At 43.7% G+C, this 144,179-nt stretch overlaps 1 protein-coding gene across 1 annotated transcript; it reads left to right on the forward strand.

Moving 5' to 3' along the window:
* The first annotated feature begins 17,674 nt into the window (after positions 1–17,674).
* On the forward strand, positions 17,675–92,827 carry BARX2 (BARX homeobox 2). The gene is made up of 4 exons (XM_007183357.2): positions 17,675–18,201; positions 73,918–74,215; positions 79,182–79,266; positions 91,871–92,827. Exons 1-4 carry the CDS (start codon positions 18,015–18,017, stop codon positions 92,135–92,137), a joined length of 837 nt encoding a protein of 278 aa, XP_007183419.1. The 5' UTR covers positions 17,675–18,014; the 3' UTR covers positions 92,138–92,827.
* The last annotated feature ends 51,352 nt before the right edge of the window (positions 92,828–144,179 follow it).

A 144,179-nucleotide genomic window follows, 5' to 3' on the forward strand; every position in this document is an offset into this window, starting at 1 on the left:
ACTAGGGGTGCTCATTGTTCCTGGATTGGTGATTACTTCTAGCTTCTTTAATGGACAAGGCCAAGTAAACTTTATTCCACATTATACAGTTTACAGTCCCAGGATAAAAACACTGAAACTACCGACTAGATTATATAATAGAATGTTTTTGTCACTAAACACTAATTCACTAAAAAGTGATTTAGTTATAATCACTAAAAGGTTGAAAGCTTTTCCCTATACTTTCCCCAGATAGCTGTGCTGTATTTTTATGGAGCATATTGCCATTACACAATGTTCTCTCCCTTTTAATCTTCATTTAGACTTAACTTTTACAAGTAAGCATAGGCTTAATGTTCATCATCAATCTTTTATTTTTCGGGCTTCCCTGGTGGCGCAGTGGTTGAGAATCTGCCTGTCAATGCAGGGGACACGGGTTCGAGCCCTGGTCTGGGAAGATCCCACATGCCGCGGAGCAACTAGGCCTGTGAGTCACAACTACTGAGCCTGCGCGTCTGGAGCCTGTGCTCCGCAACAAGAGAGGCCGTGATAGTGAGGGGCCCACGCACCGCGATGAAGAGTGGCCCCCACTTGCCGCAACTAGAGAAAGCCCTCGCACAGAAACGAAGACCCAACACAGCCATAAATAAATAAAAATAAATCTTTTATTTTTCTATGCACCTGGTGCCCAGGATCTTTAGTTTTCCTCCAGCCTTACTGATGTATAATTGACAAGTAAAACTTGTATTTATTTATTTATTTGTAATTGAATTTTTTTTTTTTGGCTGTGCCACACGGCATGCGGGATCTTAGTTCCCCAACCAGGGATTGAACCCGTGCCCCCTGCAGTGGAAGTGCAGAGTCTTAACCACTGGATCACCAGGGAAGTCCGCAAAACTTGTATTTATTTAAAGTGTATAATATGTTAATTTAATATATATACAATATTTATATCTATATACTGTGAAATGATTACCACAGTCAAGCTAATCAACACATGAATCACTTCACATGGTCATCTTTTGTGTACGTTCTGAGAACACTTAAGACTTTCTTTCAACAGTCCTTGTATCATTCTCTCTCTAATCAATTTAGGTGCCTGAAACAGATTCTCTTAAAGAGTCCTCAAGGAGGGCTCATGAGAACCATACTCCCTGTGTTCTTTTTTTTTTTTTTTTTTTTATTCATTTATTTATGGCTGTGTTGGGTCTTCATTTCTGTGCGAGGGCTTTCTCTTGTTGTGGCAAGCGGGGGCCACTCTTCATCGCGGTGCGCGGGCCTCTCACTACCGCGGCCTCTCTTGTTGCAGAGCACAGGCTCCAGACGCGCAGGCTCAGTAATTGTGGCTCACAGGCCCAGTTGCTCCACGGCATGTGGGATCTTCCCAGACCAGGGCTCGAACCTGTGTCCCCTGCATTGGCAGGCAGATTCTCAACAACTGCACCACCAGGTAAGCCCCACTCCCTGTGTTCTTGACTTGATAACAGGAATATCACAAAAGGGATGCTGGGCTCTTCCCCTTGGATCACTTCCAGTAGCAGGTGGTGTTAATTTCGTCCATCTCTGGTGAAGTTACTTTGATCACTTTGTTAAAGTGCTATGTACCAAGTTTCTCCACTGTAAAGTTAGACTTTTCCCCTTTGTATTTATCATTTTGTGATGAGATCTTTTAAAAATATTGAGATATTCCATTATTTATCCAACTTTAATCCACTAGTTTAGGATACATTGCGAGTTCTCATTTGAATTATAACTATGATGGTTCCCAAAGGGTGATTTTATCGTTTCACCATTCCTTTTGTTTTTACCACTTAGCACTTACTATTTATCTTCTCATTTATATATTCATTTATATATTTACATCAGTGCTGGCTCATGGGTTCCTATTTTATTCAATGGGATATAATTTTTTTACCATTTAGTTTGGTTTTCAATTTGCCCCAGATTTGTCTAGCAGAAGCCCCTTCCCGCTGACTTCTGTGCACTTTTTTTAAAAAAATATTTACTTATTTATTTGGCTGCACCGGGTCTTAGTTGCAGCATGCGAACTCTAAGTTCCTGCATGTGGGATCTAGTTCCCTGACCAGGGATTGAACCCAGGCCCACTGCATTGGGAGCACAGAGTCTTAGCCACTTGACCACCAGGGAAGTCCCATCTGTGCCCTTTTGATATGCCCCCATCAGTATTTTAACTCCCTTATTTTGGTCACAATAGGCTGTTCCAGGCCCATCTTGTATTTTCTATGCCCCACCCCTAGAATTAGCCATGTCTCCTTTAAGTGGAAATGGTATTTGGAAACCAAGGTCTGGGTGTACTAAGTAGGGTCATGGCTATTGGGATGTTGCTGCTTAAAGTGGTCTTAGTGGACAGAGCTAGAAATTATATGTATATCCACACTGCTATGGGCTGAATTGAGTCCACCCTAAATTCATATGTTGAGCTGAATTCATGTGTTGAACTAACCCCGAGTGTGATGGTATTTGGAGGTGGGGATTTTAGAAGGTAGTTAGGGTTAGATGAGGTCATGCTGGTGGGAACTTTGTGATGAGATTAGTGGCTTTAGGATGAGATTAGTGGCTTTAGGAAGTGGCTTTTAGTGAGGACACAGTGAGAAGTTGGCCATCTGCGAGCCAGGAAGAGGGATCTCACCAGGAACTGAATTGGCCAGTACCTTGATCTTGGACTTCCAGTCTCCAGAACAGTGAGAAATAAATGTCTATTGTTTAAGCCTATGGTTAGTCTACAGTATTTTGTTATAGCAGCACAAGCAGACTAATGCATGTGCACGTGTGCATGCACACACATGTATACTTATGTATTCTCTTTATATGGAAACCTGTAAGTTCACAACAGTGCCAATTCCAGTCCAACAACAGAGTATTCCTTCTGCCTTTCCCTCTTTTCAAATTTAAGATTTTCTTCTCTGACAATGAAAACTACGACTTCGGCTGTCCTCCGTATTACTTATTTGCTCAATCACCCTCTGCAGCCAGTCTTTTCACCCCCCTGGGTCTCTCTTGGCCACCTTCCTCACTCTGTCCTCAACCACCTGCTAAGCCACCCCTCTGCCCCATGTCCCTCTTCGCTTGGGCCTGCCAAATGGCTCTTCTATTGAATTATTGATATTTAAGAAGGAAATAGCTTGTATTATTTAAAATATGTACTTAAATTTATTTTGAAATAGAAATCCACAGTTCTCTTTTGTGGGTAAGATTATGCCACGTTTTCTTATCTGTAGGAATGTTATTTTGCTCCTTATTCTTTTTTTTTTTTTTCCTTGTAAGAATTTCCATGGGATTTGACTTTGATGCTTTTCTGTTGCTTTTTTTTTTTTTTTTTTTTTGACTGTATTGGGTCTTCGTTTCTATGCAAGGGCTTTCTCCAGTCGCAGCAAGCGGGGGCCACTCTTCATCGTGGTGCGCGGGCCTCTCACCATCGCAGCCTCTCTTGTTACGGAGCACAGGCTCCAGACGCGCAGGCTCAGTAGTTGTGGCTCACGGGCCCAGCTGCTCCGCGGCATGTGGGATCTTCCCAGACCAGGGCTCGAACCCGTGTCCCCTGCATTGGCAGGCAGACTCTCAACCACTGCGCCACCAGGGAAGCCTCGCTTTTTTTTTTTTTTAATTTACTTATTTTATTTATTTTATTTTTGGCTGCGTTGGGTCTTCATTGCTATGTGCGGACTTCCTCTAGTTGCGGCGAGCAGGGGCTACTCTTCCTTGCAGTGTGCGGTCTTCTCATTGCGGTGGCTTCTCTTGTTGCAGAGCACGGGTTCTAGACATGCGGGCTTCCGTAGTTGTGGCTCGTGGGCTCTAGAGCGCAGGCTCAGTAGTTGTGGCGTAAGGGCTTAGTTGCTCTGTGGCATGTGGTATCTTCCTGGACCAGGGCTCGAACCCATGTTCCTTGCATTGGCAGGTGGATTCTTAACGATTGCGCCACCAGGGAAGCGCTCTGTTGCTATTTTTTATGTGAAGTTAGTTTTCCTGAATTTTTAGAAGGAGGCATAGTTGAGAGTGGCTCTTCTAACTTCACAGGGGTGTTAACAAATATAGTGTCTTGCTTTCTGAGATTTCCTCTCTCTCTTCCTTCCCCCCAACTTTATCTGGGCCTTTTCTTCCTTTGTCTTTATTTTCTGTGTCCTGTGAAATTTTGATTTCACTTTTGGGACTTTCTCCTTAGTTTGGGCCCTGTTCTGGAAGGGAGTCTTGGAGGGTAGTTTTGAGAGTTACAGAGGCTAGGCTCTCCAGACCTTCCCATTTTCACCTTGGACTCCTTGCACTCACCTACCATTGGGCTAAACTATTACCCATGCAAATAGTACTACCAGGGGCTTAAAACTGCTCAGTTTCAGGCGCTGTTCTTAAGTTGGACCATCACACTTTTCAGGGAATACCAGTTGATATTTTGGGGTTCACCTTCTGTCGTCTTGTCAGATACCCCATTGCTTCCATCTGCACACAGCCGATGCCCTACCGGTCTGTGCTGTTGGTGGGTTGTCCTCACTGCTTGTATTTTGTAGTTCATGGGGACACTTTGTCATTTAGTTTCCCCGTAAGTGTGATCCATTGGTTTGGTTTTTCTGTTAGTTATTCTTTCTGCTTTTATGGCGGGACTCAGAAAGAGTAAAACGCTATGCTGTCATTACATAATCTTTCCCATTTCTGTATCTTTTCCAAACTTTCCTGTTTAGCTTGTGTTAAGAGCCAGATGAACAGTTGAGAATGATTATAGATTAGACAAACTTAGTCAAGTCGTGATGCTAATCAGAGCTGTGTTTCTGGATGTATCATCTTTACTGGAGCAAATCAGCACATGGCTTTTGGCTCCTGGTTGGCAACTACTGACCAACACCCCACCCCATCCCATCCCACGTGCCCCACCTCCACTCCTATCAGAAAAGAGAAGCAGAAGCATTTTGCCCTCACCTGGGAGGAATAAAGGATTACCTTTACAGTTCTGTCTCAGAGCCTCGCCAAGTCTCTTGCTCTCTGGCACATATAGTCTAGAAGGACTTGACCATCCTGATCTCCCACAGAACATCATGCTGGCCCTTGACATTGATGACATTTTTGTAGTTGCATCTGGAAGATGGAATTACAAAGCACTCTGGTAAGATGCATGTGTGCTAGAGGGTGGGAGCTCAAAAATGCTTGCTCTATCAATGAAACTTCTAGGGTCCTGTGGTCTGGGGCATATTGGAACAGCCACTATTTTTTTGTTTTTTGTTTTTATTGCGGTATAGTTGCTTTACAATGTTGTGTTAGTTTCTGCTGTACAATGAAGTGAATCAACTATATGTATAATTATATATCCCCTCCCTCTTGGACCTCCCTCCTACCCCCTCCCCCATCCCACCCATCTAGGTCACCACAGAGCACCGAGCTGAGCTCCCTGCGCTATACAGCAGGGTCCCACTAGCTATTTATTTTACACATGGTAGTATATATATGCTGATCCTAATCTCCCAATTCATCACACCCCTCCTTCCCTGCCCCCGTATCCACACGTCCATTTTCTACATCTGTGTCTCTATTCCTGCCCTGGTTCATCTGTATCATTTTTCTAGATTCCACATATATGCATTAATATGCGGAATTTGTTTTTCTCTTTCTGACTTACTTCACTCTGTATGACAGACTCTAGGTCCATCCACATCTCTACAAATGACCCAGTTTCGTTCCTTTTTATGGAACAGCCACTGTTCAGCGAGGCACATGCCGCACCTCGCACTGCTCTCCGCAAAGGAAGGGCATGCCGTTTGTGGGCCTCTTTGGATTTTGGAGCTTCATATCTGACGTTTGGCCGCGCTGCTCTGACTCAAGCGCTGGCTAACCCGTTAGGTCACCAGTTTTGAGCGGAGCCCAATACAAGAAGCATTGGCAGAGGTCCAGGCTTCATTTCAAACTGTCCCACAAATTTCACTGTAAAATCCAGCAGACCTAAAATTATTGTGTCTCTGGCAGACAGAGATGCAACCTCCAGCCAGCTCCCATACGAGACCCCAGGGCAAGGCCATGCCTGTTCCGTGAACAACGATTCTCTATTTCAAAATACAGCCAACTTGCAACTGGGCCCTGGTAGAGACGAGATGTCTGACTATAGGACACCAAGTGAGTATGCAACCTGAACTACTGACCTCGAACTGAGTCTTAACTGCTTGACTAAACTACAACACTCATAATACAACTAAAGTCAACTACAGAGCAGCATGTCAGTGTAGGATGGAAACAGTATCTATGAGGTCAAGCCTGAACAGGCCCAGAAGGCACGAGTGTTTCAAGTTATCTATGGCTGTGCAAGAAACAACCCAGAACTTAGTGGTTTAAGACAAGCACTTATTTATATGTCAATTCTAATCTCCCAGTTTGTCCCACCCTCCCCTTCCCATCCTGTGTCCACATGTCTGTTCTCTACGTCTGTGCCTCTATTCCTGCCCTGGGAATAGGTTCATCTGTATATACACTACCATGTGTGAAATAGAGAGCTAGTGGGACCCTGCTGTAAAGCACAGGGAGCTCAGCTCGGTGCTCTGTGGTGACCTAGATGGGTGGGATGGGGGGTGGAGTGGGAGGGAGGTCCAAGAGGGAGGGGATATAAGTATACATATAGCAGATTCACTTCATTGTACAGCACAACATTGTAAAGCAATTATACTCCAATTAAAAACAAAAAACAAGGGCTTGTTATTTCTCACGATTCCGTGGGCTGGAATTCAGGCAGGACTTGGCTGGGCAGTTCATCTCCTCCTTGCTGTGTCGCCACGCTGTGAGGTCACGAACGTGCTCGGGCTGGATCATCCGAAAGGGTTTCCTTCACATGCTGGGCTCCTCGGGGCGCCTTCACACGGCCACTCCCTTGCCTCGTGGCTGATTTGGGTCTCCTCACGGCTTTGTGGTCTGTCAGGGTAGCTGGACTTCTTACTTGGTGTGTGGCTTCCAAGAGAGAAAGAGAGGAACTGCCAGTTCTCTGAAGCGCTAGGCCTAGAACTGTCACTTCTGCTGTAAGGACTTGTCACAATGAATCAGAAGGCAACTCAGATTCACGGGAGAAAGGAAACTAGGGTTTAGGACCAGCAAAGAAAATGTGTCCCTTGATCTGCTCCACTATTTCAGGACAGAATAGCAACTCGTGGCACTTCTGACACAGAATTGAGGTCCAGGAGGCCCCGGAGTGGAGAAGAGGGGAACTTGTTAGCCAATGGGGGAATTCCTTAAACGTCTGCATTGAAAACCAATCGAATGGTACCTCCTGAGGCCCTCGGGGGCTGGGCTGGGCCCAGGTGACGCTCTCAGCTTACGGGCCCCTCGCTGAAGCCCTTCTTCGGTGATGGAGTTTTTTCTGCTGATAGAGGTAGACATGTCTCCACAGCACAGACGCAGTTCTGGCTTTCGTCCGGGAGGGGGCAGTGCAGGCCACACCGCCGGCCGAGACACCGCGGCTCCCTGACAATCCGCTCCTGACTCCGGGCAGGGTCGCTCCAAACAAAGCCAAGGCGGTTCGGCCTTAAACCTCCGTCGGGCGCCGGGCTGAACTGCTAAGAGGTGAAGAACTTGTGAGAACTCAGAGAAAGCCCGCTGACAGTCTACACTCTACATGATTATCAAATCATTTTCCTTGCTCATGAGATTTCTGTTAACTTTTAACACGTGATTGAGACTGTCTGTACTTAGAGTAACCAAAGCTGCAGGACACATGAGACGCTTAGGGTTACTCTCTGAGACCTAACTTTGGTATCTCCTGACTTTAATATGTTTTCATATCAGCCTTCTTAGTATTCAGTATATCTCAGTTTTATCTAGTGCTGAGCATTTTTTTAAATGTGGAGGATAAATGAAAAATAGACATTTGTATAACTGTAATCCCTCCCCCCGCTTTTGTTGTTGTTGTTGAAAACTATAACTGAGATCATTGAGGAATCATTGTCCAGTGGGAGGTGTGGTGAACTTGGACTCAGAAGACCTGGGGCTGGACTCGGGTCTGCAAAGTCATTAGCTGTGCATGGGGTCCTCAAGTAAACCGCTTACCCTGACTCCTCATCTGTGAAACAGAAATGATGAGATATGTCCTTTTTTCATTCACAGGACTTTGTGAGGCTCCCGTGAAGCAAGGTGTTTGGAAATTTTCTGTACATGGAAGTGTTCTGCACATGTAAGGTATTATTGAATTACACTTTATATTTTTGAACTTAAATGTTTTTGAGGAAAAATGATAGATGTTCATTGTAGAACAATTTAAACAATACTCAAAACTACAGAAAGGAAATTAAGTCCCTCAAAATTTCACTCTCAAGGAGTTATCACTGTTAACAGTTGAACATGTCTTCAGACAACTCTGCATGTACATATATACATATGTATGTAAACAATGTTTCAAAACTTGAATTGTATTATACATTCTGTTATTTAAATGCCTCCCCCCACACACTCAACATTGCATAATAGCTAATATTTATTGATCTTTAATAATGCGTCAGGCTTTGTCTAAGCCTTTTAAGTGAATCCTTATTTAATCTCAGAGCAGTGGCATGGAGTGTGTACTTTTTTGTCTGAGTGTGTACTTTTATTGTAAAGACAGGAAACAGGTTCAGAGAAGTGAAATAACAGGTTTTCCGATTTCCTGCCATTTTAAGGGATCTTACAACAAACATATTTGCTTCTGCTTACAGCTTTTCCCACTGTTATTATTATGTCTTCAGCGTTCTGTTTGTTAGTAGACAAATAAAGAGGGCTGCTTGTTCAAAAATGTCAATTCTCACACCTACAAATCTCTAGGGGAAGAGACTTATGGGTTGAGAATTTTTAAACAAGCTGTCCTTGGAGGTTGTTATATGTACAATCATGTTTGAGAACCACAACCTTGGTTTAAATTCCTAGATTGGGATTGCTGGATCAAGTTTGAACTCGAGACATAATGCCAAACGGCCCTCCAGAAATGTCAACCAGTTTCCATTCCCACAAACCGTGTGTGACTAATTTAGGCTCTTTTGTTTGGATCTCTCTGTATTCCACAACATTACCTTGTACATTGCTTCTAGTTTGTCATCAGGACAGTAACCTACTTGTAGGCTCTTTAGCGCACGTGTGTGTGCACCCACTAAAGTTTCAATTTGAGGTTGAGCACTTTTCTTCAAATATGTTAATTATTTTGAGGTTCAGGAGGCTTTCTGCATATTCTGTTTAATGATACCCTCTCTTTCTCTCTCATCTCTTCAGCACCTTGCCTCATGCGCTGCTCTCTGTCTGGTCTCTAAGCCGTTGTCTTCAGGGCTGTAAAACCTACTTTTCTAAAATTATACTGGATAAATGAAGGTATAAACTCTGCACAATTAGTACGTCCAGATGGAAAACAAATTCTCGTTCTTTGCACAAGAAGTCAACTACAGTCTACCCTCTGCCCCCCTGTTTGATCCCCCTAGTTTATCCTATTCTTAATCTAGAGTCCTTCTGCTGAATTCTCCAAAGTCTTAATCCTACCAACTTCCAGTCTCCCCATGTCAGAACTAAAATCCTTCCCCTTCACTACGTGATCATCGTTCCTTTACTGAACCCCAGATTTTATAAAGCAAGGTTCTCCTCGTACTAAAGTTCTAAATAAAACTCTTTTTCTCCTTTTCAAAAACTATCTTCCTCCTACCTAGGAAACTAGATTTCTTTGAATTTCTTCGTCCTCAAAGTAAAGAGCTATTTCCTCTCCTAAAGGAGACAGAAAGACTTTTTTTTTTTTTTCACTAATTCATTAACAACTAACCTTTGACAATTAAGATACAGACATCTTACAAGGTATACACAGACAGCAGCCTAAGAGGTCATGTACCCTGGAATATTTAGTAGGAGGGTGAGTCATCTCAGACTTAATATAAAGTTTACATTAGTCAGTTTATGACAATTATTATTTCTAATTGTCTGTGTCTTAAAAAAAACCTTTAAATCTATGCACAGAGAATAAAGCTGTGTAAAATTAGACATAGGTAGGTTATCTGTGTTTCATGTTGCCCAAAAAAATATAAAAATGTCTTTTTCTTCTAATACATTTATGCAAGTGGGAGCTTGCATTCTAATACAGCTTTCTGAAGCAAATCATTTTATAAACTCTTTTGGATCAGAGGATTTTAAATCCATGAATGAGAACGTGAATGCGAAAGGAAAAATGGGTTAATACAAGAAAATGTTGGGCTGGGGACCTGAAACTTTCTCTTCCCTTCTCTGAGCATTTGTTTCTCCCTGGGGCTGTCTCTATGTGATCCAGAAAGATAGTGAGCTGAAATTCCAAATATTCTTTGACAATTTCACATGGGACTGAAAAAAATAAAAGGATTGTATGGTTTTGATTTTATAGAGAAGCATTCTGTGCAACAGCGATTTAAAGAAAAAGCTGTATTCGCCTATATTTGGTCATTCAAATAATGTATCAGATTTCCTGAAAATGAGGACACAGGCGAACAGGAATGCTAGTAAATTCCAGGAGAATAAACACTATTCAGTGATTTCTAGTACTGCTGCTTTTATTTTTCAACATTTAACAAACACCAGTCTGGCTTAGTTCTGGCATGGTCTCAACCTTGAGAATGTAGAATTCAAATGAGCACAGAATTGTCTCAGAGACATGGCCACGCCATCTTCATACCCATGGCATTTTGGACTGAAGATCTGTCAGAACACCTCCCAAACATTAACTGATAAAAATCACAACCTCCTTCAGGAACTGATTTCAGAAGAGAAAATTAAAACCTTTTGAGCTATATCCACTTACTGTCTACCCTGAGAAAACAACCCATTGTTCTGCTGTACAAATTACTAATTTGACTAATTTTTTCCCCTGGCTTGGCAGAATCTTTTATTGAACTGATTGAAATGACCAGATGTTTCGGCAGCTTATGTAGACATAATCTAAGAGACTCAATAATTGACTTAAGTAAACGTATCAGGATGTGGACTGGCGATAGAATTTGAGGGTTCTCTGTTCTGTGATGACTTCAAATCCCTTTTTAGAAGGCAGGCTGCTTGTGTAATTGAAATGCGCAGAGATTGGCACCATCTCAGTCATTTACTTTAGTAATTTATAGCCTATTTAGATCTGAGCATCTCTGTAACTTTTGAAAGAAAGCAAGGAAAAGCTTCAGTATTAGAGACCTATAAAACTTGTCTGTGAGGCTGTCTGCTCAAAGTGAAATGAAATACTTCTCTGCAGAAAAATCCCCAGATGAAAAGATTGCAGCAGAATTTCATTTGACTCAGATTATCTAGAAAATGATACAATTACATTCTAAGTTTTTGAGTGTTTTTTGTGAGAATGTTTAATGCCAGAATTCTCCATGTTATTTTTTGATTCTCCATTTTGCTCTGAGCACACTTGCTGTGTTGTAATCTCTATTGAAGATAAAAATATTCATTATAAATAACTCACCGAGGTCAACTTTCTCTTAAAAGTCTATCACCAGAAGAAAGATTTCAAATTGTGGTTTATTCCTTAGAAAAGGAAACAGTCTGCACATCTTTCCATGCCTAAAAGCCTGCTAACCTAGGCTGAGCATGGGACAGAAAGATACAACAAATGTCAAACTTTGGGCTGGACGACTCACTTAGCCTTGGTTTTCTTTTCCCTCCTCCTCTAAGATTAAAGATTCCTCTTGAATTTGTTTAGTAAACAAGGTTTCCGAATGTCTCTTATTTCCCTTTTTTTTCCATTGTCCTTTCCTACCCCTCTCTTCATTTCTATATTAAAGAAAAACAAGTTTACAGAACCTAGGCACAGGCAGGCGTGCACACGCCGCCCCCTACACTTAGACCTAAGTGGGTGATTAGCACCTGTGTCCAAGAGTCCATAGAAACTTCCTTTTCCTTAGAGCTTGGAGAGCAGAGACCATTCCATTCTGATTGTCACTCTGCACCCAGTGTTCTTGGTAAATATTGTTCTGTATTAGCATAATAACAATCACGCCAGCAAGTTAATCATTCGAGTGTTGTTTTTCCTTCGTATGGTCAGAGGCAGACTGGCTCCACAAGTCTTTTCCTGCGCTGGCTGACACAGGAACCTTCTTGTCCTCGATAACAGCCCATGCCAACGACAGACCGACGGCTCATTCACTTTGCAACCCTGCCTCGCTGGGTTCATTGCTGCTGGCCGGCTCTGTGTTAGAGCAGATTACAGAGAGTTCACATGACACTTAATCGAGGCCTGCGTGAGGTAGAGAAGAGAATAAAAATACTTTACGAGATGATTTGGATGAGATGTCACCCAGTGGGTGCAGGATCATGGCGTTTTTTTTCTGCAGACAGAAACCATAACAACGATATATGAGCCATTCTCTTGTGAAGTGCTGGTTAGAATGATTGACGCCTGCAGATGTGCTGAGTCTGTGGCTGCAGGTGCCAGATGTTGAGTAGCACTTAGGGACGCTTGGTGGCCAGGGCCATTTCCTTCGGTTAACGATAGTCCCTCACTCTAACGCCAGCTCCTCTCACTCCTTATTTCTTGGTTGAGTCTGGGTTCTAAACATTGAACAAAAACCAACCCCAAACGCATATGAAACAGCAGTGGCTCTGATGCTTTTTAAAAAATGCAGTTTTATATTGTGATGGTTTTTGAAAGAGAATTGCTTCCTAGGTTCTGAACGTTGAACAAAAACCAACCCCAAACACATGAAACAACAGTGGCTCTGATGCTTTTTAAAAAATGCAGTTTTATATTGTGATGGTTTTTGAAAGCGAATTGATTATTTTATTAAACTCAAAGTGAAGGCAGTGGGAAGACTGGCATTTCATGAGTTAGTGAGGTGCACACAGTCCTCCGTGGAATCCTCCAGTAAACCTGAGTTGGCTATCATCACCCCATGTTGTGGCTGAAGATCAGAGGTCAGGGAAATTACTAAGTGATTGAGCTGGGAATGGAACACACGTTTGCCTGACTCAAAAGTTCTTTCCACTTGCCCCAGGCAGCCAGAGCACTGCTCCATGACATATTAAAAGTGATTCTCCTCTCTTGTGGCAGCTTTCTCATTAGTGAGGGGTATCATGTACAAAAAAAAAAAAAAAAAAAGTCAAAACCAGTGACGCTCCAAACATCAATATCCATTTCTACAATATTATGAAAAAGATAGGAGCGATTCAATTTTATTTTCCTGGCTATATCCAATGGGATAATTGAGACACATAGGCAGAAATAAGGCTGTTTCATGTCAGGATAGCACAATTTAAAAAGGGAAATAATCAGCAAAACAAATGGCTTTTTAAAAAAAATTTTTTAACGAATGGTTTTAATCTGTATACCAAGTTTCTAAAAAGTTGGAAACTTTTGGATGATTTACTGCATTTTCACTCTTCACATAACTGTTAGGTGCTTTGTCGATACAGCCATCGTCTTTTTTTTTTTTTTTTTTCAGTAAACTTTTGCTCCAGAAAGATGTTTTGAGAAAGAAAGACCTATTCAGACATTTCCAAGCCCATTTGTCAAGTGGATTACATTTGTACCCTCTCTTAAAAAGATGCTTTACAGTGTATGAGAGCAGTTTTTGTAAATTAATATCATCATTAAAAATAAGCTGGCTTTCTTCTCCTCCTTCAACTTCTCGTTGTGCAAGTCTGCGGTGCTGGGCTCCGCACGCAGCAGTTTTGGCATGGCCCTGGGGCCCAGGGGAATATTAACTTACAAGGCTTTCCCTATTTTGCTTTTACATGTCTGAAACCATTTCAAACCTTAGCAACTGAAATACAAGTTATTAAACACACTTTACTGGAGTGTAAGGAGGGCTTCCGCTCCACTCCCCCCACTTGGAGAAAAGATGATTGCGAATGAGTTCATGTATTTGGAAGACCTGTGCCCCGGCCGCTTCTGACATCTACCTCGACACAAAGCCCAGGATTATAAAAGGATAGTTACACAAAAAATGAAGCTGAGCTCATTTACCTAGGGTTAGATCCTAGATGCAATTTAAATGCCATCCTAGGATTTTTAAATACCATTTTGCTTTATTAAATTTCATGTGTTCTAGTTGAATGGAGACACTGGCTGTCAGCTGAAATGGGAAAGAGCGATTCTTTGGTTTCTAGTTGTCAGACCCTTTTAACTTTGCACAGGTGTCTTTACCCCCTTCCTTCTGGCTGGGCTCTATCCCCAGGAATCAGGCGCCGGATGGGGGAGGGGAGCTGATCTCCTGAAGCCTCCTGGGGATGTGCATTTTTATCCCCTTCCATGCCTGCCTGAGCAAGCATGGCTGGGTACAGACAGGTCTGTTCCTCTCCATGTGTGTTCCTCCTGGTAGAGGGGCAGACACTGCCAGGGTACAGTCACAGGAGGCTGGGAAGTGTCTGTGGGTCTCCAGCAGCTGGAAAAGGTTTGAGGCTCTTTGGCAGATGTTTGCTGTTCCAGCCACTTCATTAATGTTGGAAACTAAACCCCTGACTATTCCTGACCAAAGCCCCACTTCATGATTGACAGCTGGGGTGTGCTTCCTCCCACGAAAGCCCTTTACAGTCTGAGATCAGGAGAGAGGGAGTGAAAAGAGAGAGATGAGTGCAAAATGGGAATTGGGCTAGATGCCGTTGCTGAAAAACCAAAAATATAAAGGAGACAGAGGCTCATTTAAGGAGAAAGACAAATGTAGTACAACTAGTGAAGATCTGAAGCCCTACCATGTGCTTGGGTCTTACACACATTATATAATTATCCCAGCTTTCATGCATTAATTTATTCATGACATGTACTGAGAACCTACTATGTGCCAGTGCTATGCTGGTATTGGTGATACAAGACGAATTGTCCAGTGGGTGAAAGAAATATGCAGAAGGCAATAATATAGTAAAGGAACCTCTAAGATAGAGGTAGGAACAGCAAGGACAGCCTTGGGGAGTGTGGGATCTTTCCCAAAGGAGGTGACATTTGAGATGGGCCTTGAATTAGTTTTCCAGGCAGCGAAGGAGGGAGGGGATGGGGTGCCTGGGCATTCCCACTGAAGGGAAGAGTTGTGTAGTCATGGATCATGAAAGGCTAACCTTGTGAAGTAGGTATTATGATTATCATTTACAAATGAAAAAACTGAGGCTCAGCTTTGATTATAAGCGACAGAAAGCTGAAGGCTCCAGACTCCCGAGATCTGGAATCTCTCTTTCCAATACCTGGGGACTTGTGCTCTCAGACCCCCTATGAGATTTCTTGCCTCTGTGGTAGAAAATCGAAAAGATGGAAAATCCAATAAGCTATTATTTAATTTATTCTTTAGCTATTTAAAGAGCTGCAGATTTCCAATCAAAGGACCAGTTGCAGGAGAGTGTGAGCGAATGTTGTGCCGGTGGTCAAGCGGACGCGGGGAGGAGAGCGGGCTGGAGGGCGCGGCGGGCGGAGGCAAGGCCGGTTACCGCCGGGCCGGGCGGCTGGGGCTTCGGCGCGGTCTCCGCCCGCGAGCCACCCGCAGCCGTCCGGGTGGCAGCGCCGCGACGCAGGGGCGCAGGGGCACAGGAGCGCGTCTCCAGATCCGGGTCTGAAGAGAGGGAAGGAAGAGAGGAGCAAGGAAAGGAAGAGAGGAAAGAAAAGAAAAGAGAGACCAGGATGGAAGATGCGGAGGAGAGATGGGGGAATTCGATCCAGCAGAGGAGGCCCAAAGTGCTGGGAACAGTGGGGAAGGGGAAATGGACGGAAGCGGAAGAAAGGGGCCAGTGGTGGCGGAAGGGCCGGGAAGAGCCGGCGAGGCTAGAGGACGGGACAAGAGGTGGAGGAAAAGACTGGGCCCGAAGAGTAACGGGGCGCGCGCGTGCCGTGAGGGCCCGACAGACGGCCCGAAGGGCTAACGCTCGGTCCCTCCTCAGGGTCACCGGGTGCGATGCAGAGGCCCGGGGGTCTGCCCCACGCCGCGCCCTCCAATCCCACCAAACACGCAGTTTCTCGGCGCTGCCGACAGCTCGGCACTTTCCAGCGGGACATATAACTCCCCACCCAACAATGTCCTCGGTGCGAACGCCGCGCCCCTGGGACGGTCCCCCGCTCGTGGCGCAGCGGGTCCTTGCTCCGCCGGCGTCCAGGAGGACCCCTCGGTCGCAGCGCCGAGCGGCGCTGCCCGGGCTGAGCTGGGAGCGTTCTCGGCCCCGCGCGGGGCAGCGGACAGGCCTTGGGACCGGCCACCACAGCCGCGGACGCGCCGGGCCCAGCGCGGCGACCTCCGGGCTCTGCGGCAGGACGCGCGCCGCCACCGGGACACCCGGCCGCAGCTCTCGCGGGCCCTCGAGCCGCCGCTCCGGGAGGAGAACGAGCATAAGGAGATGTCATGAGAATAAATGAAAAGCGTCCTAAGTGGAGAGGAGGAGGGGAGGGGAGCCGGGGCGCACGCGAACACCTCGGGAATGAAGGTCCTCAAAGGCGCGTTGCGGGCCACGTCTAATGCAAGGCTCTGATTCGGTTTATTACTACTTTATCTCAGTGCCTAATTATTGGTTCTCCAGGCTTTCCCCTGCCCTCTGAATTGAATCACTGGCCCAGGCGCGCGCGTCCGCTTGCTTCCGCGGCGACTCGGGCTGCAGGGCGAGCAGCTCTGCAGCGAGCCCGCCGTTACCGGGGGCCGCGAGATGTCACCAGCCCCAAACTCGGTCTCGGAGAAGGCCATCCGCGTCTGTAATTCTCAGTCTCCTTACCGTGCGTTTCCCTTCCGGCCCCGTGCAAACTAACTCCCAGGCATAATTGCGCGAAACCGGCAGCACCGGCAGTTTCTGCCGAGCGCGGGCGAGGGGGCAGGACGCGGGCAGCGGGACGGTCCGGGTGCCGAGGCTGGGTGGGGGCCCCTCGCCCCTCGCCCCTCGCCCAACAATTCCAACTGAAAACAAAAGTTCGTTCAGATACTGATTGGAACAGACTCGGAAGTTAGGCGCCCAGGAGGCAGAAGACAAACCACCTAATCAACGCGTGTCTTCGCGGCTCCCCCAACCCTACGCGTCGCCAGGGACCCGGGGGACGAAAGCCGTGGTGCCAGAGTATCCGGCACCAGGAGCCACGACCGGGCTGACTCGCCGCACCCGGCAGTCCCGCTGCGCTGGCCCTTCTGGAGACGAAAAAAGGTTTATAAACAGAGCTCAAGAATAAAAAAGGAACACGTGCTTCTGATTACTTTTTCTTTTTAACAGTTTACTGTTACTGTTTATTTTTAACAGTTTACTATTGGGATAACGGACAGGGCAAAGGTCATTGATGGTTTGGGATCTCCGTGGAACGGTCAAGTTCGCGATCGCGGCGTACAGTCCGGGTGCCGGAACGCGCGGGCTGGGAGCCGGCTGCGAGCGTAGGGGACGCTAGGGGCGGGCGCCGTCCTCGGGAAACGGCGCGCGGAAGTCCACGTGGGGAGGCAGGAAGGCACCCGGCTCCTCGGGGGCGCCGGTTCTGGGGCCCGCAGTCTCGGGAGCCTCGGCGAAGTCTCGACTTCTTTCTACTAACCGACCAGGACGTGCCCGCCCGCCGGGTGCCGGCGATGGGAGCGCGGCTGGGAGCGCGGCATGCCCGGCGCGAGGGTGGCGCGCGGGGCTCGGCGTGGGCAGCGGCCCCCGGAGGCCTAGCCCGTTGGCGGGGGCGGCGCGCGCTCCCCGCACCGCGCGCACACACGGGCGCGCACACTGCACACACACACCTGGAGCTCGTCCCAGGAGGGGGGCGGGGAGGAGAGCCGGAGCGAGTGTCTTAAAATAGGCACGCAGACGAGCGCGAGACGCTGAGAGGCTGGAGAAGGCGATCAAGAGCGGCGGGCACGAGGCGCGCAGGTCCGCGCCGGGTGTCACAGGCGGGCTGGGCGGGGTGGGCGCCGAGCGGCCGGCCCTCCGCGCGGCTCCGCACCAGGCCCTGCGGGAAGCGCGCGCTGATTGACAGCTGCACTGTCCCCAAAAGGCTCGGCGAAGATGCTGATCCGCGGGTGGGTCTAGACGCGCAGCCCGCGCGCCCGGTGCCGGCTCCCCTCCGCGCACCTCCCGAGCCCCGCCGCCTCCCGGCCGCCGAGGAGCCGGCCGGAAGCCCCCGCCGGCGCGCCAGCCCCGCGGCCCCGGGCGGCGAGCGCTCGCCCGGGCTCACCATGCACTGCCACGCAGAGCTGAGGCTGAGCTCGCCCGGCCAGCTCAAAGCAGCCAGGAGGCGCTACAAGACTTTCATGATCGACGAGATCCTCTCCAAGGAGACCTGCGACTACTTTGAGAAACTTTCCCTCTACTCCATGTGCCCGTCGCTGGTCGTGCGACCCAAGCCCCTGCATTCCTGTACCGGTAAGACGGCCCGCGGGAGCGCAGGGGGGTGCGGCCGCTTTCGTGCCGGGGTCGGGCGCTTGACCACCTCTGTCCTCCCACCCAAGGGCGAGAGGAAGGGGCCCGGGAATTGTGGGCCCCTGCAAGAGGACTAGACTTGTCCGAGGCGAGCATTGCAGAGGCCTCTGCAACCTGGAAGGGGCCCGGCAAGGTGTCAATGGCAAGGTTAGAAAGGCAGTCAAGGCAGCGCGCCCCCGAGCGCCGGCCGCCCCGCAGCGCCTGGGATCTGCTGGCAGGAGAACCTTCCTCCTTCCCAGCGCTGCTGTGGTTTTTCAGGAAGAAAGTTCAAACCCTTGACCTGGTTCAGCACTGAAATCATTGTCTCAGGAAGTGGCGTTGCTTCTCACCTTGAGTTAACTCGTCCAACCTCCTGTCTCCACTGGCATTTTACAAGTAAGTCAGTATCCTGAGGTTCCCCGCAAAATCCTGAATCCGCTGAACTTTACTTAAAAGTATCTCCCTCTGGGGAAGTAGTTCTGGAATGTGTCGCGTTGTGGAGCCAGCTGAGGAGGTCAACCCTGTGAGTTTTAAGTGACTAAAAAACAATGATCACAATAAAAACATTCCTCAAATCTGGTTTGCTTTCTCCACAAGAACAAGACCCGTAGTAAAAATAAAGAACACTTAATAAATATACTTTAAAAATCATAGGTTTATGTAGAAAATAAATCCAAAGTTACTTCTAAAAAACTTGCATTAAGAGAAGCTCCAAGTTTCATAGTGCCCTGGCATTATAAGGATTTAGGCTCTCCAGACGTGGGTATAGCAAAAAAAAAAAAAAAAAAAATTGAAGCAATTTTTATCAAAAAAGTTATTGACTCTGCTTTCAACTGAAGGTAAAAATTTAGTATTTCCAAACCGAAAGACCCTTTGAGGGTATATTTGTTGCATTGGTGGCATGAAATAAATGAATTTAATTGTACTTACATTGAAAAAGTAAAGTGAAGAGATAGCAGTGGTTTTGAAAGATATTTTTGGAACGTTCAGGCCAAGAGCTGCTAGTACACTGTGCTTGGAATACTGCATTTTCTGTTGTTTCCATTGATAGGCTCTCTAGGACAATCAGTAAATATGTGTGTAAATACGTACAGTAAAGTTCTTTTACAACCAAGTTGTTCCTACATGTATTTGGTAATAAAATGAGTATTATATTCAATTACTCCTTTGTAAAATAAATTTTGTCTGTAAGGTGGAATTAGGCCTGGTAGCCCAGAACAAGACTTGTAATACTGCATTTTAAAAGCCAAGAAATATACGAAACAAGGTACGAAGAAAAAATTTTAAAAACAAGATAGATATGGTTGATGTTTTTACATTTGTATGTCTGCCATGCGTTAAACCTGGGATGAGTTGTCTACATAGATCTTGGAGCGGGGATGTAGGCTGATTCTTGTTTTGAGTGTAAATAATCATTTGCCATGAGAACTCAAATCCCTTAAAGGAAAAAGAGAGGATCCGTCTTAATCGTAAATCTCTTGCACCCTGAAAAGACATTGCATACCTGGAGGTCCCTAGGACAAAGCAGAACAGCTTCTCCGAAGCACCTAAGCATAGCCTGATGCCTGCAAACTTTTTAGTGACTTCGTGCCAGGCATTGACTTGAAGGCAGCTTTTCCTGGCTTTTAGCAGTCACAGAATTGGATCATAGAAGAAATCATGCTAGAAAAAGAGTAATAAATATCCTCCAAAAACAATGATCCAGTCATCAGTCGAGGTTGAGTAAGTTTTGTGTTTTATTGAACCTTGTGTGGGACATAAATCAGAGGAAAATACAGTGATTCACATATACTTTTGTGAGTGTTAAAAGTGAATCGCACATATTTCACGAACTAAAAGTTTTGCTCAGTCTTGTGCTTTTGAAGTTCTTTGATGGTTTGTGGGAGAGGGTGGTTGTTGGCACTGGCGTTCTTGCCCTATTGTTCCCGTGCTTGATTTCTTTAGGTTGTTCTTTTGAAAATGTGTTGTGATTTTGCTCTAGTTGAGATTTAAAATATAGAAACTGGGATTTGCCAGTGGAATTAAACCCATAAAAACTGGCTACAATAGTCCATCCTTTCAGATCATAAGCTTTCAGTGGGTTTACGATTACAGTTAAAGCCTTACATGTATTAGATCATGGGAATACCATAAGCGACTTCTCAAAGGTTTTGCAAATACCATGCTTTCAAAGCATATTTGTTGGTTTTAACAGTTATGTTCAGGATCACAAATCTTAAATTGGATGAACTTAATTTTTTTTTTATTAATTAAAAAAACAGCAACAAGTTGCTGGCATTCATAATGAAACTATATATATATATATGTTTTTTTTTTTTCTGGATAGAGATAAATATTTAGCACTTTTGGTGGAACCAATGCATAAAATGTTCAAATCAAGTGAAAGGCATAAATTGGAATTAAAGTTACTGAACTATCTCATCCTTTGGTTTGCTCTTTTAAGATTTATATAACTAAGAGAAGTGACCTTTGCCAGCTAAAATAATGAAAACTAAGATAATAAAGTGACCACTCTGCACAGTAAGTACATGAAATTGTGGTGGAAAAAAAGCTACAGCGTTTAAAAAGCCTCTACATAATTAAGCAAACCAAGTCGTTCAGATTTAGCAAAATCCTAATGTCAGTTTATGATCCTGATCTCCTCGGGCAGAAGAGCATGTATATTCAAGTAAGCTGAGAAATGGAAACATTTCTCATCTGGTAGATAATCACTTGACAGTAACTTATTATTAGACACCCTAACCTTGATGGACTACTCACCTTCAAAAACAATTGTTTGTTTGAACAGGCCCTTTCTTATTAAAATATAGTAATTTTAGTTTTAGGAAGCAATCTCCAGATTGACTTAAGTTTCCTAATAGATCTCCTGCATCACATAATAGATATTGAGTAAAGGAATCCTTCTCTTAAAGCCAAACTAAAGGAACATTTGTCATTAAATTTAAAATAAAATTTAAAAACCAAGCCCAAAGAGAGCCTCCATTTGAAAAAAAAAGTTTGTTATTCAGACCGTTGAGAAGGTATGGAACATGTTTAGGATGAATTTAGTTTATGACATGTTGTTCTTATTTTAAAATCTGGTAACAGTAATCCTCACTCAGAATGGAACTGTATTGCCATTCAGAAGCCAGTGATTATCTCTCATAAACATTAGAAAGTTGACAGTGATTGAAGGCCAAAAATGACTTGCAGTTTATGATATCATAAATATTGTTTAACTCTCAGGTGCATTGTTTTATTTTTCTGGTTGTGATTAATGTTTCTTGGTGGAAGAGTCCCTTGAACTGGCTTCTCAGGACGGAATAGATTGCAGAGGTAGCAGCACGGTTCCTTTCGAGGGATCTCCTTTCAGTCTGATCTTTAGAAATAGGCAGAGTTTCTAAATTTGAGGGCTGTTTGGAAAAAATGAGTAACTTGCTTCACAAAAACAGGGATGTAACAATTTACCCTAAGAGTTTTCATAAGAGGATACTGAGAAACCTAAGTACTGTGCATAATTACTTATAACTTATTATAATTATTGATACTTATAACCTAGAATTACCCTAGGACTTGTACACGCACATTTGGGGGGAGGTGAATATGGGTATTTGTACATTTTACAACCCATGGCCCCTGCATGACTTTTAGTGATTTCACTAAAACCTATAGTTTAATTCTTTTTCTCTTCTCTGGCAGAAGGGTTCTGTAGGCTCTCTCCGTGACCTCCAGCGGCCAGTCTACAGAGCTGATTGGGAGGAATCCCAGTGACCACAGACCAACCTTCCCAAGCATAACATACTTTTTTTTTTTGCGAAGTGCTAGGGTCACATCAGGGCTTAAACGTAGTTTCAGCCCGCACTGTACACCGCTGTCTTTCATATTAGGATACTCAGAAATCAGGAAGATTTTTCCAACTCCATTACACACCCGGGATAAAGCTGTGCAGTCATACCCAAGGGACAGTTAACCAGCCAATTAAAAGGGGCATGTGGGGAAGGGTGTTTATCTTAGGAGGGGGCTTTGAGAACATTTTATTCTTTGGTGGGTCCAAGAGAAACAAGTTCTTTGGGGTGGTGTCCTTGGGCTCATTTTTAGCACAAAGATTGGGTGTCGTCCTGGTGAAAAATGGAATGAGGTGTGGACCTGTGTGATGGGGGTCAGGGAGTCAGACTGCCACTTCATGTGTTGGCTCCAGTGATTCCCCCAATCCTAGCTCAGTCTTTCAGTTGGAGACCAAAACCTGTAGTATCTTGGGAACCTGGATCCTGGGCACTGGAACGTTGATAGAGAAATGTAAACTGGGGGTCTGGAAAATGATCTTTATTAGCAAGCGTTTGTATTTCTGCCAGAGGCAAATATGCTTTTATTAGCAATCACTCATCACTGCCTCTCCTGTTCCCACTCTAAGGGAAGATAAATTGAGGGAAGCACAGGATAGAGGACTCATCCAAGGTCAGCTGAGCTCTTTTGGGATCCTCAGCTGTTGTCTCCTTACTCCTTAAATTTTATGACACCTTTGTTAAATAGAGAGACTGAGGGATTCCTTAGGGGTCAGTTTTAACGAGTGAATAGTTTATTAGCAATTTATTTGCTGGTTCTCATTTTTCTAATAGCAAATGGGAAAATGATTAGAAATTTAGCAAGTTAAAATGCCTTTCCAAAGGTCTATAATCTTCAGTATCATTTAATTCAATAATTTAATTCAACAAATATTTACACTTGCTTGATGACGGCACTGCCATTATTTTTTTAAATTTATTTAATTTATTTAAATTATTTTTTATTTTTGGCTGCGTTGGGTCTTCGTTGCTGCGCGGGCTTTCTCTAGTTGTGGTGAGCGGGGGCTACTCTTCGTTGCGGTGCACGGGCTTCTCATTGCGGTGGCTTCTCTTGTTGCAGAGCACAGGCTCTAGGCACGTGGGCTTCAGTAGTTGTGGCACGTGGGCTCAGTAGTTGTGGCTCGTGGGCTCTAGAGCGCAGCCTCAGTAATTGTGGCACACGGGCTTAGTTGCTCCGCGGCATGTGGGATCTTTCCGGACCAGGGCTTAAACCCGTGTCCCCTGCATTGGCAGGCGGATTCTTAACCACTGCACCACCAGGGAAGTCCACTGCCATTATTTTTAAGTTTATTCTAAGTCTTGGCTAACAGTTGGGATATTTTAAATCTTTCTCTGAAGCACCTGTAGAGCCACTGCCAAGCTCTTTTTTGTGGTCCTCTAGAGTCTATGTGGGCACTTTGGAATTGTGAAACATTATGATAATTTAATCCGTTTGCTTACCGTCTGGATTTTCTCTTTGAACTCCACTTAAAGGGTATTATCAACACCAAAATTGTCATATTAACCTCCTTAAATACAACTCAACTGAAATTGTATATGCAGTAAATCTTTTATGAAAGCAATTTCCTGCAGTGTTGGTTGTACCTCTGGCTTGAAAATAAAATTTGTGATCCCAGCGTGGCTGGTATATAGTTGCTGGTTTTAACATACCTCAGGAATCTAAATGAGAAGATTGTTAGGTTTTTACATCCCAGGAATCTATGTGAAAAGCAGTAAGGACGGTAAATTGTTGTTTAGATTGTAGAGAGAGATGAAAACAAAAAAGGGAAGGAATAGGGGAAAAGAAAAAGAGTGGGTTTCTTTGAAATTCTTGAAGCCACTTGATTCCTCCTGGTATGTAGCTCAGTGTCCTTCCGAATGACCCTGGGGGCAACACAAAGGTGGCTTCTGAAATTCTTCTGTCCCTGCTTGGAGAGTAAATGCCCGCTGTTGATTTGACGTAGACACCTGCTGGGGCGCCTTCAGGGAAGAGCCTGGGCGGGGGGAGTGCCCTGCCCAGCATTTAGCACGACTGAATCAGTGTTAACCCAGAAGCATTTTTAGGTGCTATTTGCACTTTGTTTTGAGGTCGGGAGGAAGAGGAACAGAGACGGAAGTTAGGTAGGGCACAGATCTGAGGCTCCCGCCTTAGTACGAAGCCTGGGAACTTCCATGGGGGTGGCGGAGCCTGCGGACCACGCCGGCCACTCGTCCGCCCCGAGTGAAGTCAGTTCGCGTCCCTTGGCTACACCTGCTGATGAACCCTTAGCTGGAACATGGTTAGAGGGCTGCAAGGCTTTGGATGAGACGGACAGGTGGAGGCCTCATTTTGCATTCTGTCTTGGGGAATGCTGTTTTCCATTCCTATCTCGAGGAGGTGGTGTTTTTACTGGGGCGTCAGAGTGGACCCCACTGAGCTGGATTAGCCGCCTTCTAACCCAGGACTTGCCAAAGCCCACAGGTGCTTGCCAGACTGTTGTGAATCACTTGGCTGCAAGTCTCTTGGGAGCAGCAAAACAGGGAGGAAAAAAGAGAGAGAAGGAGAGAGAACATTTGGGTAAAGACTTCCCACATGTGGCGAAGGCCCTCCGTCCCGCCTGGCATGACTGCCTCCGGGTCAGCTGCCATGATGGTGGAAGGGTTGTTCCTCTGTCCACAGCACGGGTGAAAGGATTAGAATTGGCCTTAGAATTTACCAGGAATGGGGTTCAGACCAGGACCGTGTACCAACTTAGTGATGTTAACAAAATAAGAAATACTCTGACTCTAGGAGAAGAGGCGATTTTTCTTCTTCTTCTTCTTCTTTTTTTTTTTGTTTTTATTTAACCAGAAAACCTTTGCAGATCCTCAGGATTTAATTGATTTTTATTGCAGCTTAATAACAGTTAGAAAAAGAAATGTCTTGTTAAAATGAATGCTGTAAATAAAAACACAGTTAATTTTCCATTACAGTGTCTAATTACTTATCATCACCAGGGCATTTTTATATGGCAGTTTAACTTCTTGGAAGTGGAAACTTGGCACACGTTTAAGGAAGAAAGCAGTACACCCAGATAGATATCAGAAGATGGCTTAATTATATTTGGTCTGGAGTTGACTCTTGCCCATGATTACTCCGCGAAAAACAGGCAGAGGGTCACTAAGGAAAGTCTCTGGTTTCTTTAGTGCCGGTGGAAATTGAATATGGAGGAAGATCGTTCTGAATGTTAGATGAGGTGCAAGTACGTGTAAAAAGGGACTCCACTAGTCACTGGTTGAAGCTGGTGTCAGGACTGCTTGATCGGCCTGGAGGTCAGCTGTGTACGCTCCCTGACTCCACTGGCAGAGTTCATAACAATGAACATGGCCTTTCTCCAAGGAGAGGCCAGGATGCAACTGAGTAGAAGCCAATCTGGAGGACCTCAGCACGAAACTAAATATCTTAAGGGTCCAAGCAGAGAAGCTTATGTGATTCCTTTTTATTGCCTCTCTCTAGCTCACCACCATGTCCTTAGGAACACGTGCTTCTGGATATTGGATAAATATTAGAGAAGTATTTTCACAATGTGCCTGCCACCAAAGTGATGTCAATGTACTTTTGGTCATTATTGAAAAACACACTTCTGTATGTGATAAGCGATAGGATGATTGTCCTTTCACTTTTCTTATATGAGGGTCACTTATGACGTGTGGGGACATGGAGAGGTCTTGTGCCCGGTGGCATCGCATGTAGTCATGGCTGTGTTTCCACCCTGGGAATACCGGACAGGTCCCTAATACTGATTTACCTGCCATTCTCCACCGCCCACTTCCCTCTTCCCAGAGGTCTTTTCATGCAGGTACTTAACCATTGCTGAAATTCAGGATCATGGTCTCACAGACAAGATCACAGCCACTTGTAGATTGGAGGATGTGTAACTCTGATGTTTCTTTTAAGCACCATCTGAGAGAGTCAACGTTGCACACTTTCCTCATTGTAACTTATAAACAACAGAGTCCTGATATTATGTCTTTGTATCCTGGGGAAATCGGAGCCAGAGGTACTCAGTGTCCTCTTCCCGAGTTCTGCAGTGTTTATCCCAAAGGGGGCTACAAACTGGGGAGAAAGGCTAGAAATGTATACTCTAAACCCTGAACCTCATTATTCATCTTCATAACGACACAGTAAGTCCCCTACATACGAACCTTCAAGTTGCGAACTTTCAAAGATGCGAAAATGCGTTCGCAGGTCCAGTCACGTAGGTTAGTTCACGTGTCTGGCATACACTGTCACGTGCGCACATCCTCTCCAAATGGTTGTGCTTTTGTGTACTTTACTGTACAGTATTGTGTAGAGTACAGTAGTACAGTATCTTTATTTCAAGCCTAGGATGTCCGGAAGCAAGCGTAAAAGCAGTGGTGATATAGCTGGTACTACTGTACTTTTCAAAGTACTGTACTGTAAGATTAAAAATATTTTCTTTATTTTTTTTTGTTTTTTTTAATGTATTATTTGTGTGAAGAGCATTATAAACCTATTACCGTACAGTACTCTATAGCCGATTGTGTTAGTTGGGTACCTAGGCTAACTTTGTTGGACTTATGGACAAATTGGACTTAAAAACGTGCTCTCGGAATGGAACTCATTCGTATGTAGGGGACTTACTGTAATAGAAATAGTGACTTGTTTTGAGGCTTAGCGTGTTACAGGCACTGGACCCAGTGCTTTTCATTCAGCTTCCAATCGTTCCTAAGCGATAGTATCTCTGCTTTACTAATGGAAGCTGAGAAGTTAAGTAACTTTCTAAAGTCACTGAATGTATAAAGATCTCTTCCAAAGCAATAAGAAAAAAGGCAAGTAGAAAAATTGGCAACTCATAGAAGTGAAGATCTAGGTATCCAGTGAGCATGAAAGGATGTCCCTGGTAATCAGGAAAACACAAATGAAAACAAGGTACCATTTCATACCCGTCAGACAGGTAAACATGAAAGACTCTGATGGTATCGCTCAATGACAAGGATGTGGAACAATAGTTGTTCTCATTCCCCGATGGTGGGAGGGTTATTTGGCACAGTTGCTTTGGAAGCAGCGTGGCAACACCTCGAAGCAGATACACACATGCCCTCAACCCAGCAGTTCCACCTCTGTTTATGCCCTGAGAAATCACTGCATGTGTGCAACAGGACACTGGTAGAGGAATGCTCATTTCTATGTTGTTTATGATAGTGAAAAATCTCAAACAGTCTAACTGCCCTTCAGAGGAAAAAGGACAGAATTGTGTGTATTATATTCAAGCAGTGAAATTCTATGCAGTGATGAAAATGAATGACCCAGATCTACTTGTATTAATACAGATAAGATTTAGGAATACAAGGCTGAGGAAAAAAAACACAAGTTGTAGATTGATACTTACAGTCTGATACCATTTATGTAATGCTGGGAAACATGCAGGCCAATACTGTATATTGTTTAGGGAGGCAAGGGCATGGGATTGGGAGGGCTATACACAGATTTTTACTTTCCTGTGTAGTAATTTATTTATTAAGGAAAAGAAAAGGCCTAATGTAAGTACAGCCAAGCATTAAGATTGGGCAAAGCTTGGTCATGGGCACAAGATGTTCCTTAACATTATTCTTTGTACTTTTCTGTATGTTTGAAATTTTCTATAATATAAACATTGAAAAATGATAGTATGGGAGACCCCACATATCCATAAAACTCTTGATCTTGGGGGACTTTTGATGGTTTTCTTAATAGCTTTCTATCCTGAGACAAGCTGTTAAATACAAGCTTCTTGTATACAGTCTCACAGTGGGGAAAGAACTTTATAATTAGACACATGTGTACAACTCACCCTGTAACAACCACTGCGGCTTCTGAAATTGGCTTTTGGATCTCACTTACATCCCCTGGCTGGGTGGGGATGTCATTTTTCACCAAGATAACTGCTTTCCCCCAAGTAATGCTTTGGCATGTGAATAAATGGGCTCTGAGCTGGGCACTAGGGCTGGAAGGAACTGCTGATGGAGTGTATGTTTGTTTTCTGCAAATATCCATCACTGATCATGCAAGGAAGAGTCAGTAGGTTCTTTCCCCTTCTTCTTAATGATGTTTCAAATCCCAGTAAATTGCCTTTGATTGCATCTTGCTTTGATAGGTAACTGCTCAAATGATATACCACCCTCGGCTTTTGACCAATGGTCATTACTATTGACAATTTAACTTAAAAAATTGTCTAGGGACATCTGTGAATACCAAAGAATCAAAAAAAAAAATTAAAATGTAGCTTCTTGGCAGGGAAGAATCATGTTGGTATTGGCATGTAAGCTGGCTGAGTTCTCTTTATATTCTGTAACCATGATTTGATTTTAAAACTTTGGTGTGTGGTATCAGGGATTGTTAGGAAGGGATGAGAGCTGTTACCATGGTAATCACACAGAGAGCTGTCTGTTAGGGATGATGAATGGTCGTCCTGTGGTTTGGAGAGGGTAACCTGGACCACATTACTCTCCAGCGACAACTCTGGTAACAGGTGTTTTGTTCAGCCTATCTTAACAGCCAAGGCATTCATCTTTTCTCTGCAAAATAGTTCCAATGTAGAAATGTTGCTTTAAGATATTGTGACAAAAACCTGGCCCTTTGGGAGCTCTTTCTGTGTCCCTTCAGAGGGAAAGTAGTCCTTGGTGTGAATGAAACAGTTTGTACAGTCAAGAGTTTGCCCAAGCATTTCTCCTTCTGAGACCACCCCTCTCTGTCCTAAATCCATATGTAAACAGAGAAGCAAACAGATCAAAGCCCTCGGAGCCCACGTCCCACGCCAGCCATCAACAGCCAGGGTCGCTGTGCTGTCTTTGGTGCTTGGCAGTGCAGCCGTGGTCGGCAGGAACTAATGAGCGCATCTAGAGGAGGGTGGCTAAATTGGACAGGACTGAAAGGCCGGTGGATCTATCAGATTTGCTGCCAGTGGACAGACGTTCAGGGCTGCAGGAGCAAGGCCTTCTGCATGTTGTCTTACCTGGATGGCTGCACAGGACGGCAGCAGTGAAAGGAACAGATTGAAACTTCATTTGTGCCTTACTCTGTCCCCTTCCTGCGTCTCTCCAGTGAAACCTTATTCCTCGTAAAATGGACTCTCCAGGCTCAAGGCTGTGAAAGGAGTGAATGTTATCGAGAGAGATGTTCCAAAGGGCTGTGTGTGGCTGTCTGAGAAAGATAATATGCGGATGTTGGTCCTGCTGCCCGGACAGCCCGATCACTGGCAGCAAATCTGACAGCTCCGCCGTGGATCTTCTCTTTGGAACGACTTGGGAAAGTACGGGCGAGGATTTGGGATATTTATGGTTAACTTTGAACAAGTTTCATTGAGGGAGAGGGATATATTTGAATAAGGTTCCAATCCAAGTCCTTTCTTTTTCATGACTGAACATTTGACTGAAATAATTGGTTGAAACATTTGATTGAAATCATCCCAGAGGAGATTTTTTTGGGAAGATGTTGTTAATTTTGTTATCCCTGGATATTATGGCAATTCAGTATTGCTCTTAGCACGTTAGACAGCTGTGTGTCTTGGAAGCATGCTTTCAATCCTCGGTTTGGGGGATGGCATAAAGGAATGTCCTATTGGAGGGCTGATTTTTTTAAACTGGGACATTGAGCCTTGGCAGTTAGAACAATTAGCTGCGTAAACAGAATGTGTTTCACTTTTCAGGGAACTGGAAAGTAAAAATAACAACAATTATAAATGGTAACTGGGAGCCAGACGCTGGGTGCTTGTCTACACTAAGGAATTTAAACTGCATGGAGACCCTATAGGAAGCAGTTACTATTATAACTGGTTTTTGGGGGAGGAAAGTGACAGTCGGGGAGGTTGAGTAAATGGCAACGCGGCCACATGAGGAAGTGGCAGAGTTGAGGTTGGAACTCAGGTCTGTCTCTTTCAATATCAGGTGCCACCCTAACAATGTATACAATCATATGTCAATCAGAAGTCAAGTCTGTCTCCTTCCACGGAGGCCCCATGCTTTACGTAAAGAAAGGTCCAGGGAGTGTGCCGGCTCCCGAGGGATATATTTTGAACCTGTTAACTCCTTTACACATATTTATAATCATTTGACATGTGCCAGTCTGTCTTTCATTTCCTGTGATTATTTGGGTTTCCGAATGATTCCAGACGAATTCTAAGCAGCAGTGGTGTCTTTGGAGGAAGTGGGTGGTTGGGAGATTTTGGGGCCTGCTGCCATCCGGCTGGGTGACCCTGAACTCATCCCACTGCCTCTGGACATCAGTGTCCGTATCTGTGTAACATTCCCAAGTCTCCTTTGGTCACAGTGCTTCCTCGAGCTTTGGAAGCTTCTTCTGGATAAAGCTTTTCTATGGGAGTCGAGGGTGGAATTCCCAGGCATGTATGCGTTAATTCATTTATTCATTCTTGTGAACCAGAGAGAAAGTACTTAACAACTGAATGCCAACCAATTGCCTTGAGACTTAAGACTTGGAATATTTTTCACGAAATACTCATTATTAAGTTCAGTGGGAAAAAAAAAAAATCTGGCCATTTGTTTGTCATGGCTTAAAACAGAAGAATAAGAGATTAATTTTTTTCCCCCACATTCTATCCAGTCAGGCTGGGGTGGGTTCTGGGGAATCTGTATTTTTAAAAAGAGATTATAATGAAAAGTCAAGTTTGGGAATCACTGTAGTGTAGATGATGGCTTAAAGATGAGCTTGAGGTAATTTACAGCCATGACTCAAATCTATGAAGCAGTTTAGTGGAGCGATCTTACTGGATAGGTTTTGAGTCAGATGGTCCTGAGTTGGTTTTTGTTTTATTGTCTGTGTGACCTTAGGCAAGTCATTTAGCCTTTCTGACCCTCAATTTCCCCATCTATAAACAGAAGATAGTAATAACTACCTAATAGGGTTAGTCATGTAGGTTAAATGAAATAGTGCGTATAAAGCACTTAGCATAGTTCCTGGCATGTAAGTACTCAGTAATTGATAGCTTCTATTACAAATAATTATCTTATAATAATAACCTCAACTTGGTTGGCTGAAGCACAGCCCTATAGAGAAAGATTACTATTCGTGGTGAATGAAGCTCAAGAAAAATTAAATATCCTTTAAAAACCACTTCACTCTAGGGCATTCTTGTGGGTTATGTCATTACACTGGCTGCCTCCTAGGGCCTCTTGCAACCTGGGTGGTCCGTGAGCTGTTGAAGTTCAAGGCTTCATGAATAGGTATGTTTCATTCCCCCCATCTTTCTGTTTTATAGTGTGAATTCAGAATTTTGTAAATTCATACATGAGTGGCAAAAACTGGTCAAACACTACAGCATCACAGAATGTGCTTTGTTACTCTATTTTTTTTTTTTACAAGAGTTGCTCAGGATTAATTACCCCTGGGAAGTGTTTTATCATGTGGCTGTGCCTCTCAAGAACCGTTTTTAGAAAAGGGGCAGAATTTCTCAGCACGTTTAATTTTTTTTTCCTTTGAAGAGTAGAGTTAGGGATAGTCTTTTCTTTGGGAAGAGGCTATGAGTATTTTTATTCTCTTGTCTCAGAGTACTGAGAGAAGAAAAGAAATTCAATTGAGACCTTCTTTTCTAATTGGTGGTGTGGAAAGAGGTAGCAGGTTGGGAGATAATCCTTGTCCTCGTATAGTACTGGGTCTGTGATTCAGAGGGAGTTCCAAATGAAGCCTCTATATTACAACTTTCAGTTGCTCATGGGGATTGTTTACAGTTGCATTCTGTGTGGAAGGGACTGAGTGCACAAGGTTCTGCATGGATTTTTACTGGAACTGTGTTTCTTAACTAGTCACTAACGTCTTAGGAAGCCAAGTAATGCTGATGAAATACTTTCATTGGTGGATGCCCTCCACGGGGTGAGAGAAATCCTTTTGATGAGGGTGAATGGAATTCTTCCATGGGTTGAAGGAAGCCCCAGTGACCAGGGCAGCACCTCCGTCCAACCATTTATACTGATGATTCCTTTAAGCAACCTCTAGTGAAATCATCCAGGTTCAGGCGTGGGTGGGGGCCAGCTGGAAGCAGGTGGGCTAAGACACGTGGATGTGTCATCCTGGTGCCGTGGGGTGGTATTGATTCGTGGAGAGAACGCCGGCGTGGTCCCCTAAGTGCCTCAGAACCATTGTGGAAATAGGACTGAGCTGGAGATACGGACCTTTGGCCACTTGTTGAGGCTATTCTGTTCAGTCTGTGAATTCAGAGAAGCCAAGTGTTTCTACTCTGGTAGGAGGGGAGTAGGCAGGAGTGGGTGAGGGGTGAGAAGCAATGATGGGGATGGGGACAGGAGAGTCGGGGGGAACGAAACGATTATCCTCCTGACACAGGGATCCTTACGTGCTTGTTCAGCGTTTGTTGTCCAAATCTGAAAATGAGAATGGAACATTTCATTTGGGAAATTGCCCCGTGAGTACGTGTTTCTTCTCAGAGGCGTAACTCAGAACTGACAGCCAGGCGATGACTTGGGGTTGGGCCAGGGCCCGCCTAGCCACACAGGTTGCCTCATCATCATATATATTATGATAATATATATTAATGATGCAATAAAGAGTTGCACCATCCCGGCTCACAGAAGATCACCATTATCCTATTAAGATGCAGTAATAGTTTTCGTGCAGCACAGTGCGGGAGGTGTGTGCACTTGAGGTGAGCAGGCAATGGGGGCGCAGAGTTCAAGGTAGAAGAGCTGTCAGAAAGCCACCCCCAGGGCTCCGCACGGGCTCATTCTGGGCCGGCTCAGTGCCTCGGTTTCTGCCATTGATAAAACAGACCCTCCTCCCCTTTGTGGGGGAAGAGTGGTTGATTAAGGGGTATTAATGTAATGCCTGGAGGAGATCAGGGTGCGGTGAACAAGCGCAGTCTCCACGTGAGGGAAGCTGTTCAGTGTCAGGGTCATTCCGTTTCTTCCTAGACGACTAGACCCCAGGGAGGCCAAACCTGGATGGCCAGCTGTCTTCCTGCTGCCACGAGCTAAGGATGCCATTTACATCTGTGCACAGAAGAGAAGAAATTAGAAGAACAATCTTCTGTGACATGTGAAAAGTATATGAAGTCCAGATATTGGTGTCCACGAAGTTTTACTGGCGACAGCCACTCCCCTTTGTGTACATATGGAGTCATTTTGATGGAGAGTGTGGCCCACTGGACCTGAAATATTTACTGTCTGGCCCTTCTCGGGAAAAGTTTACAGACCCTTGAACGAGACTGTTGGAAACAGGGTTCCTCGGCTCGGTGAAATGAGGTTGTTACTGATCCACAACGTGTGATGTCATTCTCGGCCCCCAAAGACCTCCTTTGTTGTGTCACAGATCGGGGTCTCTTGTCATCCCGTGATGTGTGGAGGCCTGAAAGTCAGTTTGGTGGGGAATTTTACAAGGACTCTCTGAAATTGAGATCAGGCTCTTAGCTCTACGGAAACATTCCCAAACCTTTCTAGAAATAACACTAGATTTTTCTGCACAGAGAGAGGGGTCAAAAATATTTACAGGAAGGTGGCTGGGATTCCACTGAATTTGGGGGACTTTTCTTTGCAGTTCTAACCCTCCCTGGTTTTGCCAGAGGATATCTGAGGATGACAACTGATGAGAGATTGGGAGCGTCAGAATTACTGACCTTATTCCGTTTGAGGTTTGGGTGACTTTTATATGCTTCTTCTTTGACTTTAATTTGTTGCCCGGCCCTTGAAATAATAGTAATAATCATGAACATTGTGTAATCACACAGGCCCGTCCGGAAGGGTGTGCATCGCTGGATAAAGCACTTAATTGCTGGGGTGCTTTCTGCGGTGGAAATGCACATCTACATGTGCCTGTCAGAATTGTCAACTCGCGAGGGTCAGGGCTGCCAGGCCTCTCGGGAAGGACCAAGCATGACTCTCTTGGTGCCTCCGTCCCATTCTCACTTTTGTTTAGGCACTTGGGAATGGGTAAGGCTTCAATATTTTCTATGGCAGCCCCTGAGTCCTGAAGCGCTAGTGAAGTGGGAGATTGAAATTAATCTGACTTGGCGATAACTTCCTATTCGTTGTTGGGTTTCTCCAGCCACTAGGCTGAGAATCCTTTAGGTTTAGCCCTTCCCACTGGGATGGAGTGGAGAGGGGTAAGGACAAGAGGAAGGTAGAGTACCTTCAGAGGAAGAAGTGATTGATGTTGCAGGTAAAATTCTGCCTCAAAGAGAAGTACGTGTGGGACACGCTACATCTGACTTTCTTACGCCGGATCAGAGGTGAAGTCACAAAACGACAATAATAACAATAATAAGCAAAATAAATATAAAAACAAATAAACGTAACAGCAGACACTTACATAATACTTCCTATGTACCAGGCACAGCTCTGAATGCCTTACATAAATTAACTTATTTAATTCCTACCCCAATCATATGAGGTACTATTATTCTTCTCATTTAATAGAGAAGGAAGCAGAAAGAAGTAGGAAGGTAGATAGACCTCTTCTTGGGTGGAGAGTACAGAAGAGAAGAGAATAGGCAGTAACACTCTAAGTCGTATAGAGACTGACTACATGAAGGGAGATTCTCTGATCTCCATGATGCTAACATAGAAAGACAAAAACCCTACGCAAAAGATACAGGAGGAAAAGCAGAGAAGTCAAACCTTCTCTTAAAAATACTTTTTCTTATATTACAACTCATTGGACTTTCCTTACCTAGTTCTTTATTTCTAGGCTATACACCCCTAGAGTGATGAGGACATGTTTGTTTTGTTTTGTTTTTTCCCAAGGAGCAGTAAAGTTCTTACACAGCTGGAGCCCTAGGGAATGTCTTGGTGCCTAAATTTGCCAAGTGAGTTAGTGATGGATGAGGTTCACTATTTTATCTACTATGCTTCACTGCCTTAGGTATTGTTCCAGGCTGCATATGATTTAACTAAATTTCACCTGATTGTTAAATGTTGGGTAGATAAAAGTATTTATAAAATATATGTAGGGTAAAAAGAATAACAATACAGAGGGGTTGGGGGAGGGATGGACTGGGAGTTTGGGGTTAACAGATGCAAACTATTATATACAGGATGGATAAACGACAAGGTCCTGCTGTACAGCACAGGGAACTATATTCAATATCCTGTGATAAACCATAATGGACAAGAATATGAATAGTATATATACACACACGTATAACTGAATCAGAAATTAACAGAAATTAACACAACATTGTAAATCAATTATACTCCGATAAAACACAAAGAATAACAATACAGTGAACACCTGTGTACCCACCACTTGGTTTAAGAAAGAGGGCATTTAGTCTGAGTCTGCCTGTGCCCCTCCCTGGCACTGTCCCCAGCCCTTTGCCCATTAGAGGGAACCCGCATCTCAGTTATCTGTGCATACCCTGCTTTTGTTTGGCATTTTACCATATGTTTGTATCTCTTAATCACATGTTGTTTAGCTCTGCTCGTTTTTGAACTTGACATAAATGTTATCATACTGCATGTATTTTTGTGACTTGTGACACATAGATTCCAAGAATCCCCTATGCTGTGTGTAGCTGCAGTTCATTCATATTCATTGCTGTATAGAATCCAGTGTATAAATATTACACAATGTATTTACCCACTCCATTGATGGACATTTGGGTTGCTTCCAGTTCTTAGTATAGATATTGCTGCTTGAACATTCTTGTTAAATTCTTTTTGAAAAACCAGTGGCCAGGAGGACTTACTTAATTAGTTTTTCAATGAAAAAGCATAGTCTTAGAGCTTAATGAAAATTATAATGTCTATTCCTTGCACAGATAAATGTAGCTTTCATTTGGGGGCACATACTACATATTAAATGGGTTTATTTATTTATTTTAGGGGTTTTTTTTGATGTGGACCATTTTTAAAGTCTTTATTGAATTTGTTACAATATTACTTCTGTTTTTTGTTTTGGTTTTTTGGCCACGAGGAATGTGGGGTCTTGGCTCCCTGACCAGGGATCGAACCCGCACCCCCTGCATTGGAAGGCTAAGACTTAACCACTGGACCGCCAGGGAAGTCCCCAGTGGGTTTATTTTGAATTGCCGTTTGGGTTAATTTTTTTCCAGAATTGGCAATGATCTGTGTATTTTATTTTGTAAACAAATCGAAGCATTTATTGTAAAAATCACTAGCAAAGGACTCTGCCCAATTTTACAGGAAAGGCTTTGTAAATATTTTGATAAACAAATTTGAAAATACTTAGTGTAAATTAGAACTTGAAGTACTTTCTTCTCTAAATTAAACACTAGATAAGCATTTGTCATCCAGAGCAACAAACAAACAATATTGCATTATGTAGCTCAGAGGGTCTTTGCCCACTCCTGTTTATTTGGAGACTAGAAAAGAAATTCTTAACATTTTCCAACTTAAAAAGATAGGCCTGAAAAAGCTTTTGAAATCACTTACAGAGTTGTACAAAGGCACAGAGATTTAAAGCAGGTAAGGAACTAGAGTCCACTCTGCTTTTTTTGACTGGAAAGAAGACCAAAGCTCAGAGTAATTAAATGACCTAGCCACGATCACAGCGAGGCCCGTCAGCCTTTTTTTTTTTTTTTTTTTTTTTTTTTTTTAATTTTTATTTATTTATGGCTGTGTTGGGTCTTCGTTTCTGTGCGAGGGCTTTCCCTAGTTGTGGCAAGCGGGGGCCACTCCTCATCGCGGTGCGCGGGCCTCTCACTATCGCAGCCTCTCCTGTTGCGGAGCACAGGCTCCAGACGCGCAGGCTCAGCAATTGTGGCTCACGGGCCCAGTTGCTCCGCGGCATGTGGGATCCTCCCAGACCAGGGCTCGAACCCGTGTCCCCTGCATTGGCAGGCAGACTCTCAACCACTGCGCCACCAGGGAAGCCCCCCCGTCAGCCTTTTAAATACAACTTCTCTAAAACAGTGATGTGATCTGTAGTTTCATCTCTAAATTAGAAGCCACAAGCTTCTTTTCATAAAAAAAAAATATATTTTTTTGCTTCAATGTATCTTGAATTATTTAGTATCCTTCCAAAAAGAAAACCATTAATACAATCTATCATGACAATTTGAGGTTTGATTTTTTAAATTGCTTTTCTGCACCGTGTCCACTGCTGACCCTGGAGAGGTTTTCACTTTGTTCCCAGAGCCCAGTTTCTGGCAGTGAACAATATTCCCACTGTCTTGCACCCCGGCCGCTGAAGCTGTTGGAAGACAAACACGGAGCTCGAAGGATCCTGGGTCGTGTCTACAGGTAATGGCCCAGGCCTGGCTCAGCAGCTGGTCCTGTGGCTTTCCCTCTTAAGGAAGGAAGCAGCAGCTTTGCAGGAGCAATCTTTTTATTTTTTATTTATTTTTTATTTTTGTAACATCTTTATTGGAGTATAATTGCTTTACAGTGGTGTGTTAGTTTCTGCTGAATAACGAAGTGAATCAGCCATACATATACACATATCCCCACATCTCCTCCCTCTTGCCTCTCCCTCCCACCCTCCCTATCCCACCCCTCTAGGTGGACACAAAGCACGGAGCTGATCTCCCTGTGCGATGCAGCTGCTTCCCACTAGCTATGTATTTTACATTTGGTAGTGTATATATCAGGCCTCGATCGTGGGCAGTGAGTACCGTGCATTTGGGGCTGGGTGTGAGGCTTTCTGTGCTCCTGGAATCGCCCCAGCCCTCCCATCCTTTCCGCCAGCGCCGCCTCCAGCCCTCGCCCACTGCCCCATCCTGAAATAGCCACGGCTCAGCACGGAAGAAATGTGCTCCTCTAATCCTAAGGAGCTGGTGAGCCCTGCATTTGCCAAGGGGATGGGTTTTTACTTTCTTCTCCTTTCAGGAGAATCCCTGAAAGCTTAACATCTGTTTTAAGAACCTGATAGGAACCTGGAGTCCCACCGTGGAGACAGCTTTTCCACCTCTGCTCCTCTCTCGGTGACTCTGGAAAGCCGTGGTCCTTTCCTGGGCCTCTCCTTTTCCATTGTGAAGCGGGTATAATAACACCGATACTCCTGGGTTTGCTGTAGAGAGTGAATGATCTGAATCTCCTGAATCTTATATGGACAAAGGATTTCATCTCTGAATTACATCTAAGAAAAAGAAAAATAAAATCCTACATGTTTCCTTATGTTTCTGCATCAAAGACAGGAGCCCATCTGCCAGAGGCCAGAGTGGGAGCGGTGTCTGGAGTCCCAGTCTGTCCAGCCCCGTCACGCACCAGCGCCCCCTCCCTGTGCCCCAGCAGCACGGGCTCAGTCGGGACATATATTGAGACTTTGCGTCTGACTGCCCCTCCTGTGGGGCTCTGAGCTTCCATCAGCCACAGATTGTGCCTTATTCTTCTTTGTGCCTCAAGCATCTAGCATATTAGTGTCATATGGGAGGTGCTAAAAGCAGTGTAGTTTTGCAAGTCACTAAACTGTTGAGAATTATCTGTGCCTGGTGTTTCTTTACAGGACTTTTTTTTTACTGTAGTTAATAGGTTTCTCTCTCACTCAATCTTCCTTGCTTCCTCCACACCATTGACCTTTCTCCCCTTCTGGGGACCACCCCGATCCTACACCTGCAGTTTTCACATGTAGCTGCTCCTCCCCGTACCCACTTTTTTTTTTTTTTTTTTGGTCTAAGTATTTATAATATGCAGCTTGCCACACCTAGGTAATAGACTTTATTATCTGGAATGGCCTGCTCCAGCGTGAGAATCCTTAAGTTGAAGGCCTTATTTACCTATTTTAAAGTGTCCGCTGTTTTTGTTTTTTGTTTTTTTAAATTCTCTCAGTTCATCCTGATTGTACTTTACCATGACGGATAACGGTTCATTTCAAGTTAATCTGTGAGACTAAAGCATAACCTATTTGGTGGGGGAGCAGAGTTAAACGGCAGCTGTTAAACAGTGCATAGCACCTCCTCACAACGGCTTAAACATGAAAAACAAATCTGAGTAGTAGAATATGCTGGAATTTGGTGAGGACACTGAGTGCTACAGGACATGGGATGTGAACGTACAGTTGCAGACAATGACTGCTCTTCCAAAGACAGAGCTCAGCCCCACGGTGCCCCAGAAGAAGGGCTGCTGGAATTACCAGCAAGGTTCCAGTACAGCTCATGGACCTTTACGCTGTGTCATCTCACACCACCTGTTCCTTTCTTCCTTGAAGTTCCCTATGATAGAGACATACAGACTTGCCCCCTTCATGAACCATAAAGTTGATGATCAGGATAACTGCAAAACCTTTTAAAGCTTTCAGAGATGAAAAGTGATAAGAAATTGGAAGAAGTTAAGTCACCTAATGCACATAACTGGCATTAAACATCTTTTCATGAAAGAATCTGGCCTAAGCTAGTGGATATGGGAAAATGCCCTAAAAATGTTGAAAGCATCATTTAAGAGTGCCAGACCCATTTGGAAATAAAAATTATTATTATTATTTTTTAAATTAATTAATTTATTATTTTTGGCTGTGTTGGGTCTTTGTTGCTGCATGCGGGCTTTCTCTAGTTGCGGTGAGTGGGGGCTACTCTTCGTTGTGGTGCGTAGGCTTCTCATTGCGGTGGCTTCTCTTGTTGCAGAGCGTGGGCTCTAGGCGCGCGGGCTTCAGTAGTTGTGGCACGTGGGCCTAGTTGCTCCGTGGCATGTGGAATCTTCCCGGACCAGAGATAGAACCCATGTCCCCTGCATTGGCAGGCGGATTTTTAACCACTGCGCCACCAGGGAAGCCCTTTCAGTATTTTTTTTTTAAGTTTTTTATTGATTGATTGATTGATTGATTGCTTGATTCCTATGTTGGGTCTTCGTTTCTGTGCTAGGGCTTTCTCTAGTTGCGGCAAGCGGGGGCCACCCTTCATCGCGGTGCGCGGGCCTCTCACTATCGTGGCCTCTCTTGTTGCGGAGCACAGGCTCCAGACGCGCAGGCTCAGTAGTTGTGGCTCACGGGCCCAGTTGCTCCACGGCATGTGGGATCTTCCCAGACCAGGGCACGAACCCGTGTCCCCTGCATTAGCAGGCAGATTCTCAACCACTGCACCACCAGGGAAGCCCCTTTCAGTATTTTTTTAATTGAAGTATAGTTGATTTACAATGTTGTGTTAATTTCTGCTATACAGCAAAGTGATTCAGTTATACTTATATATACGTTCTTTTTTATATTCTTTTCCATTATGGTTTATCCCAAGATATTGAATATAGTTTCCTGTGCTATGCAGTAGGACCTTATTGTTTATCCATCCTGTATATACTAGTTTGCATCTGCTAACCCCAAGGATAATTATTTTTATCACCAGTCTTTATATAATGTTGTAGATAAAGTTGTATCAAATGTAATAGAATATTAATGACAACACTGTCTGAAATGCATCTTTAGAAGTTGTGTTTTAAAAATAAACCGGCGGGCTTCCCTGGTGGCGCAGTGGTTGAGAATCTGCCTGCTAATGCAGGGGACACGGGTTTGAGCCCTGGTCTGGGAAGATCCCACATGCCGTGGAGCAACTGGGCCCGTGAGCCACAACTACTGAGCCTGCGCATCTGGAGCCTGTGCTCCGCAACAAGAGAGGCCGCGACAGTGAGAGGCCCGCGCACTGTGATGAAGAGTGGCCCCCGCTTGCCGCAACTAGAGAAAGCCCTCGCACAGAAACGAAGACCCAACACAGCCAAAAAATAAATAAAATAAACAGGCATAAACTCAACATAATATTTGTGTAGTAGAAGGACAATGCAAACAATTAGGGTGAATTGTGTGTTTTTGAATCATGACTTATTGTTGCTTCATAAATCCATTTTTTTTGTTTTTCCCTTTTCATCATTTTTGCCTTGGAAGGTCGGGATATTATTCATATCTCTTGATGAAGTTAGGGCTTTGTGTTTTACCAGGAATGGAGGTTCATTTGCTGTACTGAGTTTACTTTTAATTTTGTAATGAGCCCCTAGAGTGACAGGGGTAAGTTGTTTCACTTCTTTTGAACTCTATTCCTTTTGAACAGAGACAGTATGCTCGTTAGTCAAGTGCTTGGAGGTCCTTAAATATCAAACAGGAAACTTAGGAGAATGCAAAATATGATTCTACACATACAGTTGTTTTCCTCTTCCAAGCAGATGTTCAATAAATGTGTCCTGACGTAAATTTGATTGAGAATTTAACAATTCGCAGTTCATTGTACAGCATTGGAATCCTAGTTGCAGCAGGTGAAAACAATATCTCATTGCTGTTCCCACTGGAGTTTCAGGTGTGTGAGTATTTTTGATTCTGGTGCATTCATCATTTGGTCAGCTCAGTTCATCAGATTCTGCATGGGAAGTCAGGAAATGTATTAGCTCACTTTGTACAGAACACAGCTCAGCACCATTTGCAAAAGATGAGTTTGGTTTGAGTTCTAATATGTGGCTTATGGAACCTCAAGAGAGCCAAGTGGCCATGATGGCGTTTGTGAGAGAAGAGAGCTGTGCAGCTGTGAGTTTTCTTGTCCTCAGAAGGCTTGGGATAACTGAGTTTTGTTCCTTGGTAATACAGTGGTTTGGAGAAAATCCTTTCTGACGACTTTACCTCCTTAACTTACCATTTTGGGGATTACAGTTCAACTCTAGGGATATTTTCAGAAAGAGAAAAAGCATAAGCACTTTTTTCAATAGCTCTTCAAGGAACATCATATGGACCACTTGATGGTCCATGGACCAGCTTACGTCCACCTGGTAGAGTAGCCCATCAGTATTGCATTTGTAACACACATGCCTCAGCACACTAGGCTTTCCTGGAGTGTAGTTAATTAGACAGCGTATTGTTTGGATTACTGTTCTCATGGGAGGACTTCCAGATTGACTGGAGGGGCAGAGTGGGAGGACCAGTAGTTCTGGAGAGCCAAGAAAACAGATTAGACTGTAAGTCAGCTGCTGCTTCTCCTGAATCTGGAGAGTCTGTGGCTCTTTGATTAGAACCATAGACCTTTAGACCTGACATGTACTAATGCTGCTCATCTCACGCGCCTTTATTTGGTGGAGGAGAAACAGGTGTGTGTCAGCTCAGGAAACATTCATGGAGTGCCTACTCTTTGCCAGGATGAGGGAGCAGCTACAATATGAATTATCCCCTCAAAGAGCTTACTGAGTAGTAAAGGGCTATAAGCATATTATAAGTGCATTTAAATACTCTGTGGAGAGCACTGTGAAAGGTCAGCACGGAGGCACTGCGAGCACAGAGGAAGGGATTCAGCCCCGTCTATGTAGGAAGCAGCAGGAAAGGCTGGGGGAGGCTTTATGGATGAGAAAACCTGAGCTGAACCTTAAAGGATGAATAAGAATTAGCCAGGGGTCTCTACAGCCATTTGTGGTTGAGGTTAAATAGCTCTCCCGAAGGTCGAACAACTAGTGAGTGGGGAATCTAGGCTTAGTCTCCACACAGTGTGTCCTCAGAGCCCCTAATTTTCACTGTAGCCTCTCTGAATGATTCACTCTGACAATGTGACTTCATTTTCCACATGATTAACTTAAAAACTTCATAGGAAGCAAACTGAACCTTAGCTGATATTTAACCTTATCATCAAAAGACTTAACTAGTCCTTATGATGCTGACACTGGTCTCCTAAAATAAAATAGTTCTGACCTTATAAGGTTTAAATGTTTCATTGTAATATGACATTTCAGATTCCTGGGAATAATTGCTGTGCTACTTTATTTTAATTGCCGTGCATAGGATATCATGGAATGGAGAATTCTTCCATCAAACTTGAACTATCAGGTACTCCTATGGTAATAAATCTTGGAATTAAAAAAAAAAAAAAGAATTAGCCAGGGGAATAAGAGTCCCGGGGTGAGGCTGGGGGCATCCTGGGAAGAGGGGACATATGATCAAAGATGAGGTGGCTTGATACAGCATAGTGTGCATCTGGGAACTGCAGGCAGCTCAATAGTAACAGGGTGTGAAGTGCAGAGAGCAAGTGCTGAGAGGCGGGGTCAGAAAGGAAGGGGCGCATGCCATGGGGGTTTCGTTCTTTAGGCTCTGGAGAGTCCCTGCCTGGGTCCAAGCAAGGAAAGAACAATTGGATGTGGGTTTGGGGAGAATCACTATGGGGATGACTTCGACAGGGACAAGACTGAAGGCAGGAGAACCAGTTAGGAGGCTCTTGCCATCCTCCAGGGAAAAGATGATGAGCTAGGACAGTGGTGGGATTGGGTCAAAGATGGAGCCTTGGGGAATCCCAGTGTTTAACGGGCAGGAGAAAATTAGGAGCCTAAGTAAAACCCTGGTCAGAGAGATAAAAGAAAAAATCAGCAAAGAGCGTCAAGAAGAGAATTTCAGAAGGAATGAGTCATCAGCAGTGTTAAATGTAGCTGAGGGATCCAGTTGATTAAAGGCTGAGAAGTGTCCAGAGTGGTGGTCTGTGACCTGGCAGTGCCAGCAGTATCTGGGAGCTGGTTATGAAAGCAAACTCATGACCCACACTTCAGAGACACAGTCTAGATGTGGAGATGGTTGTTGATGACCTGGACAGATCATTTTCATTGGAATGGCTGGGACAGAATCAACACTGCAGACAATTTGGGAGTTGATATAAAATGAGAAAGTGGAGATAATATCGCCTTGCAAGAAACTTGGACAAGATAGGAAAGCAAAATTGTTAGAGATGGATGTAAGTCAAGAAGACACATTTCTTAGCATTGGCCAAGACTTGAGCACCTGTTTTTCGGTTTAAAGGAAAGTAGGAAGATTGAGGTTTATGATAAGGAAGTGGATAAAGAATAAACAGATATGTAGAAGACATAAATATCCTTCCATAGAAGTATATGAATAAATGTAAATTACTGCAGTGTGGGATGGAGTGAAATGGTTGCTGCCCTGGGGTCGTGAGGCTTGGAGTTTAGTTCTGACTCTGTTTTTCAAGGTTTCTTTGAGAAACCTTGTGTATTCATAATGCGTTGTGTATTAATAATAGCCCACAGCTTTTTTTTAATGTCTTTATTGGAATATAATTGCTTTACAATGGTGTGTTAGTTTCTGCTGTATAACAAAGTGAATCAGCTATATGTATACATATATCCCCATATCCCCTCCCTCTTGCGTCTCCCTCCCACCCTCCCTGTCCCACCCCTCTAGGTGGTCACAAAGCACCGAGCTGATCTCCCTGTGCTATGCGGCTGCTTCCCACTAGCTATCTATTTTACATTTGGTAGTGTATATAAGTCCATGCCACTCTCTCACTTCGTCCCAGCTTATCCTTCCCCCTCCCCTTGTCCTCAAGTCCATTCGCTATGTCTAGCTCACAGCTTTTTTAAAAAATTATTTATTTATTTATTTATTTATTTTTGGCTGTGTTGGGTCTTCGTTTCTGCGCGAGGGCTTTCTCTAGTTGCGGCAAGCGGGGGCCACCCTTCATCGCAGTGCGCGGGCCTCTCACTATCGCGGCCTCTCTTGTTGCGGAGCACAGGCTCCAGACGCGCAGGCTCAGTAGTTGTGGCTCACGGGCCTAGTTGCTCCGCGGCATGTGGGATCCTCCCAGACCAGGGCTCGAACCCGTGTCCCCTGCATTGGCAGGCAGATTCTCAACCACTGCGCCACCAGGGAAGCCCCTAGCCCACAGCTTTTTAAGGCACAGACCTGGTTTGAATTCTGAGTCCCTCACCATTAAGTGTGTAAATGTGGGCAAATTATTTAGACACTCTTAACACTTGTTTCTTCGTGTCTAGAAAAGGCATAGTAATACACACTATGGCGAGTTAACATGGCGATTAAATAATAGAGTGTGTATGAAAACTCTTGGGTGTCCCATACTAGCATAGATGGGATAAGCACTCAACAACCTTTTGAAGGAATGTCTAAGGGAGTTGATGTAAAAATCAGCACATGACCAGGCAGGCTGTTTAATATTGGAATGTTGTGATTTCCCCATCTGTGGAAAAGGGCGAATAGTAGTGCCCTTTCATTTACAGGATTTTATAAAGAGAAAACGGAGCTATTTATGAAACACTTTTATGACATTTAATGTTTCAGAAGTGAAAGGAAACATTTCGCAATACTGAGGATTAACTGGTTGGTTACCTCCTTCTGTAACAGTTTCCTCGTAGAGCCTTTAAAAGAGAAATCAATTAATCAATCAGTCAGCAGTTGCTCATCGAATGTCTAACGTATGTAAGAGAACATTCTAGACACTGAGGGCGATCCAAAACAAACAACAATGAAAACCCACGGGGAGCTTAAAAGTCTAACAAAAGACAGGACATTGCGGGAAGGAAGTGATTCTGGCCACGTCAGGAGCTCAACCGGTTCACAGTAAAGAACTTGTTCAGAGGAGGAGGATGGCGTTTGCAAATCACTTCTTTTTGCAATTGCACAATGTTTGGAGAAATTGGCAGCTGCTAAGACCAGTGGTGTCCTTGGAATAATTGCGTTCCTTGAGCTGCGACGGCCTCCCTGGCAGCTCCAGGGCTTCGCGGAGCTCTGAGCCCAGTGGTTTCCTCAGCCTCTGTATGTTTCTTAGTCAGCAATGAGCTGGTTTGGAATGGTGGTCGCTGTTGGTCGATTACTTTGAAATTTCTTCCTTTCCACTACTTCTTACCTACAGAATAGGTGGTGGGAGAAATAGAAGTGGACATAACAGGACAGTGTTGCAAACTTCATGTTTATCATGGTAATTGGGTGATTGCTGCCTCGTCTTCTTGGACATCCTTGAAGGCTGTGTGGAATTTGGATCTGCCTCGCGACTGTTATTCCCAGTTCATCCACGAGGCTGCTGCTGGTTTCTCAAGCTTCAGCCTCTCAGGTGGCAGCCTCCATTCTTGGACCACCGTTTCCCAACCTGCCCGCCCACCTTTGGTCGCAGTGCTCACTCAGCACGAGCATTTCCCGAGCTGGCGGTGACTGTGGACGGCACAGCTCTGCCGCCATCTGTGAGTCCATCTTATGTTTCCCATGTAACTGACTGGCATTTCCTTTTGTAGAGCTGATGTGCAATTGTGGGTGCCCGGATGTGAACGCGGGAACTTAGCCGCCACCCCTGTTTCTTGCTGAGATCGTTCTTGATTGCTTCCACTGCAAGTGGATTTTGGATCAAATGGAAATTTGTACTTTTCTGTAGGCAACAAAAGGTCAGTAGGGGTAAGGACAGCATCAGAACAAGGGATGGGACGCTGAACCAGGAACCCATTCTTTTTTTTTTAAATTGAAGAATAGGTGATTTACAGTGTTGTATTAATTTCCGCCATACAGCAAAGTGACTCAGTTATACACATATATACATCCTTTTTCATGTGCTTCTCCATGATGGTTTATCCCAGGCTATTGAATATAGCTCCCTGTGCTCTGCAGTAGGACCTTGTTGTTCATGCATCCAATACATACTAGTTTGCATCTGCTAATCCCACACTCCCACCCCATCCCTCCCCCACCTCCCCTCCCCCTCAGCAACCACACGTCTGCAGGAACCTGTCCTACATAACGATTTGATCAAAGCTTCCATGAAAGATTATCTAGTGTCCATTTCACCCTGCAATTTTTCTGAAGGAGAACTATTGAGACTCGCAGCCACACCCGCTGACACAGCCGTTTTTGTTGCAGTTCTGACTGCTCTTGCCACATCCTGAAGGAAACCCAGATCGGAGGGGTCATCGCAGGAGGCTTCAGGCTCACGTGGGGAACAATGCCCTATTCACAGGTTACAAGGGCAGGCCTGTCTCATGAGCCAACCAAAAGGGTGCCGGGAATAGATGTCACTCTTCTAGTCTTGCTTCAGGTGATTAGAACCAATTAAGAGGGTGACACATAGCAGAGATGGGGAAGGAAAACACAGAGGGTGTCGATTTGTTTCCCTTGGCCCAAGACAGAAAGCAAGCATTTGCCATCTGCCTGCTTCCCAAGTGCCCTTGTGAACTGCTGGATACCTTCAGCTTGTCGGCTGACCTTTCTGGGCTCCTCTCCCCCTTGGTTCATAAAACAACCGGGATGCTACCTGCTCAGTGAGAGTCACGTTTTCTTAATGAACCCGGTGGGAAATGCTTTTCTCTTTGGAGAGCCTAGCTGTTATTGCACGTTTCCTTCCCAGGAGCACGCAGAGCCTGTCCATTTGGTGTGAGCGGTGGAAGGAGGAGGCCAACAGGTGCCCTCAGGAGCTTTCAGTGGAGGAGCCATTCGGAGGGCACCAAGCTTGTTTTGATCTTCACTCAGATGGGAGGCTTTAGTGGGATCCCCTCTCAGGCTGGGAAGGGGACTCTTTGATCTCCCTTTGCCTAATAGGCAGAACCCTCTTCTCTGTTTCCTCTAAGGACAAAAATAAACAGAGAAGCTGAGTTTGTGAACAGCTGTATAAACAATGCAATTTGGAAGTATGCAAAAAATATGTGGGTTATATATACATTCGTATGTATATCCTCTTGATCTGGTCTTGCATCGTTGTGACCACTGCTTGATCTGAGAGAGATTTCCATCGGATACAGTAAAATCCAGTCCCTTAATGCTTCGAGGGGTTTAAGGCCTCAGAGCATTTGGGCAGAAGCATTTCTCTCCCCTGGACACGCAGAAGTTCTGAGACATTCCAACTGCAGTAATTTCAAGTATAATAAGACAGCCCTCCTTAATATGCCAAAAGCAGTCTACTCACACTCTAGAGGGTAGGTAACTTGATGACTGTCCAGTAGAGGTGATAAGTTTCCACTTAGATGATAGAGTCTGCAAGTCTGAAGCCAAATTCATCTTCTTTTCTGTGCCCCTCCCTCCCAAGGAGGTCTTTCTTTTGACACCTATCACTTATTTAATGGGATCACCATTTGCCTGCTCACAGGCACAGAGCTCTGGAGTGCCCTAGATTTGTCTCCTTTGTTCCCAACCTCGGAGCAGTCTCCGAAAATTTTCTCTTTAGTCTGTCTCTTCCTTGACACTATGAGTTCAGGCCGTGGACCTGACTGGGACTAATGAAACAGTTTCCTAACTGATAATATAACTTAACATTTAAAGATGATACATAAAACTGTTTGGATAATAATATGATAGGATGGAAAGCTCACACATACCTTTTAGACGCTTGGGAGAATAGAGAAGAAACAATGACTTTCAAAAGATTGCAGAGGTTAAACGTTTAGAAACTGTTTCACAGTCTAACATTGGTCTCTGGTTATTTTCTGTGGCTTTTCCTCCCTGACCTGTCCTGCAAGTTTTTGTCTTTATACCTGTGTCACAATGCTCCCTCTGCCTAGAATGCTTGCATTCATTCCTTCCTTCTGTCCATCAAAATCCTCTCTGTTAATCAGAGTGGCTCACGGCCATGTCCTTCTAGAACATTCCAGGCAGAAGTCTTCACTCCCTTTACTGAATTTCTAGAACTTGTATATTCTTTATTCCACATTTAATTGAATACCTTGCTTTATAGGTTCCTGTGTATATTTCTTACCTGTCTCCTTACTAAGTTATGGATTCCTGGACAAGAGGGGGTTTTATTTTATTTATTGTGTTTCTTTTAATTGAAGTATAGTTGATTCGCAATATTGTGTTAGTTTCAGGTGTATAGCAAAGTGATTCGGTTATATATGTATATTTTTCAAATTATTTTCCATTATAGGTTACTATAAGGTATTGAATATAGTTCCCCGTGCTATACAATAAGTCCTTGTTGCTTATCTGTTTTATGTATAGTGGTGTGTATCTGTTAATCCCATACTCCTAATGTACCCCTCCTCTCCCTCCCTTTCCCCTTTGGTAACTATAAGTTTGTTTTCTATGTCTGTGAGTCTGTTTCTGTTTTGTATATAGGTTCATTGGTATTATTTTTTAGATTACACATATAAGTGATACCATACAATATTTGTCTTTGCCTGACTTACTTCACTTAATATGATAATTTCTAGGTCCATCCTTGTTGCTATAAATGGCATTATTTCATCCTTTTTTTGGCTGAGTAATATCCCATTGTATCTATGTACCACATCTAATAAGGATCTACTGTATAGCACAGGGAACTCTACTCAATACTCTGTAATGGCCTATATGGGAAAAGAATCTAAAAAAGAGTGGATATATGATTCACTTTGCTGTACACCTGAAACTAACACAACATTGTAAATCAACTATACTCCAATAAAAATTAATTAAAAATACAATTAAAAAAATAATATTATTTTCATGCCCATCATTTTGTGCCCTTGTGCCTGCCCATCATTTCTTTTTCCAACTTTATTGAGACGTGGCTTTTTCCCCTCCAAGAGCTCATAGCCTGATTCAATTAGCAAGTCTTGCTACAACATTGTTTCTAATTACCCTGTTCCCATCACCCTCTCCTGGAGAGTGAAGTCTCCTTTAAAGGATGCTTTCAACAGTTGGGCCCAACACTCTGCAGTGGTCTGTGTTTAGCACTTCTATTAAGGAAGCCTTGGCTTGGGGTTGGCTCTCTTTGAAATGTGATCAACTCACATCCCCCCTTTCACCCATCCGCACTCCACAAACAGCTGATAAATCAGATGTTTTCCGTGTTATATGTATTTAATTCATTTATTCATTCAGTAAACTTTGAGTATCTACTAAATATTCAGTACTCTACCAGATGCTGTCTCTAAGATACAGTTCTGGACTAAGATGCAGTTTTGAAATTGAGCTCAGTCTAGTAGGAAAGACATAGATAAACAGAAATTACCAATAGAGTGCGACAGTGCTGTGATAGAAATGTTTGCAAGATGTTACACAAAGGAGGGGCATTTAACCAACTCTCTTGGAATGGAAGAGGGTGGGGGCGAGGGCAGAGAGGATTCCTGGAGGATTTGGTACCTCTGAGAAAGCTTGGAGAAGGATTCCTGGAGGATTTGGTACCTCTGTGAAAGCTTGGAGCATTAAAAATGTTAACCGGGCAAAGAAGGAGAGCCAGGCAGACAGAACAACCTTTGTAAGAGCTGGGGTGTGAGAAGGCCGGGGGTGTTTGGAGGACTGACCAGAACAGGTTCCATGATGAATGAGGAAGCTGCAGAGGTGGGCAGGGCTTTGCATGCTGTGCTAGAGAGATTGGATTTTGTCCTGAAAAGCCATTGAACTGTATATTTATATCTGTTGATTTTAGCCCATGCCCAGCTTTACAAATTCTGATGATGTCATGCAGTTATTACTTTGTCGTGACATGAGAGGGTTTGATAAGAATACCTTTTCTGTTTCCAAATTGTGGATTAAAATATTGGAAAAGGAATAATAAAACAAGGACGGAGGCCCCTAACGTGAAGGTAGCCGTTGAACAGCGCCGAACACGGGCGGTCAGCGAGCAGCGTGCAGGTCTTGCAGAGCCTGCTGCAGCCGCCCGACCTGGCTTTCCCCGTCTCCCCAGACCCCCGCTCTGCTTCATGTACATCCTCTTTGCTGTTCCTGGAATGTGCTAATAAGCTTTTCCCTGCTCTGGTCCTTCGCCTCTGTCATTCCACATCCTGAAACACTCGTTATTTCTATGGCTGGTTCTTCTCAACCTTCAGATTTCTTCTCAAAGGTGTCCTCTTCAGAGACTGTATCTCAGCCTTCTTACCCCCAAACTTCACCTAGATATTCTCCACCACTCAACCTGAATACTTCTTTCATAGTACTTATTCTAAGTATGATTATATATTCGTTTATTGTATTATTTGTTCATCCATGTGCTCTCTCTCTAGACTGTAAGCTTTCTGAGAGGAGAGACCATGTCTCTTCTGTCTACCACAAGTGCTCAGGAAATATTTAGGTGCTATTTTTTTTTAATTTATTTTTTGGCCGCGCTGTGCGGCATGTGGGATCTTAGTTCCCCGATCAGGGATCGAACACGTGCCCCCTGCAGTGGGAGCGTGGAGTCTTAACCACTGGACCACCAGATAATTCCCTATTTAGGTGCTATTAAATGTAGAGGTTTCTACATGAACACCCATTAAATATGATTGAACATGAGCCCTAAGATATGGACAATGACCTTTGTTGACCTCAGGCTAAGCAAGGAGGAGTCTAATTATTATCCAGAATCCAGAGTGATGGCCATATTATAGATAAGGCTGAATGATAGCAAGATTCTTTCCAAGTACATTCTTGGACAGGCTTGAAATAGGTCTGTGATTCAGAAGATGTCACAGTTTCTCTGGTTGTGCTATGGTGACCCTCCCTGTAGAGCTGAGTCTATAAAGAAAGGCAGAGAGTAGATATAAATGAGAATAATATGGACATGATGGAGTTACGCTCAGTAAGTAGCCCTTTAAATCATTGGGGAGCTGTGCTTATATGGGGATTTCGTAATGGAATCTTGGGGTGATGGGCTATGTGAAATCAGGAGGAGGGGAATTGTCATGAGGCTCCTGTAAGGCAAAGTTCAGAGGAAAGAGGTTTATTAACTCAGAGACAGGAAGCCTGGGAGGCTTCATTATAGTTTATAAGCATGCCAATCAGTAAATCAATAAGAATTTGTTGACTTACGGTTTGTACTTGGTGATAAGTTACTTCTCAACCCTGACTGTACCAACAGACTCCCCAGGCCTCACTTCAGGTCAATTAAATCAGAACCTCTGGGAGTGGGGCCTGGGAATTAATATTCTTAAAAGCTCCCAAGATCATTTTAATTTGCAACTGGGATTGAGACTCACAGGCGTGGAGTCTCTTTGGAAGATAATCAGATATACAGTAGGACCCCTGTCCTTAACGTGCTTGATTGGATCTTGAAATTTAACAGGAAAAACTTAGTAATAATACAAGGTATGCCACATAAGTAGTTTGTAACACATGTGGACGAGGTTGGAATAGCGACATATTTTTGTACTTGGGATAGTTAGGGACAATTAATTGAATGCCAAGTATGTACCCAGCCATGGGATAAGTTCTGAAGGAGATACAGATGAGAATAACGCACAAGAGACTTCTGTTTCAAATAGAGGAAAACAAAAATAACCAGAAGGCTATTTGCTGCTGCTAAATTATGGTTGGGAATTTAAGATATTGAAGAGGAATTCCCTGGCGGTCCAGTGGTTAGGATTTGGCGTTTTCACTGCCGTGGACCCGGGTTCAATCCCTGATTGGGGAACTATGATCCTGCAAGGTGTGTGGCGTGCCCCCCCCCCAAAAAAAAGATATTGAAGAGATATCATTAGATATGTTTGGGAAAAGTTTCTAGTTGCAGGTGGAATTTGAATTTTGCTTTAGAGAACTGCAAATAATTAATTTAATTTTACAATTTAAAGGGCAAACAATGAGGACATACTTCTTCCCAGGAGCCATGTTAAGCACTTTACGGGAACTCTCACATTGAATCTCACAGTATAGTTCTGAGCTATGTGTTATTATTATCTCTCTTGTGCAGGTGGCAAAACCAAGGCTTATCAAGGTTAAAGACATTTGTCAGAGGCCACACAAGGTACTAAGTGGTGGAGTTAGACTCAAAACCAGGGCTGTATGGCCCTTGGGCTGGGCTTATAACCACCATCTATAGGACCAGTGTGAGCAGAGAAGGGAGGCCAGGGTAGGCAAAATATATTTCTTGCACATCGAGTAAGCAGCAGGTGAGGTTGAGTAGACCTTTGATTAGAAAGGTGAGTTGGGGCCCAGTTCAATTTATCAGGGGTTTTGATTGCCATTACATGGAATTTAACTTTATATCTGGATACTGGGGAGTCCGTGAAGGTTTTTGAAGCAGGGAGTGCCATGATAAAAAGCACTTTTTAGGAAGACCTTAAAGCCTGAAGATATGGAGACCAGTTAAAAAGATCTCTCAGCAGATGAATGGATCAAAAAGATGCAGTACATATACACAATGGAATACTACTCAGCCATGAAAAAGAATGAAATAATGCCATTTGTAGCAACATGGTTGGACCTAAAGATTATCATACTAAATGAAGTAAGTCAGAAAGAGAAATTCAAATACCATATGATATCACTTATATGTAGAATCTAAAATATGATACAAATGAACTTATTTACAAAACAGAAACAGACTCACAGACATAGAGGACAGGCTGTGGTTGCCCAGGAGGAGGGGGCAGGGGAGGGTTGGGCAGGGGAGAGTTGGATTGGGAATTTGGGATTAGCAGATGCAAACTTATATATAGAATGGATAAACAACAAGGTCCTACTGTATAGCACAGGGAACTATATTCAATATCCTGCGATAAACCATAATGGAAAAGAGTATGAAAAAGAATATATATATATATATATAGGTGTATATATATATATGTAACTGAATCACTTTGCTATATAGCAGAAATTAATACAACATTGTAAATCAACTATACTTTAATAAAATAAATTAAAAAAGAAAAAAAAAAGATGTCTCAGTGCTCAAGGCATGAAGGCCTAAGGGCCTGAACAAGGTCAGTGACAGAGGGATGGGGAAGGATGGGAAAGGTGTAGGGCACTTTGGAAAAGAATGACCGTTCTTCATATCCAAAGATAGCAGGGCATGTGGGATTAGACAATAAATACCTCGGGGGTTATTTTGGTTTGATTTGAGTTTGAATTTCCTTATATTTCACTAAGGTAGGGAGGGTTTGGAGTTGAGAATGTGTATCCTTCTTTTAAGAAAAAGGCAAATGGCAATTTTTCTGAAATTGTTTGACTTTTATCTAAATTAGCTCTAGGCTTGTAAGGGTTGTATGACCTTTGATTCAGTTCAGTTCTGGATATTATTTAAGTTAGGCCCTGTGACTAAGCTACTTTATATGGCTTATCTTAAAGCTTCTGAGATAAAGGAATTACGTAAATTCAATCTTTCATTCTGTTGTAGGACCGGTAATGTTTCTCAGGGAGCGAATAAGCCTTAGTTCTCATTTCCCCTGTTTTCTTTTCTGTAGTATTAATTACAGCTCCTAGGTTGGGTACAGATCTTTCTTTAATAACCCAAGACTTTACCGAATGAGCTCTTCTCCATGTCTCGGATGGGAAACGTCTCCAGTTCCTTTCTTAGACTTCCATAATGCTCTGTTGATACGTGTATCTTCAAGTCCTGTGTTTGCATTGCATGGGGTGACGGCAGGGGGAAGCAGGGGACAGATGAGAGCCTGCTTGGAGCTCTCTGCAATTGCTGTCCTGTGCTAGCTTAAGAAAGACCCTGTGCCTGATTACAAGGATCCTGGGTGTGTGAAAATACTACCTGAGCTAGGTGTGAGAAATTCAAATGTATTATTACTAATGATTTTCCTAAGGGCTAAAGTGTTCGGGCCAAAAATAATTAGAGTGAGCAATAGAGCTGTCAACAAATCTCCCGAATAATGAGATAGCAATTAATGAATGGACTCCCTGTTCTTTTTGGCTCTAGGGCATTAAGCCTTTCATTTTAAGTCATGATGACTAGCACAATATTGCTCATTTATACCTTTATTTAATAGTTATTTTTACCTTTATTTAATAGTTGTTTTACTTTTTATTTCTTTTACTTTGAACTTAATATCAAGTCTTTTGTTTTAATTAAAAAGTTAGATGATTCCATCCCCCACACCCACCCCATTATAAACATTACGAGCAAGAATGATTTTGGTGCCTTGTGACTTTCTCAGTTCCTTTCCTGTGATAGGCCCCATAATTAGGGTCCTAATAGGCGTTTTGATGGTGTTGAAGATGATGGTGCATTATCAGCGTGCTAGCATCGCCCAATAAGACAGACCCTTTGATGTTTCTGTGACTTCATGTTGTCGGGCCGGCCGGCCAATTGTTCTCCTCGGAGCCCTTTTCCCCTTTGAGATCCAGAAGCATCAGGAAACGCCCTTCACCTTACTTTTTTAGCCAAGCCTCCAGGATGTCATGGGAAGTGCCCCACAGAACTATTCCAGGCAGCAAGCTTCCCTTTCTCCAGCTGTCCAGAGATTTCAGATGAGCAATGTTTGTTGCTCTGCTGAGCCCATTTCTCATAACTTGTAATATTAAGTGCATCTCCCATCACCTTCGGCCTCTCTCCCTTCTCCTCAAGAAAGACCAGATGCTTGCAAACCATTTCCCAGATCACACAGCACTGAGTCCTGGAATCTTTTGGCTCCTTTTCGTAACTAAATTGTTCAAAGAGTTGTAAACTAAGGAGGACCATGTCCTTCATTGCACAAGATATGTTTGGACAAGGCATTTATCAAGACTTGTTTTAATAAACTCTTCTCCCCTCACCCCAACTTTTCTGTGTTCTCCTCCTCCTGCAGGAAAGAGGCCAACAGGCCATTTTAGGTCTTCTCTGAAGCCTTAGCTGACCCTAGATGGTTCTGAAGTAAAAGTGTGGCTGCAGACCCACTAATTTCCCTGAATCGTCCGAGGATGCTGTTTCTGGAGACTCTTTCCTGCGGGGTCCGACCTCCCCTGGGCTCTTCTCTCCCTTCTTAGGCTGAGTCCACACCCAGTTTCCAGTTTCAGAAATGTGGGTTTTTTGCACATCTCCTGTCTCTTGTTTCATCTTTGTCTGTGGGAAGGATTGGAGTAGTTGGGCTGGCTGACCTCCATGTGGATACTCCATTTGGTCTGCAGGTGGGTTCAGAGCCAGGGCTGGCACAGAGGGTAAGGCTGGAGGTGCTTTTTAAATCCTCACGTGTGACTCTGAGCTGGGCCCCGTGTCTCTCAGTGCTTGGGCGTCATGCCGTGTCTGGGTCCTACATTGTTTACCAGCCTTGACAGGAGGTGACGCTGGTGTGGGGACAGTAGGGTGTGGCTAGGGGCGGAGGTAGGAAAGCTGTTTAAGAAAGAGCAGCAAATGTTAGTGTGTTCACAGTAGAAAGAACAGCGCCGGGGATGGAGAAGTTTGTCAGGACAGGCCCTTCCTACACGACCGTTCTCAGAAATTCCTCAGGAGAAACGAGCTGGCTCAGTGTTTCTGAAGGATTCTCTTTGGCTATAATGCCCAGAGATTTTTGAAACTAAGGATCCCATAGATCCTTGCTAGTTAAGAATAAGAAGAAATGTAGCGCCCATCAGCTGTACTTGGAGTTGGTGTGTTGGGGCTGATTATTTCCCCTTTGAACTCTGACCGGCCAGGTGCCCTAATCAGTAAGTGAGAGGGTTAACAAGTGTCACCACTTGTTTGTATTTAATTGCTACCTTAGAAAAGTGACAGCTCGAACCTGACGCTAAGAATTTCGCTATAGACCTCAAAATATAAATGACCAGCTGCGGTTCTTCCTCTCCTCTGTGAATGGATGCTTGCCACTGAGATATTGGTGGGGTGTAGATCAGCTGCTGTGGGAGGCTATCTTTGGAGGCTTTTGCAGTGTCCTAGGAGTACACCCATCCAATGTCTTTATTGGTACTTTGAGCGACGTTACCACACTCCTGCCCTCTGCCGGTCCTCTGCTGAGCAGGGGGATAGTGACGTGGACACAGCGGACCAGAGACGGCCTCCGCTGTGCTCTGACTCGCTCTCAGCTCCGCTTCCTGGACGCGGAAGATGCTTCCCTGGGGCAGTCCTCACCTCAGCTGTCAGATGCGCGATGAGAGAGGGAAGGCAGGATCTGGCCTCAAAAAAGGACCTAGGGCTGCTGGGTACAGGGCCTTCGGGGTTGGGCCCCTGGAAGAGAGCTCATGCCTGCAGGACAGACTGTGTGTTAAGCTCTTCTCATTGGGGCCTAGAAGTTGCTTTTGTCAAAAATCCTCTTTTCTGTGCTGAATCCGAACAGCAGAGATGAATACTTTCCGGTTGCTGGAGGGATGTGGACCTACTGCAGAGTCGCACTGAGTCTGCGCTGGTAGTTAGTCATGCCTTGTGTGGGTTCTGTAGTGTTGACAGCAGGAAGGGAGATGTTCTGGGAAGGACTGTGCCTTCCCAGGGGTCCCGGCCGGATGATACTAACAGCCTACAGGTGTATTGCCCTTTTCAGTTTATAATAGTATGTATTTAAAGTGAAATATATCAATGATTACATTGACATTTGTATAATTTTCCATTTTCTGATTAAATTTCAAAATCTTGTTCTAATGTTCTCTTATTAAATAGGCAGAAAAGATCCTAATTTAAAAAAATATATATCCTTATTTATTTACTTATTGTATTGAAGTATAGTGGATTTACAACGTTGTGTTAATTTCTGCTGTACAGCAAAGTGATTCAGTTATACATATATACATATTCTTTCTTATATTCTTTTCCATTACGGTTTATCTCAGGATATTGAATTACATACGCTTATTTTAAAAATCTGTGCTTTTGTAAATTCACTTCAGTTTAAAGAATATCTGTGCTTTGAAGTAATCTTGGTAAAATTCTGCACTGCTATTTATTGACCTTATTTTTTTTTCTGTTAATAGAATGACAATTTTTGAACCGATAATCCTGAGCTCAGAAGCTAGTGAGGAGAGGGAGTATTTATTTGTGTTTGTACAACTTTTCCACAGCATTTGTTAACTTGCTACCAGCTGGGGAAATAAATTTGACTAATTGGGAGAAGCAGTATTGATATATATCTCTAGGAATAGTTGCAAGTTCTATAAAAATGCCTCTCTACTTCTCACATGGTCAGTGGGGAAATGGCTCATGGAAAATGAGAAAAATACCTGGGCATCTGGCTACAAATTCGAGTTCTTTGCCCATGTGTGTGGCTTGGCTCAGTTCTTTGGTCTTGGTAACAGGCCCATTATTTCTGTGTTAGACGGATTTCAGAATGTCACACTCATACTTTGTTTCAACCCAAGCTGTTCCCCAGGAAACACAACTGTTTGTCCTCTTTTTCCTGCTGGACTAAAGCCATGGTGCCCTCTTTCTTCCAGGCAAAGCAGAGCCTCTCCAAATAGGACCTCCTACATCTTTCAGGAATCTGTGAGCTTCACTGGTTTTTCTGTACGTGGGAGTGTACACAACTTTTTTTGGTGTCTATATTTCTGTAGATTTAAATTTTCTACGTTGAAACATGTTGCTTTCTATTGGGAAAAAATTACGGTGATTTATGAAGAAACAAAAACACTGTATCCTTTGCCTGTCTTTTCTGGGAAGGGAGAATAGGGTGCTGAGTCATGAAAATTATGAGGTCTTACTATTTTTATGCCATGTGAGCCAACACGAGTACCTAAGTCACAAGCACACCCTGGAAGAGGCAGAGGGTTTGAATGGTGCACGAATGTACATCAACTGTCTGGAACACTAGAATGTCAGAAAGGAAAGTCCCTGGGAAGGTGTATTTTAGGATTTTGAAAGGTAGCATGATATAATTATGAGCATGGCCATGAATCAAACAGACTTCTGTTCAGATTCCAGATATGTGCCCTCGTCATTGGACAATTTTTGTGAGGAGTAAAAGAGATATGGTGTGTACAAAGTCTAGGCCATGGTGGTGCGCAATAAGCTTTCCTTCCTTTGTCCCTTCCTTCTGTCCATCGCCTTGAGATTATGGGTGGAATTTAAAGGACATGAGATTAACTTAGCAGCTTGTTGAGCCTCTCTTCTTTTGGAGAGATTGACCCTTTCTCAGGCCCTTACCGTAGGGTGAGTTATTATTTTTTTATGAACAAATCAATGCCAGTGCTGTGGGCCATTGAGCTTTAATATAGTCAGAGGTCCACCCTCACTTCCTCCTTCCCTGCTAAACATCTACTTGTCCAATTTAGGAAAAATTTCCAGGCAGAAGTCTTTCAGACTGGCTGGTAAGGTATCAGATTATTAGCTGTTAATCTCTAACATGCTCAAGCTTCCTAAAAAAATGGACCACATGATTACAGCCATCATGGAAAAACAAGTATGGAAGTTCTTAAAAAAATTAAAAATAGAATTATCATATGATCTGACAGTCCCTCTCCTGGGTATATATCCAAAGGAAATAAAATCACTATCTTGAAGAGAAAAATGCACCCTTATGTTCAATGCAACATTATTCATGACAGCCAAGACATGGAAACAACCTAAGTGTTTGTTGACAGATAAATAGAAAAAGAAATGTGAAATAAATAAATAACTATTCTGTATGCAGTGGAATATTATTCAGCCTTGAAAAAGAAGGAAATCCTATAAACAAGACAAAAAGACAACCCTCAGAATGGGAGAAAATATTTGCAAATGAATCAATGGACAAAGGATTAATCTCCAAAGTATACAAACAGCTCATGCAGCTCAATATCAAAAAAACAAACAACACAATAAAAAAATGGGCAAAAGACCTAAATAGACATTTCTCCAAAGAAGACATACAGATGGCCAAGAGGCACATGAAAAGATGCTCAACATCACTAATTATCAGAGAAATGCAAATCAAAACTACAATGAGGTATCACCTCACACTGGTCAGAATGGCCATCATCAAAAAATCTACAGACAATAAATGCTGGAGAGGGTGTGGAGAAAAGGGAACCCTCCTGCACTGTTGGTGGGAATGTAAATTGATACAGCCACTATGGAGAACATATGGAGGTTCCTTAAAAAACCAACAATAGAACTGCGATATGACCCAGCAATCCCACTACTGGGCATATACCCTGAGAAAACCATAATTCAAAAAGAGTCATGTACCACAATATTCATTGCAGCACTATTTACAATAGCCAGGACATGGAAGCAACCTAAGTGTCCATTGACAGATGAATGGATAAAGAAGATGTGGTACATATATACAATGGGATATTTCTCAGCCATGTAAAGGAATGAAATGGGGTCACTTGTAGAGACGTGGATGGACCTAGAGACTGTCATACAGAGTGAAGTAAGTCAGAAAGAGAAAAATATCATATTAACGCCTATATGTGGAATCTAGAAAAATGGTACAGTTGAACCTGTTTGCAAGGCAGAGATAGAGACACAGATGTAGAGAACAAATGTATGGACACCAAGGGGGGAAAGGGGGAGTGGAATGAATTGGGAGATTGGGATTGACATATATACACTAATATGTATGAAATAGACAACTAATGAGAACCTGCTGTGTAGCACAGGGAACTCCACTATGCTGTACAGGAGAAACTAACACAACATTGTAAAACAACTATACCCCAATAAAAAATAAAATAAAATAAAATAAAAAAAGAAAAGAAAAGGAAGGAAATCCTGCCATTGTGACAGCATGGATGAACCTGGAGGACATCATGCCAAGTGAAATGAGTTAGGCCAAGACAAAGACTGCATGACCTCCTGTTATAGGTGCGGTCTAAAATCGTAGGACTCATGGAAACAGAAGAGTGGTTGTGGGGATCTGATAGTGGGGGTGAATGGGGAGATGTTGGTCCAAGGGTACAAACTTTCAGTTATAAGTTGAATATATATATAGGTTCTGGAGACCTAATGTGCAGCATGCTGACTCCAGTCAACGATACTGTATTGTATACTTGATATTTGTTGTGAGAGTAGATTTTAAGGGTTCTTCTCACACACACAAAAGGTAACGATGTGAGGTGATGGATGTGTTAATTAGCTGAATTGCAGCCATCATTGCATAATGTATGTATATATATGCATCAAATCGCACGTTGTATACCTTCATTATATACAGTTTTTATTTATCAATCAGGCCTCAGTAAAGCTGGAAAGAAAAGGAGAGAAATTGCAAAAGCCCAGAAACTTCCAAGGTTAATATTTACCATGTCTTCTCAGGTTATTTAAATCATAGTGCTTTTCACACTGGGTTGCAGACTGAAAGAGCTAACCATCAAAATAAATAGACCACAAGAATGAGGAAAAATAAGTATCTGAGGCCAAACAGTACTCAGCATTTTGGTGGCTCTTGCCTAGAAAGGCAGTACAGTGACGTGAACAGCACATTTGTCCTTTCCTCTGGAGGTCTGAGCTCTGCTCCTAGTTCAGACATCGACCTTCTGTGTGACTTTAACACCTTATCCCAGCAAAGGCTGGGTTAGAAAAAAATAATCTCTCTGTTTTGTTATTCAACGTGTCATTTGCTGTAAATCACCTAGCCTCAAAGTCTTAATTGTGCACAGTGAGACTTATGCAGAGATAGTCTTTTGCCTTTGTAATTATGATCTGGATCACCTAAGAGGATATCAGATGAGTAATTAGTTCATCACTCTACTCCCTTGTGAACTGACAAGATTTAGTAATGCTGAGGAGGTTTACATGCAGGCAGGCATTAATAATCTTTCTCTTAGCTCACTCGTTAAATTCAGCTAATATTTGTTTAGTTGATACCATTTGCAAAGTATGGGAAGTACACTGTGGGAAACTGAAGTATAAGACAAAGACTTTACAATCGAGTTGAGAAATGTAAGAGAGACTCACTGTGTCTGAGTGTGATATTGCTGATAAAGTCATTGCATCTTGGTACCAAAAGGGACCTTAAAGCCCAGCCATCTCCCGCCATCTACTGATGAGGAGAATTCAGAGAAAGAGAGACCTCCTTGTGGACTGAAGCTAAAGCCAGGTGAATGGCGTTGTTGAGGGCGGAGCTGGATCTCAAACAGACAGGATGCGGCTCAGTGCAGGGGCATCTTGCTGTAGGGAGCAACTGTCTTTGGTCCTGGTTGGCCAGTTGGGTACCATGGTCCACATGCTTCACGTTCACTGTGTTGCAGAATCTTATTACTGTTATTCCTACTACTACTCGTTATTACTGTTTTCCCTTATTACCTACAAGAGCAAGACTCAAACAAATAAATATTGATGTCTGTTGTATAATTTTCCCACTACTGTTTGGGGGTACACTGGTTGCCATTCAATCTTAACACCTTGAGTAAAAGAGAAAGGAGAGGAATTCTTTCATTCTCTCCAACAAGAGCCTTCCCCCAAATACAGTGCTCCATCCTCCTACCTTCAATAAGTAGATTCCGCCAGAGTTTGAGTCCATTTTGCAACCTAGTTCTGTGTCCCTGGGCTGAGTTATCTGCATAAGTTTTAAGGGCACACTTTTATCAGAAAATAATGGGGGGACTTCCCTGGTGGCGCAGTGGTTAAGAATCCGCCTGCCAATGCAGGGGGACACGGGTTTGAGCCCTGGTCCGGGAAGATCCCACATACCACGGAGCAACTAAGCCCGTGCGCCACAACTACTGAGCCTGCGCTCTAGAGCCCGTGAGCCACAACTACTGAAGCTCGTGTGCCACAACTACTGAGCCTGCGTGCCTAGAGCCCATGCTCCGCAACAAGAGAAGCCACTGCAATGAGAAGCCTGTGCACCACAACGAAGAGTAGCCCCCGACTCGCCGCAACTAGAGAAAGCCCACGTGCAGCAACGAAGACCCAATGCAGCCAAAACTAAAATACATAATTTTTTTAAAAAAGAAAATAGTGGGGTACCAGGAAGAAGAGATTTAACCATCGAAATCACATGACTGTCTGCATGACATGGAGGCATCCTGATGGAAACTGCCTGCATTATGCTGGTCATCACAGCAGAGGGAGATATTCTGGTCATTGACAGTACTTGGGGGCCTTACCAGACACTGGTTTGTTTGAGAGGCCTCCAGTTTACTGTTCTGCCTTCACGTTCCAGCAGAGAATTTTCCCACTTGTCCACACTCAGCAGAGCCAATTTCGACATCAGAAGTTCTGTAGATATTCTTCAGTAAGGCCCAAATGCCTTTTCATCCTGTGTGTTTTGTTTTGCTTAAAAAAAATTTCTTTTCAGGAGTTCCCTGGTGGCGCAGTGGTTCAGAATCCGCCTGCCAATGCAGGAGACAGAGGTTCGAGCCCTGGTCCGGGAGGATCCCACATGCTGCGGAGCAGCTAAGCCCATGCGCCACAACTACTGAGCCTACGCTCTAGAGCCCACGAACCCTAACTACTGAGCCCATGTGCCACAACTACTGAAGCCCGCACACCTAGAGCCCGTGCTCCGCAACAAGAGAAGCCACCACAATGAGAAGCCCATGCACTGCAACAAGGAGTAGCCCCCGCTCGCCGCAACTAGAGAAAGCCCACGCGCAGCAACGAAGACCCAATGCAACCAAGATAGATAGATAGATAGATAAATAAATAAATTTATAAAAAACAAATAAATTTCTTTTCACAGTTAGTATTTGGCAAATTTGTAGACTTTTACCTGTTTCTTTTTATTCTTTGATTAGAATCTCAGCTAACGTCATCCTTCAGTTTAAATGACACTCTTTCAGGTGGATCCTCACCACCTATACTTGGATAAATCCTCTTGCTGAACTACTTCTCCCTTAACTGTCTGCTGGGCTGGGCAAGGACCTGGTCTGTCTTGTGTACTGTTTTATCCCCAGTTCCTGGCATAGTATCTACACTAGGTGTTCCATAATTTGTTAAACTTAATTGAATTTTACTCTCTTTTATCCCACTTTGTTTCTAATTCTTTGCAACCAAAGGCAAGCTATAGAGAATATATTTAAGCCAGGATTAGGATGCATAGGGAGATAAGGGAAATTAAATTGAATTTAGAAAATTACTTTTTTTTTTTTTTTTCTAAAGGGGAAAGGTGAGGGTGAGGGATAAATTATGAGTTTTGGGTTTAACTTTTTTTTTTCAAATTTATAGAGAGAATGTTTTGCTTATCTCTTAAATTTTATTTATTTATTTATTTATTTATGGCTGTGTTGGGTCTTCGTTTCTGTGCGAGGGCTTTCTCTAGTTGTGGCAAGTGGGGGCCACTCTTCATCGCAATGCGCGGGCCTCTCACTATTGCGGCCTCTCTTGTTGTGGAGCACAGGCTCCAGACGCGCAGGCTCAGTAATTGTGGCTCACGGGCCCAGCTGCTCCGCGGCATGTGGGATCTTCCGGGACCAGGGCTTGAACCCGTGTCACCTGCATTGGCAGGCGGATTCTTAACCACTGCGCCACCAGGGAAGCCCAGAAAATTACATTTTGGCATGAGATGTTCTGAGTTTGGTGGATGCTTCTCCTGGGTAATCAAGAGCTTGCCTGGGACCCACAGGGCCACTTGCACAAAGTTATCTCCTGTGGCTTTTCCTCGAAACCGCCCAGGGCCCCGGCACAACACACGTTTTCCCAGCCTGCCTTGTGGAGATTCCTATACCATGAAGATAGGTCTGGAAGTATCAGAGAAGGGGGGAAATTTTCAAAACTTACGTCAAGAGATTTCCTAGTCAGTAACCTTGTTGAAAGTGTATCCTTCTTGAAATTCTCTGGCCATTTTCATTGACCCTGTGTTCTTACTTCTGCTACTTGCTTCTTAGGCTACAATGTCTGCCTGGTTTATTGGTCTTATTTCCTTTTCCAGCTCCATTGATGAAGATGTACCCCAAGACCCAGTCTTTCATCCTCTGTTGGTCTTAAGTCTTTCTTCTTGGAAGACAAATTCTACTTTCAACCCTTCAACTCTTGTTCTGTGTAAAATCCACAGACCCATCTCAGAGTCCTTCGGGGAACCCTAGTTTGTGACTGTCCAGGCCTGCCAGGAATCATCACTTCAGTGTCTGATTTTAATGCCAACTAAATAAGCCTCTGCGAGCCTTATCTTTTCTACCCAAACATTGTCACTGGGCAGAGGAAGAGGTGCTCCCATCCCAGCAGTTACCGCTGGAGTCTTTTTTTTTTTTTTTTAAACATCTTTTTTGGAGTATAATTGCTTTACAATGGTATGTTAGTTTCTGCTTTATAACAAAGTGAATCAGCTATACATATACATATATCCCCATATCTCCTCCCTCTTGCATCTCCCTCCCTCCCACCCTCCCTATCCCAACCCTCTAGGTGGTCACAAAGCACAGAGCTGATCTCCCTGTGCTATGCAGCTGCTTCCCACTAGCTATCGGTTTTACATTTGGTAGTGTATATATGTCCATGCCACTCTCTCACTTCGTCCCAGCTTACACTGCTGGAGTCTTGAGTCCTCCCGCACCTTCTATGTGTCTGCCCTCCTCTCCCACCGCAATCTGGTGTTTCTCCAGGTCCTGTGGGTTCTTCCTTTCCCCTAAGAACCCCAGCTCCTCTTTTCATAACCAGGCACTGTACACTCTGGAGTGCAGCAATCCATCCTGAATTCCTGTAGGTCTTCTGCCACTCAGCATTTGCCACACAAAAACTTCTTTGTTTTCTTATTTACCTTTTATTGTAATGTCTCATGCCTCCAGTGCGATAACTAGCTTCTGAGGACAGAGGTGAGGAATCGCTTCTCTCCCCGTCTCTAGCAGTTAGCACAGAGCTGAGTAGCTACTTGGTAGAGTTCACAGATGATGGTGACAGTGAACTAGAAGATTTCTCCTGGTCAGCTTTGTGTAGCCTCTGTCCCTGTGACAATAGGACCTTAACTAGAAATTATGAAGGATAAGGGACGAGACACAGGGATGGTTTAGGTTAGCACAGGAAGCAGGAGTATGATTTCTTAGTGAATAGAGACATCTCTAAAATTTGGAAAGTTAGTGCTTTTTGACTGCTGGAAAAATTACTGCCTTTTTGGGTATAGTTCTTCATTGTTTAAAAATTTTTTTATACTCATTATCCAATGAGATCCTTCAACAAGCTTGGGAGAAGCATTATTAGTGTCATTTTTTAGAAGAGAAAGCAGAAGGTTGGAAGTATGGTTTAACCAAGGCCGCGGAGCCCAAAGTTGTCAGAGGTGTCAGAACCACATCTCCAGCCCCAGTCTTCTGATTCCAGGTAAAATCAGTTCAAGTCAGGCATGGAGTTTTCGCTAGGAAGATGCACTTTTTAATTCTGTCCTAGAGAAGTTTGCAGTCTAGTGAGAAATAAGTGGGTAAACACATTAACTCTTGCTCCAAGGTTTGAATTAAGTAAGGGTGAGTAAGGACACAAACAAAAAGCTGGGGGTGCATGAAGGTGGGAGTGATTAATTCGGTCTCTGTACTAAACAACAGCTGCTCTGGAAGCTTTCTGTCCGCGAGTGGTTGTGAGGTATGGCTGAAAGCAGGTGTGGGTGTATGGAGACAGCAGAATGGCCAGGAGGAGAAAGGCAATGCCATTTCCAGTGTGTTCTTTGGCGGAGGGAGATGTGGAGTGGTGACGGCTAGAGGGTGCATGATGACCACGTTTGGGCGGTAGGGCATTTGAGGCAGCGCAGGAAGGACCATAAACCTATCTGCCAGGCTAGCTTGATTGATTTCACGCAGCTCCCAGGGCAGCCCAGTGTTTCTGTGGATGTCTATAATTTTGATGACATTGCAGGTTGAATGTGGTAAGACCGAGCTTGTCTCTTTGCAAAATCAAGACTCTGAAAGGATGGCGTGTTGCAGTCAAGCCTACTAGCATTGCTCTGGTCTCCTCTTTATTTCCCAAATCTTCATTTTTCCAAATCCCCAGAAATGTTTTCATCCCTTTATTCATCAACCTTTGTGAACCTTCTTCAGTGTTTGATTTAACGAGATGCTTATTCCGGAGTCTACATTATGGCGGTCACGTGTGGATTTTGGAATAAATTTATTTCACATGTTTCTAATTCATTTACACTTAACTCATCAACATGCCCACCCGCTCTTTTCTTTTTTTTTTAATTAATTAATTTATTTATTTTGGCTGTGTTGGGTCTTCATTTCTATGCAAGGGCTTTCTCTAGTTGCGGCAAGCGGGGGCCACTCTTCATTGCGGTGCACGGGCCTCTCACTATTGCGGCCTCTCTTGTTGCGGAGCACAGGCTCCAGATGCGCAGGCTCAGTAGTTGTGGCTCACGGGCCCAGTTGCTCCGCAGCATGTGGGACCTTCCCGGACCAGGGCTCGAACCCGTGTCCCCTGCATTGGCAGGCAGATTCTCAACCACTGCGCCACCAGGGAAGCCCCCACCCGCTCTTTTTTAATGAGGTAATTAATGGCTAAGATGTTTTGTCAGCCTTTGAGTTGGCCTCTTAAAACATTTTTTCTTTTCTTGAGTCATACAAAGCCATAACCTGTAAAGGGGGCACGTATTCCATTCACTCTTACTGGGCTAGAAACTTAGTGTATCACAAAGTTAAAAGGCCACTCAGCCTCGTTATATTTCCTGCCCTCCTTGACATTCTTACAGGTTATGCATAGAGACAGACAAGCACTGGCCTTTCAAGTCTGTGGCTACTTACCCCCCGCTCAGCCTTTCCTTAGTCCACCCTCAGCGCACCCCCAGGCAAGTCAGTGTCCACCGCCCCATCTCTGTTTTCTCTGCAGTGTTTACAAATTGACTTTGGGTACAGTCCTGTGTCCCACTAACTTCATCCTTCTTTGCCTACGGCTAATCTTGGGAAGGGCTGTGCATTGTTTATACAGGTCTGCAAAACCACAGTAGTTATTTCTGGAGTCTTGATGATATTAGGGGGTTGTCTGGCCTGGTTAGCCCTCCCACTGATATCCTTTAGCTCTCTTGCTGCTGTCAGGGCATTTGAAGACCCTCATTTGGCAAAGAGAAGCTAGCAGATTCTAGTGCTGCTTCATCTTGCTTTGCATACGAATGCACAGAGGATAAGAAGATGCATATGCATAGTTCACAGGTAGGTCTGCTTTCTTGATGAGAAAATCCGTCTGTTCTCTTTTGGCTCTTTCACGGAGCATCAAACCACTAAAGTGAAAAGAGGAAAGGAAAGGGAACTAACAGTAATGAAATGCCCACCAGGCACTTCACATACCTTAATGCATTTCATCTTCCCAGTAAGATACAAGGGGGAATTATTGTTAGCCCTACTTTACAGAATAGGAAATTGAAACTAAGAAAGTTTTGATAACCTGCTCAAGTTCACTCCACAAGTCAGTGAGGTCCTGTTCTTTCCACTGCCCCAAATTACCAGCCAATCTGCAGGGATGTGAGCCGATGGGAATAATTCGGTGTGGGTGGTTTTATGATTTTTCCCAGGAAACTCAGCCAGAGCTACCCATTTGTTCCACTGAGCCTTTCTTTCAGGTTAACCATCCGGAATGCCATCTCCACCTGTGGCTTTGTGTGTGTTACTTGTCCCTTGGAAGCTTTCTGCGGGTATACAGGTCACACATTCCCGGGACATAAATCAGTCAAGCAGGCAGCTTAGAGATCCTTATCCACTCAGACATTTGGACCTCGCTTGTGTCAACTGGAATAGTGGGTGTGGAGAGCCATTTTGGGGACTGGTATGTTGGAGCAATGGAAGAGGAGCCCCCAGGAGGTGTGTGGAAGCCAACACTGTGCTCTGGGGACTCTGGGGTTCACGTCCAGCTGTAACTGGGGGGACTGGCCTCCGCGGGGAAGGAGGACTTATGCTGGGGAGACGTGCCTGGAATCTGCCACCCTGCAGTGTGCCCGTGCTTGGCCCAAGTGCATTCGTATGCGTGATCTACACTCAGTTTGCAGAATCCACGCGACGGAAAATTCTGTTTAGCCTCCCAAATGGTCCGCATCTCCCCAGGCTCCCGGGGATGTCCCTGGGCATCAGCCTACCACGAATGTGCTCAGGTTTTCTAATCCAAAAACAGATTCTCAAAACGGCCAAACATTTGGCAGGCAGCTATTTCTAGGTATACGATACATGCAGTTATGTGATATCCATCCCACAGCCAAACATTGGTTAGGGGGATGGGTTGAAGGAAAGCAACTATTAGAAAATGCATTCACTGTGGTCATGTTTACACTCCTTTTGTCAACTAAAAATGTTTAAACAAAGTCTTTGGTTTATGAGAGTCATGACTCCCTCTCAGTAGCAGATAATGTGCTTGAATTTCACAAGTGTATGTAAATGATCCAGGGTGGCGGGACAGCTGTCTTTAGTCAACATTTTCACATAGTGATAATTCTCAGGAAAAGAGAAAGACATACTTAATACATAGTGTTATACATTATTTGCCTTCTCAGTAACCCAAGTCCCCCACCCCACAATGTATGAGCTAATTTATAATTTCCCCCCTATTTTTAAAACCTAAATTTGATTTTTAGCCAAAATATAAATAGATGGCTGGATTATCTCACAGTGCTTTTGTGAGAATATCAGATGGGGGTGTGTAAGTGCTTTGTGAAATGAAAGCTCTGGGCCGATCCTATTTTGTTGGAAATCAGGTCATATTTTAAAACAAGGAAAGACATAGAGCAGCTGGCGAGACTATGTTTGGTCTCACTTTTCTGCTCCCATTGGTTTCCCTCTCAGGAGACGCAGTGCTTTGCTGCACACACATTACCCACCTTGTGTCCTGGTCCAGCCACGCTTGTTCCTTCCTTAGGGACACACGTCAAATACTAAAACCTCAACACAGTGCTTCACTGCAATTGTATTTATTTACTACAGTGATGGTCCTCCTGAATCCTCCAAATATTTATCAGCATCACAGTGGCCTTGTGGGTGCGTCTCCAACATCAGAAAGTGCTCTCTGCCACTGGGGAGAGGTGCAATTTTGTCACTGAATCTGCATCAGAACATTGGGTCAAGATTCCTGAAACTACAGACTTTGGTGATTAGAACGTTGCCTTAAATCACTACCAATTCTTCTGAAGTTTTTTGTTTTGTTTTTGTTTTTTAATGAAGGTTTTCATTGGGCTTAAGCTTTATGGAACCAAATGGTATAAATCTCCAAAAGCCATTTTTAAATACCAGCAATTTCTTTCAACCTACCAGAGAATAGGATCATCAAAAGAATCATCTTTCCTTATAGTAATCTATAAGGTCAATGGAAGTCTAATAATTTTTCAGTGGGATTTGCTTTTAAGAGACTAACAAGTTGATTCTAAAATTCAACTGGAAAAAATAATTAATGACAATAGCCAAGAAAATTTTGTAGAAAAAATAAAAAGGGGGAATTTGTTCTGCCAGATAATAAAACTCCCTAAACCCTACAATAATAAAAGTGGAATGGTCCTATCCTAGGACATACATTAGTTCAGTAGAATAGAGTCCAGAAACAGACATATGCATTCATGATGTAACCCAGCTATTTCTAGGGCCCCACATGGCCCAGTATCATAGAATTATACTCAAAGACAACAGAAATCTGATTACAGAAGCCTTGAACAGGAAGATCTTTAGTTTTACTTAAAGGAATATATTCAAGGATTTTACCCAGTACACCCCTAAAATGTTTTTCAGAAATCCTCTCAAAGTAGCCTTCACTCTCCCCAGAGTTGCAGACTCATGGAGGCCTCAAAAAAATCTTCCCCCCTCTCTGATCCACCTGATTTCCTAACTCTTCCCTCCCCGACCCCTCCTCATCCCCCACACCCACTGCCCTCACATAGAGGCACCACACCTATTTATAACCATCCCGACAGAGGGCAGCCCTTGGGAAGGGTGGTTCTTGTCCCAGTTTGGCTGCTTTTCTAGAAAGCAGGAGATTCTCAGACTTCTGGTGACTAAAATTCCCCAGTAGACTCTCAGAATTCTGATAAACAAAAATTCCCAACTTCATTTCTTTGGGAACTTAATGTATCTTAAGGCTGGCATTTTAAGTCATGGGCTAGTCAATAAAGGGTTTGGGGGTTGTTGGCTATCCATTTAGAAAAAATAAAGTGACATGTTTATATTTTACAAAATAAACACTTTGTAACTATGTGTTTCAGTAGATTAGAATACATTATTACTAGATTTGGAACATATGTATGTCTGTATATACACAGGAACAATTATGGAAGTTTACCTCTAAGATTTGGGGTTGAAAACTGGGAGGGGAGACTTCTATTTTATATATTTCTGAATTGTTTTAAAATTCTTTTATAAGAAATTGTGCTACTTTGGTAATAAAAACAAAATAGCAGTATAAGAAGCTTTTAGATACTTTTTAAAAATATATTATAACTTTATTCTTTTTAAAATTAATTAATTAATTAATTAATTATTTTTGGCTGCATTGGGTCTTCGTTGCTGTGCACGGGCTTTCTCTAGTTGTGGTGAGCGGGGGCTACTCTTTGTTGCGGTGCACAGGTTTCTCATTGCAGTGGCTTCTCGTTGTGGAGCATGGGCTCTAGGCACATGGGCTTCAGTAGTTGTGCGCGCAGGCTCAGTAGTTGTGGTTCGCACGCTCTAGAGTGCAGTCTCAGTAGTTGTGGCGCATGGGCTTAGCTGCACCGCGGCATGTGGGATCTTCCTGGACCAGGGCTTGAACCCGTGTCCCCTGCATTGGCAGGTGGATTCCCAACCACTGCGCCACCAGGGAAGACCTAGATACTTTTCTGAAGAAGTAGCATTTCAAAATGTATACAGATCCAAAACTACTGACCCAGGTATCGTGATTTTCTTATTATAAAATATCATTCCCAGATTCTTTCTTTTTTTTTTTTTTTTTCATTAAAAGAATCCACAACAAAAACCCTCAAGTGTTAGCCTTGGCTGGAGAGTCAATGGAAGTCGTGATTTATTGTTTAACAGCTTTGTGGTTTCTACTGGGCCTTACTAGACATGTAGTCAAAGAACAAGAGAAGTTATCTCTTTTAATAACTATGACTGGGGTCCAAAACAGAAGCTTGGAAATGAGTAAGAAGAGAAATGCCAACCCAGAGGAGAGAGAGCTTGCACATAGCACCTGGGTGCTTCTGTGACCTTGGTTGGTTTTAACCCAGGACGAGTGTGAGTGATGTTTGGCTCCGACGCTCACCTTGCCCTTGTAGTGAGTTGTCAGGTCTGGGCTGAGTCCCAAAGGGCAGCCACAGAATCTTCTCTGTTTTCATCAGATATCAAGATGAGCTTGGGATGATGTGCTTTTGTGACATCAGTATATTAGAGTTTGAAAAATTCTTCGAAGTTACCTACTTTTACTCACTTGTACAAATGACAAAACTGAGGCCCAGAGGGATAAAATGATTTCCATAGGTAATGATGGTGACATTTTAAACCCAATACTATGGAACAATGAAAAGGAAGAGCTTTTTCACTTGAACTTTAAGTATCAGCAAACAAAGGATGTTGTAGCCATCAAGCCATCAGCCACTATCTATCTCCACCCCGATGGTGAGCCTTGAGGGAACTCAGGGTGGAGACAAATGGGCTGCCCGGCTGCCCGCTGCCAAGCCCTTGGCCACTGCAGCCGTCCCCAACGCTGCCCCCTGAGGGGACTCAGGATGGGAAGGAATAGGATACTGGCCCCAGATAGCTGAGGTGCACATCAAAGGAATGATTTCGGTGAGCACAGACTCTTCCCATACGTAGAAAAGCGCTAAATTCATTGACTTGAGATGTCTGGTTTTCTTTTTCTTTTCTTTTTTTTTTTTTAAAAATTAATTAATTTATTTATTTTTGGCTGTGTTGGGTCTTCGTTTCTGTGCGAGGGCTTTCTCTAGTTGTGGCAAGCGGGGGCCACTCTTCATCGTGGTGCGCAGGCCTCTCACTGTCACGGCCTCTCTTGTTGCGGAGCACAGGCTCCAGACGCACAGGCTCAGTAGTTGTGGCACACGAGCTTAGTTGCTCCGCGGCATGTGGGAGCTTCCCAGACCAGGGCTTGAACCCGTGTGCCCTGCATTGGCAGGCAGATTCTCAACCACTGCGCCACCAGGGAAGCCCTCTTTTTCTTTTTTCATTTTTATTGGAGTATAGTTGCTTTACAATGTTGTGTTAGTTTCTGCTGTACAGCAAAGTGAATCAGTTATACGTATACATATATCCCCTCTTTTTTGGATTTCCTTCCCATTTAGGTCACCACTGAACACTGAGTAGAGTTCCCTGTGCTGTACAGTAGGTTCTCATTAGTTATCTATTTTATACAAAGTGGTGTATATATGTCAATCCCAATCTCCCAATTCATCCCACCGCCCCCCTCCCCCCCTCGGTATCCATACGTTTGTTCTCTACCTCTGTGTCTCTATTTCTGCTTTGCAAATAAGTTCATCTGTACCATTTTTCTAGATTCCACATATAAGTGATATTATACAATATTTGTTTTTCTCTTTCTGACTTACTTCACACTGTATGACAGTCTCTAGGTCTAGCCATGGTTCTGTTTAATTAATAGTAACCTTTGATGTTCTGACCACCTTGTCTTTGTTGCAAAAACCCCTGTATATCCTAGCTCCCCCCTCACCTCTTCAGAGCAGTCCCCCAGAGCTATCTGAGAGGCTGCCTCCCGGGCTTGAAGTCCTCAGAAAGTCCAAAAATATAAAACATAATTCTCAACTTTTAGGTTGTGCAATTTTTTTCAGTCGAAAAAAGACAGAACAGATTCTTGGACAGAAAAGTCCTCTTGCCTTGAAATTCCTAAAGCAGAAGAGGCACAGAACTAGGGTGGAGGCCACCACACCCCCTACCCCTGCACACCCGTGACAGACATTGCTACTCAACCTCAGCTCGATTTCCTCAGCCAGGCTCTGACCCAGCCTGAGAATCCTCCTTAACACAGTGCCAGAGGCAGCCAGTGTAATGGATCTGAATTTTCACATGAATTAAAATCTTTTTGGCCCCCTCTTCTAAATGATGCATCCGTGTGATTCATGATGTGGTAACAGCCCTGGACTTCAAGCCAGAACCTGGTTTGACTCCTGAGTCTGCTTGTTCCTAGCTCTGTGACACCATCAAGACCCTTAGTCTTTCTGGGGCTGTTTTCTTGTCTCTGAAATGAGGGAGTTGAATTAAATAACCCTTAGGCACCCTTCCGGCTCTGAAAAATGTTACGATTCAAGGTATGTAGACTTCTCGGAAGAATTTATAGTTACAACCATGTATTTTTTTTTTTAATTTTTATTTATTTATTTATTTATTTAATTTTTGGCTGTGTTGGGTCTTCGTTTCTGTGCGAGGGCTTTCTCTAGTTGTGGCAAGTGGGGGCCACTCTTCATCGCGGTGCGCGGGCCTCTCTTGTTGAGGAGCACAGGCTCCAGACGCGCAGGCTCAGTAGTTGTGGCTCATGGGCCTAGTTGCTCTGCGGCATGTGGGATCTTCCCAGACCAGGGCCCGAACCCGTGTCCCCTGCATTGGCAGGCAGACTCCCAACCACTGCGCCACCAGGGAAGCCCACAACCATGTATTTTTATAAGGACCGGAGGTGGTTCTCAAGTACACTGTATGTTACAGATCTGTTTCGGCTTCCTTAAGTATGTGTTTCTAGCTTTATCTGAGTACTTCTTTCCATCTGCTCAGTGCCACTGACCCATATCTCTGAAACCAGAATTTAGGGGTTCAAACGGGAGAGTTGGAGAAAGATTCACTTCAGACCAGACCAGGCTAAGCAAATCTGCGTGTGCCCTGCCCACCCAGCCTTCCCCCATTTATACCTCCTTGTGAACACGAGGCCCTGCTGGACAGATGGGTCTCGGCCCGGGGTCCTCTGAGGGCCTCTGGCCCCCTTCCCCCACTGCTCCTGTGTGACCTGCCTCCCTGCTTGTCTTCCAGGCCCCGCTTCCCTTCGGGCATATCCTCTCCTCTCGGTGATCACCCGACAGCCCACAGTCATCCCCCACCTGGTCCCCGCCACCCCGGGAATCGCCCAGGCTCTGTCCCGCCACCCGGGCGCCGAGGCCACCTCTGCCGAGGCTGCGGCCGAGAACCACGGCAGCAGCGAGTCGGAGACGGAGCAGCCCACGCCCCGGCAGAAGAAGCCCCGCCGAAGCCGCACCATCTTCACCGAGCTGCAGCTCATGGGCCTGGAGAAGAAGTTCCAGAAGCAGAAGTACTTGTCCACCCCAGACAGGTGAGGACACGGGGAGGGGACCGTCTGCCGGGAAGGCCCTTGAGAAGGGGGACTCCTTTGGTTCTTGGTGTGGGACGGAGAGCCACAAGGACTGTTCTAGAGTTTGTGCGGGACAGTATGGCAGGAATCTGTCCATCCCTTGGCTCATGCAGTCTCAGCCTGGGTTTTACAGAAGCCAGCCCACGTGACTTCATCTCAGCCTGGGACCCTGCCTGCTGATGAATTTATACTGCTCACTATATCTCTGTATATTAACTTAACTTCTCCAGTACAACCAGCAAAGTAAAGCTTAGCCAATGCTTACCCAGGCTCTCAGTTGGGAAACAGGTTTGGTGTTTAAAGCCACTTACACTTAGGATCAGATGCAGTGGGACTAGACCCACATTGGGGTCCATGATCTCCTCTGGCTCCCCTCCCCTAACCCCCAACTGGCCCAGTGGGTCGGCCCAGCTCCTGCCTGGACGCGCTGGATTGATGGGACTGTGGAGCTGTCAGATGTCTTGCTGGATTTGACAGATAGCAAGTCAGAAGCATTTGGCTGAGAACTAAGAGGACCTGGATGAGGGTCCCTTCTTTAAACCCTTCTGAGATCCCAATGAGGGCAGCTGTGACCCCTGCTTTACTCATAGGCTTCAATACCTCTCCGCTTTCTTTAATTTAGCATCTTAACAAAAAAATACGCTGCAAGAGTGTGTGTCTTACCTTGTTCCTTCAAACTCAGTCTGGAATGGCTAATGTGTAATCCTATTTATTGGGAGGATTTTGCAGGTACTTTTTCTCTTCTTTTGCTCCCTGCCTTGTCCATATCAGGTTTGACCCTACTCCTATTAAAGAGAAGGGGAGGAAACTCAAATGCATCTCTTAAGCTATTTATTAGCTGTTCGATCAAAACTTAAGTGCGAGAGGAGGCTGCAGCTCGCTGACTGGAAGGGAACTTGCTTACCGACTCAGTTAGCTGAGCGCCCACCGGCTGTGTGCCAGGCACCGTGGCAGGGATTATGGGTCCAGAAAGTAGCAGACAAGAGACCTGCTCTAGAGGAGGCCACGGGGAAGGACGAGGCTGCGGTAATGACATCACGACGCGGGGTGCGGGTGCCGGCACGTTCCCACGGGCTGCAGGAGCGCAGAGGTGTTGCTGAGTATGTTGGCGGGGGCTGGGAAGCCTTCTCGGAGGAGGCAGCTCTTCAGAAGAGCTTTCATCCCGGGAGGGAGAGAGCCCTCCACAGAGGGAGCGACACACAAAAGGCACAGACGGGCTCGCCGGGGCGTGCTGAGGGCCCTGCAGGTGGTCGGGCGTCTCCAGCCTCAGGTGCGGAGGGGGGCGCAGTGGGAGATGAGGCTGCAGAGGCGGGAAGGACCCTGTACGTCTGGCCAAAGATCAGGGACTTTGTCGTGTAGGCCGTGCGTCAGCAGCCGTGAAGAGCCGGAAGCGACATGGCCAGGTTTACTTTTCAAATCCTCACATCGGTGGCACCACAGGTGACTGTTAGGGAAGAGAGGGAGCAGGGAAAGCAGGTGGACAGAGTCCAGGGAGGGTCACTGAAGACCTGAATTAAGGTGGTGACAGTGGGAACAGAGAGGAGAGACTAGATCGGAGAACAGTTCTGAAGCTGGAACAGACAGATGCTGGCGTGAGGGAGAGAGCTGAGAGTTCTGTGATTCCTGGATGGGCCACCAGGTAAGGAGGGACAAGCATTTTCTGAAGCTGGAAGGCTGAGGACAGAGTGGGTTTGGAGGGGAGTGTATTCTGTTTCGGACGTGAGCAGTTTGGGGCACCTTCAGGCAGATAGTGGAGACAGGTCTGTGAATTGGGGATGAATAAATGGGATCTCTAGGTATCGAATGGCTACTCTGGTGCCCCCAGCGTGTAACGGAGAGCCTCGTGTACTTGGCACCCAGGAAGGGTGGGCGCCCCGATTTATGAATCAGCGTGCCTGGGTGACGTTTTAGGCCTATTTTGGAAGTCAGCAGATTTTTTTCGCAGAAACGTTTTGTTCTAAATAAACCTCCTGGGGCTTCCTGATACCTGCCCAGGCACCTCTCAGGTGAGCTGCGCGGGCTTCATCCACTTGCTGGGGGAGGAGAACCCTCTGGTGGGCGTGGAGGCTGCAGCCCGAGCCACCCTGCCAGCTGTTCCTCACCTCATACGTGACCGGGGCCATGAGCACGCCCTCCTCCCACGGTGCACTCCCTCTTCCCCTTTGTTTGTTTCTCCAGTTTCCTGGGTGACCCCATCTAAGTGAATATGCAGGGTAGTGAGAATTTGTAAGGGTGGCAGGTAATGAGAGAAGGCTGATGACAGTGAAGCGTGTTTCTGGAGCCAGAGTGAGTCAGGGGCACATTTTTCCCAAGTGAGCTCACCTCGTTTGCTAATGCGGTGGCAGAGCTGTGAACTTGAACCTTCCGTTCACTGATGCACCTGATGGCCTCAGGTGAACCGGCCGGGAAGGCACAGGGGGAGCCGGCGGAGACCTGGGAGACCTGTGGGATGGCCCCCTGGGCTCTTGATGCTTTAATGAACAGCTGCTTGGGAAGCAAGGCTTCGTTAGTGGGGAGAGTGAGGGCTGCTGGCACTGGGAATTTACTAGCTTCAGTCTGTTAATCACTTTCAATAAATCTGTCACCTTCCAGTAGCCCTTTTACTGGGACAAGCAGATATGTGTGAATGCTGACTGAAGCCAGGAGCTGAAGTTCCTGGAAGGAACACGGTTTTTATTATCGGAGATTGAAACTGGGCTCTCTGGCCACAGCAGGGGGGCTGGGCCGCTGCACCTGGAGTGCCAGGAGCTGCACCTGGAACCTGCACTCCTGTACCCGCTGGTCTTCCTGATGGTGAGATGTCGCTTGTTACTCCTCAGCTAGAGAAGGTTGCAGCTGAGGACTCGCACCCGAGAGTCCCCACGGCCCAGGCTGGCGGCTGTGCAGGCTGCTGTGACACGGTGGCCGTGACATCCACAGCTCGAGCCTCAGATACCCCGGCGCCTCCCAAAGTGGTGGGCCCTGCTCAAGCTGTGCCGGGGGTGCTGCGTGACGAGTCCACGCTGCTCCAGGGACCAGGGTTGGGACCTCGGCGGGGGGGGGCAGCTCGTGTGGGCGCCTTCCAGCCAGAGGTGGTCCTTCCAGTGGGTGCTCAGGTGGACCTGGGGTTGTCATCAGTAAACACAGGTCAGCACTTCCCACAGCCTCAGGGACTGAGCTGGACAGCCTCAGCCTGGTTCCCTTCTCCGTTTCACATGTTCCGCTCGGGTCGTCTGCGGCTCCTTGGGATGCAGCGTCCCCGAAGGCCTGAGCGAGAGCGTCCCTCCGACAGACCTGTCTTGTACAAAAGGACGATGCGTGGAGGGAGCCCCCGTACGGGGGGAGACACACAGACGTCAGCAGACTTGAATCCTACCTCCACTTCTTTCTCTAGGACCACCTAGCAGGGGTCAGCCCAGTTTTTCCGTGCAGGGCCAGAGAGTAGGTATTTGAGGCTTTGTGGGCCGTGCGGTCTGTGTCACAACTACTCAGCTCTGAGGTTGTAGCACGAAAGCAGCCACAGACAATATGTAAATGAATGACTGTGTCTGTGTTCCAATAAAACTTTATTTACAAGAAACAGGTGGTGGACACTCAGCGCCGTGGTCGCTGAGAGATTCTAGTCTCTCTGAGCCTCAGATCTCTCATCTGTAAGATGGGAATAATCGTACCTACTTCACAGCAGGAAGGAATAGACGTGAAAAGAATAAACGAAAGGAATAAAGACGCAGACGTAGAGAATGGACTTGAGGACGCGGGGAGGGGGAACGGTAAGCTGAGACGAAGTGAGAGAGTGGCATGGACATATATACACTACCAAATGTAAAGTAGATAGCTAGTGGGAAGCAGCTGCATAGCACAGGGAGATCAGCTCCGTGCTTTGTGACCACCTAGAGGGGTGGGTTAGGGAGGGTGGGAGGGAGACGCAAGAGGGAGGGTATATGGGGATATGTGTATATGTATAGCTGATTCACTTTGTTATAAAGCAGCAACTAACACACCATTGTAAAGCAGTTATACTCCAATAAAGATGTTAAAAAAATAATAAACGAGATGGTACATGTCAGGGGCTCTGCACACAGCCTGGGACGTGGTGGTGCTCTGGAAACAGGTGCTGTGTTGTTAGAATTAGTTCCAACTGCATACTTCCCCGGGAATGGCTTTGACATTCAGGGCTTTGCAGGAGGCTACAGAGAAATGCAGGACCACGCTCAGCCGTAAAATGGGAAGCAGGAGGTGCTACGGGTGTAACGTTTATTTTGGAAGCTGGCATCATAACAGTTGAGGGCAGCGATGGTGGATGAGTCAATCCATCGAAAGGTATTTGTGAGCCCTTGTTCTGGATTCAGAGTGCGGTCGGCACTTTCGCGACTGTAAAAGCAGCAGTTGAGTTAGGAAGTCAACTCTTGCAGTTCAGTTAGGGAGGCAGAAATAGCTCCTGTGAAGCAATCAGAGCCCAGCGAGAACTCAGAGCCACCTGGGTGACGGGTAACCTGGGTGGAGGAGGCAACCTGCTTGGTGGGAGGGGCAGCAGCGGGCTCACCCCCGGGAGGCGGGGCTTGAGCTGGGTCTGAGTGATGAGCGGGATTCTGATAAGGAAAACACGGCTTCACCTTTTCTCCCCCGTTTGGATTTTGGAGCAGAGCCTTCCTTTTGTACAGGATCAGAGTCAAGAGCCTATCGGGTCAGGAAGAGGACTTTGCAGTGAAGGCTCAGACATTCTTTTCAATTCCAATGTAGACAGTCCTTGGGCTTGGGCATCTGTTTCTTAGCTTCGCAGAGTTTCCTCCATAGGATTCTTGGAAGGAAAGCAAAGCTCTCTGGGGAGGAGTCGGTTTCATGGGGAGGTCCACGCGTTGGCAGCAGTGCCCAGAGGTAGCCAGCAGGACCCCACCTTTGCTGCCCTTTCCCCCTTCCTCATCCTTCCTCTGTCTCTCGTGCCTTGTAGGTTGGACTTGGCCCAGTCTCTGGGACTCACTCAACTGCAGGTGAAGACTTGGTACCAGAACCGCAGGATGAAATGGAAGAAAATGGTAAGAAAGAGAGTAGGTCTTAACCATGGGCCCATCATGACACGAAAAATTCTTCTTACAGGGCTGGTACGAAGGCAGGAAGGACCATTTGGCAGTTTGAGCTCCGGAGATTGGAAGGCCTTTTAAGATGCTGGCTAGGAGGAAGGCTGTTTGAATTAATAGGATAAGCTATTCTTTCTGACCTGGATTTCCTGACCAGAAGGATATTCTTTTTCACAGTTTCATTAGAAATAAAATAAAAAGAAAGCCCCCAAGCTTCTCAGTTGCGGGTTTTAACCCCACCTGCTAGACTTTTCAAAGAACTTCCTTCCGCCTCCCACCAATAGCTCAGAATAGAAGCCAGTCCTCTTTGTCTAGAGGATATACAGGGTACATCTGCTCTTGTAGCTGTGTGTCCCCCTAATGCAGTGATTCTCAGCTCTAGTGGGCGGGGTCAGAGTAACCTGGGTGGCAGGTACAAATGCAGAACTCGAGGCCCCTCCCAGGATTCTGCTTCCCTGTCCTGTTCCCAGGACGGGGGGTGTTAACCAGCACCCAGGAGCCTCTGACACACATGGCATAGTGACTCTGGCTTCCCTAATGCTGCCCTTGTGCCCAGCTCATGAGCTGTTCCATATTTGGTTTTTAAATGAACTTACTAGTATCAACATCTCTTTCAAAAAAGAATAAACATCTCTACATTCTGAGGAACTCCATTTCATAATGGTTTACCACCCCTGTTTTTTGGAAAAAGCACAGTTAAATCCAAAGTAGTTGGGTTTCACTTCCAGTCTTGTAAACCCCAAGGGTCAAGGTCAAAGCCCAGAGAAAAGAGGAGGGTTGGCATGAGGGTGGGAAGAAGCCTTGCTCTGATTCTTCAGAGACCATATGCACCGTGGCCTCTGACCCAGGCCTTTGCATATCCTCGCTGGATCCCACTGGCCCCCTCTCCTCTCAGGAGCTCAGGCCTGCCTGCATGACGTTCTAATTTGCTAAGCCATCTGGTCACAGCCATGTTTCCTGGTGTCTCAAGGGCTGGAATATGAATTTTTTTCACAATTACCAAATAACTAAGGTCCCCCTGCCACCTAGTTTTCAGAAGAAAAAAAAAGGTAGGTTAAAAAAAAGTAGGTAATAGATTTTGAGTTTTCTCAATTTTGTTTCTGTCCAATATTTTTTTTCTGAAAACTTTAGTTCTTGCTATTGCCTGCTAACAAAGAGAAGACTAAATAAATAAATTGCAAATGAATATTAATGGAAATGGGAAGAAAGCCACCAAGGCAGCATTTATTATATCCCTAGAAAAAAAATTCCTGGGCAAATTTCATCATTTCCTCTGGGGGGACCTGCCCCCGAGGGGGAAGGATTTTCAGATGGAGGCGGCCTGGCCCATAAATGCTCTCCCAGTGAGGCGGCAATGCCAGACACATATACAAACACACATATATTGCATGCATCAACAGATAGATACGTATTCAGTGTCTCTTGTGAACCACGCCTCGTCCTAGGCACTACAGGAAGTCATGGAACAAAATAGAGCCCTGTCTTCGTGGAATTTATGATCCAGTTGAAGAAGCAAGGTCCAGGAAGCAGCCAAGGAGCACACTGTAATTAAGTGCTGGTTGTTTATTTATAGATTTCGAACCCCATAAGAGTCCAGAGGAGAGGTATTGGGACAGGGTGCAGGGAGAAGGTGAAATTGAAGGATAAATAAGATTCAGTTAAATATACTGTTGCTCCCCAACTTCTAGAATGCTAAGACACCCATGACACCTTTCGGGGGATTGATCTCTCAGGGAACCAGACTTGGGAGCTGGAAACACTGGGCCGTGTTCCCAGGCGTGCCCCTCCCTGGCTGGTTTCGGGCAAGTCTCTTCACTGCCTTCTGTGCAAGTTCCACCACCCACCTCCTTCCCTGTCCATCATTATCATCGAAATCAACGTCTCCTGAGCGGCAGAGGCATTGTTCAGGTTGGTTATCAGCGATCTTTTCACGCGTCAGACGGTGAACGAACTGACAGCCTGCCAGCTGCGCCAGCACCGCCCGGTGCCTGTGGGGCACACGTGTGCCTCTGCCTCTGACGTCACCTGTTTTCCACCGGCCACTGCGCGTGGGCCGGGTGTCGATGGCTATCGATGTCGCATGAAACAAAATGGAAGTAACTTCGCAGATTTAACCTCAGAGAGCATTCCACAGGCCAGCCGGATTCAGGCCCCTTTGGGACACAAGACGCCATTTCATTTCATCTCGTGAGCACTTACTTTCACCAGGCAGTGGAGATGCGACCATTAGGACACCAACCCATCCATTAAAAAATAAAATTCAAAGAAGGTACTCAGTCACGTGGGGGAGACAGACCTGTAAGCCGCTCATTATTCAGAGTGATCAGGGCAACAGTGGAAGGATTTACAGGGTTCAGAATCAGTAGAGAAGGGAGGGCTTCCCGGAAGAGGTGCCATCTAAATTGGGTTTAGCGGATGAATAGACACGTGCCAGGTGAAAGTGGGAAGGGTGTCACAGGAGTACGTGGGGCGCAGGAAGGACCTCAGAACGGCTGGAGTGAAGATGAGAGCCAAGTGGCTCGGGTGCGGGTCACGTTCTTACTCCTCCAGGACAGCAAGGCATTGTTGGGATCCTGATTGCTTCGTAGCTTCTCCTGGTAAAACTCTTTCAAGGCTGTCTCTGCAGGGACTGGGGAAGAAAAGGATAATTGAGTAAGAAAGATGTCTCAAGGCAAGTAACCTCATCGGAACTGGAAAAAGATTAGCACTTGCTTCTCAGAGTTATTTGCACTCTGCCAAGGACAGCGCTGCCAGAACCAAGATAGCATCTCTGACTAGTTTTTACCAGTCAACATGTGTGACCTGTAGCGGGTTAGGAAAATGTGACCTTGCACATTCGGTGGGATGCTCACCGTCCATCCCGTTTCTGCTTGGCTTTGGTTCCGGTAGGGTCCACTGGGCTCTGCCGCGGACCGGAAGTACCTCATCATTCAGTGGTATTTTTCAGCTCCAAAGTACAGTTCTGTTCCGTGAGAGGGTCCAGATGGGCGGCACCTTCCTCTCCTAGTCACGGAACGGGGTGGGCCACATACCACGTGCATCGTGACCTTTCTCACCGAAAGTCTCCAGCTAGTCAACAGCTCCGGGAAACTGCTACCAGTTGCTACCCATGTCATCATGGGCAGGTGACTTAACCTCTGCGTGCCTGTTTCTTCATCATTAAATGCCTAACGTCCACCTTATAGGGATGCGGATGAGGCAACTGAGCCAATCCCTGTAGGACTCGGAACAGTGCCTACCCCATAGGATACAGCCAAGAAATGTTAGCTGTTATTCTTGTTCTTCTTATTTTTTTAGAAGTATTTACCTATCCACAAAATTCATGTCTCCAGAAAATGTAAAGTTTTGGAGGCCAGGAGAGATAACACGAAAATGAATTCTGTAGGCTGCCGGGACTCTGGTTAAGACAGTCCTGGGCGTTGGGGAAATATTGTCAGTTACATGGCTCTTACCGTTCCACAGAGCTGCAGATAAAGATAGAGAAAAAGGGGCAAAAAAAGCACTGGGTTAATGAGTCCATGGCCTAGGATCTGCTGGGAGATCGGGTAAGTGCAGATAAATATTGGAGTCAGAAATATCAGCTGCAGGGACTTCCCTGGTGGTCCAGTGGTAAAGAATCTGCCTTACAATGCAGGGGACATGGGTTTGATCCCTGGTCAGGGAACTAAGATCCCACATGCTGCAGGGCAACTAAGCCCTCGTGCCACAACTACTGAGCTCGTGCGCCTCAGCTAGAGTCCACTTGCTGCAAACTACAGAGCCCACGTGCCCTGGAGCCTGTGCGCCACGACTAGAGAAGAGAAAACCTGTACGCCATGACTAGAGAAGCCCGCGCACCACAATGAAATATCCCGCATGCCTCAACGAAGATGCCGCGTGCCGCAACTAAGACCCAATGCAGCCAAAAAGTAAATAAATAATAATAATAAAAAGAAATATCAGCTTCACATTGTACATATTCCTTGCACATTACATACATGCAATGAAATACTGATAAGCGTGTTAGGTTCAGGGGACGTCTGTGGCGGTCCAGTGGTTAGGACTCCATGCTTCCACTGCAGGGGGCATGGGTTCAATCCCTGGTCGGGGAACTAAGATCCCACATGTCATGTGGCACGGCCAAAAAATTTTAAAAAAAAAGAGTGTTAGATTCAAATGATCAGGGTTTTGTGTTCATATCCCAGCTCTGCCTTAGGTTGCTTTTCCACCATGACAAACCACTCTGTCTGCTCAGTTTCCTGCCTGAAAAATGGGAGAGGTAGAAGGTTCCTCTCTGTCATCCAGGCTCTCCAATCAAAGTGCCTGTCCCCCAGCCACCTGTGCCCATCTGGAAGGACGGAGAGGCCTGGTCCTGACATCCTCAGCAGGAGGACATGGAAGAATCTGGTTTTAGAGTTCGAAGGAGGGCTGCCAGTGGGCCTGGCTAATAAAAGTAGATCGTGTGCTAGGTGTTTTTCCCAGAGGTGTGTGACCTCACCAGCAAGGGGTTGTCTGGCCTCTCTGGACCAAGGGGACTAAAGGGGCTCTGGGGATGCCTGGGGAGGAGGGGTCCTGGGAGAAGGGCCGCAGGGTGCATGTGAGTGTGTAGCTGCTGGTGTGGGGTGGTGTGAGATCATTGCGTGTCTCAGATGTGCTCGGAGGCAGGGGCCAGAGGTCAAGTGTGGAAAGCAGCCAAGAGGGTAGTTATCTCCTAATTATTGCTTGTGCTGGAATGTTTTATTCCATTTAGAAAATGGTCTGATTGTTTTGATTTTTTTTCCTGCTGTAGGAAAACAGCCAGGTGGGGTCTAGCCAAGCTGTATAGGTGGTGTTCTCTAATTGCTGGGCTGGACTTTCTTTTGCCAATTAGGCGGCTTCCTTAGACCTGCCCTTTTATAACTTGATTACTACATGGAGCAACTCAATTGTGTATAACCTCCTTCATACCCAGTGGAGCTGCTTTCAACATGTCAATTTCATCTTGGCACATTTGGGCGCTTTCAACAGCCTGTGCTCAGACTGAAATCAAAATCAGATACTGACTTACATGAAAAGGAATGTAGGGACGTCTTCTGCCCAGAGATTGATTCTGTCAGCATCTATATCTTGTTAGAAGTCCCCTTCACATCTCTCTGTTAGCTGTTTGGGTGGAAAGTACAGTGGTTGAGCAGATGCCCAGCTAAAAGGAGGCTTTTATTGAGAACTTACGATTTTCCTCATACCATATACAAAAGTTAACTCAAAATGAATCATAAACCTCAATGTAAACAATAAACCATAAAACTGTTAGAAGAAAATGTTTACTCTTTGAGTAAATGTTTATGACCTTGGGTTAGGCAAAACCTTCTTAGACATGACACCAAAAGCACAAGCAACAATAACAACAACAAAACTGTACTTCATCAAAATTAAAAACTTTTGTGCTGTAAAGGGTATCATCAGGAAAGTGAAAAAGGAACACAGAACGGGAGAACATCTTTGCAAATCTTCTATCTGATAAGGGACTTTCATACAAAGTATATAGAGAACACATAACTCAGTAATTAAAAAAGACAACCACATTCTTAAATGGGCAAAGGATTTGAATAGATATATCTCCAAGGAGGATATACAACTGGCCCATAAGCACATGAAAAAAATGCTCAGCTTCATTAGTTGTCGGTGATGTACAAATTAAAAACGCAGTACAACGTCACACCCACTAGGATGGCTAGAATCAAAAAGACATAGTAACAAGTGTTGGCGAGGATGAGGAGAACTGGAGCCCTCATATACTGCTGACTGGAATGGAACATGGGGCAGCTGCTTTGGAAGAGTCTGGAAATTCCTCCAAAGGTTAAACATGGAGTTACCGTTTGACCCAGAAATTCCACTTCTGGTCATATACTCAAAAGAAGTGAAAGCAGGGACGGAAACAGGTATCTGTACACCCGCGTTCACGGCAGACATTACTCACAATATTCAAAAGGTAGAAGCAATCCAAGTGGCCATCAACTGATGAATGGATAAGCAGATTGTGGTATATCCATACAATGGATATTATTTGGCCAAAAAAAGGAATGAAATACTGATACATGCCACAGCATGGATGAACCTTGGAAACATAAGTCAAAGAAGCCAGTCACAGAGGACGACACATTGTATGTTTCCCTTCATATGAAATGTCCAGGACAGGCAAATCTGTAAAAACAGAAAGCAGATTAATGGTAGCCTAGGGTTGGGGGGCAGGGGAGAAATGGGGAGTGGCCGCTAACGGGTATGGGCTTTCTTTCTGGGGGTGATGAAAATGTTCTAAAATTGGATTCTGATGAGAGCTGCACAATTCTGTGACTATACAGAAAATCACTAAGTTGTGCACTATAAATGAATGAAATGTGTGGTATGTGAATTAGATCTCAATAAAGCTTTTTTTAAAAAAAGAATTTATGGTTTATCAAGTTACTACATTCATTCTTACAATTCAGCACCCGGAGGTCTTCTGCTGCTCTTAGAGGAAAGAGATATAGTCAGTAAATATTTAACAACTGCATAGAAAGTTAGTTGGAAGTTAGATGCTTGGAGCACAAAGCAAGGAACAGATGCAGGATTTACCTTCAAAGAGCTTCTGTTCAAATGAGGAAGCTAAGGTCCACCACAGCAACAGTCAGCTCTACCCACCACCAGAGCCTCCCATCAAGCCTCTTAGATAGCCTCAACCACCAGAGGACAGACAGCAGAAGCAAGAAAAACTACAATCCTGCAGCCTGTGGACCAAAACCCACAGTTACAGAAAGATAGACAAGATGAAAAGGCAGAGGGCTATATATCAGATGAAGGAACAAGAAAAAACCCCAGAAAAACAACTAAATGAAGTGGAGATAGGCAACCTTCCAGAAAAAGAATTCAGAATAATGATAGTGAAGATGATCCAAGACCTCGGAATAAGAATGGAGGCAAAGATTGAGAAGATGCAAGAAATGATTAACAAAGACCTAGAAGAATTAAAGAACAAACAAACAGAGATGACCAATACAATAACTGAAATGAAAACTACACTAGAAGGAATTAATAGCAGAATAACTGAGGCAGAAGAACGGATAAGTGACCTGGAAGACAGAATGGTGGAATTCACTGCTGCGGAACAGACTAAAGAAAAAAGAATGAGAAGAAATGAAGACAGCCTAAGAGACCTCTGGGACAACATTAAACGCAACAACATTCACATTATAGGGGTCCCAGAAGGAGAAGAGAGAGAGAAAGGACCAGAGAAAATATTTGAAGAGATTATAGTCGAAAACTTCCCTAACATGGGAAAGGAAATAGCCACCCAAGTCCAGGAAGCGCAGAGAGTCCCATACAGGATAAACCCAAGAAGAAACACACCGAGACACATAGTAATCAAAATGGCAAAAATTAAAGACAAAGAAAAATTATTGAAAGCAGCAAGGGAAAAACGACAAATAACATACAAGGGAACTCCCATAAGGTTAACAGCTGATTTCTCAGCAGAAACTCTACAAGCCAGAAGGGAGTGGCATGATATACTTAAAGTGATGAAAGGGAAGAACCTACAACCAAGATTACTCTACCCGGCAAGGATCTCATTTAGATTTGATGGAGAAATCAAAAGCTTTACAGACAAGACAAAGCTAAGAGAATTCAGCACCACCAAACCAGCTCTACAACAAATGCTAAAGGAACTTCTCTAAGTGGGAAACACAAGAGAAGAAAAGGACCTACAAAAACAAACCCAAAACAATTAAGAAAATGGTCATAGGAACATACATATCGATAATTACCTTAAACGTGAATGGATTAAATGCTCCAACCAAAAGACACAGGCTTGCTGAATGGATACAAAAACAAGACCCATATATATGCTGTCTACAAGAGACCCACTTTAGACCTAGGGACACATACAGACTGAAAGTGAGGGGATGGAAAAAGATATTCCATGCAAATGGAAATCAAAAGAAAGCTGGAGTAGCTATACTCATATCAGATAAAATAAGACTTTAAAGTAAAGAATGTTACAAGAGACAAAGAAGGACACTATATGATAATCAAGGGATCAATCCAAGAAGAAGATATAACAATTATAAATATATATGCACCCAACATAGGAGCACCTCAATACATAAGGCAACTGCTAACAGCCATAAAAGAGGAAATTGACAGTAACACAATAATAGTGGGGGACTTTAACACCTCACTTACACCAATGGACAGATCATCCAAAATGAAAATAAATAAGGAAACAGAAGCTTTAAATGGCACAATAGACCAGATAGATTTAATTGATATTTATAGGACATTCCATCCAAAAACAGCAGATTACACGTTCTTCTCAAGTGCGCACAGAACATTCTCCAGGATAGATCATATCTTGGGTCACAAATCAAGCCTCAGTAAATTTAAGAAAATTGAAATCATATCAAGCATCTTTTCTGACCACAATGCTATGAGATTAGAAATGAATTACAGGGAAAAAAACGTAAAAAAGACAAACACATGGAGGCTAAACAATACGTTACTAAATAACCAAGAGATCACTGAAGAAATCAAAGAGGAAATCAAAAAATACCTAGAGACAAATGACAATGAAAACACGACGACCCAAAACCTATGGGATGCAGCAAAAGCAGTTCTAAGAGGGAAGTTTATAGCTATACAAGCCTACCTAAAGAAACAAGAAAAATCTCAAGTAAACAATCTAACCTTACACCTAAAGAAACTAGAGAAAGAAGAACAAACAAAACCCAAAGTTAGCAGAAGGAAAGAAATCATAAAGATCAGAGCAGAAATAAATGAAATAGAAACAAAGAAAACAATAGCAAAGATCAATAAAACTAAAAGCTGGTTCTTTGAGAAGATAAACAAAATTGATAAGCCATTAGCCAGACTCATCAAGAAAAAGAGGGAGAGGACTCAACTCAATAAAATCAGAAATGAAAAAGGAGAAGTTACAACAGACACTGCAGAAATACAAAGCATCCTAAGAGACTACTACAAGCAACTTTATGCCAATAAAATGGACAACCTGGAAGAAATGGACAAATTCTTAGAAAGGTATAACCTTCCAAGACTAAACCAGGAAGAAACAGAAAATATGAACAGACCAATCACAAGCAATGAAATTGAAACTGTGATTAAAAATCTTCCAACAAACAAAAGTCCAGGACCAGATGGCTTCACAGGTGAATTCTATCAAACATTTAGAGAAGAGCTAACACCTATCCTTCTCAAACTCTTCCAAAAAATTTCAGAGGAAGGAACACTCCCAAACTCATTCTATGAGGCCACCATCACCCTGATACCAAAACCAGACAAAGACACTACAAAGAAAGAAAATTACAGACCAATATCACTGATGAATATAGATGCAAAAATCCTCAACAAAATACTAGCAAACAGAATCCAACAACACATTAAAAGGATCATACACCACGATCAAGTGGGATTTATCCCAGGGATGCAAGGATTCTTCAATATACGCAAATCAATCAATGTGATACACCATATTAACAAATTGAAGAAGAAAAACCATATGATCATCTCAATAGATGCAGAAAAAGCTTTTGACAAAATTCAACACCCATTTATGATAAAAACTCTCCAGAAAGTGGGCATAGAGGGAACCTACCTCCACATAATAAAGGCCATATATGACAAACCCACAGCAAACATCATTCTCAATGGTGAAAAACTGAAAGCATTTCCTCTAAGATCAGGAACGAGACAAGGATGTCCATTCTCACCACTATTATTCAACATAGTTCTGGACGTCCTAGCCACAGCAATCAGAGAAGAAAAAGAAATAAAAGGAATACAAATTGGAAAAGAAGAAGTAAAACTGTCACTGTTTGCAGATGACATGATATTATACATAGAGAATCCTAAAACTGCCACCAGAAAACTGCTAGAGCTAATTAATGAATATGGTAAAGTTGCAGGATACAAAATTAATGCCCAGAAATCTCTTGCATTCCTATACACTAATGATGAAAAATCTGAAAGAGAAATTATGGAAACACTCCCATTTACCATTGCAACAAAAAAAAATAAAATACCTAGGAATAAACCTACCTAGGGAGACAAAAGACCTGTATGCAGAAAACTATAAGACACTGATGAAAGAAATTAAAGAGGATACCAACAGATGGAGAGATATACCATGTTCTTGGATTGGAAGAATCAACATGGTGAAAACGACTCTACTACCCAAAGCAATCTACAGAGTCGATGCAATCCCTATCAAATTACCAATGGCATTTTTTACAGAACTAGAACAAATCATCTTAAAATTTGTATGGAGACACAAAAGACCCCGAATAGCCAAAGCAGTCTTGAGGGAAAAAAACGGAGCTGGAGGAATCAGACTCCCTGACTTCAGACTATACTACAAAGCTACAGTAATCAAGACAATATGGTACTGGCACAAAAACAGAAACATAGATCAATGGAACAAGATAGAAAGCCCAGAGATAAACCCACGCACCTATGGTCAACTAATCTATGACAAAGGAGGCAAAGATATACAATGGAGACAAATGAGGAAGGTAAGATTACAAAAGGTGTGTAAGTAGCGAAAATATATCCCACTCCTGATTATCTGTGCTAATCCAGGTCCTCCTGAAGCCCTTCTCACAAGCTGCCCAGGTCAATGGCTACACCAGCCAGAGTTCAGAGCCAGTGGAAGAAGGAGTGTCTGTTATATCCCAAAGTAATAAAAATATTTTAAAAATTATCCCTGCCTACCTCATGGGACTCTTATGTAAGTCACGAATTGGGATAATAAATGTGCAAGTCATCTGCAATCAGTCAAGACCATTGGGTTATCATTATTTTGCTTACTTTATATCTTTCTTCAATCCTATGGAAAGGCCTGTGGAGAAAGGTTAGTTCATTCGATGACAGTCGTTGAACGCCTGCTGTGTGCAGGGACTGGGTGGGAGGGACAGGCAAGTAAACATGCAGTGACAGGCGTATCTGAAAAGTGCTCTGATAGGATGCTCATAGGGCATTTAACTTAGATTTGGGAGGTCCGGTCAGGCTCCCAGGAGAGGCACTGTCTCAGCGGAGTCACCCAGGCAAGGAGGGTGGGAGGCAGATTCTGGAACACTCAGGAACACTTCTGGCCCTTACCCTACATTATCTGTTGGTTCCCCTCACCATTGCCCTGTGCAGGAAAGTATGCTTATCCCCATTTTACAGATTAGGAGACTGAGGCTCAGAGTCTTTAAAGGACTCTCCCAGAGAGAAAGTGGATAAGGCGCACAGTTAGAATTTAATCTAGTTATTCCACTTTCAAAGCTAGAACACTCTCTTCTGTGCGCTACTGCCTCTTTGAACACTACAAAACCATGTTTCATGACGTCTTTTTTTTCTGATTTCAGAAATACTTATACATGATCATCATTGAAAAATTAGAAAGTATAGAAAAAAACAGAATGAAAAAATTTTAAATTATCCATGATCCTGAGACTACAAACAGGGTGGTGTGCAGTTGTCTAGCCACCAAATTAAATTATGCTGGTTTAGAACCCGTTTTTCACAAAAATATATTAATAATATTTCCCATGTTGTTATACATTCTCCTATATAATGACTGTAATGGTTTTCAAGTGTTCTCTCTTTGCCATATACTATAATTACGTATTCAATCATATGGTGGAAGCCTTAGAGTATGGTTTTTTTGCTGTTATAACCGATTTTTGCTATTATAACCAATTTTGTGACGAACATTTTTGCACATCAATCATTGTCCCAATCTTTGATGACTTTCTTAGGCTAAATTGTTAGAAATGGAATCTCTGTGTCAAAGGGTATGCATATTTTCAGACTTTTGATTTGCAGTCTCAGATTGTCTTTTGCAAAAGCTGTACCAATTACACTTTTACACTGGCATATGAGTGTTTATTTTCTTGTTTGCTACAAATATTGTCTTTTCCTTATAACTTGTCAACTTGTTATCACATTCATATTTTAATTTTCATTTCCTTCCCTGTTGTTGAAGTTGGATTTTTTCATATGCTTATGATCATTGTATTTAATACCAATAGAAGTGATATTGACTAAAAGTGCATTGAGTCTTTCATGAATGAAGCTGTCTTTGTAGACTGCAGGTGACCCGTGGAGAATACTTTTGGCCAAAACTTGTGACTTCACTGCTGGGAAGGAATGGTTTAGAGGCCTCGGGAGTGGGAAAGTGGAGGGAAGGAGTTATTTCTTAGGTTTTTTTTTTTTTTTTTAAATTTTTAAATTTTTGGCTGTGTTGGGTCTTCGTTGCTGCACACAGGCTTTCTCTAGTTGCGGCGAGCGGGGGCTACTCTTCGTTGCAGTGCGCAGGCTTCTCATTGCAGTGGCTTCTCTCATTGTGGAGCACGGGCTCTAGGTGCGTGGGCTTCAGTAGTTGTGGCTCACGGGCTCTAGAGCGCAGGCTCAGTAGTTGTGGCACATGAGCTTAGTTGCTCTGCGGCATGTGGGACCTTCCCGGACCAGGGCTCGAACCCGTGTCCCCTGCATTGGCAGACGGATTCTCAACCACTGTGCCACCGGAGAAGCCCTATTTCTTAGGTTTGATGACTGTTTTTCTCCCACGTAGGTTCTTAAAGGCGGACAGGAAGCGCCCACAAAACCCAAAGGTCGTCCCAAGAAGAACTCCATCCCCACGTCAGAAGAGATCGAAGCTGAAGAGAAGTTGAACAGCCAGGCCCAGAGCAAGGAGCGCTGGGAGCCCTCCCAGGGCCGGGAGGGGCTCTGTGACACGCAGGAACCAAAAGGGCACGGTGTCCCTGTAGAGGTGGCTGAGCCCCTAGGCCAGCCCCAGGAGTTGCCAGCAGCTTCCTCGGAACCCCCGCCATCAAGCTAAAATAAAACTCTTGCGGGGAGCGGGAAGGGGGAGACTGGGGGAGAATGCAGGGAGACCCAGGAGAGGAAAGCTTCCGACAGCCGGTAACTTGGGGGGGGAGAAGACCGCCGCCGGCTCCCTCCCTCCTGCCCACAGGTCTCACCTGGAGACTTTGAGGAAGACTTGCTGGCTTTGGCCTGCTCTTCCTGAAAGGCTGCTTTAGCCACGGATGCCCTTGACTAAGGGACACAGTGCCTTGGAACTGCCGACCCCAGCTGGGGTGCTGCCGTGGGGCTGTCCGGGTCCAAGCCCCCCGGTGTTGCAGAGGATGCTCTGGCCAGCCTCTGGACAGCCAGCCGTCAAAGCAGAGCGAGACGGAGGAGTGGGCAGCGTGCCCAGGTTCCTTGCTGCCTCAGCACTTATTTCTGTAGTTTTAAAAGAGAATTTAATGGTTTTGGTTGGTTTTTTTTTTTGGCAGGGGGGTTGGTGAGGGTGGGCAAATAAGAGTTGGGGGAAGGGAGTTCTGAGTTAATAGAATAAAGTTTGTTTGAAGACACGTGTGCCTTTGTATCCATTGTAAGGTGGTCAGGTGACCCAAGAACTGATAAACCTTGTTTTTCTTGCTTCATTAAGTTTCCATCCCTGAAGCTGTAATGCAGATATGTTAAGATAACTTTTATTTTTTAATTAAAAATAAATCTTTCAAAAAAGGATTGGGTGTATTCTTTCTTCTGGGGAGTATATTTAGCCCTTTTTTTTTTAAATCTATTTTTTAATTGAAGTATAGTTGATTTACAGTGTTGTGTTAATTTCTGCTGTATAGCAAAGTAACTCAGTTATACATATATATACATTCTTTTTCATATTCTTTTCCGTTATGGTTTATCACAGGATATTGAATCAGATGAATGGATAAAGAAGATATGGTACATATATACAATGGAGTACTACTTAGCCCTTCTTGAATATGTCCTGTGGAAAGAGAGACCCAGAGATGGCCTGGCTCCCTGGGCTCTAATTTCCCCAGAAGGAACGTGTAAGATTAGGCCAGGCCCACTGGTGTCCAAGTGCAGAGCAAATGGAAACAGCACGAGAGAAATGGGAGCAGGGCCTCTAACCCCCTCACCTGCCACCGTCTCCTGCCCTGGGGGCTCTGCTGTAGCCACTTTACATGGTGAGCTTCCAGCTTTAAAAAAGTGCTTTACTTTTTCAAAGAGACAATAAATTCATAGGTTTCAGAAGTCAAGCTATATGAAAAGAAGTCTTGCTTCCCTCCCGCCCTCTCCACCCAATGCCCGCATCCCCTACAGGGAACTGTTTTTACTGGTTCTTGTGTATTTTTCTATAGTAAGTAGCCATTTGAATGATGGGCTCTACAACTTCTAACAAAAGAAAAATTGAGAACTACTTGGCTAGATGTGCTCTGTGGTTTTAAACTTAAAATCATGTCCCACTTTCAATAAGACCAGGAAAGAGGTGGGTTCCAGGCTTCTGAAAGAGAGAATTCTGACTCTGATTCTTGCCCGACTATCCTGCAGACGGGCCTGAGGCCTGATCTCACGGGGGCTGTCCGTGTCACCGTTCCCCTGACATGTTCACGTGTGATGTCCTACAGGGCAGAGTGCCCCTTTTATGGACCCCCAATTATTAATTACTCAGTAACTCCCGATTGTGGGCTGGGGAAATATAAACTGACTTTAATAATTGCCTCAACTAGGAAGTAAAGCCTGTCACTAGTTCTGTAAAACAAATCATATACTTCTTTTCGAAGTTAAACAGGAATGATCTGCTTGTTTTTAGTAGTCTGGCTTCCTGCTTCCCTCCATTTACATGGACAGTCACTTCAATTTCTTTTCTTTTTGACGTTTTTATATCTTTTATTCGTGTTAAAAATTTCAGGTACTGTGGTGACTATTCAGGGTGGCTTTGGTTTAAAATTTAAATATCAAAAACTCATAAGCCTGAGAGCTTATAACATACAACTCCTTCGGACAGGAATGGATTCAAGCCTAGTGACTCCAATTCCGACTTTGCTAAGGCAGCACCTTCCTTCCCCCGGCTGTTGAGATCAACAAAGAGAAAGCAGTCTCTTTCTAACTCTGAACACGCCGAGGAGGTAAGGATCTGGCCTCCGAGAACCAGTCTGTGCGGCCCGCCCCACACACGGCTTTATGACCTGCCCGCCAGGTGCTGTCGCCGCGGCCAAAGTAAGCAGGTAAGTCTGTGCCAGCTTATTCTCCCTCCTGAGGAGCTGTTCTGTCCTGCTCTCCCACCCCAGAAAGGCCATCATTGGGACACCGTTTTCTTAGGCTGGTTTTTGCTCTCTGGGTCTGGACTCTCACACTGTCCTTCTCAGGTGTCTGACGGCGACTGCCATTGCACAGGTAGAGAGGTGCACACACACACTCAGTTTTCCCCAGCCTGGTTCTGGGCCCTGTTTCTGACTTCCAGCCCTGAGTTCCTGGCCTGTCATCTTTGGTACTGTTTCTTGGCCCTAAGGGTTCAAGGGATGAGTGGGGAGTTGAAGAGCCTGGATTATCTTTCCTCCTCTTTTGGAAGCCCCGAGCCCAAGGTCACCTCCGCTGACGAGCCCTGGGCTTGTCCTCCAGCCACAGCTCTGCAGAGCGCAGCCCCGTGGATCAAAGATGGGCCTGAGCGAGGCCTTTCCAGCGCAGGCGGGCACTGCTTTGGGGCCACGCCCTGCTCCTTCTCCACACCCATCCTTCCCTTTTCCCTCCAGTTCCCAAGCCCTGTGACCGGCACCCAGAAACCAGCTCCACTGGTTCCTAGGGGGGGACCGTTTCCTCTCTTTTTCACCTTCTTTCTCGGAGGCCTCTGGACGTCTGTTCCCCTACCGTCATCTACCTTTGAGGACCCCGCTGAACAAAAGCATTCTCTCCCTTCTCCGGCATCCAGGATGGTGACCCCTGAGGGTTCAGGGTCTTATTTGAGAGTCCGGTCACCTGCTGCCTTTTGTTTTCCAGAGGAAGGGAGAGGGCCGCGGCAAACTGACCACCGAGGGAAGCTGACCACGCGGCCTCCCGGCCTCCCCGCGAGGATGCGACAGGCTCTTACAAGCGCTTTTAGCTCATGTTGCACCTAAGGCTGCAAAATGGGCTGCTTCTTCCAGTTTTACAGGAAGCCCCATTCATCACAGTGAGGTTCAGCGTCAACCCTGGGTGGTGTAGCTGGTCGGGGGCCATGCTGAAAACCACGCCAGGGGGCCTGAGTTCCTGCAGAGGGTTTTCGTGGTTAGCGTGCCCTCTCTCCCCCGCTGGAAACCGCCTGCGCCTTTTCAGGGGGTGGAAAAGCTTCCACAGCAGCCTGCCCCCTGCACGGGGCTTCGTCCTAAAGCAGGGCTTTGGAGGAGGCCTCCCTGCCTCTGCTCCGCCGCCTGGATTCCTGGGGCAGGTCCCAGCCTCCCAGGGTGCCCAGGGGTGCTTGCCGAGCACTGCCTTCCTGTTCTGGGTCACGGCGCCCCCCTGATTGGCCTACACGCCCCTTCTCCACGGTCTACAAAGGTCTGCTGAGACAACACTCACCCAGCTTGACTCAGACGATCCCCCCCAGTGGGTCCCATGCTGTGAGCTTCTGGCCCTCAAACCGGACCGGACAGATCTATCAGAAACCAACCTTAACTGGGCTGGTTTCAGGTTTGTCTCAGAGACTGGTCGGTTCTAGAACCGTCTTAGAGAGGGGGCCTGGAGACCTCAGTGACCTCCCCTCAGAGCTGTTTATAGATTCCCCTGCCCTTCTCACCACCCTTCAACTTCGTTCCACCCAGCCTTGCCCCATGCCCTGGGCCGCGCCTGGGCTGGAGCTGGACTGCAGGGCACGAAGCTCTTTCCTCAAGAAGCTGTGCTCTGTCAGCCTGGTGGCGTGTTGTTGACTCAGCAGAAAATGAGCTGGGACTTCGCAGGACCGGGTTAAAGACTGTCCCAGTGGCTTCCCCAGCAGCCCTGGTCAGCCTCCAGGCCTTTGCCTGATCTACTGGCAATTTTCTGTAGGTGCTGCCTAAACCTTACCCCCATCATATTTGAAGAGCAGGAAGCATTGGGGTTAGAAAGCTGAAATGTGCTTTGCGCGCGCGCGCACACACACACACACACACACACACACACACACAGCACACCTGCTTCTCAGGATTTCTATGCACTGAATTACCTGTTTGCCTAGAGCACCGGGGGCTGCTGCTCTGTGTCTACACAAACCTCCCCTGCGATTCTCTCCTCTCCACCACCCTCACCGAGTGTTGCATCTTCCAGGCTTCTCCAGAGGCTTCTCCCTCCTCCCCTCATCCTTCAGCCCTACTCTGTGAGGCTGCGCCCCAGCTGCTCTGTGCCCAGGAGACAATGTCCTCTCCCTGCCTGCCCTGCTCCTGCTCCCTTACCCTCCTCAGCATGAGTTTGAAGCCACGTTTTCCTGTCCCTTCAATAACCTCACCTCTACCCCAGTCTAACCTGTTCATTCCTTCTCGCTGCTTCCTCTAAATGCATCGTTTGTCCTCATCGCTGTGGTCCTGCCATACTTCCAAAGAGCACGCGGATTTGTTTTGTTTCCCTGTTAGAATGTAAATTCCTCGAGGCTGTTTTTCAGAGTTTCTTTTTCTGCACGGAGACTCACAAGGCACTTGGAGGATCTAGGTGCTCCTGGTGTCCTGCTGACACCGTTCCTGGCCCAGAGCTTCTGAGTTCTCAGCAGGAGGGAAGGTCCAGCTCTTGGCCATGAAGCAGCTCTCCCGGTCACTGGCCCCTGTTAGGGCCTCGCTCGCTGGCTGCAGGGCTGGGGGTTGCCAGCATTTTTCAGAGACAAGAGAGAAGGCAGAGCAAAACACCTCTGTCGTCTGCAGAAACGGTCCCATCTGCCAAGGGAAGCAGTGTCAGGCCACTTCCCCAGGGACAGAGGGTGGAGGGGGTGACGGGGAGCCCCAACTTGGTGGCCCGCAAGGCCAAGGGTCAGTTCACCCCCATCTTGGTAACTCTTTGGGGGAGAAGGTGTTGATGGGGCTCTTAAGAAGATGCCCTCGGAAGACTCCCCTTCAAGGAGATCGCAGATGGGGTTGCAGCCAGCAGCCTGGGAAGAAGACGCATACAGAGGTGTTTGTCTAAAAGAGAATTAACATCCTATTTAGGGAATTCCGTGGTGGTTCAGCAGTTAGGACTCTGCGCTTTCACTGCTGAGGGTGCAGGTTCAATCCCTGGTCGGGGAACAAAGATCTCACAAGCCATGCAAATAAAAATAAAGCCACGTGGCCAAAAATAAATAAATGTTCTATGCAACATATTTTTTTTACTTTTTTAAAATTAAATTATTTTTTATACAGCAGGTTCTTTTTAGTTATCTAATTTATACATATTAGTGTATACATGTCAATTCCAATCTCCCAATTCATCCCACCACCACCCCCGCTTTCCCCCTTGTGTCCATACTTTTGTTCTCTACATCTGTGTCTCTATTTCTGCCTTGCAAACTGGTTCATCTGTACCATTTTTCTAGATTCCACATATATGCATCAATATATGATATTTGTTTTTCTCTTTCTGACTTATTTCACTCTGTATGACAGTCTCTAGGTCCATCCACATCTCTACAAATGACCGCATTTCGTTCCTTTTTATGGCTGAGTAATATTCCATTGTATATATGTACCACATCTCCTTTATCCATTCGTCTGTTGATGGGCATTTAGGTTGCTTCCATGACCTGGCTATTGTAAATAGTGCTGCAGTGAACATTGGGGTGCATGTGTCTTTCTGAATTATGGTTTTCTCTGGGTATATGCCCAGTAGTGGGATTGCTGGGTCATATGGCAGTTCTATTTTTAATTTTTTAAGGAACCTCCATACTGTTCTCCATAGTGGCTGTATCAATTTACATTCCCACCAACAGTGCAAGGGGGTTCCCTTTTCTCCACACCCTCTCCAGCATTTGTTTGTAGATTTTCTGATAATGACCATTCTAACTGGTGTGAGGTGATAACTCACTGCAGTTTTGATTTGCATTTCTCTAATAATTAGTGATGTTGAGCATCTTTTCATGTGTCTCTTAGCCATCTGTATGTCTTCTTTGGAGAAATGTCTATTTAGGTCTTCTGCCCATTTTTTGATTGGGTTGTTTGTTTGTTTTTAATATTGAGCTGCATGAGCTGTTTATATATTTTGGAGATTAATCCTTTGTCCATTGATTCGTTTGCAAATATTTTCTCCCATTCTGCGGGTTGTCTTTTCATCTTGTTTATAGTCTCCTTTGCTGTGCAAAAGCTTTTATGTTTCATTAGGTCCCATTTGTTTATTTTTTTTATTTCCATTAATCTAGGAGGTAGGTCAAAAAAGATCTTGCTGTGATTTATGTCAAAGAGTGTTCTTCCTACGTTTTCCTCTAAGAGTTTTATAGTGTCTGGTCTTACCTTTAGGTCTTTAATCCATTTTGAGTTTATTTTTGTGTATGGTGTTAGGTAGTGCTCTAATTTCATTCTTTCACATGTAGCTGTCCAGTTTTCCCAGCACCACTTACTGAAGAGACTGTCTTTTCTCCATTGTATACCCTTGCCTCCTCTGTCATAGATTAGATGACCATAGGTGTGTGGGTTTATCTCTGGGCTTTCTATCCTGTTCCATTGATCTATATTTCTGTTTCTGTGCCAGTACCATATTGTCTTGATTACTGTAGATTTGTAGTATAGTCTAAATCAGGGAGTCTGATTCCTCCAGCTCTGTTTTTTTCCCCTCAAGATTGCTTTGGCTATTCGGGGTCTTTTGTGTCTCCATACAAATTTTAAGAAGATTTCTTCTAGTTCCGTAAAAAATGCCATTGGTAATTTGATAGGGATTGCATTGAATCTGTAGATTGCTTTGGGTAGTAGAGTCATTTTCAAAATATTAATTCTTCCAATCCAAGAACATGGTATATCTCTCCATCTGTTTGTGTCATTTTTGATTTCTTTCATCAGTGTCTTATAGTTTTCTGAGTACAGGTCTTTTACCTCCTTAGGTAGGTTTATTCCTAGGTATTTTATTCTTTTTGTTGCAATGGTGAATGGGATTGTTCCTGGATGTCTCTTTCTGATCTTTCGTTTTTAGTGTATAGGAATGCAAGAGATTTCTGTGCATTAATTTTGTATCCTGCAACTTTACCAAATTCATTGATTAGCTCTAGTAGTTTTCTGGTGGCATCTTTAGGATTCTCTATGTATAGTATCATGTCATCCACAAACAGTGACAGTTTTACTTCTTCTTTTCCAATTTGTATTCCTTTTATTTCTTTTTCTTCTCTGATTTCCATGGCTAGGACTTCCAAAACTATGTTGAATAATAGTGGCAAGAGTAGACATCCTTGTCTTGTTCCTGATCTTAGAGGAAATGTTTTCAGTTTTTCACCATTGAGAATGATGTTTGCTGTGGGTCTGTCATATATGGCCTTTATTATGTTGAGGTAGGTTCCCTCCATGCCCACTTTCTGGAAGAGTTTTTACCAAAAAATTGGTGTTGAATTTTGTCCGAAGTTTTTTCTGCATCTATTGAGATGATCATATGGTTTTATTCTTCAATTTGTTAATATGGTGTATCACATTGATTGATGTGCATATACTGAAGAATCCTTGCATCCCTGGGATAAATCCCATTTGATCATGGTGTATGATCCTTTTAATGTGTTGTTGGATTCCGTTTGCTAGTATTTTGTTGAGGATTTTTGCATCTATTCATCAGTGGTATTGGTCTGTAATTTTCTTTTTTTTGTAGTATCTTTGTCTGGTTTTGGTATCAGGGTGACTGACGGTGGCCTCGTAGAATGAGTTTGGGAATGTTCCTCCCTCTGCAATTTTTGGGAAGAGTTTGAGAAGGATGGGTGTTAGCTCTTCTCTAAATGTTTGATAGAATTCACCTGTGAAGCCATCTGGTCCTGGACTTTTGTTTGTTGGAAGATTTTAAATCACAGTTTCAATTTCATTACTTGTGATTGGTCTGTTCATATTTTCTATTTCTTCCTGGTTCCGTCTTGGAAGGTTATACCTTTCTAAGAATTTGTCCATTTCTTCCAGGTTGTCCACTTTATTGGCATAGAATTGCTTGTAGTAGTCTCTTATGATGCTTTGTATTTCTGCGGTGTCCATTTTAACTTCTCCTTTTTCATTTCTAATTTTATTGATTTGAGTTCTCTCCCTCTTCTTCTTGATGAGTCTGGCTAAAGGTTTATCAATTTTGCTTATCTTCTCAAAGAACCAGCTTTAGTTTTATTGATCTTTGCTATTGTTTTCTTTGTTTCTATTTCATTTATTTCTGCTCTGATCTTTATGATTTCTTTCCTTCTGCTAACTTTGGGTTTTGTTTGTTCTTCTTTCTCTAGTTCCTTTAGGTGTAAGGTTAGATTGTTTATTTGAGATTTTTCTTGTTTCTTGACATAGGATTGTATTGCTATAAACTTCCCTCTTAGAACTGCTTTTGCTGCATCCCATAGGTTTTGGATGATCATGTTTTTGTCATTTGTCTTTAGGTATTTTTTTATTTCCTCTTTGATTTCTTCAGTGATCTCTTGGTTATTTAGTAACGTATTGTTTAGCCTCCATCTGTTTGTGCTTTTACATTTTTTTCCATGTAATTTATTTCTAATCTCATAGTGCTGTGGTCAGAAAAGATGCTTGATATGATTTCGATTTTCTTAAATTTACCGAGCTTGATTTGTGACCCAAGATGTGATCTATCCTGGAGAATGTGCCGTGTGCACTTGAGAAGAAAGTGTAATCTGCTGTTTTTGAATGGAATCTCATAAATATCAATTAAATCTATCTGGTCTATTGTGTCATTTAAAGCTTGTGTTTTCTTATTAATTTTATGTCTGGATGATCTGTCCATTGGTGTGAGGTGTAGAAGTCCCCCAGTATTATTGTGTTACTGTCGATTTCCTTTTTATAGCTATGTATTGAGGTGCTCCTATGTTGGGTGCATATATAATTGTTGTATCTTCTTCTTGGATTGATCCCTTGATCATTATGTAGTGTCCTTCCTTGTCTCTTGTAACATTCTTTATTTTAAAGTCTATTTTATCTGATATGAGTATTGCTACTCCAGCTTTCTTTTGATTTCCGTTTGCATGGAATATCTTTTTCCATCCCCTCACTTTCAGTCTGTATGTGTCCCTAGGTCTGAAGTGGGTCTCTGGTAGACAGCATATATATGGGTCTTGTTTTTGTATCCATTCAGCGAGCCTATGTCTTTTGGTTGGAACATTTAATCCATTCACATTAAGGTAATTATCAATACGTATGTTCCTATTACCACTTTCTTAATTGTTTTGGGTTTGTTTTTGTAGGTCCTTTTCTTCTCTTGTGTTTCCCACTTAGAGATGTTCCTTTGCATTTGTTGTAGAGCTGGTTTATTGGTGCTGAATTCTCTTAGCTTTTGCTTGCCTGTAAAGCTTTTGATTTCTCCATCGAATCTGAATGAGATCCTTGCCTGGTAGAGTAATCTTGGTTGTACGTTCTTCCCTTTCATCACTTTAAATATGTCATGACACCCCCTTCTGGCCTGTAGAGTTTCTGCTGAGAAATCAGCTGTTAACTTTATGGGAGTTCCCTTGTATGTTATTTGTCATTCTTCTCTTGGTGCTTTTCATACTCTTTCTTTGCCTTTAATTTTTGTCAATTTGATTACTATGTGTCTTGGCATGTTTCTCCTGCCTGGGACTCTATTCACTTCCTGGACATGGGTGGCTAATTCCTTTCCCATGTTAGGGAAGTTTTTGACTATAATCTCTTCAAATATTTTCTCAGGTCCTTTCTCTCTCTCTTGTCCTTCTGGGACCCCAATAATGCAAATGTTGGTGCGTTTAACGTTGTCCCAGAGGTCTCTTAGGCTGTCTTCATTTCTTTTCATTCTTTTTTCTTTATCTGTTCTGTGGCAGTGAATTCCACCATTCTGTCTTCCAGGTCACTTATCCATTCTTCTGCCTCAGTTATTCTGCTATTGATTCCTTCTAGAGTATTTTTCATTTTACTTATTGTATTATTCATCTCTGTTTGTTTGTTCTTTAATTCTTCTAGGTCTTTGTTAAACATTTCTTGCATCTTCTCAATCTTTGCCTCCATTCTTTTTCGAGGTCCTGGATCATCTTCACTATCATTATTCTGAATTCTTTTTCTGGAAGGTTGTGATCTCCACTTCATTTAGTTGTTTTTCTGGGGTTTTATCTTTTCCTTCATCTGGTACATAGTCCTCTGCCTTTTCACTTTGTTTATCTTTCTGTGAATGTGGTTTTCGTCCTACAGGCTGCAGGATTGTAGTTCTTCTTGCTTCTGCTGTCTGCCCTCTGGTGGATGCGGCTATCTAAGAGGCTTGTGCAAGCTTCCTGATGGGAGGGACTGGGGGTGGGTAGAGCTGGGTGTTGCTCTGGTGGGCAGAGCTCAGTAAAACTTTAATCCACTTGTCTGCTGACGGGTGGGGCTGAGTTCCCTCCCTGTTGGTTGTTTGGCCTGAGGCAACCCAGCACTGGAGGCTGCAAGCTCTTTGGTGGGGCTAATGGCTGACTCCAGCAGGGCTCACGCCAAGGAGTACTTCCCAGAACTTCTGCTGACAGTGTCCTTGTCCCCGCCGTGAGCCACAGCCACCCCCCCCCCTCTGCAGGAGACCCTCCAACACTAGCAGGTAGGTCTGGTTCAGCCTCCTATGGGGTCACTGCTCCTTACCCCTGGGTCCTGATGCACACACCACTTCATGTGTACCCTCCAAGAGTGGAGTCTCTGTTTCCCCCAGACCTGTCAAAGTCCTGCAATCAAATCCCGCTAGGCTTCCAAGTCTGATCCTCTGGGAATTCCTCCTCCCATTGCCAGACCCCCAGGTTGGGAAGCCTGACGTGGGGCTCAGAACCTTCACTCCAGTGGATGGACTTCTGTGGTATAATTGTTCTCCAGTTTCTGACTCACCTACCCAGTGGTTATGGGATTTGATTTTATTGTGATTGCACCCCTCCTACCATCTCATTGTGGCTTCTCCTTTGTCTTTGGATGTGGGGTATCTTTTTTTGGTGAGTTCCAGTGTCTTCTTGTCGATAATTGTTCAGCAGTTAGTTGTAACATAAATATTTTATGCATAGTAAAAAATAATGTTAAATGTGAAATAAGCAACTTAATTAAATTAAATCCTATTTAGACCAAAATCATATTTGTAGCTGGTGGTGGGTGGGTGAGGCGGCTTGACCTGGCTCACAAGGTGCTGTGCAGAGATGGCTGAAGGGAGGTGAGTTGGTCCTGGAGGATGGGGCAGGGCAGGGGGTGGGGGGCAAGGGCAGGAGGTGACAGCTGCACCCAGGGCTCAGCTCCGAGCATGGAGCCAAGTCTAAAGCCTCAGGGTGGGGCTTCCTTGGTGGCGCAGTGGTTGAGAATCTGCCTGCTAATGCAGGGCACACGGGTTAGAGCCCTGGTCTGGGAAGATCCCACATGCCGCAGAGCAACTGGGCCCATGAGCCACAACTACTGAGCCTGCGCATCTGGAGCCTGTGCTCCACAACAAGAGAGGCCGTGATAGAGAGAGGCCCGCGCACCGCGATGAAGAGTGGCCCCCGCTTGCCACAACTAGAGAAAGCCCTCGCACGAGACAAAGACCCAACACAGCCAAAAATAAAAAATAAATAAATAAATAGATAAAGTAGCTATAAGAAAAAAATTATAAATGTATTTCTGTTAGAATTTTTTAAAAAAAGCCTTGGGGTGGGCAGCAGCCTGACACACCCTTTCTACTAGTTGGTGGGGGGGGGGGTCAGGGGGAGGCTGGGGGAGATGGCAGCCCCTTGAGAGAGGCTCCAGCAGCCAGGTGGGAAGCCAGTGACATCCTCTGCCCTCAGAAAGCCGGGTGCCCGGGCTTCTAGGGCCACCACTGGCGTCATCAGGTGCTTCCTCAGTGTCTCCCCTGTGCCTGCCAAGGGCAGGGGAGGCAGGAGGGGGCCAAGGAATGTGTCTCTGCCCTCAAATAAGTTAACATCTTGCTGGAGACACTTATACTTCAGTGAGTTTCAGAGCGAAGGCAGGGGTTCCAGGTAGATTTCTCTGGTGTTTGCCCCTGCCCCTACCCTGTGAGCTGGTGTTCTTTCTGGGCAAGGAAGGTGATTCATGGAAGATGCATCCCCACGATGTCCTCATCAGGCTGGGCCGCTAAGAGAGGGTTAAGCTGGCCCCTTGTGCACCTGGGAGGGTGATTAGCACTGGAACAACAGGTGTTTGGTAAGTCACCTGAATTATGCCTCTAATCCCAGACTGTCACCCAAATCCTGGGTGGAGGGTGGTTTGGGGCGGCAGAAAGGTCCTGGTAACAACAGCTGTAATCCGGGTGCGGATCCTGAAAAGAATGGGGTTCGGCACCAGCATGTTTCGGCCTCCTGGCCTCCTTCTGCACGTGCCTCTCCAGTGGGCGGTGCATGCGCGGCCCTCCCCACCTCCTCCCCCGTCCAGCCGTGTGTGCCCGTCCAGCCATGTGGGCCCGTCCAGCCGTCTGTGCCCGTCCAGCCGTGTGGGCCCATCCAGCCATGTGCACCATCCGTCCCTTGCTGCTCTGGGCCAGTGGTGGCCAGGAGGGTGCAGGGTGGACGCTGCCTGCTGCGAGCGCTGGTAAATCACTGTGACAGACTCTTTTCATACCTGACCTCCTTTCCTTCCCAAACCCTCTTCCCTCTGTTTACTTTGGTTGCAGATTTATTAGACACACAGTTAAGTGCCCATTTAGCTCTGCAAACTGTCATCACCCCTGCTTTATGAATAAGATCATTCACTTTAAACAGTTTTAACAAGAAGGTGGGGAGGGCCTAGGGGAGGAGAGGACGAGGAAGTAGGGCCTCGGGTCAGTGAACGACCCGAAACCCAAGGGCGGCCTCTCCTGCAGCTCAAGAATGCAGCCAGGGCCCGGGAGCTGCCTCGCGCTCACGCTGTCCGTCAAGACGGGTGTCATCTGGCCGGCAGGACTGCGGGGTCTGGCATTCACTCCTTCGTCTCAGCTGAGTGCACCTGCGCTAAGTGGTTCCAGGAGCCCCAAAGCCTGTCGGGCGAGTCCTTGCCCCTCGGGGGTCCTCGGTCGACGTGCCGGTACTGCCGGGGCTCCCCTCCTCCGGGTGGCATCCCTTCCCAAGCACCCAGCTCCGTGAACACACAGGTAGGTCTGCCGAGAGTAGCAGACCCTGGTCCGAGTCTCTCTATGCACTCTGACCAGACGCCGGGCCCCGCAGTGAGGACCACTTACATCATCACATCTAACACCTCAGCAGCCCGTGAAGCTGGCACTATTAGCATCTCTGCTCAGAGATAGGGAAGCTGGGCCAACGTGGTGAGGTCTCCCTAACACAGCTGGGGGTCCTTCTCCCCCCCAAACTGGGCCTGTGCTTGCTGCTAAGAGGGCTGAGCCTGATCTGAGGTGGGCAGACCCCCGTGTCCTCAGCCTCCCCTGCTGGTGCCCTTGCCCCGCCTCCCACAGCTGTCACTGGGGTACCTGTCTCAGCATGCCCTCGCAGCATGGGGTGCAGAGAACAGAGCTCAGTCTGCCCCTCGAGTGTGAATGATCAAGCCCTCCATCTACCCACCTGTTCTGGAAAAAAGCCAGTCCTCCTCCCACCTCTTCTATTGTGTTTCCAGAAGCTTGGGAATAGTCGGGATTTTGGGGTCTGTTGTCATTAGCAGTGACCTTGGAAAGGGGTTCTAGCATTTGGAGGAAGCTCGGTGGGAGGGGTCACATCTGAAGCACAGTGACAGCACAGGTCCTTGCTATGGAGCGGCAAGCAGTGCTAGGGGACTTCCACCCCAAAGGGGGAGTGGTACAGAGAAGCTGGGAGACCCTCGGTAGGAGCTGCCTGGAGTGCGAGCTCCAGACGTGGGCGCTGCTTTTTCTTGGCAGCCTTGGGTGAACTCTGAGGTCTGGGCCAGCCTTGGAGCTCCGGTTCTGGACCTAGATCATCATGCTTCGGCCCTCAGAGGTCCCAGAGCTAGTCTTCCTTTTCCTGCTCCTCCCTAACCTCCTCCTCTTGGTTTCTCCTTCAGCCATTTATTTCTTTTTATATGCAGTATGTGTTCAATGCAAATAAATTCCATAATTTGAGAAAGTCACTGTGAATCAAAGCATAGTTACAGAGATACAAGGACAATGAAAGCAGATGTTCAACATGCAAGAAGGAGTATTCATGCACACACACAAAAGCTTGAGATGTGCTGGAGCTGGTTGTTTTGTACTGCTTTCTAAGGATGGCAAATATTTGCTTTCGTTATCAAGGCTATGTGCCTGTCTGGACCTTGGAACACCAGTGTATTGTCATGGCAATCAAAGAATTCAATGAGTGCATATTTCTTAAAAAAGCTTCTTCACACAGAGGCAGCTGTACAAGACTTACTTTCCAGAATGAAGCCGGTTTTAGACCCAGGGTCAGGTTCTAACTGTTTAAAACACTGGTTGACACAGAGTTTGCTTCAAAGCTAGCTTTATTCATAAAGGTGAAAAAAAGTATTCATAAAAATAGCATAAGATGGGCTTCCCTGGTGGCGCAGTGGTTGAGAATCTGCCTGCCAATGCAGGGGACACGGGTTCAAGCCCTGGTCTGGGAGGATCCCACATGCCGTGGAGCAACTAGGCCCGTGAGCCACAATTACTGAGCCTGCGCGTCTGGAGCCTGTGGTCCGCAACAGGAGAGGCCGCGATAGTGAGAGGCCCGCGCACCGCGATGAAGAGTGGCCCCCACTTGCCGCAACTGGAGAAAGCCCTCGCACAGAAACAAAGACCCAACACAGCCAAAAATATAAATAAATAAATAAATAAGCAAAATATGGGGAAAAAAATAGCATAAGAGAATTTATATGCGCTCAATTCAGATGAGTTTCCAAAGTTCAATTTACCTCACTTTTTACTTCTTTCAAGATTTACAAAAAATGCTCAGTGGATCTTTTACATTTCTACATATTATTTTACATATGCTGAAACAAAAAGCACTAATATAAAGTTATTTGGGGTGACATTCTCATAGCTGGCATATCCTTTAAGTCTTTTTATATCTATAGGTTTCCCTTCCATCTCTTTTTCAAACTTGCAATTTATTTGTAAATTGGCTGTTTTGTTTCCATGAATGTTAAAGCGACTGACATCAATATGAATTCATGATGTATTTTATCTTAAAAAAAAAAAAAGTGGTTCCTATCTCTGCCTTCGGAAAAGACCAAGAAACAGTGGTTAACCCAGTGGCAATGGAAACTCCAGGCACCTAGATGATGGTCTCTATATTTTATTTGCCACTGAAAGGAATCAGGACTCCTTGGAAACGGCTCATTCCAGGTCTGAGGCAGGAACTACATAAGTCTGTCTTGGAATGTCTGCTTGTTCCAGAAGACAGTGAAACTATTAAACACCACTAGGTCATGTGACAAGGATGTAAGGGACACAGGAGCTAACTTGAAGAGGCTTCCACTGACCGAAAGTGGGACAAGCAAGTGTTGGTAAGAATAAAAATTACAATGGGTTGAAGCACATCAAATATGTATAAATCCACGTCTTCAGAATTTTAAAAATAAAACTAATTCATCACCTTTGGAGGGATGCTAGGAAGGCAACTCATGATTTTGAAAATTAGTAAATAAAGGGAAAACATTTACCCTTTATGAACTGTACCTTCAGGTAACTAAATAATTGATGAGGGGAGTTTTCTCTTTATGGAAGATAGTAAGTGAACAAGGAATGATTGATTTAGAACGTCACCATTCAGAATAAGCAAATCTGGGTGAAGATCACCAACGTATGCAAGTATCACAGAAAGAGACACAACCAGACACCACATATGTCCTGATAAAAGTACACACCACTACCTGTGAAGGAGTCTTGCAAAAAAAAGAAAAAAATGAAACAAAAGAAAAAACAAACAAACAAACCTGAACCTGATTAACTTTCTACATCAAAATATCAATTTACAGAAAATAAAGGAAGAGAGAACATGTTAAACGATGCTCCAGTGATGGCAATCAGCAAAATCCAGACAATCTTCCCAATAGTACATCCACGTAGACTTTCTTAAGTTCCCACGCCAAGGCCCCCAGTGCCCAACTCAACAATCACACCATGAACTTTGTCACCATCCAAAGCTTATCTACCTTGAACATGACTAGTTCAAGCATTTACTCTCTGCTCTCTGATCACTGCTTTCAATTCCTCCCATTCTTAATTCAACTACAGTAAGCCCCCTATATATGAACCTTCAAGTTGCGAACTTTCAAAGATGCGAACATGTGTTCGCATGTCCAATCACATAAGTTAGTTCATGTGTCTTTCGTACCTTGTCACATGCGTGCATCATCTACAAGTGGTTGTGCTTTTGTGTACTTTACTGTACAGTACTGTGTAGAGTACAGTAGTACAGTATCTTTATTTCAAGCTAGATCTGCAAGAGGATGACTTCATTGAACTCCTTGCTGTGTAACATGAGGAGCTTACTAATGAAGACCTGATGGAATTGGAGGCCCAGAGAAAGGATGAAGAGAGACAGAGGAAGAAGAAGTAACTGAAGAACTGAAGAGATTCACGATGCAGGAAATGGCAAGGGGATTTTCTTTATTTGAGGAGGCACTGTTAATTTTTGAGGCACAGGACCTAAATGTAGAACGGTACACGAAGGTTGCAGCAGCCATTCAGAATGCAATCCAGTGCTACTATGTCATCTATGACGAGAAAAAAGAACTACTACCAGCTGTCACTGGATCATTTTTTCAAGAGTGTAGATACAATTGAATCCAGCAAGGAACCAGAACCTGTGCCATCAACGTCAGGCGTGAGTAAAATTGCAGCTTGCCCTCCGTCTCCTATTGCTGACAATCCTTCAGCTCTACCATCTCCCACCTCCTCTCCCTCCTCCAGTCAGTAGCTCTTTCTGCCTGTTCACTCGATGCCAGCCCCTGGATGCCAGCCGTTGTACTGTACTACTGTACTTTTCAAGGTACTATACAGTAAGATTAAACATGTTTTCTTTATTTTTTGAGTTTGTTTGTTTGTTATGGATTATTTGTGTGAAAAGTATTTATATACAGACAACTGTGTTGGTTGGTTACCTAGGCTAACTTTGTTGGACTTACGAACAAACTGGACTTACGAACATGCTCTTGGAACGGAACTCGTTTGTATGTAGGGGACATACTGTATTTCCCCTACAACTATTTTCAGATGCCATCAGAACCCCCATTCCTAGGTTTGTTTTCTTACAGAATGTTAGCTTTCTCCTTACATAATTTCACTCCTTTTTCACCTTAGATTTCACGCTCCATTAATACTCTGAACTTCCTTCCTATTTAACTTTTTGTAATCGCTGTCTAGCAAGACCTCCAACCCCATGTGAACTGAACTATCTACTTGCTCAGCGTCCGTTTGCACGAGGGCATCAGATGGCCCTGCTGGAGGAAACCCCGCAGCAGGGCAGGGGACCACTGTCCGTCCATGCTAGCGACCCCCTGGTGCCTCAGTGCTTTCCAGAATCCAGTCTTCCTTCTTCGAGACACACCGCATTCCGTCTGCAATGACCATTTCAAACCCTCTCCACCTCACTCTCAGCAGATGATTTTGCATCCAGCTTTTCATTAAAAAAAAAAATGGATATAAGTGTATGTATAACTGATTCACTTTGCTGTACCCTGAAACTAATGCAACACTGTAAAATCAACTCTACTTCAATTACAATTTTAAAAAAAGAAGCCATTAGATGGGACCCCCCCCCAACTCCCTACGACCAAACCTACACACCTATACATCTCTCCCCAGCCTCTCTTTTCTCCCTCCTGTGACCGAAGGGGTGTCCCTACCTGTATATAAAACTGCTTTGACCTGTGTTTTAGATGCCCCATCTCCAACTTTTAGAAAAATTTACCATATAGATCAGACCTTCTCACGCCCTCTTCTTTAATCTCTGCATCTATCACATAAGTATTATTTTAATAACTTTATGAGGTATAATTGACATTCAATAAACATCACCTATTTAAACTATATAATTTGACAAGTGGTGACGTATGTATATACATGTAAAACCATCACCACAATCAAGATAGTGAACACATCCAACCCCGCAAAAGGTCTCCTCACCCCCTTTCTAATCCTCTCCTCCAGTCCCTTCCCCCCCCACTCTCTTCCCCAGGCAACCACAATCTGTCTTCGATCACTGTAGATTAGTTTGTGTTTTCTAAAGATTTATATAGCTGGTATCATACAAGATGTACTGTATGGCTGATTCACTTTGTTATAAGCAGAAACTAACACACCACTGTAAAGCAATTATACTCCAATAAAGATGTTGAAAAAAAAAAGATGTACTCTGCTTTTGCCTGTCTTCCACTCGGGTAATTGTTTTGAGGTTCATCCATGTTGAGCATAAATATTTTATTCTCTTTTATTGCTGAAAAGTATTCCAAACATAGGAGAAAATCTAAATAACCTTGGGTTTGATGATGACTTTTTAGATACACCACCAATGACATGATCCATGAAAGAAATAATTGATAAGCTGGACTTCATTAAGATTTAAAACTTCTGCTCTACAAAAGACGTGGCCAAGAAAATGAGAATACAAGTCACAGGCTGTGAGAAAATATTTGCAAAACACATACCTGATAAGGAACTGCTATCCAACATATACAACAAACTCTTAAAACTCAGTAATAAGAAAACAAGCAACCTGATTAAAAACGGGCCACGTACTATAAAAGAGGCGCAGGTCATTTTCAAAGCTTGCCTCTAGAGACCTGAGCATCAGAGTAGACTGGGTGAAGCAAGAGCTTTAGAAACTCATAACCAGATACCCGGAAGGCAGAACAGCTATACTCTGCCTAGATACCAGTTTATGAGGCCCTCCCAAAGCTTTGGGGTGTATCTTTTTACCCGGTTTGTTCAAAACCAAAAGAAAAGGGATGAGAATATAAGGACTTTCAAAGGCACAGAAGTGAACACAGTTGCAGGACGAGAAATGAGGCATTTCCAATTCTAAATTCTACATTTTCTATGATTTTACTGGGATAGCCATTTCACTATTTTTCCTTTCTAGTGAATTCTTTTCAAACTATACCATGATACTTTCAAGCTTACGGCAGGAATTGAAATTGAGCCCATGCTCTTCAACAAAGAGTAGCCCCGACTCATCACAACTAGAGAAAGCCCGCGCACAGCAACTGAAGACCCAACGCAGCCAAAAATAAATAAATTAATTAAGAAAAAAAGTCTACCGTGTGCTTAGCACATGAATGAAAAAAGACCCACATCAAGGCAACTGTCATGAAAGTTTGGAACACCAAGAACTGGGAAAAGATGCTTGTGTATGTCTCCTGGAGCATGTTTGCCAGTATCTCAAGAACAGACACCTAGACCTTCTAGTGTCTGCTAGGCTGCACATCACCAGCCAAAGTCGAGGAGAAAAGTTGAAAGGAAAAAATGTATTAAAATAGTAGATTCAAATCACTATGAAGCCAATGGGAGACCAGCAGAAAGCCGGAAGGGTCCATATGCAGAGAACAGGAAGACAGGAAATCCCTTTGGCCTAGAGATGATCTGCACACCTTAGAAATGCAACCTGCTTGGACGAAGCCTTCCTCTCCCATGACTATTCTTGAGAAGCTCCAGGTCTATTCACTAAATAAGGCCCTCCAGGTTTCTCTGAACTTAAGGCACTGGTTCATCTGTCTCTCTAGCTAGGCTGTAAGCTTTGCCTATCAGAAATCATGTCTGCCTTGCTCACTCTGTGTGTCCCAAACAGAAGCTCAATAGATACATGTTGAACGACTGAAGGAAGGAAGGAATGACTTCTTGCTGCCCTGCAACTTGTGGGATGCTCCTGAGTCCCCAAGGGCAAGTTAAAGCACATGTCACAGTCGGGTACCCACACCTATAGATTAAAATCTTTGGAGGGGGAGGCCTGGACATCTGTTTACAGACTGCAAGCTAAGAATGGCTTTATTTTTTCAAGGGGCTGAGAAGAAGAAAGAGGAAGAGGAGGAGGAGGAGGAGTGGTGGATCTTTGGCATACCTAGCTGTATAACCTTAACACTCTGGGCATTCTTTCTTCACCTGAAAAGTGGGATAATGACAGTAAATACTTCAGTGATTGCTATGAAGATTTGTAAAGTGCTTAGAAAAGTGCCTAATGCAAAGTAAGTGCTGGGAGTTTGGGACTGACATGCACACACTGCTATATTTAAAATGGATAACCAACAAGGACCTACTGTATAGCACAGGGAACTCTGCTCAGTACTCTGTGATAGCCTAATTGGGAAAAGAATTTGAAAAAGAACAGATACATGTATACGTATAACTGAATCACTTTGCTGTACACCTGAAACTAACACAACACTGTTAATCAACTCTGCTCCAATATAAAATAAAAATTTTTTAAAAACTCAATAAAAGGAGCAATAAATTTTTCTTGAAATATGCAATGTCCAAAAATATGACAAAAAATTCTGCGATAAACCATAATGGAAAAGACTGTGAAAAAGAATATATATGTATAACTGAGTCACTTTGCTGTACAGCAGAAATTAATACAACATTGTAAATCAACTATACTTCAATAAAATTCTTTTAAAAATTAAAAAACCCGAAGTAAGTGCTACATAAATGTCTGATATGTGGGACATGAACAACAGTGAGACTCTGTAATGATTAATTTTATGTGTCAACTTAGCTAAGCTACAGTGCCCAGCTGTTTGGTCAAAAACCAGTTTAGATGTTGCTGTGAAGATAGTTAGATATGATTAACATTTAAAATCATTGGAAAACTGTATGAAGTCTCCTCAAAAAAATAAAAATAGAACTACCATAGGACCGAGCAATTCCACTTCTGGGTATTTATCTGAAGAAACCAAAACACTAATTCAGAAAAAGATATCTGCACCCCCATATTCATTGCAGTGTTATTTACGCTAACCAAGATATGGAAGCAACCTAAGTGTCCATTGATGGATGGATGAATTAAAGAAAATGTGGTATACATATTATATATACACAATGAAATATTATTCAGCCATAAAAAAGAATGAAATCTTGCCATCTGTGACAACATGGATGGATCTTGAGGGCATTGTGTTAAGTGAAATAAGTCAGACAGAAAAAGAAATATCATATGCCCTCACCTATATCTGGAATCTAAAAAAAAAAAAAACCCACACATACACACACCCCCCAAAAAACCAAAAAACTGAACTCAAGGATACAAAGAACAGATTGATGGTTGCCAAAGGTGGGAGGGTGGGAGTGGGCAAAATGGGTGAATGTGGCCAAAAGATACAAATGCCCAGTTATAAAATAAATAAGTCCTGGGGATGTAAGGTACAGCATGGTGACTACAGTTAATAATACTGTATTGCATATTTCAAAGTTTCTAAAAGAATAGATCTGTAAAGTTCTCACCACAACAACAAAAAAATTTTGTGACTATATATGGTGATGGATGTTAATAAGACTTACTTGAGTGATCATTTTGCAATATACACAAATATCAAATCATTATGCTGTACACCTGAAGCCACTACAATGTTATATGTCAATTCTATCTGAATTAAAAAATTTAAAAATAGGCAAACTAAAAAAAAATTTATCATCAGCAGCAGACTTTGAGAAAAGCAGATTATCCTCCATAATATGGGTGGGCTTCATCCAATCAGTTGGAGGCTGTAAGTAAAAAACACTGAGCCCCCCCAAAAGGAAGAAATTCTGCCTCGGGGCTTCCTTCAGACTCGACTGAAATCAACTCCTGCTGGAATTTCCAGCCCAAGAGTCTGCCTCGAAGATTTAGGAGTTGCCAGTCCACAACTGCATGAGCCAGATCATATCTCTATCTTTATTTCTATCATCTCTATCTATAGATTATCTATATCTCCCATTGGTTCTGTTTCTCTGGAGATTCTTGAGTAACACTGACCCCAAGTCCCGTGTACAGCTCCTAATTCATAGGCTGCAAGGGAAGAACTTGCTTCCCTGCCCTGCATTGTCTCTTTTCTTTGTTTGCTTTGTCTCTGTCATTCATGTTGGAGACTTTCCTCACCCATAATCCTTGCCTACCTATATACATGATTCACGAGGTAGTTGAGGGAAAGTGCAGGTAGAGTTATCAACTGGTGGGCTTTATTTATTGTAGGGTTTGCAGGCATGGACCTGGCCTCTTTTGGGGGGAAACTATGTTTGTAAGCTGTTTGGAATGAAGGAATTTATCAAAGAAGTAAATGTGCTAACATTTCCAAGAATTTAAGTATGTTAATTTCTAGATGAAGAAAGTCTACTGGTACTTCCTTGGTGGCGTAGTGGTTAAGAATCCACCTGCCAATGCAGGGGACACGGGTTCGATCCCTGGTCCAGGAAGATCCCACATGCTGCGGATCAACTAAGCCCATGTGCCACAACTACTGAGCCCATGTGCCACAACTACTGAAGCCCGTGCACCTAGAGCCCATGCTCTGCAACAAAGAGTAGCCCCGACTCATCACAACTAGAGAAAGCCCGCGCACAGCAACTGAAGACCCAAAGCAGCCAAAAATAAAGAAAGAAAGAAAGAAAAAAAGTCTACCGTGTGCTTAGCACATGAATGAAAAAAGACCCACATCAAGGCAACTGTCATGAAAGTTTGGAACACCAAGAATCGGGAAAAGATGCTTGTGTATGTCTCCTGGAGCATGTTTGCCAGTATCTCAAGAACAGACACCTAGACCTTCTAGTGTCTGCTAGGCTGCACACCACCAACCAAATCACTCTCCTAGGTGTACCAACTGACAGCAGTGAATGGGAGTGTTATCAGACTTAATGTTTTACAATCTAATTGGTATGAAATGGTATTTAATTATTTTAATTTGCATTTTTCTATTTATTAGTGAGGCGGGGCATATTTTCACATATTTATTGTTCAGATATATTTCTCTGTGAATTGTTTGTAAATATCCTTTGTTCATTTTTCTTTCTAATTTGAGTAGTTGTTTATATTATAGATATTAATCCTTTTAAAATTATAATGTGTTGCAAAAATAGTTTCCCATTTTGTAGCTTTTCTTTCCACTGTGTTTTTAATGTTTTCTATAGTTTCTCCTATAAGGTTTGAATGTTTATTTTTAAACTATTAATACCTCTGGATTATGCCTTTTTTGTGCATCATGTAGGGTAGGGACACAGTTTTCCTCCCATATGGATAGGCAACATTCCTTAACTAGCCATTTTCCACTGGCTTATTATGACACCAAGCTTATATGTGTATATGCTTAGATCTGTGTTTCTCTGTTCTCCCCATTTGTCTTTTGTCTATCCATGTTACCATACCATGCTCATTTAATTACTTTACTTTCTAGTGAGTTTATTTGGTAAGATAAGATTAATTCTTCTCCACAGTCTCTTCATCTACACAATTGTTTTGGATATTTTTAAATATTAAATTTAGAATTAGATGACCAAATCATGTGAAAAAAAACCCTACTGGTAATTTTATTTTTTGCATTGAATTTGTACATTAATTTGGAAGACATATAGTCTATTTAAAGTTGTTTTTAAGTTCTTTGAAGTTCTTTAAGTTTCTTTTAATAATTTTTAAATTAATTGTCTCTACAAATGTCTTATGCATCATTGTTAGAATTATTCCTAGGTACGTTATAGTTTTTGTTGATGTTACAAATGTTATTTCTTTTCAAAGTTATATTTTCCATTCAATAATTGTTGGCCTGTAAGAACATTGATGATTTTTATATATTGATTTTGTATACAACTTTGCTAAAATTCTTTCATTAGTACTAATATTGGGATTGCAGACATTCTCAAGTATTCTCAGTAGACAATTATATCCTCTGGAAACAATGGCAGTTTTGTTTTAGCCTTTCCAATCTCCCTTCTTTCTTCCTACTGTATGAGTTCTTTATATACTTTGTATATTAATCCCTTACCAGATAGATGACTTGCAAATATTTTCTCCCATTCAGTAGGTTGCCTTTTCATTTTGTTGGTGGTTTCCTTTGCTGTGCAGCAGCTTTTTAGTTTGATGTAGTTTCATTTCTTTATGCTTCTTTTTGTTGCCTTTACTATTGGTATCAGATCTAAAAAGTCATCACCAAGACCAATGTCAAGAATGGCTGAGCCTTTTTAAAAACTGATTGGCCTATTGTTTTTTGGGTTTTTTTCATTTTTCATTTTTATTTATTTATTTTTGGTTGCATTGGGTCTTTGTTGCTGCGTGCGGGCTTTCTCTAGTTGCAGCGAGCAGGGGCTACTCTTTGTTGTGGTGCGTGGGTTTCTCATTGTGGTGGCTTCTTGTTGCGGAGCACGGGCTGTAGGTGCCCGGGCTTCAGTAGTTGTGGCATGTGAGCTCAGTAGTTGTGGCTTGCGGGCTCTAGAGTGCAGGCTCAGTAGTTGTGACGCACGGGCTTAGTTGCTCTGCAGCACATGGGATCATCCCAGAGCAGGGCTCGAACCCGTGTCCCCTGCATTGGTAAGCGGATTCTTAACCACTGTGCCACCAGGGAAGTCCCTGGCCTGTTGTTTTCACAGCATTCTCCTAAATTTAAAAAGAAATTTTATTTTATTTGTATTTATTTTCTCTTTTAAAATTCCTGTTATTACTTATTGAATTTAAACTTTTTTTCAAGTTTTGCTCTTTCCTCTATAATACTTTCTTCTTTTCCCCCTCTGTATGCCTATGTGTGTGTGTTTAGTCCTTTGCATTATTTCTAACTCTTTGTCTATTTATCTTATTAATGTTTAGAATATCTTTCACTATAATACATACATGTTAGGCTATGAATTTTCCTGTCATTACTGCTTTAACAGCATCCTATAAGTTCCTATCTTGTTTTTCTTATGATTTAGTTTTAATTATTTTATAATTTCAATCTTTGTTTTTTCTTTGACACGCGAAGCACTCAGGAGTATGTTTTAAATATTAAAAAATACTTTTACTATGGTCAGAGAATATCGTTTGTGATGTCAATTCTTTCGCTATTTGTTAAGATTTGCTCTGCAGTATAGGAGTAGTCAGTTTTTAGAAATATTGTATGTGTAATTAATACGAAAGTATTTGTCTAATATAGATTTTCCAGTAAATGTTAATTTCATTTTTTGTGTCCTTATGATTCTGGTGTATTCTTATAAAGAATATACATTCATATATATAAATAATTTTAAAAAACATTATTCAGTGATTTTTCTTTAACATCAGTATTTCTTAGGTCCTCAAACTAATTTAAGAAGTTTCCCAGGGAAGAATATGCTTTATTTCTTATTTGATGCTAGAACTTCAGGTTGAAATTATTCAACAAAACACAATTAGAGTAATGTGAGAATATGCTGAATTTTTCATACAATAGAACAAAGCTGGTTATTTTTGTGGGCTTGTAATTCTAAAGATGTGGTCTGTGATTGTGCCCTAAGTCGGTTTTAAATTTTGAGCATAAATATTTAAATATGAGAGTTTCTATAATTATATTTTAGATATTATTCATTTTGATATTTATTTTTTAAATAGGCTTAACGTTATTGCATGTGAAATAGAAATTGTTGTTCCATGCACTATAGAAGTGTTTTGGAGGGTAGTTAGGAAGTAGATGTGGTGTTCTGGTCTGTCATTAATATCAACTAACTCAATAAGTTGGACCATTAATGTTTAAGAACAGTTTTCTAAGTAGTAGAAGTATAGAATTAGCTTTGATTACATTTCTTTAGCTATTCATTAACTACAACATAGGCCTCAGAATTTGCTACCGTGAGTCTGATTACCAAGTGTGGATATTTTCTCCATGTTTTCTGGGTCCTGACTTCAATGACCCTCAGACCCAACAATTTTCTCATTCCCAGGGCATTGCTCTGGTTCTGGCCCCTATCCTCTCTCACTTGGACTGTTTTAATCGCCTTTCTAGTGGTTATCTTGCTTCCAATATCTCTCCTTTTTCAAGCCAGCATGTACCCTGGCACCTGACTTCTTTTTCTTTTTTGAGAAATGAATTGTATGAACCAATGATGAAAGTGTGTTCTTAACTATTATTAACCAAGGTATGTGCAAAAAATAAAATGTAACATTTACATAAATTATAAAACATGATAAATATTCGTGAATTCCCCACCTAGCCTAAGTAGATTACATCTACTGATGTAGCCTCCAAGCTGAGCCTCAGGGACCTCATTCCAGGGGCTCTGTCATCTCTTAATGTCTCTCTGACTCCTCTGCATCCAGCTGGCAAATGAGGGGCAGAGAACACAGTGGAAGTTCCAGCCTACAAATGGGATACGTTCCTGTGCCTGGAGCGGCTAGAACTTAGTCACATGCTGTTTCTAATTGAAGGGGACCCAGGAAATACAGTCTAGCTGTGTTCCCAGGGAGAAGAGTAAATAGGTTTGCTGACATTTAGCCAGTCTTTGCCAAAACAAGGATGATTTTCACGATGACTACACCTATCTGAAAAGGAGAGCACACTGTCACTGAAAGTTCTTGGGGTCCATCTGATGGAGCAGACGTGGTTACATATTGGTAGCCTCAGAGAAAACTAAAGGTCAACTAATAGCCATAGCCAGAAAAGATAATTAACGTGTTCGCAAATAGCGGTTCCATTTGCCCTTCTATTCTTAAGGCCAATTAGCTGTTTATGTAAGGCTTGCACTGTGATTAGAGGTGATGACAAATGTTTGGTGAACCTGGATAGATTTGTGAATTTCAGGCATACTTGAGGAAATGTGAGTACACTTTTGTGTATTATTACCTATAATCAGGCCAAAATATTTACTTAAGTGAATAATTGCCTCTGGTGATGAAAATATAAACTAAAGTACAATGAACACACTTACTAATTACTAGTGTTTGTTGAATCCTTAGCCATGGCATTAACAACACACTCTGACTCATAGCTGCCTTAATACAGCAGTCTTTATACTAACCCTTAATTACAAAACGTCAGGGGGGGGTCTCACGAAAAGATTATCTCTCACCACCCCAAAGATTCAAGGGGCTGCTCTTCCCTGTGGGGTGGGGGGAGCTTTAAAGTCCTTACCCTGAATTCTCTTTTAGCAAACTTCCTTTGTCATGTGAAAACTTAGTCATTGTACCACTTGGTCATTAGGAGCACAGAAATATTGCAAAAGGGGCAAGTTCATACATGGAATGGAAGTAGTTTCTACCATTTTTATAATGTTTTATACTATACATATTATAATATATTATATAATAATATCCACATACATTATAAATATGTATGTATTACAAAGCATATTCATTCTTTCTGTCTTTCAACAGATATTTATTGAGTTTTTAGTTGTAACAGGCAGTGCATTAGGCACTGGGGATTAACATGAGTAAGATATAATTGTCTCCTCAAGGAGCTCTTAGTCTAGTAGAGAGATACAAACATGTTACAAAATGTGTTAGAAATCTCTACAAAGTACAATAGAGCACAAAGTGTGAATGATTATTTCCAACTAGGGGATGAGGAGGCTGAGAACAGAGAAGTTTCATAGAAAGGGTCATGGTTGAACTGAGTCACTCATCTAATTCTGACAACATCCCTGGGAGGCGGATATTACTTCCATCGTTTGGATAAGGGAACAGACTCAGTGAAATCATGTGACCTGTCCAAGCAGAGCTGGGCATTGAATCCAGGCCCCCCGTGCTTTATGCTCTACTATACTCATACAAAGCATACACAGGTGCTAAATTATAGATGCACAGCAGAGTTACAGAGCCCAATTTTAGTGCTCAGCTGATATCTGCCTTTAGCTCCCTCCTCACTGGGTTATTTAAGTTCTTTCGGGGGACAAGGCTAGTTAAGTTCTCTCTTGAGGAGACAAGGCTCTCTGGGCTGGTGATACTCACCCAGGCCACCTCCTCACCCTCACGTCACCCCTTCCTCTCCCCTCCTAGGTTCCCATTCAGCTGTGAAGTCCTGCCCTGTGGTCCTGGCCTGGTAGAGCCACCTTTTGCTCTGACCTTCCCTGTCACTGAAACAGACATGAACTGTTCTTCAGTCAGTGACCCTTACCCCGTGCCCCACCTTTCCCAGGCTGTAGGCCCCTCAGGCAGAGATCGTCTTGCAGTGTCCCCCACTCCCACCAGGACCTGGGCCAGGGCTGAGCCCACACTCAGGGCTCTACCAAGTAGTGCTGATGGGGTCATAGTTTTATCCAGGAGACATAAATGGCCATGTGCTTTTCTCCTGATGTTTTATAATATCTTTACTGAGCAAAATATACGGCACCTGCATTGAGTCCCTTGATTGTGTGTGTGTGTGTGTGTGTGTGTGTGTGTGTGTGCGTGTGTGCACGTACATGCATATGTAAACCTTGTTGGTTTTCTGTGAAATCCAAAAGTCTTGGATCTGTAGCCCTAGTGGGTGGGTCCTGAGTCTGCGGGACTTAAGAATCATTTAGGACAATAAAAAATAGATTCCTGGACCTTGTCTTAGAACTAAGGAACTAGAAAATGAAAGCCCAGGGAAGCTGTGTTTTTTTTTTTTTTTTTTTTAAAAGAAAAAAAAGAAGTTGAGACACAGATGTAGAGAACAGACATATGGACACCAAGCGGGGAAAACTGCGGTGGGGTGGGGATGGTGGTGTGCTGAATTGGGCGATTGGGATTGACATGTATACACTGATGTGTATAAAATTGATGACTAATAAGAACCTGCAGTATAAACAAACAAACAAACAAAACAACTAATACTAAACTTTCATTGGGTTATTTGTATGGAAATATGTTAATATAAATGTTTCAGACATTACGTGAAATTTCTAAAAATCTTATATGTTCTGGTATAATGTTATAAGTCATAATTCTAGTTATTACTTTAAAATGTACATCTCAGAAATAACTAAATTTCCTTGTCAATTGCACTATTATGAACTTTCATCAAATCTTTAACTGTGGTCATTTTTAAGTCTTTTGTCATTTACAGACAGTTCTGGGTGTACTCTGATGCTTTTGCAAATATGTTCCTATAAAAGGGGTTCATCTTCAAGCAATTCATAGAAAAGACTCTGACAAATACAGGTTTCTGGTAACTGTACTGCTGAACTGAATGAATAAGCATTTTCAGAACTCTAATGAAAAACTGATGAACTCAGAAAGTGCTAAGAAAAGAACAAGATGAAAAACAAAATTACATGGGACTGAGGGAACTGATGAGGATGATTATAATTTTTGTGACTTTCTGTTTGAATTAAAAAAAAAAATCCCACAAGGACTCAGAGGCAAAGAATATACAAATCAATTTTCACTGCAAAGTAAAGGAGCTGTTACAGTGGAGGATTACTGGACTGAATGTCAATATTATGACATAGTATGAGTGTGTTTCGTGTTTGGTAATTGCAATCATTGTTGCTTTTGTTGTGGTCATCCATTTACAATGCTTGGTGTCAGTCTATTTATCTCTTGTAAAAATAAAATACAGTGTGTGTGTGTGTGTGTGTGAAAAAAAAAAAGATGCAGATTATTCTGAGTGTGGGTGGCATTTAAATTATGCCTCAAACAATTGGGAGAGTTTGGACAGATGATGTTGGAGGGAGGTATTGGCAGGAAGAGGCCTTCAGAGCAAACGTGTGAGCAAAGGTGGAGAAATGGAGAGCAAGCTTTTTGAGTAGCTGGTGGAGCACACAGATTAGATGGCCCATAAAAGGGAGCGGAGAGCATGCTGGCCGAAAGGTAGGTGGTGGTCAAACTGTGACAAATTGAGCCTTTACCGAGAATGGTAGAACCTCCAAGGGAGAACAGGGCAAGAAAAGGAAAATTACTGAAATCCTTATACGCCACAATCACTGCCTTTGGGCAGAATAAAGTAATGTTCCGTGTACTACTTCAAATGGATACTGTTTGGATTAACAAAACATAACTTAATATATATGAAAGATTTCCTGAATTATAAGTAGCGTTTGGTTATTTTTAGCAGATCATACAGTACAATTTCCATAATGTGGGAGGCTATGAATTCTTTTAACCAAAAGATTAAGAAGGGCCTGTGGACTCAGGGGGAGCCCCTGGAGGTTTGTTCATCTGTTTGGGTGGTATCGTTCTTTTATGAATTGTTTTGTTGAAATATATTTTACATATAAATATGTGTGCAACATGTTAATTTGATACATTTTTATATTGTAATATGATTGCCATTGTAGCAATAATTAGCACCTATTGTGTTACATCATTATCCTTTCTTTTGATGGTTGAAATAATTAAGTTCTAGTCTCTTAGCAAGTTTGATAATTATAATACAATATTGTTGTCTATGTTAACTATACTGTGCATTAGATGTCTAGGACTTATTCAGTACATGTTGCAAATTTGTACCCTTAAACAGCATCTGTCCTATCCTCTCACCCCCCATCTCCTGGTAACAACCATTTGACTCTCTGTTTTACAACTCTGGCTTTTTTAGATTCCACATATGAGTGATATCATACAGGACTTGTCTTTCTCTGTCTAACTTATCTCACTTAGCATAATGTGCTCAAGGTCCATCTATGTTGTTGCAAATTGCAGGATGTCCTTCTTTCTCAGGCTGAGTAGTATTCTGTTATATATACATACACACACACACACACACACACACACACACACACACACACTTCCATATCGTCTCTATCTAACATCTGTTGATGAGCACTTAGGTTGTTTCCATATCTTAGCAACTATAAATAATGCTGCTATGAACATGGGGTACAGACATGTCTCTGAATAGCCAAAGCAACCTTGAGGAAAAAGAACAAAACCGGAGGCATCATACTTCTTGATTTCAAACTATACTACAAAGCTACAGTAATGAAAACACTAAGGTACTGGCATAAAAATAGACACAGAGACCAATGGGACAGAATACAGAGCCCAGAGTTAAACTTAGGCATATACGGTCAGCTAATATTCAGCAAGGGAACCAAGAACACCCAGTGGGGAAAGGATAGTCTCTTCAATGAATGGTGTTGGGAAAACTGGATAACCACATGCAGAACGTTGAAATTGGACCCCTATCTTACACCACTCACAAAAGTAACTCAGAATAGATCAAAGACTTAAACATAAGACCTGATACCATAAAACTCCTGGAAGAAAACACAGGGAAGAAGCTCCTTGACATTGGTCTTGGCAATGATTTTTTGGATATGACACCAAAAGCACAAACAAGAAAAGCAAAAAACAACAAATGGGACATCAAACGTAAAAGCTTCTGCATAGCAGAAACAATTAACAATATGAAAAGGCAGGTCCTGGGGGGTTCTGAGCAGAAGAGTGATCAATGCTCAGGGTGAACTAAGGAAGGAAACTGTTGAAGGTGGAGGCGCCAGTGAGGAGGCCACTCAAATAGCTCCAGGATGAGGTAATGAGGACCCGCAGGAGGTGAACAGCAGTGGGTTCGATGTCAGCACCATATTTTGTGGTCTGGCTATGAGTCAGCTGCTCCCTGCTCTTCTCCATCACACATCTGTCCTTTACAGACCTGTCCAAGCCCCCATGTCTGCACCGAGCCATATGCCCCCGAGGCAGGGGGTGTGCTCCATGCTTCTCTTTGTGCAGAGTCCTGGCAGACCACCTGGTAATAAGGTATTTGATTTATCTTGCTAATGATGATCTTCCCACATAACCCTTCTGGCTTGAAAAGATCCTCCTGAACCCAGAGATCTATTTCTCTGGATCAAATTATAGTCCTGAATGAACGATGGTAGGAGAAAATGGGCCAAAGAACAGCCTACTAATGACTCAGAGAGATCAGATTTAAAGAAGCGGCAATCCCTTAATCCCAGGTGATATTGCTTCCGCTGCAAACCCTGGAGTCCCCATCACCATACAGAAGAGCCCTGGCTGCAGTCCCCAGCTACCTAATCCCCAGAAGGGGCAGGGAACATTAGCTGTTCCAGAAGTGGGCACGACAGACTGGCTACTGGGGGTCAGGTGGGGCTGGACACTGTAATTTAAGCCACAGCCTGCCTCTATCTATTCTGGGAGCAATTGGTGTGATCAAGATGCAGAGAACCCTAATCCTAGTTTGGCATAGAGGCAGCCCGATATGCGCCAAGGCTCCTCTACCCAGAAATTCTGCTTTATAAATAGAGGAACCAGTATGCAAGACTGCGGTGACAAAGGGTCACTGAGGCATGCTGCATGGTGACAGAGCGATGGAATTTCCAGGAGGAGGGACATTCTTGACAACACATCTAGCCTTCCTGTCTCAGGCAAGATTGCATTGTGGGCTAATTTGGCTTCTTTATATCACCTGCATTTCCATTTTACTGGAGGAAAGTAGTATTTGGATACAAAATCTTTTTTTTAAATTTTTTATTTAAATTTATTTATTTTATTTATTTATTTTTGGCTGCATTCAGTCTTCATTGCTGCGCGCGGGCTTTCTCTAGTTGTGGCAAGCGGGGGCTACTCTTCATTGCAGTGCGTGGGCTTCTCATTGCAGTGGCTTCTCTTGTTGCAGAGCACGGGCTCTAGACACGCGGGCTTCAGCAGTTGTGGCACATGGGCTTAGTAGTTGTGGCTCGCGGGCTTAGTTGCTCCGCGGCATGTGGGATCTTCCCGGACCAGGGCTCGAACCCCTATCCCCTGCACTGGCAGGCATTCTTAACCACTGCACCACCAGGGAAGCCCTGGATACAAAATCTTAAATTGAGGTCTTTACTGATCCCCAAAGCTCAGAGATCTCCAGGCAACTGAAATTGTGTGCCTGTGTCTATTAACTCATAAGAGTGTGCTATGGTAACGGTGGTTACAAATGGATATATAATATTAATTATGACATAGTATAGTGGTCATTCTACACCTTTCAATTCCTCCTTAGATTCTGGTAACTTACCATTTTATGAATCCTCTCTTCCCTAGGTAGAAGCCAGAAAATTCACAACTGCATACCTCACCCAACTACAGTGTAGTCATATGATCGATGTTCTGGCAATCAGACACATCTTCATGAGATTTGTATTCAGAAATAACAAATACGAGGAGATAGCCACACATGAGCAACCATTCTTCAAGAAGGTGTAGTAGCAGAAGATACCAGATCTTTTGCAGTGGCAGTGCTGGTTTCTGGCTGTAAACTGTTACGAGAACAACTGGTTGGACATTGTTCTGTGTCTGGTTCTCTTGGCCTCCAGAAGATTAGATGAGTTACCTAAAATTCTTAAACCATATTTTTAGCTTAAAGTGCCAGAACAGCTTCTGCTGTTGGCATCTAAAAGACCCTGACAGATGCACTGATTGGTACTTGGAATGGTTACCAACAACAGACTGTCAAGGAAATGGAGGCATGATGGTTGGTTATGTGAAGTGGTTGGATCTGAAGGCAAGGCAATGATGACTGAGTTAGCTTTAGAGGATGGGATTCTGGCAGTCCACGATGGACAGTGATGAAACAATTACTTAAATTATCACCTGACCTGCCTACTCAAGGCTTTGGTGGCCTACATGATGGAGGGCTTGGGGAATGCAAGTACCATGGGCTGAGCTTGCCGCTTCTGACTCTGTTGGACATTTTAAAGAAAGAAAATGTTAAGTCAAAAGTTAGAATTTTTAGCTCCTGAAACTATCCTACAATTACACGGCTTTTATGCTATCTCTTAAAGCCACGAGGGCTGGTGTAGCTGAAAATCAAACTCACACTGGGATGCTGAATTATGAAATAGGTTGAATTAACAGTTTTAAGAGGATTCTTATGTGGAAATTAGGACATCGATTGGGAAAGAGTGAGACATGGAGAATTGGTATGGGACATTTGAGAATATCTCAATTCCCAAAATCTCAGCAGGAGAGGCCCTTTCTCCCTTCTTCATTGAGGCTGTTCCTGCCTTGATTAAATACCTGTAATGACCTTGGTCAAGGATATTGCCTTAGAGGTAACATTTTGTCCTCATGTACTATGCTAACCACCCCTTACTGCCTTTAGACTTGTAACTAAAGTCAGATCCCAGGATATGCCAGGGGGGCAATTACAGAGTCAATCTGGAGAAGCGAAATCTTACATGACAAAAATAATGATAAGATTTTGCTAATTTATATGGTTAAAAACTGGGAAATACACATAAAAATGGATGATAAGGGGCTGGATGAAGATGGGGGTAGAAATGAATTTTAGATCGGGCCACATTCGCTAATATGGGTTCACTGAGTGGAATTTTGGGTTGAATTTGCTAGCTGAAATAGTTGGGAGTAATTTTAATGGTTCATTTGGTTGGTTAAAATTTTGTCTCAGCAGGGATCTACATCAAATGGAAGTTGAGATGCTAGACATTGTTAAGGGAAATGTAGAGAGAAAGAAATCCCAAGACTTCAGGAAGGAAAGGAACGTTGGAGTGGATTTATCATATTTGACCCACTCACAAACCCTAACCTATATCCTTGAAGGGGCCCAGAGCACACTCCATATCTGCAAAGCTGTCTGAGAAAGGTTGTGTTTTGGTTTGTTTTTTTTAGCTTTTCAGCCTCTGTTGTACAAGAAGGAGGTGAAATGTATAGCCACCATAATAAGTAGCATGATTTATCAGGGCTAAAGGAGTAACTAGAATGATGGTTAGCCGTGACTAATTGATCATAGGTTCTCAAGGGCTGAAATAAGCGGTCAGTCCATTCATGTTCTATTTGATCTCCTGAAGAGAAAACAAGTCCTAGGTCTGATGAAAAAAGGTGTGTCTTTAGCAATTACAATAGAGTGTCAGGGGACCTTACCAAATTCCCAGTTCTTACAGCTTGAAACACAAGCAATTCTACATCCCCAAGGGCATCACAGAGATTTGTGTCACTTTAAAGACTTTAAAAATGTAGGTGTAGTGATTCCTATTATGTCCCCACTTAACTCAACTGTTTGCTTTGTTTAGAGGAGAGATTGTTTTAGCAGCCAGCACCTTAAAACGTTCTTCCACTATTTTGCTAATTTCCTTTAAGACCTACTATTCTAAGGAAGAAGCCAACTGAGGTGCCTGGAGGAATGTGATCTAGATTCTATCCACCGATCCACTCTGCTGGGACTTGAATTCAGAAGTGAGTCACATGAGGAGGTGGCTACAATGTGAGGGAAGGCTTGTCTGAAATGCATGCTTGGGGAGGGGAGCTGATTCTTCACAGGTCACAGTGGTAGCCTTTGTGGCATTTGGTTCCAGGCATTACGGATGCCAAGCAGCATCTGGTCGAGATGGTTTTGCTAGAGAAGCCGTTGAGTGCGGTTGCTGCCCAGCCCAGATTCTGTCTTTCTGGCTCTCCTGGAAATTTGGTGAGCTCCCTAATACTCTTTAACAACTCCACACATTCCTTTTCTGTATCAGCTGGCCAGGGTGGATCCTGTTGTTTGCAAACACAAACCCTGACTGATACAAGGAACCCTCGGGTATACATTTTAAACAGGCCTCTCAGTGGAACCAGCTTTATGGCTTCCACAGTAAGGAAGAAAAAAAAGTGAGGATCTTCCTATAAGGAAGGAAGGAAGGAAGGAAGGGAAGATCCTCAGAAAACAAATGCACTGTAGGGGTTGGCAATATGGAACTTTTCATTGCCTGGAAAAGAATCACATTCCTCCAGTATGCTCTGGATTCAGTAGACACTTCACACAGATTTTCAGGCCATCTCCATAAATTGGGCTTCCAGTGACAACAGACATTCACTGAGGCTCTGCAAGGTCATCCACCATCAGAGTGAGATTCTGGATATAATTCTTTTGTCAGATATACATGTCTTGCAAAACATTTTTTCCTAGCCTGTGCCTTGCTTATTCATTTTCTAAATGTATCTCTTGTGGAGTAGAAGTTTTTAATTTTGATGAAGTCTAGCTTATCAAATATTTCCTTTATGGTTATTGCTTTCTGAGTCTTCTTGAAGAAATCTTTACCTGTCTTTTGGTCACAAAGATATTCTCTTAAGCTTTCTTCTACAAGTGTTATAGTTTTAACTTTTTATATTTAAGTCTATGATCCATTTTGAATTAATCATTATGCATGACATGTAGTAGGGTTTAATTATTTTCCATGTAGATATACAGTTGTTCCAGCATTATTTATTGAAAAGACTTTTCTTTCCTGTTGGGTTGGTTTCGGCATCTTTTTGAAAATCAAATTACCATACAAATGTGGGTCTGTATCAGGGCTCTCTATATTGTTTTATTGATCTATTTGTTTATCATTATGACTGTAGCCCACAGTCCGGATTATTATAGCTCTATAATAAGCCTTAAGTCAGATAGTTTGTCTTTCAACTTTGTTCCTCTTTTTAAATTTTGATTTTTCAAGTTAACATGTAGTCAAAGCAACTTCTTTGAAAGGTACAGTTCTATTAATTTTAACACACATATAAATTTATGTAACCATCACCACACTCAGAATACAGAACAGCTGCACCCATTCCCTCCTCCTCCACTATCTGTTCTTTGTCATTATAGCTTTGTCTTTTCAAAAATGTCATATAAATGGAATCATACAGTATGTAAACTTTTGAGACTGGCTTCTTTCACTCAGTAAAATACCTTTGAGATTCAACCAAACTGTTGCACGCATCAATATCATTCCTTTTGTTTGTTGGGTATTATTGTATCTTATGGCTCTACTGCAGTTTATCCATTCACTCACTGAAGAACATTTGGATTGTCTCCATTTTGTTGGCAATTATAAGTAGAGCTGCAATAAACATTCATGTGTGGGTTTTGGTGTAAACACATTTCCATTCTTCTAAGTGTTACTCTTTGCTGGAGTCAGTGTGAGGTGGTACCAATGGATTTTTGTGTGTGTGGGTTTTGACCGGAGTATAGTGGTTATGGGCTAAAAGTTTCTGTCTTGATAGGCTACCCCTTTCCTGGTCCTTTGGCCTGAGAGAATAGGCTTCTGCTGAGGCTTTTTTTTTTTTTTTTTTTTTTAATTTGTATCTTTTGGCATCTCCAGATTGCTGGCTTCTTTAGCTCCAAGTCTGGAACATATGAGGCAAAACAAAACAATCGGGAGCCCATTCCTCCGTTCCCAAGGTTTCCACCGGTTTGTCTTCTCTTCTCTACCTTTTAATTAGAGTCTTCTTGTGATCATCTTAACATACTGTCCAGGGGTTTTAAGTTGGACTTAGCAGGAGTAATAGGGAAAAGTACACCTACTTCATCTTCTCAGAGCAGAAGCCTACACTTGCTTTTGTACTTTGTTGTTGTCACATGGTATAAGCAAATGCCTGATTCACATAGATAGGTATAATAGATGAAAAAGGCAAAAGTTCTAACAGCAAAACTTTCAATCTCAAGATTTTTTATGTGCTTAATTGATTTTTCCTCCCTCAAATTAATTTTTTTTAAAAATCTCTTTCCCAAAGCGACCGTGCAGGTATTTGATTTATCCTAGAATACGGACCACGTTTAGGTAGGTGAGAACAATGTTTTCTGCTCTTGTTGCTTTCTCTGACACTCTGGATTCTTTTTCTAGGTCTCTCTCTCAACACATTCCCATCCTAAGCTGCATCTTCTTCTCGAACAAGGTAGTTTTATGTATTTCAGAAGCAATATCAACAGTAACTTTTGAAACATTTGTTTGGGTTTAATTTTCAGCAGAAATCCATATAATCAAGTTGCAAATTTATTTATGCATTTCAGTAATTTGATTACTATATGTTGTTTGATCTAATCCCTTAGTAACTGAGGTTTACAAAGACTTTTTAATATGCATTACATTCAATATATATTCACTTGATAAAAGTGATATACTTTGCCTTGCATTTATAAAGATGATACCAGTGATGGCGAATATGATTTAGCAAACATCTATTAAGGACTTGCTATATGCCAGGCATTGAGGATACAAACACATGTTGAAAGGGCATGAATTCAAGAGAGGCAGAGTTGTCTCTATTTGCAGGTAAAATGATATTATATGACGAAAACCCTGAGGACTCTACCAAAACAACTGTTAGAACTGATAAATTCAGTAAGGTTGCAGAATAAATGCCAATATACAAAAACCAGTTGCATTTCTATATGCTGACAATGAACTATCAGAAAGAGAAGGTAAGGAAACAATCTCACTCACAATTGCATCAGAAAGATTAAAATAACTAGGAATAACTTTAACCAAGGAAATGAAAGACCTGTACAAGGAAAACTATAACACAATGAAGAAAAAAAATGAAGACACAAATCAATGGAAAGATATCCCATGTTTATGGATAGGAAGAATTAATATTGTTAAAATGTCCATACTGGGACTTCCCTGGTGGCACAGGGGTTAAGAAGCTACCTGCCAATGCAGGGGACATGGGTTCAATCCCTGGTCTGGGAAGATCCCACATGCCGCGGAGTGACTAAGCCCATGTGCCACAACTACTGAGCTTGTGCTCTACAGCCCATGAGCCACAATTACTGAAGCCTGCGTGCCTAGAGCCCATGCTCTGCAACAAGAGAAGCCACCACAAAGAGAAGCCCGCACACTGCGATGAAGAGTAGCCCCCGCTCACTGCAACTAGAGGAAGCCCGTGTGCGACAACGAAGACCCAAGGCAGCCAAAAATAAATAAATAAATAAATAAATAAATAAATAAAAATTTTAAAAATTAAAAAAAAAGAATCTTTACCGCAGAGCAACTAAGCCTATGAGCCACAACTACTGAGCCTGCAGGCCACAACTACTGAAGCCCAGGTGCCTAGAGCCCACGCTCTGCAACAAGAGAAGTCACAGCAATGAGAAGCCCACACACTGCAACGAAGAGTAGCCCCCACTTGCCGCAACTAGAGTAAGCCCGTGCGCAGCAAAGAAGACCCAACGCAGCCAAAAATAAATTTAAAAAAAAAAGAATCTTTAAAAAAAAAGTCCATACTACCCAAAGCAATCTACAGATTCAATGCAATCCCTATGAAAACAATGGCATCTTTTCACAGAAATAAAACAGACAATCTTAAAATTCATACAGAACCACAAAAGAGCCTCCAAATAGCCAAAGCAATCTTGAGAAAGAAGAACAAAGCTGGAGGCTTCACAATTCCTGATTGCAGATGCATAGATCAATGGAACAGAATAGAGAGCTCAGAAATAAACCCGTGCATATATGGATATATGGTCAATTAATTTATGAAAAAGTAGCCTAGAATATACAATGGGGAAAGGATAGTCTCTTCAATAAATGGTGTTGGGAAAACTGGACAACCACATACAAAAAAATAAAACTGGATCCCTGTCTTACACTATACACAAAAATAAACTCAAAATGGATTAAAAACTTTAATGTAAGACTTGAAACCATAAGATGCCTAAAAGAAAACATAGGTGGTAAGTTCCTACACTTCAGTCTTGGCAAAGATTTTTTTTTAATTTGACATCAAAAGCAAAGACAACAACAACAAAAAGCAAACATAAACAAGTGGGACTGTATCAAACTAAAAATCTTCCGCTGAGCAAAGGAAACCATGAACAAAATGAAAAGACAACCTACAGAATGAAAATATTTGCAAATTATATATCTGGTAAGTGGTTAATATCCAAAATACACAAAGAATTCAAACAACTCAATAGCAAAAAACAATCTGTGAAAATGTGGGTAGAGAATCTGAATAGACATTTTCCCAAAGAACGCATACAAATGGCCAACAGGCACATGGAAAGGTGCTCAGCATCACTAATCATCAGGGAAGTGCAAATCAAACCCACAATGAGATATCACCGCACACCTGCTGGAATGGCTGCCATCAAAAAGACAAGAGAAAAGTGTTGGTGAGGATGTGGAGAAACGGCAACCCTTGTGTATGCCACCTGATTTCAGAGTTCATGCTCTGACACGCTCCTCCGTGCAGCCTCTTCTACCCCCGCTGCCCCTCTCTGTTCCCCCTGACGGTGAGAGCTCATGAGTGACGGTGAACACAACACAGGGGTGTAAGCACCCTTTCCTGTTGCCTTTCCTGGGGCTGGCTGTCTTGTACCCTAACCTGAATGTCACCATGTCAGAGGTCCCTGACAGAGCCTGCTTGGAAAAGCAGAGTGTGCTATGGCCTAGAGCAGTGAGGGTCTCCATTCAAATACTCCAAAATATCCCAAGCTTCCAGAAAGACAGAATCCATGGTGTCTGAGTGACTTCAGGCCATGAGGGAGCCCTGAGCACTGCAAGGCCTGCACGTGGACTTGACCTCTCCCTGGGGCATCTGAAACTAAGGTAATTGATTCCAGAGTATTGGGTGGACCAGAGAGCTTGGTGTGTAGCAGAAAGAGCACAGGATTTGGTTGAATCTTGGCTTTGAATTTGCCTCTGTCCCAAGCATGTGGCTTTTTTCCCCTTTCAGTGGTCTCAAGTTTCCCTTTCAATGGTTTCAAGTGCGTCAAGAATGGTTTTACGGGACTTCCCTGGTGGCACAGTGGTTAAGAATCCACCTGCCAATGCAGGGGACACGGGCTCAAGCCCTGGTCCAGGAAGATCCCACATGCCGCGGGGCAACTGGGCCCGTGAGCCACAACTACTGAGCCTGCGCTCTAGAGCCCACAAGCCACAACTACTGAGCCCTCACCATAACTATTGAAGCCCGCTTGCCTAGAGCCTGTGCTCCGCAACGAGAGAAGCCACAGCAATGAGAAGCCTGCGCATTGCAAAGAAGAGTAGACCTGCTCGCTGCAACTAGAGAAAGCCCACATGCAGCAAAGAAGACCCAATGCAGCCAAAACAAATAAATAAATAAATAAAATTAAAACAACAAAAAAAAGGAGGGTTTTACGTGCATGCCAGCCTGAGAGAAGGCCCAGTGCAGACATAATCGGAGCAGAACTGGGAGTAATCGGGAGGGCTTCCTTTAGGAGGTGAGTCTTACTAAGGACTTTGAACATGCTAGACCACGCTCACCCTGGAGACACCAAGGTTACCCCAGAGGCCACCAGCAAGTCCCCATCCACCCGGCACCCCTCACGGAAGCCTCCACTTCGTCTGGGCTCGGCCTCCTTGGCTCCCACTTCAGGCATTTGGGGAGAGGTTGATGTTAACCAACGAAGGGATTCTCTGAGAAGCCTGGGAGCCCAGGAAGAAAAGCACGAGCTGGACTCTCCATGTGCCTGCTCGGCGGCTGTGTAAGAGCTGGAGGGGGAAGGGGCGTGGCCGGGGCACGGCGGCTCACAGTGGCTGCGGTCAGTCCGCGTGTGCAGAGGGGCCAACTCCGCTGACAGGCTGGGCCTCTCCCACAGGTTTTCCCTGGGACCAGACAAAAGAGGAATAGAGACCAGGAAAAGGGCCGAGGCCTCAAACAAAAATTAATTAACGCTATCTATTTTTCTTTCTCTTTCTGAAGGTAATCTCTTAATCCTCAGAACTGGGATTCATGCGCGCCCCTTGGTCTATAACAAAAAGGGAAGGTCAGCAGGAATCCGTCATGTTCAAGGTCTCACCTGTTAGGTTTACTTTTCTCAGGGGCTCTCTGTGTGGCGACCTCCTGTGAAGTGAAACAGGCCTCTAGGCTCTGACTAAGATGAGACAATCATGGCCAAGGATGGCCATCACCAGGAAAGCTTTGATGCGGAGAGACTGGGAACGGCGGGGAAATTGGCACGTCAGGACTTGAGTTACTAAGGGAAAAGGAGGGACCGTAATTGTTTCTCAAGTGCTTTCCAAGTAAGTCTTTATTCCATCAACAGAGTTTTCTCTATATCCAATTACGCTCCACTTTCTCTCTGCCTCTATCCAGGTACCATGTTAGGGACTAAGAAATCAGAGGCCTTGGAATTAGAAGGTTCTTTCTGAGGTCTTTTTGTCTAGGCTTCTACACTATCAAGATAGGAAAGCCTTTGCTATCCCGGTCTCCATCATTTGGAAGTGGGGAGAAGGTGGAAGAAAAGGGATGACTGGACAGGAAATACAAAAAGTAATTTGGAAGCAATTGGAAATTGGGAAGCTACTCCCATTCTTTACCTAAATAAATGGACCACCATTCACTCGGTTGTTCAAGCCAGAACCTTGGGCGAGCATCACTGGTCCCTTCCCTCATCCCCTCTGCATCCACAGTGAGGGATCCAAGCCCTTGTGACCTCTTGCCTGGGTTACTGGAATGGTCTTGACTGATCTCCTGTCTAACGTATCACTGTCCTTCAATCTAACAACCAGAATTTTCTTTCTACTACACAACTGGATCATGTTTCTTCTCTGCTTTAATGGTTCCCCCTTTCTGTCGGAATAATTTCCAAACTACCAAGTGTAGCATTCAAGACTCCCCATGATCATCAGGCTGATGCTTCTCCTGCCATGTACCCCCCAGTATTCAAAGGCTACCCTGAACTAGTATGATGTGCTCCAACTTGCCTCCTGAACTTGGTACATTCTTCCTGGATCATCCCTTTCCCCACTCTGGCTAACGCTCGTCTGTCCTTCAGGCCTCAGGTTGGTTCTCCCTTCTTCTGGGCCGCTTCCCCGAACCCCTGCTACACTGGATTAGGTACCTCTTCTCCTCAGTGGATTCCCGTGACCTTCAACCTGTTCTGGCAACTCTCTCCATTGCCATGTCTGTCTTCTAGGCTAGGCTGCAAGCTCTTTGAAGGGGCTTGTACAAGTAGGGTGGAAAGGCCTTCTCCATGTCTTTAATTTGCATGAATTCAACTGTGTGTCCATATTAAAAAAGAGTGAGGGAGAGAGAGAGTGAGAGGTTGCTATTTCAACGGTACGAGCAATCCTGAGTGATTTGCACTGGCCATCAATCAGCCTACAGGTGTCTCCACATGGTGTCTCAGTGAGATGAACGCGAATCTCGGCTTGAAGGTTCTGTTTGCTTTTGTTTTGTTTCACACCGCACGGCCACTAAACGTAATCCACAGGCATCATCTAGTGAGGAAGCAGCAATATGGTCCGACGCTGGAGGAGGCGCTGGTGACTTCGGACTTATTCAGACACTGGGTTTCATTCTCTAACACAGTGCGTCCCTAAGGGATTTTCAAGATGATCGACGCTATATTTAATTTTTGCTTTTTGTGTGATTTTTAGAATGAACACCCCTGTAAAATACAACTCCGCTCTACTAGCCACGCTTACCCCCCTTTCTCTTGGCAACTACATCCTCACCCATTTATATGGCTGTTACAGGAGCTGTCATGGTCTCACCTGACCCAAGATAGGACAACAAATATCTTCTTCTCCAAGATTATTAAGTTTGAGGTCCAGATAATTACAGCCACGTCCTTTCTTGCAGGTGAAGCAGTAAGATGAAAAACTAAAGGGCCCTATTTTTCAGCACATGACCAAAGCTAGTCCACTGAAAGGAACAGACAAGATGGAGAGAGAAGTGACCTGAAAATGGCAAAGGCTGGGTCAGCAGGTATGTGCGCCTTATCAATGGAGGGTTGTAGGCAAAAGCCGGGTTGGGGAGGATGGGGTACTACTAATTAGATACACGCTTCCTTGGTGCTGATGTTGGGCATATGAGGAAAGACGGCTGCCCTGGTGAGCTTCAAGCCTGAATCTATGTGATTCCAAGGGGTAGGAGAATGGGTGGGGGGGCATTAAATGTCGGGGGTGGGGGAGGTGAAAAGGAAGAATGGTGAGGATGGGAGAGAACTGAGTTAGTTGGGACAGAGATGACGTAGAGTGGATTTAGATAGAAATATTTAGCCTGAGATCTAACTTAGGCTGGAAAGTTAAGAAATGGAAAAAATGTGCCAGAGAGAGGTTAATGACCCCAAAGCTACACAGCTGCTAAAGTGGCAGAGCCCAGATTTGAACTGCAATCTCTGTGGCTCTAAGGTCCATGCTTACCAATCATCTGGTCTCATCCCTTCTTCTAGCAGATGAAGACAATGAGGCTTTGAGAAATGAAGTGACTTGACCAAGGACACCAAGATATTCCAGCAAAACGAATCCTAGAACCACCAAAACCCAGTCAAATACTCCTTCCAGGCCATTCATGGCCTCCTATCACAATCAGAGAGAAAGTGGAGGGGGAGTTACTGAATCCCTACAAGGTTCTGAAAAGGCCCCTTCCCTCGTCTGTGCCTGTCACCTCCTTGACAAACTAGGGAGGACGTTGACGAGGTGTCACAGGGAGCGTGAGGCACTTGGAAAATAGAAATTCCTTGATTAGGAGAGTCCAAGCGATTATTTACTTGTCAACTTAGGAGGGTAGGGCAGGATTAATTTGAGCTCAAAGATCAGGGTGAAAACAAAGGTGTAATTATTACTATAATAATGATAATAATTCATTAATCTGCAGATTCTATACAAATATTACTCCACCCTCGAGTAGTTTACCTGTTGCAATTGGGGCTAAGCCACTGGTGAAGGTGGGGATGGGACGGAGAGAGGTAACCAACAACGACGAAGGCCAGAAGGTAGGAAAACAAACTGGAGAAAGAAAGCATGCTGCTGCGCGGGTGATGGAGGGTGAAGGTGGTCTGACAGGCAAGGCATTTTATAGTAAAGTCATAAGCTGTTTCTATTAGGGAAGGTTTTTCAGTGGAAACCAAATTTCTCTTTTTTTTTTTTGTATTAGGAACTAAAAACAAGAATGTTAAGTGAACTACTTAAGATCACATAGCTTGTCAGTGACAGAACTTGAACTAGAACTTGAGTCTTTTTACACTTAGTTCTGTGCTGGTCCAAGAAGAGCCTACAAGCAAGCCGGAGAATGCAGCACATTGGGGAAGAGAAAGACCAGAAGAAAAGTTGTTACGATACAGATCACAGGGGCTAGTTCACTACGATCAAATGCCCATCTCTTGTTTTCCATCAACACCCTCCCCCCAATACATTTCAAAAAATATAAGAGGGCCCAATCAAACTGGCTTATAAGAGTGGGAGAGAAATTGTCGGCTCTCAGTAAGATAATGTGCTGCTACCACTGGAGCTTTTTTATTTTCCCAGAAGTGAGAATCCATATAAAGGAAGAAGAAAATAAAAGACATCATGAACCAATGCCTTCTAGTAATTTCCCTCCCCTCTCGAATCAAGCACCCTCGGGTCTCCCGTCTACATATTCTCACGGCAACACGCACCTCTTCTTGGCAGCCCTGACCATCGAGGTGACTTTACCTGGAGCCGTGGGGCTACATGATTGACACCTGCTTCCCTTGCTAGACTGCAAGCCTGGTCAGGGCAGGAATGTCCTCTGATTGTATCACCACTTTGTCTTTGCTTCCTGGTATGGAATTTGGCTCTCTGTAAGTAGATAAGATGTACCACCCAGACCCCCTGAAAGGAAGAACTTGCTGCCCATCTGTGGGGAACAGAGCCAGCAGACAGCCCTCTCGCTGTCAACAACTTCAGGGTCTGGCTCAGCTGCAGAGAGCGGTACCTCTGAAGGCCATACCTTTGGGGAGTGGGCAGTCCACGATTGGTGACTGAGTGAAGCAGGGGGTAGTGGATCGACTGGTGGTCCCCAAAAGATGTCCTAACCCCCAGAACTTGTGAATGAGACCTTATTTGGAGAAAGGGTCTCTGCAGATGTAACTAAGTTAAGGATCTCGAAATGAGGTCATTTGGGGTTTAGAATGGGCCCTAAATCCAGTGACAGATGTCCTTATAAGAAAAAGGCAAAAGTAGATCTGAGACTGAGACACACAGAGGAGAAGGCACGTGAAGACAGAGGCAGAGACCGGAGGGGTGCTGCCACAGTCAGTGGGACACCTGCAGCCACCAGAAGCTGGAAGAGGCCACGAAGGGTGCTCCCACAAGCTTAGGAGGGAGCACGGCCCTGCTGACACCCTGATGCTGGACTTCTGGCCTCCAGCACTGCGAGGGAAGGAATTTCTGTTGTTGCCATTGGGCACAGCATCCCTAGGAAATCAACACACAGGGGGCATAAAGGGCTGCATCTGGGCCACTGCGGCCTGACTGTGACTAGTTCCTGCTCCAGAGTTCACCGCTGGGTGCCTGGGGTTCCGTCAGGCCTCAATCATGTTGGACTTTTTCTTCTGCCTAATCTGCTTTCTTCCTTCCTCCTCCAACAGATTTTGATCTCTAATAAACACCTCACACTCCAAACTCGGGCTCCCTGACTGCTTCCAGAGAACCCAGCATGACACGCTATAATAAGATATTTGTTAAGTGAATAAATTAAGTAGACAGTGAGTTCCTGGGAGGCAAGAACTATGTCTTTTTTTTTTTAATTTATTTATTATTATTTTTTTTTTGGCTGCATTGGGTCTTTGCTGCTGTGCGCAGGCTTTCTCTAGTTGCGTCAAGTGGGGTCTACTCTTCGTTGCGGTGCATGGGCTTCTCATTGTGGTGGCTTCTCTTGTTGCGGAGCACAGGCTCTAGGTGCGTGGGCTTCAGTAGTTGTGGCACATGGGCTCAGTAGTTGTGGCTCACGGGCTCTAGAGCACAGGCTCAGTAGTTGTGACGCACGGGCTTAGTTGCTCCGCAGCATGTGGGATCATCCCAGAGCAGGGCTCGAACCCGTGTCCCCTGCATGGGCAGGCAGATTCTTAACCACTGCACCACCAGGGAAGTCCCAAGAACTATGTCTTATTCATGTTTACAATCTTAAAGCTTAGCACAGTATCTCACACAGAATACGTGTTCAATAACAACGTCTTATATCAAAGAAAGAATGCATGAACATACAAATAGTTTGAATTGAATCTATAGATCGTAATGAATTTTGGTAAAAATACTTGTGTGTATTTCTTGTGCGCCTCCACTGAGGAGGTGGGGAGGGAGGAAGAGTGATCATAGTTCACTGTGTCATGAACTCAGCTAAGCACTGTCTTCAGGCTCTTGTGAGGGTGGGAACAGAGGACACAACCTCCACGAAGGACAGCTTTTCCCCTGAGGGCAACATTTTTGTTCTTGCAGTGCTAAGACTCTCCCTATCAACATGCAGAAATAATTTCACCACCGTGCCCCCAGCCATTCTGACATAAATCCTTATGGATAAACATTTTTAGTGTAAAGAGCAAAAATAAAACAGAAGGGACATGTTCAAACAAGGCGGTGGAATGTGGGTGAAGGAGAAAGAATTGCCTCTATTTTCAACAGTCGAAAAGTCTCTGTGAAGGAAATGGGATTTCAGAACGACTTTCCATCACAGCAGGTTTCAGAGGATCAGGACCTTAGAGGTCATGTACCGCAGCGCCTTCTTTTATAGATGAAGAAACGGCAGCTCAGAGACAGCAGGGGATTTGCTCAAGGTCCTGCTACCAGGTGCGCAGCAAAACGAGGCTAGAACCTCAGAGTTCTTCCCGATACATTTGAATGGGGCAGTGGGAAGGAAGGAAGGAAGAAGGGCAGCAGGAGGAAGTGGGGGAAGGAGGGGGGCACTGGCAATGTGAACAGGGTTTCAGCACATGTAGGGGAGGGAAATCATCTGGTTCTGGCTAGGTGCTTCAGACAGATTATATCATTTATTCCCTGTAACAAGAATGTGAGGCAAAAGCTGCCATCTTCATTTTATCATCTAGGATGGTGAACTCAGAAACACCGGGTGAGTTTCCCAAGTAAAGGATAGAGCTAGGATTCAAAGTCTAGTATGTGTGACTCCCCAAACCATACTTTTCTAGGACAGCGCGTTACAAGGGAGAAGGTGAGAATAAAGTGGAAAGTCGAATGAAGGATTAGCAGCGATAGGTGGGTCACCTGGGGGGAGACTAGGAAGGAGAACAGGAGTGGGGTCTGAGTGACTCGGGAATTCCAAGAAAAGAGTCTTAAAGCTCAGAGTGACAGTAATAGGGCAGTGGAAGCTGTCTTCTTGTCTACAAATGTGTAAGCAGAGAGGAGGGAAGGTAGCAGTGTCTGTGCCTGGAGTTTGAGGTAAGAGCTGGCGTTCAAGGTGGAACACTGGGTAGGCAGACGGGCCGTGATTATCCCCGTGATGAGATGCTACCACTCAGCAGTATTGATGGCACGACTCTGGAAATGGGAAGAAACAGGGAGACGTGGAAGGTCTGAAGAGCTACATCCTAGGAGTGACAGTGAACCAGCTGTAAATAGAGTCTTACAAAGACCGCAAAGGTGCCTCAAGTCAACCTAATTCATGTTGGATTGAGGAGATCTGGTCCTCGGTTGCCTGGGACAGGATAGAGTAACTCTTCTCTAGAGAGAGAGATGGTCATTCAGAGCCTCTACAATATTACATATCCAATATCCAACATCCAATAAATACTTATCAGAAATAGAACCAAGGGAAAAAACAGAAAATGGAAATATATACATAGGTGATCCAGATAGGAATTATCTGACAGACTTTAAAATAACTATCACTATATTCAAGAAAACAGATGACAAGACAGGAAATCTACCATAGAAACAGAATCTTGAAAAATATCAAATAGAATTCTAAAAGTGAAAAATGCCATAATGGAAATTAAGAAATCCGTAGATGGTTCAAAGAGCAGATTGGACACAGCTGAAGAGAGGATTTGTGTGCTTGAAGACAGACCCAGCTAGAGCAGACAATAGACTTATGCACAGATATTTTAAAAGAGGGAAAAGTATAGAAAAAAAAGACGTATGAAACATGATGAAAATTCTAAATATAAATAACTGGAGTCTCTGAGGGGGAGGAAAGACAGAATGCACAGAAAAATATTTTGAGATAATGACCAAGAATTTTTTTAAAAACATCAAAACATATAAGATAGACTAAATAAGAAAAAGAAACCAGTAGAGGGATAAATACAAAGAAAACCACATTTAGGCACATCAAAGTAAAATTATTAAAAACCAAAGATAAAGAGAAAATATTAAAAACACCCAGAGGAAAATAAAAACACATCCCCTTCAAGAAAAGAGCAAAACTAAGACTGACAGCTGACTCAGCTCATACAATAGCAGCCAGAAGAAAATGAAACTGCTGAAGACATCTTTAAAGCAATGAAAGGAAAAAAAACAAAACAGAATTACTGAAAAAAAAAAATCCAGAGGACACCTTTAAAGTACCAAAAGAAAAAAAAAACCAAAAGAACCTGTCAACCAGAAATTATTTACACAGTTAAAATAATCTTCAAAAATGAAGGCAAAATAACATTTACAAGCAAAAACTGAGAAAATTTGTAGCTGGAAGAGTTTCACTGAAAGAAATTCTAAAAACAGTCCTTAAGGCAGAAGGAAAAATGCTCCCAGGCAGAAATGGAACAATGAAGGAAGGAATTAAGAACAATGTAAACCATTAATATGTGAGCACATTTAAATTAATATAGATGATAAAGCAATAACAATAATTTCTCATTAAGTGTAAAATAGATATAGAATTTAAATGCATGACTATAATTTTAAAAAGGTAAGAGGAGGGTAAATTGAATCAAGGGATTTTAAGATTATAGCATTGTTTGGGAAGGTGAAAATCCTATTTTATGTTAGGTTCTAATAAATCCAAAATGCATCTTGTAATCTCAAGGCGAAACACTAAAAGAATAGTAAAAGAATATATAGCTAACAAGTTATTAGACAGTTAAAATATAACAAAAGTTGAATAATCTAAAATAAGGCAAAAAAAGGAGAGAAAAAAGGAACATAGAACAGGTGGTACAAATGGAAAATAAATAGTAAGATAATACATATAAGCTGAAATAGTCATTGTTTATAATAAATGTGATGGTCTAAACACTCAAATATCAATAGAAGGTAAAGATCGTTAGGCTGTATTCCAAACAAAACAAAACAGTCATATGCTGCTTACAAGAGACACACCTTAAATACAAGGACACAGAAAGTTAAAAGTGGGAGACTTTAACACACCTCGTTCTATAATCAATAGAACAAGCAGACACAATAATCAATAAGGTTTGAGAATATTTGAACAACATGATTAATAAACTCGATATAATTGACATATATAGAACTCTAAACCCATTAACTTCAAGACATACATTCTTTTCAAAGTAAATGGAACATTTACCAAACAGACCCTATTCTGAGCCATAAAGAATTGTCAGTAAATGTCAAAGGATTGAAACATTCAGTGAATAGTCTGCCTGGAGTAGGATTAAGTTAAAAAGCTATAACAGAAAAAAGTGGAAAATCTGCAAATGTCTGAAAATTTTTCTTTAGGGAAGAGGTGGATAGTGATAAGAGGGACTTGGGTGGGGGGGTGCTTCTGGGTTCTAGTAATGGTCTATTTCTTGATCTATTTCTTAATTGGTTACACTGATGTGTCCACCTTGTGATAACGCATTGAGCTGAAACTTACGATCTATTTATTTTTCTCTATGTTTACAGTGCATAAATAAAAAGTTCATTTACAAATGAGGCTGGGCTGTGAAAGGAAGACTTGGGACAACAGTATGATGAGAAGAAATTTAAGAAAAGTATAAGAAAAAAATGTACTGGTTTTGAAATTGCAGTGGAAGGAGTCCTATTTAGCAGTCAGGAAATCTGAGCTCTCCTCTGTGTGATGTTGAATAATCATCACCTTTCTCTGGCCTCAGTTTCCTCATTTGTAAAATGGCTATGCAGGTCCCAGATCTGATCCATGATTTTATCACAAAGTTCATGTGCGCACTAAGTGGGAAAGCCTGAGTCTTTCCTGCCACAATCTACACTCACTCATCATTCCTCATTATTTGTAACATCATTCTCTCAAAGACAGAACACTGGCAATCCAATGTCCTCAATAACTTTACCTGCCAATGGCAATTACATTATAGGACATTACTAGCACCCCAGAATCCCATCTTGGGTCATTTCAGAATCTTCTTCTTTCTGTAAACGTATCTGGACTTTTACCACCATTAACCAGCTTTGCCTGTTGGTAAGTAGCTGTTTTTTATTCCCCTCACCAGCTTGCTTTCTGTACCAGATCCGTGGAAAACCTGGGGCAGGGTGCTGTGTGTGTCTCACTCTTGAATTAGGGCTCTTCCTTTCTTTTTTCTTTTTTTTTTAACAATTCAGTACGAAAGCCATCAAGAAGGGCTGACCAGGGTAGGCGTCCATGCAGTGGTGTGGGGCGGGATGAGGGAGCCCAGAGCAGAGTCAGAGCCTGAGCAGGATGAGGAGGAGTCCACGTGGGGAAGGGGTGACCCAGCACAGGATGCCAGAGTCTGTGTGCGAAGAACTCTGCATTGGGATTGACACATACACACTACTGTACATAAAATAGATAACTAATAAGGACCTACCGTACAGCACAGGGAACTCTACCCAATACTCTGTAATGACCTATATGGGAAAAGGATCTAAAAAGGACTGGATATATGTATATGTATAACTGATTTACTTTGCTGTACACCTGAAAGTAACACAACACTGTAAATCAACTATACTCCAATAAAAAGTTTTTAAAAAAGAACTCTGCATAAGAAGGTGAAGAAGAGGCAGCAACTGGAGATTGCTTACATACAGAGGGACTGACCAAATAAGTAAATATATTCAGTGGGAAAAAACAGAAAACCCTGTATCCAAACTGATATACATAGATAAATAAATGTAAAGTTTGACGAGGAATGGGATATTTGTAGTCTCAAAATCGTCCCCTCCTCCCAAATTACTTACTGTCTACAATGAGCAAAAGAAGGATTTTACAGTGGAGAAGCCTGGCGGATAGCACCTTACTCAAATGATCAAAAGGCACACCGTCCGTAATGGCTCATATTTAAACTGTGCATCACTGGCTAGGATATAATAAGAAAACCCAGAAATCCTGCTGTGATATTCCCGCCAAAGATGCATGAACCCAATCAAGAGGGGAAATATCAGACAAACCCAAACTGAGGTGTTTTCTAAAAAGAACTGGCCTGTAATCTTCAAAAATGTCAAGGTCATAAAAGTCAAGGAAAAACCACGGAACGGTTCCAGATTTAAGAAGAATGAAAAGATTTGACAACTAAACGCGACGTGAGATCCTAGACTGAATCGTTTCTCTATAAAGGTCATTACTGGGCCAACTGTTGAAACTGGGATGGTGCCCAAGGGTCAGATGGCCTCTGTTGTAATGCAGCAATGCTGATTTCCTGACTCTGGTGGTTGTGTAGAGGAAAGCCCTTGCTTACAGAAAATTCTAAAGAACTGGGCGTGATGGGGCCTAAGGTCTGTGTTCTCAGATGGTTTAGGAAGAAAAGCTCTTCATATTGTTCATGAAGCTCTTCTGTAAGTTTGAGAAACTCTTTCAAGAGAGCAGCCCTGGGAGGCATCCTTTATCTAGGTCCCTTCTCTGACCCGGAGTGCTTGTGTCAGGGTAGAGAGATAAACACAGAGACAAAAACTTAACAAAAGTTATCTGCCCTAAACCTCGGCTATCTTTCTAGAGTTGTCTGCAATGATATTATTAT

This window comes from Balaenoptera acutorostrata, chromosome 9, assembly GCF_949987535.1.
Source record: "Balaenoptera acutorostrata chromosome 9, mBalAcu1.1, whole genome shotgun sequence".
Lineage (NCBI taxonomy): Eukaryota > Metazoa > Chordata > Mammalia > Artiodactyla > Balaenopteridae > Balaenoptera > Balaenoptera acutorostrata.

Excerpts from the sequence above, each read along its gene's own strand:
- BARX2 (XM_007183357.2), top strand. The coding sequence starts at position 18,015 with ATGCACTGCCACGCAGAGCTGAGGCTGAGCTCGCCCGGCCAGCTCAAA. Across the intron at positions 18,202-73,917 it reads GCCCCTGCATTCCTGTACCG|GCCCCGCTTCCCTTCGGGCA; the intron begins GTAAGACGGCCC and ends CTTGTCTTCCAG. Across the intron at positions 74,216-79,181 it reads TACTTGTCCACCCCAGACAG|GTTGGACTTGGCCCAGTCTC; the intron begins GTGAGGACACGG and ends CGTGCCTTGTAG.